Source organism: Vigna unguiculata, chromosome 7 (assembly GCF_037176805.1).
Source record: "Vigna unguiculata cultivar grain cowpea cultivar isolate G323 ecotype 2 chromosome 7, ASM3717680v1, whole genome shotgun sequence".
NCBI lineage: Eukaryota > Viridiplantae > Streptophyta > Magnoliopsida > Fabales > Fabaceae > Vigna > Vigna unguiculata.
Window position 1 is genome coordinate 45788104 of NC_140798.1, and position 143346 is coordinate 45931449.

The 143346-nt window shown below is 30.5% G+C and overlaps 12 protein-coding genes across 15 annotated transcripts; 5 read left to right on the plus strand and 7 right to left on the minus strand.

The window, feature by feature from the left end:
- Positions 1 to 3807: 3807 nt before the first annotated feature.
- Positions 3808 to 6826, plus strand: LOC114191484 (leucine-rich repeat transmembrane protein kinase family protein). Its single transcript, XM_028080671.2, has 2 exons — positions 3808 to 5350; positions 6053 to 6826. The coding sequence occupies exons 1-2, from the start codon at positions 4009 to 4011 to the stop codon at positions 6712 to 6714; spliced, it is 2004 nt and encodes a 667-aa protein (XP_027936472.1). The 5' UTR covers positions 3808 to 4008; the 3' UTR covers positions 6715 to 6826.
- A 468-nt stretch (positions 6827 to 7294) lies between these two features.
- Positions 7295 to 10201, minus strand: LOC114191486 (glycosyltransferase BC10-like). Its single transcript, XM_028080673.2, has 2 exons — positions 8752 to 10201; positions 7295 to 8047 (listed from the first exon to the last, which is right to left on the minus strand). The coding sequence occupies exons 1-2, from the start codon at positions 9367 to 9369 to the stop codon at positions 7409 to 7411; spliced, it is 1257 nt and encodes a 418-aa protein (XP_027936474.1). The 5' UTR covers positions 9370 to 10201; the 3' UTR covers positions 7295 to 7408.
- Positions 10202 to 16818: 6617 nt separating this feature from the next.
- On the minus strand, positions 16819 to 28679 carry LOC114190180 (Metallo-hydrolase/oxidoreductase superfamily protein). Of its 4 annotated transcripts, none has more exons than XM_085675859.1 (12): positions 28270 to 28679; positions 28039 to 28189; positions 26547 to 26701; positions 25744 to 25926; positions 25281 to 25356; positions 24915 to 24992; positions 23512 to 23597; positions 22995 to 23068; positions 22238 to 22283; positions 18697 to 18806; positions 18422 to 18620; positions 16819 to 17232 (listed from the first exon to the last, which is right to left on the minus strand). In XM_085675859.1, the coding sequence occupies exons 1-12, from the start codon at positions 28534 to 28536 to the stop codon at positions 17059 to 17061; spliced, it is 1599 nt and encodes a 532-aa protein (XP_085531985.1). In that variant the 5' UTR covers positions 28537 to 28679; the 3' UTR covers positions 16819 to 17058. The 4 variants fall into 4 exon arrangements, with proteins under 4 accessions (XP_085531985.1, XP_085531986.1, XP_027934776.1 ...); XM_085675860.1 differs by having other exon boundaries at positions 16819 to 17527; positions 28270 to 28678; XM_028078975.2 differs by having other exon boundaries at positions 18422 to 18596; positions 28270 to 28675.
- Positions 28680 to 32365: 3686 nt separating this feature from the next.
- On the plus strand, positions 32366 to 39113 carry ARG1 (Chaperone DnaJ-domain superfamily protein). Its single transcript, XM_028081819.2, has 11 exons — positions 32366 to 32904; positions 34159 to 34282; positions 35093 to 35175; positions 35258 to 35369; positions 35456 to 35560; positions 35666 to 35716; positions 36500 to 36589; positions 36673 to 36781; positions 36887 to 37035; positions 37116 to 37169; positions 38598 to 39113. Exons 1-11 carry the CDS (start codon positions 32774 to 32776, stop codon positions 38820 to 38822), a joined length of 1233 nt encoding a protein of 410 aa, XP_027937620.1. The 5' UTR covers positions 32366 to 32773; the 3' UTR covers positions 38823 to 39113.
- Positions 39114 to 48019: 8906 nt separating this feature from the next.
- On the plus strand, positions 48020 to 49129 carry LOC114190286 (C2H2 and C2HC zinc fingers superfamily protein). Its single transcript, XM_028079113.2, has one exon. The coding sequence runs from the start codon at positions 48229 to 48231 to the stop codon at positions 49021 to 49023; it is 795 nt and encodes a 264-aa protein (XP_027934914.1). The 5' UTR covers positions 48020 to 48228; the 3' UTR covers positions 49024 to 49129.
- A 13244-nt stretch (positions 49130 to 62373) lies between these two features.
- On the minus strand, positions 62374 to 69746 carry LOC114191982 (cysteine--tRNA ligase 2, cytoplasmic-like). The gene is made up of 10 exons (XM_028081471.2): positions 69603 to 69746; positions 68612 to 68931; positions 68131 to 68194; positions 65943 to 66104; positions 64802 to 64972; positions 64437 to 64718; positions 64175 to 64300; positions 63352 to 63573; positions 63127 to 63243; positions 62374 to 63010 (listed from the first exon to the last, which is right to left on the minus strand). Exons 2-10 carry the CDS (start codon positions 68785 to 68787, stop codon positions 62708 to 62710), a joined length of 1623 nt encoding a protein of 540 aa, XP_027937272.1. The 5' UTR covers positions 68788 to 68931; positions 69603 to 69746; the 3' UTR covers positions 62374 to 62707.
- A 4043-nt stretch (positions 69747 to 73789) lies between these two features.
- LOC114192541 (cotton fiber protein) lies at positions 73790 to 74933 on the minus strand. The gene has a single exon (XM_028082291.2). It carries the CDS (start codon positions 74793 to 74795, stop codon positions 74322 to 74324), a length of 474 nt encoding a protein of 157 aa, XP_027938092.1. The 5' UTR covers positions 74796 to 74933; the 3' UTR covers positions 73790 to 74321.
- An 11076-nt stretch (positions 74934 to 86009) lies between these two features.
- On the plus strand, positions 86010 to 87653 carry LOC114189834 (uncharacterized). Its single transcript, XM_028078544.2, has 3 exons — positions 86010 to 87024; positions 87128 to 87205; positions 87319 to 87653. Exons 1-3 carry the CDS (start codon positions 86320 to 86322, stop codon positions 87322 to 87324), a joined length of 789 nt encoding a protein of 262 aa, XP_027934345.1. The 5' UTR covers positions 86010 to 86319; the 3' UTR covers positions 87325 to 87653.
- Positions 87654 to 96167: 8514 nt separating this feature from the next.
- LOC114189494 (protein LIFEGUARD 4-like) lies at positions 96168 to 97511 on the minus strand. Its single transcript, XM_028078069.2, has 4 exons — positions 97090 to 97511; positions 96877 to 96990; positions 96615 to 96772; positions 96168 to 96524 (listed from the first exon to the last, which is right to left on the minus strand). Exons 1-4 carry the CDS (start codon positions 97334 to 97336, stop codon positions 96324 to 96326), a joined length of 720 nt encoding a protein of 239 aa, XP_027933870.1. The 5' UTR covers positions 97337 to 97511; the 3' UTR covers positions 96168 to 96323.
- Positions 97512 to 100083: 2572 nt separating this feature from the next.
- On the minus strand, positions 100084 to 101578 carry LOC114190702 (membrane-associated kinase regulator). The gene has a single exon (XM_028079682.2). It carries the CDS (start codon positions 101041 to 101043, stop codon positions 100255 to 100257), a length of 789 nt encoding a protein of 262 aa, XP_027935483.1. The 5' UTR covers positions 101044 to 101578; the 3' UTR covers positions 100084 to 100254.
- Positions 101579 to 106033: 4455 nt separating this feature from the next.
- OVA9 (glutamine-tRNA ligase, putative / glutaminyl-tRNA synthetase, putative / GlnRS) lies at positions 106034 to 115177 on the plus strand. The gene is made up of 24 exons (XM_028080809.2): positions 106034 to 106141; positions 106236 to 106403; positions 106534 to 106584; positions 106769 to 106840; positions 107053 to 107152; positions 107398 to 107493; positions 107773 to 107834; positions 107934 to 108035; positions 108125 to 108214; positions 108475 to 108627; positions 108725 to 108780; positions 109269 to 109359; positions 109442 to 109528; positions 110197 to 110394; positions 110486 to 110584; positions 111263 to 111394; positions 111492 to 111628; positions 113566 to 113665; positions 113743 to 113838; positions 114010 to 114110; positions 114187 to 114292; positions 114375 to 114464; positions 114607 to 114736; positions 114816 to 115177. Exons 2-24 carry the CDS (start codon positions 106266 to 106268, stop codon positions 114908 to 114910), a joined length of 2382 nt encoding a protein of 793 aa, XP_027936610.1. The 5' UTR covers positions 106034 to 106141; positions 106236 to 106265; the 3' UTR covers positions 114911 to 115177.
- Positions 115178 to 134427: 19250 nt separating this feature from the next.
- Positions 134428 to 136072, minus strand: LOC114190872 (uncharacterized). Its single transcript, XM_028079936.2, has 3 exons — positions 135738 to 136072; positions 135512 to 135641; positions 134428 to 135399 (listed from the first exon to the last, which is right to left on the minus strand). Exons 1-3 carry the CDS (start codon positions 135886 to 135888, stop codon positions 134763 to 134765), a joined length of 918 nt encoding a protein of 305 aa, XP_027935737.1. The 5' UTR covers positions 135889 to 136072; the 3' UTR covers positions 134428 to 134762.
- Between the last annotated feature and the right edge of the window lie 7274 nt (positions 136073 to 143346).

The window sequence follows — 143346 nt, forward strand, 5'->3', positions numbered from 1 at the left end:
AATTCAACTATTCAGAAGAATAATTTAACAACCAGAATGAAGTGAAGGTGAATGAGTTTAGGAAAGATCTATCTGGAAAGTGTAACAGTATTTTCAGGAGAAAGAGGTAGATGTGTTCTGGAATCTTTAATCGGGAAAGTAAAAAAAAGAAAAAGTAAATTTTTACCTGAGTGGTGGTAACGATCCGCAACACTCGTCTGCAGTAAAATCATTCATAACCCAAGTCTGAGGAAAACAAAAAAGAGAGAAAAGAACAAAGAAATAACTTTGTAATGAAATGACAGGAGAAGGGAAAGGGAGAATGTAACACTGCAATGTACTAATGGGAAAGGAAAAAAAGCGGGAAGAAAACACAAAAATAGTAGGGATATTTTAAAATCTACAAGGGTAATTAAATTATAACATTTCATACCTTTGGAGGGGATGAAGGTTGAAATTTGCAGAGGTGCAAGAAGCAATTACAAAATAATATAAGATACAGTGACCGAGCTGCCTTGGGCTAAAAAATCTAAAAAGCTTCGATCAAGTCTTGCTTCCTTCCAAGACTTCTTTCCAAAGTGGTTTTGTGTCTTTACTAATTTGTATTTTCTATTTTAGGGTGGTTTACATTTCAAAATATATAAATTTTAACAATTTAAAATATATTAAAACTTTTTAATATCTAAAATCAGTGTATTTTATAACGGTATATCGAGGATAACAAAAATATTTATCTTTATATCAGGTGTATTTTAACGATACAATACTCATAAAATACTATAAGTATTTATTACTTATAGATAATAAATATTTTAATACTTATTTATTAACAGATCGAGTGCAATCATCATATTATCATTCTTACATATTTTATTATGTAAATAATTTAAACATGTGATAGTTATACACAAAAATTAAAATAAAATCCATGAATATAACAGTCATACATAAAGAATTTTCTTTTCTTTTCTATTAAATACGTAATCACCTAAATTTTCCATTTTTTCCTGCTCTGTCTCATTTCAGATAAACAATATCACTTTTAACTATCTTATATCTCTTTCACTTTTATTTTTAAAGTTATTTCAAGTATTCTAAACACAAATTAAATGGTACGAAACGTGTGAGAACATCTCCGATGAAAATTGGGTATAATAATTATTTATAAACAAAAATGTTGTGTTAATATAAGTTATACATATAAAGGTTCCTTAAATTTAGAGAGAATTATTTAAATAATACTGTTTTAAATTTTAATCGATTGGTCATGTGAAATGTACATTAGAAACGTATTTTTTATTAATTTGGCATGATAGAGTAAGCCATGGGTGTCAGTAGCAGGTTCTAGTACGGATTACAGAGAGAGGTAGCTTCTCACAGATCACCTCAGTTCTGAACAATTCTTCTACCAATTAGCAATAAAAAATGAATAATTGAGTATTAGTTCAGAAGATTAAATAAATAAGTGTTTCGCAGCTGAATCCAAGATCTGTCTCTGTCATATTGACCTTTATTTATACCATTTGAACTCCGTTTTTGATCCTCCACTCTTCATTTCTCGATGCAAAGCTATGCAATATAAAAAAAAGTGAAGTTCCCCATGGAGGGGCAAAAAAAATATGAAGAAGATTTTGACGGAGAAAGGACTGAGAAGAAGAAAACGCTGAAGAATTGCAGAAAGAGAAGTATTTAATGCTTCATTGAGATGGGCCAACACGTGCAAGTAACTCCAAAACCAAAATGTGAAGCTCATTACCATCTATTATACTATAATTCAACTTACTCTTGGATCCCAGATTTATCTTCTGCCACTCCATTCATTTCTTCAAATTAAATCAACAAAATATTAACTTGTCACTTTTACACGAATTTTATTATTATAATTTGAATTAGTGACGTAAAAATGGATTACAATTCGCGAGTCAATCCGACTCACTATAGATTTGGATTGGGTTGCGTTGAAATTTTTTTACAAATTTCAATACGGGTTTATTTTTGACTTGGTTCATTTAGAACCCGGCTCATCCGGGTTGAACCCGTGGTGAGTCGGGTTGGCTCACCAACCCGTAGATAAAAGGATCATACAAGTGTTTTTTATTAAGTTGGGCTTTATATTTGGGTTATGTTAGTTTTTTTAGCCAACACATCAATAATTTGTATTTTTTTTATTTTGGTTTGTAGTTGGACTGTATTAAAGTTTATTTAGATTTTAATTATAACTATAATTTAGTTTTGAATGAAAAAAAGTAAAAAAAAATTGTATTTTTTTAAATTAAGTGAACCCGTGAGCCAACCCGTTTAATTCGCCAACCCGTAGTGAGTTAGATCGGGTTCGAATTTTTTTTGCTCGCTAAAAAGTGAACTAGGTTGGATTGACTCACTAAATCATCAACTCATGATGGATTGAGTCGGGTCGGACCGAATTATCTGTTTTAATAACTCTAATTTGAATAGTGTGGTTTTATTTCTTTGTTGTCTTAACATGTCACAATTAATAAAAATACAAACGTGACACTTTACCACAATGTCACACCAACACACGTATACTAATGTGATGCACTATTGCATGAGAGTATCAACATTTCACTAAATACTATACGTGTATAAGTACAAAAAAAGTACAAATAAAAATATAAGAATAAACTAAAACATAGAAAGACAATTTTCGATCGAAATGAAAAAAGAAAAAGACCCAAGATAATAAACCTAAAATGTTTTCCTAACTGTACCTAGTAATATGAACTCATTTTGTACCTAGTAATATGAACTCATTTTATAATCACAGCATGTTAATATGGTATAATCGAAGTATATTAATAACTATGCATAAATTAAAAAAAAAAAACTTTCAAACTATTCTTAGACGTGGTTAAGGATGATAATAGATCGGATTGAACACAGATAGTGTTTATCTGTAACTCGACCTACGACAAAAAAATTTATCCGCTATCCGTCTTGATATTCGTATGGATACCCGTTTAAAAAATATTCACAGATATTTTAAAACTCATGGATACATATAGATATTCACAAATATTTAAAAAAAACATATTTTATAAATATCTAAAATTAAGTTTAAATAAAATTATAAAAAATGCAAAATCAAATATAATTTTAATTCAATTTTTAATTTAATAAAATATAATTTTAATTTTAATTTTAACTTTTTATAATTAACGAATATCCATAAATACAAATAATATAATACTCACATCCAATACGTTTATATAAAGATATTAAAATAGTTACTTTCTGATAGTCATGATAATAAACTTGCGAATATCCGTAAATATCGACAAATATTTAAAAAAACATATTTTATAAATATTTAAAATTAAGTTTAAATAAAATCATTAAAAATGTAAAATTAAATATAATTTAAATTATATTTAATAAAACATAAATTAAAATTTAATATTAATTAAAATTTTAACTTAATGAAATATAAATTTAATTTTAAATTTTTTTATGATATATGAATAATATAATATTTCCACCCAATATTAAAATACCTATTACCCTGTATACACGCACAAAATAAATCCCCGCAATTAGCAACTGTATTCGTCACGAATTAGGGATGTGGTACCGTGAAGGGTGGATATAAACTTGAGTAATAAATGATGAAGTCTCCATCAAACGTATTAGAAAATAATAAAAGATTAGTACCACTACTAACCAATAACACAATCCATTATTGGTGATAAACATTTGAGGACAGGAAGGACAGAGTGGTCTTTCAGTTGAACGTAACAGCAAAAAGTTGCATATTAGTATAGTCTTTTGAGGCAGAACGATGTGTCAGTACTCCCAAACCACCAAAACCACGCATTGCATTAACACGATACGCTCATTGCAATTAATCCCTCTCTCTCCATAACAATAACTCCACCAAATTATTACCGTTAAGCCCTTTCATTTTCACATTAATTCCACATTTAACACCAACCATTTACATAGGCACAGACTCAAACACTCTTCGCTCGCTCCTCTCTCTCTCTCTCTCTCTCTCTCTCTGCGAGAGTAACAATGGCAGCGACACTCTCTCACCTTGCTCCTTTTCTGGTTTTTCATTTTCTTCTTCTCACGGTTCAAGGTTCCAATAACCCAGATTTCGACGCTCTCGTGGCCTTCAAAACCGCTTCAGACACTTCCCAGAAGCTCACAACATGGAACACCAGCAGCACCAGCCCCTGTTCCTGGAGCGGCGTGTCGTGCATTGGCGACCGTGTCTCGCGACTCGTTCTCGAAAACCTCGACCTCCAAGGCTCCATTCATCCCTTGACCTCACTAACTCAGCTCCGAGTTCTCAGTCTCAAAGGAAACCGTTTCTCCGGTCCCGTTCCCGACCTCTCCAACCTCACTGCACTCAAACTCCTGTTCCTGTCTCGCAACGCCTTCTCCGGCGAGTTTCCGGGGACCGTCACGTCGCTCTTTCGCCTCTACCGACTCGATCTGTCCAGCAACAACTTCTCCGGCGAGATTCCGGCGACGGTCTCTCACTTGACCCACCTCCTAACTCTCCGCCTCGACGGGAACAAGTTCTCCGGCCACATTCCTGACTTCAACCTCCCCGACCTCCAAGAATTCAACGTCTCCGGTAACCGCCTCTCCGGCGAGATACCCAAACCATTATCAAGTTTCCCCGAATCATCGTTCGGGCAAAACCCGTTTCTCTGCGGTGCCCCAGTAAAAAAATGCGCATCCGACCCAACCAAACCCGGATCAGAAGGCGCCATTGCTTCGCCGTTGTTACCACATAACGATAACAACCCAACAACCACCGTATCATCTTCACCAAGCTCAATGCCAAAAACGTCAACACCAACGTCAAGTAGTAAAAGCCACGAGAAGGGTGCTTCTAAAATAAGCCCGGTGGCGCTTATAGCTATTATAGTTGGTGATGTTTTGGTTCTTGCAATAGTGTCTTTGCTTTTGTATTGTTACTTCTGGAGAAACTACAAGTTAAAAGAGGGGAAGGGAACGAAGCTTTTTGAGAGTGAGAAGATTGTGTATTCGTCAAGTCCGTACCCTGCTCAGGGAGGGTTTGAGAGGGGTCGCATGGTGTTCTTCGAGGGTGAGAAAAGGTTTGAACTTGAGGACTTGCTGCGAGCATCTGCGGAAATGCTTGGAAAGGGAGGGTTTGGCACCGCGTACAAGGCAGTGCTCGATGATGGGAACGTGGTTGCGGTGAAGAGACTGAAGGACGCGCAGATTACAGGGAAGAGGGAATTCGAGCAACACATGGAGGTGTTGGGAAGGTTAAGGCATCCAAATGTCGTTAGTTTGAGAGCTTACTATTTTGCGCGCGAGGAGAAGTTGCTGGTCTATGATTACATGCCCAATGCCACCTTGTTCTGGCTCCTTCACGGTACCTCTAACCTACCTACGTCATTTCGTTTTTCCATTTCCACCTTCATGACTGTTTCTGTTTGTCTGTTTGTATGTCATAGGCCACATGAATGAAATAAAACAAAGTTTTACATTTTTTTTGTTCTTTAGCTGCTCCTCAGCTCAAGAGTGGGTTAACTGCTTTGAAATTAATTTTCGTTGCAGCCAGCACCATACCCATAGGTTACCCTCTATGTAGGTTAGATGTAGTTGGTTTCACTGGGGGGTCCACTTAGAGTCTCCTTCAAATTTTGATCATGAACCATGTGCATTGGGTGGGTTCTCTTTATGATGATTCCTTCCTTCTCCCTCCTCGCAACGCTGTAGTAATTTTTTAATACATTGTTTCCAGCAATTGTAGATAAAGGAACTGTTAACTGAACAGTTGCTGTACAAATCACAATCATAAACCCCTGGGAATCGGGACAATGTATTGTACCATGCAGACTGATTTTTCTTTGTCTTGGACTGCTTTTCAATAATAAAAAAATTAAAGAATAGGAGAAGTATAGTGCTTTATGTTCTTTTCCTGCAACATTTGGCCTTTAGCTTTATCTTTTGGCAGTTGAATGTCGAAAAAGTGCATAGTAGGTGTTTGCATCAGGAAATTGAAAGTTATATATGTAGTGGCAAATGTGTAATTAAATGGAACCTGATGGTCGAATTGGTGTGCTTCCGACAGGGAACCGAGGACCCGGACGAACCCCACTGGACTGGACCACGAGGCTGAAAATAGCAGCGGGAGCGGCGAGAGGCGTGGCTTTCATTCATAACTCGTGCAAGTCCCTTAGACTCACCCACGGTAACATCAAATCCACCAACGTCTTACTCGACAAGCAGGGCAACGCGCACGTGTCTGATTTTGGGCTCTCGGTTTTCGCGGGCCCAGGCCCATTGGGTGGGAGGCCCAACGGCTATCGCGCGCCGGAGGCATCGGATGGTCGAAAACAGACCCAGAAGTCTGACGTGTACTCTTTCGGTGTGCTCCTGCTCGAGATTCTGACAGGGAAATGCCCCTCCGTGGTGGAGAGTGCCGGCAGTGCTTACGGTGGCGTGGTGGACCTGCCGAGGTGGGTCCAGTCAGTGGTGAGAGAGGAATGGACGGCTGAAGTGTTTGATCTGGAGCTGATGAGGTATAAGGATATAGAGGAGGAGATGGTGGGGCTGCTTCAGATTGCGATGACGTGTACCGCGGCAGCCCCTGATCAACGGCCCAGGATGAGCCACGTCGTGAAGATGATTGAGGAGTTGCGTGGGGTCGAGGTGTCGCCGTGTCATGACTCGACGGATTCTGTTTCCGAGTCACCTTCCTTGTCTGAAGATGCGTGTGGAACAAGTCAGTGAAATAAGGGACTGAGTGCTAACTAGGTTGTGTGGATGGTGGTAGTATTGTAAATCAGATTATTGAGGGTTTTGTTTTCCTAATTATTTTTAATCTCGTATTGGTTTGGTGCTAGTCCTTGCCCAGTTTCCTAAATGCCAAGATTGATTTTGGTTTCGAGGTTTTCCGCTAATTAAAGCTGCGTGAAATTAATGACGCGTTTGTATGAATTATTAAACATAATAGAGCTCTAAAATGAGAGGTAAAGGGCAAATATATGTTTTGGGGTATGTGGGTGAAGAACCTCATTGTTGGGTCAGTGCAATAATGGTTGACGTGGACTGTGTAATGAGAAGGGTTTCAAAAGTAAAGCATGCCTGGTTTGATTAGCGAAATTTAACTGATTATTAACATTTGTTGTCTTTTTTGACCGTCAAGGAATAGGGAGGTATCCAAATTATTTTGTTTCGCTCTTTCTTTTGTGCTTTCACACTTACCTTATTTTTTATGTCTAATATAATAGGTGTATTATCTTTTAATGGTTTTGTATTTCTTCGACTTTGTCACCATTTTTGAAACATCCAATTATCATTGACAGATGTATGGAACCAATGGAAAACTCACTGTATTTGATTAAACAAGTCTACAAACTTACAAGATAAAAAGAATGAATGAATGGTCATAATGGTAACCTGTGTTTGTGTACCTATGGTAGTATTAGAAATGCATTACCATGGGTGCAATCTTCGTGAGCTTTGACACAGTACTAGGTGCAAATTTCCTAGCAAACAGAAAACAGACATTGATGCTATCTCCGTTATTATACTTGCATTTGTGATTCCTTAAACTCTCTAGGAACTTCACAGTAATCTCCGACCTCAGAAATTTAGCTGGGTGTGGACCACCCTTTGACCAATCAACCCAAGTCAAACTCCTGTTAGAATTCCCCTCCCAAAACTTGATGCTCACATACGTTGGCAAGTAATGTTCATCTGCGTAACATGAACCTTTGCAGTAGTCTTGAAAAACTGGGAAATATTTTCTGTCAGATACTACTTCTAGTGCAAGCTCTCTGTCCATTTCAAACCATTGGGACCCTTTTCTCCATTGGTTGAGGGAGATGTCGGGCAACATCTGGATATTATATCGGCCTCGCCCAACCGAACTTGGATCATCAAAAGCCATGACATAGTTTTCGGTAGAGTTCATCAAGTAAGTGTAGATGGTTGAGAAATTGAAGAGTGGTATGCATGATTCTGACAGCAGTACAAAGCGTTGGTTTGAGATATCAAGAAGTGCATTGGCCAGCAAGCGACGTTCAGCTTCAATCATGTTCACATTGCCCCATTCCACTTCCTGCATTATGATAATAGCAGATAATGAGATAATGAAAGAACCAATGTTTCTTTCTAAATTGAAGCAAATTGTCGGTATTGGAACTAGATAATGGAAATAAAATTAAAACCTGTAGTACCCTATCATGTGAGGACTAAGATTCGTTTTACTTTATTTTTATACACAAGAAATTATGGCTGTAATAAATGATCCACACAAAATATGAGTACTACTTTCTGATAAGACAAATGAATCAATTTGTAAAGACTTGACATGGTGTACAATTTACACTAAAAGGTAGTAGATATCATTGTCCTTTTATCAATTGGGGTTTGCTAATTTAGAAATGTTTCCCTAAACCAGTAGCAGCTAGCTGTAACCAGTTTTCTTCTGTTCTATTTTCTTCTCCACATTTCCCTCTATTGGTTTTTTTAATTGTTCTTACCATTAAACAATTGCATAGCTAGCTACAAGTATAAGAATATAACAAGACACCTGCAACAGAGAATACAAATACAGTCATAGGGTATGAACTTTTTTTTTTGGTAACAAAAATTTGCATATTGTATGATGCATTCCAATTAGGTAGCTATAGGTTCTCAGTAGATGATATATTTGTCGTTGACTACGTTAATGATCCCACCCACACAAAGAATAGTCATTTCCATAATTGACAATAAACCAATAGTAAATGTAACAGGGAACTGGATAAGAAACCAACTGACCTTACTGGGAATTCTCCGACCTTCAAATACAGGACTCTCCGGTTGTGATCCATTGTAGGATGGATTGGAGTGCACGTAAATTGAGTACAAACCTTCATGCCCTTCGAAGAATTTCTCCCACAAAGGTGCCAAAAACAGAGGACCCCTTGTCAAGAACATGAAGGCAACCTTCGGAACACGGTCAAATGGGTAATCAGGGATCTTTGCTGTCATTGAAGCTCTCCAAAGCAATTCCTCATCGTCCATATCATGCACGACTTGCGGAGGCTGAAGGAAATCCTTCAATCCTACATGAACACTCTCAGTTTGAATTTCAGCTCGAGTTTCTGTTTGGATTTCTGTTTGAGTTTGAATCAGTGTGTGAATTTGAGTTTGATTAGATATTTCTGGTTTTGTTGTTGGTGTTGGCAGGATTTGTGTTCGCGGAAAGGAAGAGAGTGACAACTGCGTGAATTGTAGACTAAAGTTGCAGTTTCTTAGATAGAAACTGAAGATAACCCCAATGGTTATACCAAAGCCCAGAATAACGATATAGGCGAGGAACCGAACAAAGTGAAATTGAGCATTGAAAAACTTGGAAACAGAGTTTAAGGGGTATTGATTATTTTGGCCCTTCATTCTCCAGGGGACAAAAACACCAAATTCCTTGATGACTCTGCTATATGGGTATATACGATGGGTGCCAAAGTTAAAATCTTGTAAAGAAGAAGCAATAAGAAATACGTTACTTGATGAAACACTCAACTCAACTGTATCAGCAACGAACTAATCTTCTGATTAAAATATCTCGATAAAAGATCAAATGAAAGTGTTTTCTATATATAAGGTTTACCTAGTTTGAGACTTAAAAATCGATGGAAGCTTAAAGAAAGAAAATGAAAAGGGGTGAAAGAGAAAGAAAGCCCTGGAAGTGGAGAGAGATCAAGAAAGGCAGAAGAAAAGCTATCCCTTTGCTCAATTTATGGCACAAACAGACCCTTCAAAACAGGAGTCGATGGCTTGGAATAGGTGACTTTTTCTGCTATGTTGTCCTCGATGGTCACTTATTATGATGAGTATATTCCTTTATTTTTTATGCTCTCCTAGAATAGTAACAGCTTTGAATAAAAGCTGAAGTTGAAAAATCCAGAAACAGTTATGGCGGGTTTAGGAAACCCGTCGAAGATTAATTATATACAAATTCGTTACAAGAAACCAATAAATATATTACATGTGGGTGATTGGAAGTAGGAAATCATTAAATAACGCGTTGAAGTTTACAAGGAAAATGCAGATTCTGTTGTCGTTAATTGGTGCCGCCTGTTGCTGGTACAGTGTGCAATGCTGAAACGACAAAGACGTTTTCTTTCTCTCAAAACGTATGTTACGACGAAGACCTGGTTAGGGTTATGTTATGTAGCCGCCAACTACATATTTTTCAACACCTCCTTTTCTTACGTGTTTGGTCACTGAAGTTTCGACCATTCCATTTCTGTGGAACTTTTCGTAAAACAAATAAAAAAGTGTTTTATATTCAGAAGAGAGGTCTCGTGGAAGATGGGAGCATCTTGAATAATTTCTTCCACAAAACTAAAATTCAATCCAATAATCAAAAACGATATGCTGAGAATAATGCAAGAAATGAGCATTAATAGAATTGTAGTTATATTAGACGCGTGTGAATTTGTGTTTTTGAAAAAAATTGTTGTCAAATAAAATTTGATGACTCTTGTATATTGGTACTTGTTCATAATAGTGTTGTTAGGGTAGAGTTGTTAAGCGGTGTGGGTTTTTCCAAAGGGTGTGAAAGTGTAGTTTCTGAAAAGGTTATAAGAAAAGTCAATGTGGGTGGCAATGCTAATAATAGAATGGGACAACGCATGTCGTGCATAGATAAGTTGAACCGTGTAAAATGGGTTGAGGAGAAGACCTTACTTTTTGAACCTATGAAAGAGAGGTGGGTGAGATTGTAACTCTGTTTTCAGTTGAAAAAAAAAAAGGAAAATAAAACAAAGTGTACAAAAATAAAAGATAAATACATTCAAAATTATAATTACTCATTTAGAGAAAAAAAATACGATAGAAAAAATGCAAAAAAATGTTATCTTAAAAAAATTAATTGTCAACTATAAAGTTTTCATTTACAAATTTTTAAGTTATATTTGTTTGTATTCCGAAACATCTAATAAGTCAATAAGTCTTACATCTCTTAGAAGTCAAAGTCCAGCGCAGTTTAAATATTTTAATCTCCTTCCATCTTTTAAGACGTCTTTTAAAGATAAATCCATGATAGAACTCCTTATATACAAATGATGACTAAATTCTATGTTCTAAAGCAGACATCTAAAGCGGATATCTCATATTATATATAAATATTTTTTATAAGGTGAGTTTATATAAGTTTAAGCTAATTAAATAATACTTTTATTGTGATAAGAAATTACGTTTCATCACTTTTAAGACTTTTTCTTTTTTCTGTAAATTTTGCTCAAATGACAAGATGTTATAAGAACCACACTTTTAGAATCTTTCATTAATCTTTTGAGTTTTAAAGGGCCTATGATATGAAAAATTTGTATAGTATAATTTGGTCATTCATTTAATTAATGTTAAAATTTCTAACATTCTCTCCCATGATAAGAATATGGGAACCTGAGAATAAAGAGTAATATAATAGCATATAGCACCATAGTTCACCATAGTTCAAACTCTATTCTCATCTTAGGAAACTAGACTTTAATTAAGCCTAATTTAACATCTAATACCAATTTGATAACATCAAATTTACGCCTATATCGTATATAGTAGTACTTTTAAATAATACGTAATCTTTAATAATCATCTAATAATTTTCTTGTGAGAGATAATTTTTCACGTGAAGATAAATATGAGAGAGTTTGTTAATGTCAAAACATCTTAAGAAGAGAAATTGTCAAGTGTGAATTGTATACTAGTTTCTTCCAAATAAAATAAAAGTTGACATTTATATATTTTTAAACATATTATTATCCATAAGAGTTTAATAACTAGTTGAAATAACCACAACCATATGTCAACTGATTTATGCGAAATTATTCAGTTCAACTAGGACAAGTTATGTTTAAAAATTATATGTATTAATATATACATATATATATATATATATATATATATATATATATATATATATATATATATATAGTAATCAACTTTTTGGAGGAGATCCATGAAATAATAGGATATTATTCTTTGGATAAAGTGTTAATATACATTCTTAAATAAATATGTAATTCATATATACGCCTTAGTAATTTAAAAAAACATAACGAAAATATGTTCTTACAAATATAAGTAAAAGTTGCAAAAGAAATCTATTACCAACAAAAATTCTTAGAATCTACTAAATTTTTTATATTATATAAGATTTTTCTTACAAATTTATTGAAAACTTTCCTCCTCAATTTTCTTTTTCTTCCCCCCATTATCCACTGCACTCCATCAACCTTATTCTCATTTCCTTTCTTTCCCCACCAAATACTTATACTCAAACTCATCTTTTTCTCTTTCCCTTTTATTCGATTCTTCTTTCTTTCTCTCAAAAATAGAAAACAAAACTTTGTTTTGAAACCTTATTTGAAATGTTGTTCCAACTTAACTTCTCTTGCATTGTATATATAAACCTTTTTGGATTTTATTTTTGTCAACACTAAAAAGGATAACAAAAAGATTGTTTTTTCTTTATTTATCCAAGAAACGAGTTTTTTTTTTTTTATGTTATTACTTTTGTTAAAAAAGAGGTTGGGTGTGGGTGCAAGTTGGAGGGAGGAAGAAGTTAAGTATGGTAGAGAATGGACAAAAATGCATTTGAGTAGAGAAAGGAGAGAAAGAAATAAAAAAGGTGAAAGATGAAGATTAAGTTGACCAAAGAAACAATTTGAATCACTTTAAAAATATAAATATTAAATTATTCTTTTTTAAAGTAAGACCAAACTATGTAGAAAATAGTGATCGATGCAAAATTTAATCTTTTTTTATTCTAGATTTGTTTTTTCACATACTTATATTTAGATTTATCCCTATCCATCAGAAAGTTTTCAGAAACCACTGGCAAGAAGGCGAAGAAAAGGGTGAGAAAGTAGAAACTAAACAGATAAATTAAGTGTAAGTTTGGAGAATCATTCAAACCAGTTTAACTGAGATTTTTGGCATTTCAATTAATGCATAAACAGAAAATGAACTTTAAGGATGTATTTTACATAACTTATTTCAAAAAACACATTTACAATTTTACTTAACAAAAAAGGGAAATGTAATTTTTTTTTTCTCAAATTCCAGAGAACGAAAGGGTGAGATTGAGATTAACATATTATTCTGATGCTTTCAACGTAACATTTTTTAGTCAGAAGTATTGAAGACACGACGAGAATCCGTTGCCACCGAAGTTATGTGTTAATCCCTTTCTTCCCACCAATTATTTCTCAACTAATTTAATATATTCCTTGTTTTTATCTCGTGGCCAAATGTTCATAGACGATGCTACAATAACTTAATTCACAGATTGTTTGTTTATAATTTGACAAATTGCGTTGAATAATAATATATGACTATACGTCATTGGCAGAATTTTTTTACATAATCAATTTAATATATACTTCTATCATAAAAAAGAACGAAGTTGAAAACTATTATTAAACCGTAAAGTATTTAACTTAACAGATTAAAGATCGTGACATTTGTGATAAATTTTTATGAATTAAAAGAAATAACTAATGCCAAACAGAACCGGTTGATCGTGATTATAAGGTGACAAAACCGAAAAACATTGCTACCCCGACAGTAGGTGCATAACAATTTTAGACTTTATGGTTCTTATCTTTTATTTTTTGTTGATTTGGTTTACCGTAGATCATTGATTTTTTTAGAAAAAAAAAATAATGATGCATTAATTAATTATCTATCATAAATCAAATTAAAAAAATAAAGAATGAGAGTCATAATATCATGATTTATACATAAATATTATTTAACAAGATGAAAATTATGAAGTAATAGTAATAATAATAATTATTATTATTATTATTGCAGCACAGTGAAATTAATTGAGTGATCAAATAAAACGTTCGAATGAATAAACATCAAATGTTCAAAGAATTAAAAATATAATAAAATATGTAAAAGCAAAATTAACCATTAAAAGACAAACCTTAGAAATATAAATTTACAATAATTTATTCATATAGATAGAAAAAAAAAAGATAAAATATAAAATGTTCTGTATAATTTTTTCAACGAGGGATGCCTTGATCATCTCACTCCAACTCAGTTTGATTTTGAATGGTACGATACATTTAGTTGGATATAAAATTTCACAATTTTAAGATTTTTTTATTGAATTAAAATTATTTATAAAATTGAACGAGGGTGATTTGAGATAGTGGGTGAATGTTCAAGAAATAGAAATCTCGCTAAAATAGGTTTTCTAATTATGACTTTGTTATTATATTAAAAATTGAACTTTAAATTTAACTTAATTCCACAAAATCGGCTTATAAGATGATATTTGCATCAATTTATATACTATGAAATTGCCTTATCTCTAATCGATGTTAGACTTCTAACTAGAGCTGTCAGAACAAACAATGGCAGACCATTGAAGGGACAGGGGAGCCGTGGCCCCCCCAATTTTTTTTGAAATTCTTTTTATTTATGTTATATGAAAATTGTTTTGTTTTTTATTTTTTAAATTATATATAAGAATTTTGATTTTTTGAAATTTTTTAAATAATAAAAGTATATATTGGAAATTGATAAAAATTAAAATAGGTATCTTTTTATTTATTTTATAAAATATAACATTTAATGTTAATAAATAATAAAGCATAAAATTAAATTTAATAAAAAATAAACAAATTTATTAAGATATTTTTTATTTTCTCTCTCACTATTTTTTGAATTTCTCATTGTACCTACTTTAGACTTTTATTTGTTTTGTTGTTTTTTTTTTTGTTTATAAAGAAAAAAAAAGTTGAACACAAATTAATTATTTTGTGCCATCTCTCATTTTTTGTATGCTTTCTTCTATTATTGAAGAAAAAAATTAATTCTTTTTTTCTCAACTAATAGTGAAATATTAGTTTAATAATTAATTTAATTTTTTTTATCTTATGAGTATTTGATATATTCATTTTTATAAATATAGAAGAAAAAATAATGTACTAAGTGCTTTTTAATAACTAGTTTCATTTGGTATTTCATTATTTTTCTTTTATTAACTATGTATCACAATTTTTATTTAGATTATGATAAATTATCTTTTAGTCTTTTTAAAAAAAAAGCCATAAGTATATTGATGAAGAAATAAAAGAGTAAATTAATTATTTAAAAGTGATAAAATGGAAGCTACCGTGAGAAAGAAAATAGAAAAAATCAATCTTTGACAAAAATAGGAAGTCAATTACATTTACTTGATTATTGATTCTTTAATATGTCTCGTCTTATTTTAACTCTTTTTGTTTCTACAACTATAATAGAAAGATAATTTTCTACAATGAAAATTATTAAAATAAGATTGCAAAATAAAATGGAGGATGAATTTGTTGCCGATGATATGATTATTTACATTGAAAACAAAAATATAACTGAAAATTTTAGTACTGATTCTATTATTATTGAGTTCAATAATCTTACGGATCCATAATTAAATATATAAATTTTAAGTGTATTTTGGCATCTTCACAAATATTGAGTAAGATCTGCCACTAATAATAGGTAACCTGGCCCGACTCAGCTCGACCCATCACGGGTTGATGATTTAGTGAGCCAATCCAACCCGACTCACCTTTTAGCGAGCCAAAAAATTTGAACATGGCCTGGCTTACCACGGGTTGGCTCACGAGTTCACTTAATTAAAAAAAATACAATTTTTTTATTTTCTTTTTCAGTCAAAATTAAATTATAATTCCAATTAAAATTTAAATAAACTTTAATACAATCCAAATACAAACCAAAATAAAAAAATACAAGTTATTTATGCGTTGGCTAAAAAAACCTAACATGACCCAAATGTAAAACCCAACTTAATAAAAAAAAATACTTATGTGACCCTTTTATTTGCGGATTGGTGAGCCAACCCGGCTCACCACGGGTTCAACCTGCGTGAATCGGGTAAAAAATCAACCCGTATTGAAATTTGTAAAAAAATTTCAACTCGCCCGGTCCAAACCCGTGGTGAGTCAAGTTGGCCCGCGGGTTCCAACCCATTTTGACAACTCTACTTTCAATCATTAATTTATATATTTATTGAACATTTTCAAATTTCGATTTTAGCTTCTGATTGAGCTCAAAATTGAAAAGAGATTTGTAGCATATTGTTTTTCATATTAAGCATTAGAATTGGAAGCACGTGGAACTTGATTGATTTATTTTTACTTTTTTTACTTGTGATCTTTTACTTCTCACATAATTTTTTTTTGGGTTAAAATTATTTGTATCATTTTCTGTAATTGTCACTATCAGTTTTTATTGTTGGGAGTTTAGAATAATTATTTCTATTCATCCTTTGGTATTTTTAATTGTTGTATCGTTGTTTCCTCTCTCTAACTTTGAATTTCTATAATTTAAATAACATAATTATTATTATAAATTTATTTTAACTTTTATTATCCAAATAACATATTTTGTTCTGAAAGTAAAATTTTAAATTATTTGATAAAAATAAATTACTGTATAAATTTGTCCATCCAAACACGCTACTAGTGTGTATTTGAACAAACCTTTTCATAACCAAGTGTAAGATAGAGAACAAAAATCTTTTTGTAAGTTAATTTGTCAAAATTAAATGGAAAAATTAACTTCGTAAATAAGACATAAGACATTCAATAATAAAAATGTTTGTTTTAATTTAGCAAGATAAACTATAAATAATTATTAAACTATGAACTTTGTAAATGTTCCCGTAAGTTTTCTATTCGTTAGGAGATGACAACTTTTCTACACTTGTTGACTTCGAATTTTTTATTTTTTTTTAAATTTATCAAAATGGATCATTTTTAAAAAAAAAAATTAAGAAACTGGGTAAGTGATGCTGCAAACAAGATTCAACCATTAGACTATTCAAGCAAATTGCACAAAAAATAATATTAAAACTGTTTTCCAGTAAATGGACGACAAACTCGCTGAGAACATCTCAAACGCCTCTAAAGTCTGGAAGTGGTCTTCCAATAATATAATAGCATGTTACATCAAAGCTCACAATTTACACTCTACTTCCTTCTCATACATGTTGTGCCATTAAGCAATCCCACTTCCCCATCATCACAGTGAAAATGACTCTCTCAGAGATACACCTGGTTATTTAGCGAACTTGTTTCGATAGTATAATGCAGCAGTGCATACAAGAACACCCCCAATAAGAAATGAAGACCTCCCTATTTGATGTAATAAACTGCCACTAGTGTAAGCCCATATCCATCGAGATAAAAAATGCAGCCCACAGGTATTTTTGAACTTCTGGGTTGAAAAATCCTAAAGGAGAGCATGTTCTGTCAGTTCCATGAAAGAATTACAGCCAATCTCACAAGTCATTATCCTCAGTTATTAAACAAGGGATAGTTTGCACAGAGTTCCCGTTATCTAGGGTTATCTAGGGCTATTTCAACGCAAACAACTTGGAGGATAGACTCATTTTTCTCAAAAAAATGCAATTGAAGTAACTAATCGACAGTCACCCAGCCAATCATGCAGGTCTTCACGATTATAGTTTACCCACATTGTCAACAAATGTAACCAAACTGGAATTGTATGTTTCCAGAGAGAAATCCTGCACATTCTCACAAAAATTGTCTAAGTTTCATTCAATGTGGAACACTTATCAAATTACGTTGAACAATTTTCTCAAGACAAATGGTAAAACTGCAATTCAATGAATTATGCACTATTCTGCCATTCAAACTAATCAATCATATAAGAACAAAGCAATAAATATTGATATGCAGGAGGAAAGTAATTAATGCCAAAGTTAGAAGCAGTTAAGTCTGATTTCCCTAACTAAAATCCAACATTCTAGAAAAACATTATCCTATTAGAAATAGTTGTCAAGGTTTTGTTATTTTTTTCTGTCCACGTTGATCAGAGCTATTTGACATTTCAGGTACCAGATTCTTTACATGGTTAGAAAGAAAGTCAGATGAGAAAGGGCTATTTTGCTCATAAGGGATGAAAACAAAACAACGAATAAAGAAGAGGAGCTGAAAAAGTGCATACAACATCGCATCAAGCTTTTTTCTTAATATAACTTTTTTATATTATAATTGTACTATCTCTAAAGTAGTGTAATTATCAGACTACAAGTGGCTCCATCCCCTGCTTCATGATTTTACTAACTACTATTGATCATGGAAAATAAACTCAGAAACTAACTTATTTTCTCTAGCAAAATAACACTTTTTACCTTGATTTATTCAAAATTAAAACCACTTTGACAGTATCTAAAGGCATAATCTCAAAAATCACAGTCTTATTTGAGTAGTGTAATGATACTCCCAGAGAATGTACCAAAATACTCAGGGAAGAGACTTCAAGGAGAGACGCAGAGCATGCAGTAAATATTAAAATGCCAACAACTAAGCAAATAAAGCTGACTAGGACTGCAATCTTAGACAAGGATCTTTCACCAACAGATACTAAAGATTCTCAAATAAATACGAGTCATTACCTTTGGTAACTTCTGTTGTTGAGCTAGATGATCCACATGGAGCCTCACATTTGCTGATGCAGCAACCCAGGCACCACGGTCAACGTCAGAATACACATATTGTACAATGTCAAACAAAGTTTTTGCTCCACCTTCAATTGCTTTCAGGATATTAGCTTCTCTATTTCTGCGGTTCCTGAAAATAATGATAAAAATCCACCTAGTTGTCGACTCTGACATAAGATATCAACATTAAGCTATCTAGTAAAGGGAAGAAAGTAATATATGATCACTACTTTAGATATCCACACAGCATCTGTTTTGGCCAGACATTAACCCTCCCGTGCATTGGTATTAAAGCATGTGGTGAAAGCTCCAGAAATTTGTATGTGGTTTGGAAGTACTCCTGCAAATGGCAGCTTTATGTTGAGCAAAAGGACATCCAAAAAACAAATATTATTAACTTCATTTTATTTGTTATGTCATTTCCTATGCAAGGGTCCTACTATGGTATCTTATTTAACTTTATGTGGGTCTCACTGTGTTACATCACTTTTAAGACCTTGCAATTTTTTCTTCAAAGCAAAGGTCTTACAAGACCCACATTTTAATAATTTTTTATTTACAGTTTAAGTTTTCAAAACTAAAATAAACTCTTTTTATTCTTATGATCCAAGCAGAGTCTTAAATTTCATGCGACATCAGCATTTTCTAGTAAGAATATCTTATAAGATCTAAAGCTTAAACTTATGAACTTAGTTATGACTCCTGCATCAGAGATGCCCTTAGTGTACTTTTTATGGGAACCCAGGCCTACTATTCTTGGGAAGCCTCTCAGTCTCTACACATAAGCCTAGATGCCAAAGTGCTTAGAACAACCTTAGGAGGGAATTTCTAGTGGGAGGTTAGAGTTGGTTAAAGAAAGAGAAAATTTTAAATACGTTAGATAAAGGAGGAGGGAATAAGATGGGATCATATGGAGAATACAGTTGATTTTTATGAGCCTAAAGAACTCTCTCTAGCTTCTGCACATAATTTCTAGCATTTCCATCTTAATTAATTCCTAGTAATACGAATTCTGATTAGAATGGTCAACTGGATGTCCAAGAGACATGTGTTGCCCACTAATAGTTCAAGTTTGAGAAACCAAGTATTATTACTCATGGGACAAGATCAACCGGTGCACTCACATAACATGACACAGAAAGAACATACAACCCAACCGATTGATGACTAGTGTGACTAAGATCAAGTCCTAATTTTACAAGCTGAAGTGCAGGATGGATTCCAGCTGCAGCACCAACAAACATCATTCTCTAGTTTGATATCACAGGGATCACCAAAAGCAGTACCATACTCCACTCCCACTTTGTCAAATAAGTTCCTCTGTTTTGCAAAGTGGAAAAACGTTGCCTTCTTTTGAAGGTGAAGATGCTATGGGGTGCATCACGAAGACAGACATATTTCCCAATGCATGGAACACTTCCAGAGATGTAACTGTACTTTGCACATATCTATAAGGGAGGGGAGGGACTTTAATGGAGTGAAGAAGGGAGGGGACAAATTTTAATTAGACATTATGTATTAAGTCTGGTTGAGAGAGGGGGAGGGATTTCAATGGAAGAGAGGGAAAGTAACCTTTTCTTGTTTGGTTCACAGGGAGAGAAGAGGGATCTTAAAATTATTTTACTTTAATACCATATAATTTTGGAGTTCACAATATAAATAGTGTTGTTTTGGTCAATACACTATAAATGTTATAATTTATAAATCATCTCCCCTCCTCTCTAAATTCCCTTGATATCATAATAGAGAAAATTTTGAATAAGGAGGAATTTTGCTCCTCTCCGTTTCCTCCTAACAAAGGATGAGAATGGATTAAGAAATAATCCACTCCCCTTCCCTTAGTTTCCCTCCAAGCACACTATATTAGGAAGACAACTTCAACTATAAAAAGAATAATTTAATGTATTTTGTGTTTACAATACAAGCTTTTATACCTTTTTATATGCTAAACTTACTAAAGAAAAAGGAAAACTAAACGTATTAATAAAAGTAGGGAAAGTAGGAAAGAAAAACAAATCAACCCAGTAACAAATACACAGTGGGATTTTATTGCATGTACAGCACTTTCTCTCGAGTTGATGAATGGATATAAATTAATCCTAATTTGTTAGTAAGTTCTCGGAATCTCACTATAGGGTGTCCCATGGTGACAACATCAACCAATGAAGCCCCATAAGGGGTGTAGGTTGTAGCTATTAGACCATTGTCCAGCTTCTCTTCGATGTAGTGTCCATCAATCTTTATTGCTTGATTTGTCCTTTTGTAAGTAGTTATGTGCAGTGCACATAGTTTAACTATTATAAAAAACAGCTTCATAGGGTCTCCATACTTTATTTTTAGGTAATCAAGTATGTTCACCAAACATACAACAGATATAGTGTGTGTCATAGGTCACAACTTCTTTTCTACACTAGATTGAGCAATTACATTGTATTTTTTTACTCCAACATATCATACGATTTCTTTAACACAATACCTTGAGCTGGATCTTCTGTCAACTACAAAGTTTGCAATGTTTACATATGTATACACTTCCATGAATATGATGTATCTTCTCTTGTGAATAAAAGTCCTCTATCTAAACTTGCTTTCAAAAATTGAAGAATTTCATCTATTGTTCGAGGAATCTCTGTTAAAGATTATGCACAAATTGACTTACCACACTTGTAATCAATGAGTTTTTCCACTACTCTTTGGTATTGAGCCTTCTCTATTGTTGAACTTTCCTTATCAATTCCAAAATTGTAATTTTGCTCAATGAGAATTTTGAATGTTTTGCACCCCAATTTACATGTTTCTTTGACAAGACTAAGTACATATTTCCTTTGGGAGATAAAGATACCTAGTGTGGAATAGGCTATCTCTATCCCAAGAAAGTACTTTAGATTTTTTCCGTGTCCTTCCTCTCAAGCCAATTGATCAAAGCAATTGATTGGTCATTAATAACACTTTAGAACAAACCCTCAATAGAATTTTACAAATTAAATGCACGGAACAAGTAAACTATCTACAAGACAAGAGAGGGTTTCTTTCTCCTTGATAATTCTTCCCATAGAATTGATCTACCTTTCCTGCCTCGTCCATGGCTTCCTCAGTGGTATCTTCTTCAAGAATGGAGTCTTGAGAATCTTGCACCATAAGAAAAGGTAATGACTCAACAATTGCTGACCTCTAGATTACTCTCCCCATGAAGCTAATGGCTGGGTATGAAAAGGTTTAGTGCCATGAAAAGTAACATCCATAGAGATAAACACAACAACTCTTAAAGGTTATTTTTCTACAGTGCTGACTTTGAGAGTTAACAGAAGCACCATGTCAAATGACACAAGTTTTGAGACTTGGCATGACAGAAAGGGAATGATGACAATTACAATCATTCATACTTCACTGCCTTCCAGGTTAACCCTTCTATAGGTATTCATATGAGACAGCTAACGAATTTTCATAAACCACAATTAAAATAAGCTAAGGGTGATTGCTTTAAGTCAGTTCAGACTTTCCAACAAGAGCAGCCAACTACTAAATTATTACTGTCACTAAAATAATATAGAAAAAGGGTGCAAAATGATGATAGCACTAGACTACCGGGAACTGGATCCTAAAAGACAGTCTCATTCAAAGGAACTGTCCCATTAGGTCTAGAGATACTTTTGTCAGAAATGCAGAATAATGGGTCTTACTCCAAGTCTTCAACATTCTTATCAGCGAATCTTAGTCTATAATTTAAACTGTATAATATGCATTTCCAACATGACGTCTTTTTGCACTTACAAACATATTTCCACCAGCTCTTGCATCCAACACAGCACTTCCCTGACTGAAACAAAATAAATTAATAATTTAACAGAGTAATTATCAAAAGAACTTCAATATAAGTAGGTATTTGAAATAATTGTAACTGCAGAGAGGAAATGAGATGGCTTCAACGTTGGATAAAATAACACAAATTCAGCATGCCAAACCATTTCTTTGTCTGCATTAGAACTAAGTAGACAATGTATTCCCTCATCAATTCTTGACAAGAGGATTTTGATGAAGGTAATTCTAGCAGATTGATTCTCCTTTATGTCTTTACTAAATTCACTAACTAGAAAGAAAAGAGTAAAGTTGAAAGTAGATAATTTACTCTTTATTGACTTCTAGACAGCAAATGAGCTAACTTCAATCATCTCATAAACTCAGAAAGTTCACCAACTTGTGTAACATGCAATATTTGTTTATTTTTTTATTAAATAAAAAATGTAAGTAATAATTAGAAAAAATACAGCACAGACATACACTTCAAAAAAGTCATCGGGACTCTAAAAGTAAAATAGTTTACTACAATTTCAAGTATCTACAAAACAGAAGTCCAAAGCCCAACTAAGAAATTATTTCAAATGATAAGCATTCAAATGTAATGAAAGTTTCACAACCATCCCAATATGAGTAAAAACATGAAACATATGAACTTTCAAAGTGTATCGATTCCATCCATGATATTTAAACTTTCTTTACTTACTATCTATTATCTAGCACGGAATCTTACCCCAGACAATGATCACCAACAATCAAGGAATGAGAATTTGCATGAAGCAGTGCCATATGGCCATCTGTATGTCCCTGAACCAAACATAATTTTCAAATTTTGCAGAAAACGAAAGCATCTTTATGGAGAACAAATATGTTCTCACCATACTTATGACTTCAAAAAAACTCCGTTAAGAATTAAAGTAATACTTAATTTAACTGGATAATGTGGTTGTTAAAAAAGTCATTAGAATCTTCACATTCATTCCATCAGATTTTATTTCCCTTCTGAAGATAATGTGGTTGTTAAAAATAGAAGAGTTGACAATGTGATAGCATGATTGTTATTAATAATATATTTCTTTATTTCCTTTCATTATTCAAGTTTATCTTCCTATATGCTTAACTGCTCAAATTTACCCTTGAATGGTTTGTAATGTGCATCTCATACAAATCTTTTAAAATAGTGGGTGTGCCTTAAATAAGATCAAGACAAGATATTTCAAGCCAACTAGGATTATGCAGGTGAAAAGTACCGGTGCATAAATTACTCTCAATCTATGACCACCAATGACAATGTCTTCATCCCCTGTAACTGAGGTATAGCCAAGTGACCAATCATCTGTCATCATGAAATATAAATTTAATAGAACTGTATATCAGTAGTCATATACACATATATGAATAACAAATTTAATTGTGAATTGACTCCAATATGCAACACAAGAATGCCTATAGCACTGTCATCAAAATATGCATGAAAATGACGGAAAAATTTTCGGTGAAGGATAACTCACTTCCAGTCAATCTGCAACCATAATTTGGAAGCATATTGATATATTTGTAAGGAAAGTATCAAACCAAAACGGATAAGATGTTGAAATCCTTTGAAAACAAGTGTTGTGTACATTTAGAAATTAGCTCAAATCAGGTGCAAATGGAATATTAGTGGATTTGATTCAAATTTAGTTTTAATGATTTGGATTGATTATTTAGCACTAATTAGATTTTTTGAGGGAGAAATTCTATTATTCTAATAAGCAATGGAAGTTGAGAATGAAATGAATTAAATTTATGTGTAACACGTTCCAAACATATTTTAAATGAGTTGCGAATATTTTTTTTAAATGACTTGGGAATTGGTTTCTTAATCAAATCAAAAATCCATTTTTAATGATTCCAAACAATCTGTTCGAATTTTGATCTTTGGGGTCTAATTGTAAGAAAATAAGATCCAAGACGCCAAAAACATGCAACCAGCTGTACTGCTTCTGCTCTCTTGTCCTGAAATTTCACTAACTTTATCAAGACCCTGATTGCATAATACTACACCAAGCATATCCTTTAGCATCTCTCACCTAACATATAAATAGCAACAAATACAATTATCATGAATCACAAGTATTAATCAAGTTGATACCAAAAGTTTGGGTTTTGAACCTTTAATGTGACCATTTTAAAGTTCATATGAAAGTCGATTCATAAGTTTTTACTCAAAACCCAGGTTTTTATGAAATATCAACACGAATACATAATATATCTTGCATCACCATGGATGTGCGTAATTTAGTTCCTAGTTGTGTAAATTTATTTTATCGGTTCTAGTTTTAAACTATTAAGTTAGGCATTTTTTGGAAAAATTCCCCCACATGTCCCTTTAGGAACAGAAAATAACAAGGCCTTGTGTTTTTTCTTCCACAAATCAAACTAAACTAAACTTATGGACAAGAGCTTTTGGAGAAGTTAAATGAAAGTGTTTCTGTAAAAGTTTAGGGCATAGTTGATTTGTTAACTTGTAGGAGAAGCTTAATCCACTTTACCTCCTTATTTTCTTCTCCTATAAGTGCTTAAGGAAAAAATTATCCAATGTAAAACTAGAAAAAAACAAGTTGCAAACTGTACACATGTAACATTATTGAAATGAAAATAACAACATAACCTCTGCTTATGCGATGCTTGGTCTTTTCATGGGCTAACAAAATAGCATCAGGATTGCACTTCTGGATAACTGAGAGACCTGTCACAAAGGGTGAAAAAATATATTTGAAACGTTTGTTTCTGAAATACAACAGTATGTCCATTACAGTCAATATCATACCAGAAGAGGGGAACAAGTAATGATTTTTACATGGGAAATTAACAATTATAAGATTATATCTTTGCTGCTTCTTGGTTCTAATTTAGCTTTAAGGTCTAACAATGTATAAATGACTATTTATCATTGCTACCTCACCATTCACCAACTATACTGGTAGCACAATCTACCTTAAAAAGCATAAGTCAATGAAGTTAAATAAAGACTCACCGTCTACATGATCATGATGATGATGAGTGACAAAGACCACTAACCGTCTTGGCAAAGCATTAACAACTTTCTCTAGCTGATCATTACAGAGTGACATGTTAAGATTTAATTGATGAGAAGACCAAATTTCAAAAGCCAAACAAGAAATCAACCAATAATAGAAGGTATATATCGGGGAGGGGAATGAAACATCAAACATATATCTCCATGTAAATTCCTCAAAAATCACATGACTTGCACTAGAGTAGAAAAAACTTACAGTCATTACACTCAAACAAATGACTTATTTCTGCTTTTGCATAAGTAACATCAAACTAAATGCAGAAACAGTTAACTCAGTATGATCAAGTATAAACTGAAATGCCCATAACATGAATATGGAATTGAAAACTGGATATAAGATGAATCAAAGGCCATATGCTATGGACTACATGCACAAGCTAGATGAAATCTGGAAGTATACCTCTACGTGGAATTCAGATAGGCATCCTGGATCAACTATGAGTGCATCTCCACTTACAACAAAATTATTTTCTTCAGAATTATTTGGAACATTTTCAGGTGCAAACACCACCAAATTTGTGGTGTGAAAAGGCCTTAATGTCCTACTTTTCATAGGTATAATGATAACACCAGGTGGATACTCCTGAAAATGAAAACAAACTTCATTTTGCAGCAGATTATAAAATAATGACTTTGAAGGATAAAAAGCCAGCTTCCCCTTTCTCCTTTCTATGTACAGAGATATCCAGATACAGCTATGTTCTTGGACTACAAAGTTTTGACTTGCTGAAGATTAACCGTATGTGTTACTCAATTGAAGAATGCTTTTGTCCTTTTAACCCGTAAGCACTTAACAAAGTGACTGAGCAGATTTGCCAGTGAAGATATAGAAGGGCAGTGAAAATCTAGTAAACTAAACATATGCTAAATTTCAGTGCTAGAGCCTTGCCTCAACATAGGAAAACAAATCCAAAAAGTAATGTTTTAGAGTGGGGTCTGGGGTGTATTATTGATGCAATACTGACAAGCCATGACAGCATTTGGAAAATTACTGCTCCCAGAGATTTGATTTGACAAAATCTTTCAAAATAGCCACTGAAAACAAGTGGCTTTACAGTTTATTTAAATTCTTGCCCTAATTTAGAAAACTACAGCTTCTCCAGTATCACAGCTTCCCTATTTATTTAAAAGTTGTAATTCCCAATATTCAATAATAATATATGCTCCCACCAAGGAAATGGAGGAAATTTAAAGAAAGAAAACCTGATGGTTTATGGCTGGTGGGACTTCCCACTTTGTAGAAAAAGATGATTCATTTATACGACCAAGAACAACCAATGGTCCAACCCGATCTCCACATGGTTTCAATTCCTGGATCCAGTTAAGACAGCTTTGGACAGACATCCATCTGTATGAATCTGAATAGATTTATAAATATCTAAAATTAATTAAAAAATGTTATTGACACAATTGAAATTTAAAAATGAACAAAACAAGATAGATTAATGGTGCTTGAAAGTATACATTTGCATTAGAGAATGGGTTGTGATTCATTCAAACTAGCTAGATTGCTCACAAAAAGTATACAACGGGAAAAACTCCCACGGAGAAAACACTTGCTCTATGATGGAGGAATACTATACACGTATCCAACATGACGATTTGTCTCATCTTAATAAAACATAAAATACGATATGTTCAAATATACTAAGTATGTATTTATGCACACACACATAGTATATACAAACAAGTGGTGAGAGTGAAACCATATTCAAATTGAAAATCATTATTAAATTAAACTTATGAAAACTCAGATGTATATACCAATTATAATTTTATACAAACAAGTGCTGAGAGTGAAAGTTGTTTCTATCAACATTTTTTTATCTCTGACACTTGTTTCTTGATTAAGTGGTACTCAAACATCACTTCCTAAAATGATTTCATGGAATAAATCACAAAGATTATATATTTTATGCATGTTTAATGATTGGAATAATATAAAAACAAAAAGGATGATAGTTATATATAATAATGTAATGTTATAGATGAGGCAATTTTATGAACAAGAGGTGAAGCTGAGTGTTCACGTTAGCATCATCTCTAACCTCATGCATATGTAAACATATAACCAGTAAATAAACTATGCTGCTTTGGAAGATTGTTTCATATGCTGAGAATCAAAACTTTTAGCAACGCATCCAAAATCCAAATGAAAGAGGAAGTTAACCTTTCACAAATAACGAACAAAGTAACAGAGTAACAGACACAAACACCCTTCAGCTTTCCAAGTTCTGTTCAAAAGAAGAAAAAAAATGCATATTTTCTTAGACAGAACAATTTCTCAACGATCTAATTTAACAAAGGTGGGGCTAAAATTTAGTCTATGTCGACAGTTGTTTGTTGGTCAAAGCTTTGAATCCAGAAACAGCTTCTTTGCATAGGCAAAGATAAGGCTGCCTACGATGACCATCTCTCACACCTTCACATAGCGAGGATCCTTCCGGTACGAATTCACGTTAGTTTTTAATCTAATTTAAACAAAACAGAGCAACAGAAACTAGCTGAACAGAGATAAACAAACAAGCATCACCATCTTGAGGCAGTCCAAGGTATGGGCACAGATAAAATTCAATATAATTGCACAATAAATTTATAGCACACAACCCAATTCATACATCACCCCAGAATAAACAATTTTAGTAATGATGATGATGATGAGAAGTGCAAAAGACAAACATGAGAACAAGCAAACCTATAGAGTTGTTGTCCTCAACCGCTACCAATTTCCCAGCAATGAAGACTGTGTTAACGGGCGAATCAGGTCCAAAGGCAGCTTCCTTTACATACTTAAGGAACTTCCAACCTCCTCCTTCAACTCCCCCAAACCCTAGTTGTCCAAACACCTAATCGGAATATCGTTTCACACAAATTCGTCATCACCAAAGCGCAAAGACTCGATACATTGAAAATTTAAGAACACTACCTCGTTGAGTGCCGAACGGATATCGAATTTCCTCAAATCGAAGTCCTCGAATTCGGCATGAGAGGGAGCAACTTCCACCAGAGGCGGTGGGTCTGACTCTGGTGGCAGCAGGTTTAACGGCGCCGAGGGCAAGTCCCAGAGATCAGAATCCACGAAAGAGTCGTATTCTTCGTCGTGGAATTTGGGAGGGCGTCGCTGCTTCAGGAGCAGAAATTCATCGTCCTTTGAAGGGCTTTCGATTACGAGAGCAAGTCTGTGAGCTGCCATTGCCAAAGCAACTGTGAATGAATTAAGGGAGTGAAGTGAAGTTCTTACTTCAAACTAACCACCTTATTATTTCCAAAATAAACAGATAGTTGAAACAAACTTCAGCAGAAAAGTGTATTACGAACATTTATGGGCAACCACTGGTGGGTGCAAAATTTAAATTATTGTGAGTTAGTTGAGTGCAGTAGGTGAAGTTCAAAACTTAACATGTGTTTTTTTTTTTTTTTATATGCAAAAAACATTACGTGATCATGATCACAAACCAAAAACTTTTGGACAATTCTTTTCTTCAACCTAATCCAACGTTTGAAGCAGTGTTGCATGTGGTTTTCCAAATGCAAATACAACATTATAGAAAAACAAATCACCCTTAATTAATAGAAATAATAGACATGGTTTGGTTATTTTTATCTGTCCAGATTGTAAGAAAGATAAAAAAAAGGTTGTTTGAATTGTATTGAGTAAAGTCTTAGCAGAAGGCTGAAAACATAACAAGGAATAAATTAGAAGAGAAGAGCTGAAAATATACATATCTTTTTTAATCCAGTTTAGTTAAATTCAAATTAATTTCTTGAGTAAAATTCAACACACTAATTCCCCCACGCAGGCAATTAAATCATAGGGCGAAAGCTGAGGAATTTGTACGTGGTTTGGAAAATGACAATAATGTTGTGCAAAAAGACATCTAAAACAATATTATTAACATTATTTTCTTTGTTAGTGTGCACCCATTAAGAAGCCTCTCAAAGTCTATACACGTAACCCCAACCTAAATGGCTTAGAGTATATTATTTAAAAAACATTATTTTTTGCTTTCTCTCTTCATTGTCTTACTCGAAGAGTTAAAAGTATAATATTGTTTAGACCCATTTGATTAAAAAGAAAGTGAAGGACATGTGTACTTCTTTTAAAGAGTAAAATACGTTCAACATCCCTTTCCCTAAATTTATAACCACAAAAAAAAATGTTAAAGTTATTGATTTGAATTGCTAATTTTACATGGTACAAAAAAACTTCATCAACTTATAATAAAATTGGCAATTCTTTAGCTGTATATTTTTTTATGATTTTTTTTGCCACGTTGATTATTAGATAAAACAAACTAAAATATAATAAGTAGAACAATCTACTTTATTTTAATAATTATATATATATATATATATATATATATATATATATATATATATATATATATATATATACTTTATTAAGTAGGATTTTCTCTCTACTATATTTTAGTTTGTTTTTTCTGGTATTGGACCCTAAATATAAATAATTTTACTAAATTGAACAAAGACAAACGAGACAAAAGAAATTTGATTCACTTTTAATCTATGAATTTGGTCCTATAAAATTTGGATACTTTATTTTTGGTCATCAAAATTAAATGGATTCCTTTAATAAGATCAATGTTTTTTATTAAGTGGTCCCGAAATATCTTTGCAAATATATATATATAAGGTATTGTATACTAATTAGATTTACTTGTTATCGAATTTTTTTTTTTAATTTGAATACTTATACAAACTCAAGCTGTTATCTTTTATTTGGATTGAGAAAAAAAAAGTAGTTCTCCTATTATTTTGATATTTAACTCATTTAAATAATTTATTCACCCACCTTTAAAAAATATTAAAAAAAAATAGATACCAATTTATTCTTGATCATAACCAAAATGCTTAACAAAAATAAATATATATCGATGTACTTGATTAATTTAATTGATAACAACACGAAATACTAAAATAATGAATACAGTTAATAGACGTGTCAAACATATTGTTATGTACAAAATTACTTACTAAATTTGACGCAACTATTAAAAATCAACCCAAATATTTGTATGGACTAAAAATAAAATATCAATCTAAAATATATTTTATCTTAAACCTTTTTAAACATTTGAGTTTATTTATCGCGAAAATCACTTATTTAATGAAGCTAGACTCGGTTCCCTCTTTTATTTATTTTTTTTCTTTAATACCTCATCTTTCTCCTAGTTTGAACGTATTTTATTATAGTGGAAGATAATCAATTTTAATCAAACAGGTTTTTAAGTAGAATATATATTTTTTATTTTTTTATGATTTTGTCATTGTTATAATCAAAATAAGAAAATTAATTCTCTCCACTTAAAAATATGTTATGATCATATATCTTGTATTAGGTTCCAAATTTTAGAATATTATTATTACTAAGGAAGACTAAATTAATTTTAATAACATTGGAGGATATAATAAATATTCGCTTAAGTTCGTACTCATTTAAGTTTGTATATTATTTAGATTTGTATTTGAAAAGAGAAAATTCTTGGATCAATAATTTTGTAACTTTACTTTCAGAAAGAATACATGAACTCATTTGACTTTGTATTATATATATATATATATATATATATATATATATATATATATATATATATATATATATATATATATATATATATATGAATAAAATAATATAATAAATTATTCCTCTTATAACACATCCAATCCGGCTCGACCCACTACGGTTTGATGATTTAGTGAGTCAACCCAACCCAGCTCACTTTTTAGCGAGCCAAAATAATTTGAACCCAGCCCGACCCACCATGGGTTGGCGGGGTAAACAGGTTGGCTCACGGGTTCACTTAATTAAATAATATATATATATATATATATTTATTTATTTTATTTTAAGTCAAAACTAAATTATAATCTAATTAAAATATAAATAAACTTTAATACAATCCAAATACAAACCAAAATAAAAAAAATACAAATTATTTATGTGTTGGTTAAAACAAAAACTAACATTACCCAAATGTAAAGGCCAACTTAATAAAAAACACTTGTGTAACCCTTTTATCTGGGGGTTGGTGAGCCAATCCGGCTCACCACGGGTTCAACCCGGATGAGTCGGGTCAAAAATCAACTCGTATTGAAATTTGTAAAAAAATTTCAACCCAACCCGAACCCGTGGTGAGCAGGGTTGGCTCGCAAGTTCCAACCCATTTTGACAGTTTTACTTAAGCCTGTTATATATTTTATATTTCTCATATATTTACAAATTCTAAAAATTTTAAATACTCATAATATTTCATACTGTAATTATACAACTCATAATATCTCATGTTATAATATGATTATCAAAATTTCATAAGTCCACGTCTCAATTAAGTTTGCATCTCAATTAAGTATTTTGAATAATTTAAATTTTAATTAACCGAGTTAATCTGGTTATCAATTTTGTCTTTTTGAATAATGTAAATTCATTGAACAAAATTAATTTTGTGAAAACATTCGATTTAAAAAAAAAAAGTTGTTAGATGAGACTCGGTTAATGTTTGAAGTTACTAGACGAACCATATTCTCACCTAGCAAAACAATTTTTTATAAAATCTGTCCGTGATAATTGTAACAATTCTTTGAACGAGCCAAAATTAACTTATTGTGCTCAAACCTTGGGTTGAGTTATCAGTACTTTATTGAAATAAAGTTTAATATGCGATTTATTCGCTGAACAAGTTAGATACTAATCTAATTTTTAGGATTTTATAGTTAAAAATTAAAATAAAACTTAATACTTTAATTTATCAAAGATAAATAAAATTTTATTTTGAACGGACTAAAAAATATTTACCAATATCTAAAAGTATAATTTGCCTGTAATGTTTTGATGTCATCGTAACAAGTCTAAATTACATGTCAAAAAAATAAAATCCAGCCACACGAGTTTAAAAAACCGGTGAATGAAAACTTGCGGAGTGTAATTGGGGTCAAACGTTAACCCTTGAGCATTCGTAATTCCCAATTAAACTAAAAAATGAAATAAAATAAATAAAAAGAAAGAACTTGTCTTGGAGCGGCACGTATCACACAGAAGCCATACCTACGAGACTCAATCGAGCTTCTTTCTCTTCCTGCAAATTCAAAATCCAATCCCAATATTTCTTTCGCTTCCTTCATTTCAAATTGACCTCTCTCACGGTTTCGCTTAGATCCCAAATTCCACATCGCAAATTTTCTGCTTTTTACCATTCCGAGGAAAGAAGCCAACTCACGACCGATCCAATGCTGCTTTGAATCGCGTGCCGTCCTCCTTCGCTGGGAACATCTTATTTGCTTTTGAATTCGAATCTTGGGGCAGCTGGGTCGATGAGTAACATGCCACACTGTTTCTGAAACACAAAGGTCGTTTTTTTATTACCTTTGGAGCTGCACGGTGTTTGAAGAGAAAGAGAGAGAAGGGGTAGTAAATGGGAATGGGTTCAAAAATGGAAGGACCGTCTACCCCAGCCAATCGACGTGACCCATACGAGGTATTGTCCGTGTCAAGGGATTCAACCGATCAAGAAATTAAAACGGCGTACAGAAAGCTTGCTCTTAAGTACGTTTCCTTCTTGTCTTTTGGTTTTTCATTTCCCCTCTTGATTTTGTGTGTGTTTAGTATTGTTTGAAACTTTCATGTGGGTACCTGCATATGTCGTTCTGTCTGTTTGGGAAGTTGCTGTCTTTGTTTGCTTTAAGTGCGTTAGGTTTTCTTGTTTTGTTTTTAAGTGGTTTCCTTTCCTATGCAAATGAAGTAGTGTCCATCTTGTTGGATTCTGGATAATTTTATTCAATGAGAAAGAGGGTTTCCCTGATTTTTTTTTTCTTATGTAAAACGCTAGCGTGTCTTCTTAAGTGAGATAGCTCATTGAAGAACTTTTGAGGGTGATAACATTCTTATATAATCTGTAGTAGTAATAACTTCTCATGTTACAAATGGCACTGAATCAAAGAAGGGGGCTAGGGAGCGGAGATCTGAGAGGAGGATTAAATCTGGTAAGGACAGAACTTATTTGGAGTTTCACCTTAGTTATCTACTTAATAAAGGTTTGCATTAGGGGTTTTAAATGGTGTTCTGTAGCAGCATAGCGGAAGATGGCTACTACAGGGGCCTCTGCTGAGTTGTTTAGTTTGGTTGCGGTAACAGATCAAATAATGGGCCGAATAGCGGCTGGGATGACTGTGGTATGAGTTGTTTCCAGAAACCTCTGAAAAGTGACTACAGGGCTTTTCTCGAGGGCCGTTTTTGGGGTTTCAATTCCAAAAAGGAAATTTACTTCGGTAATGATGGTGAAAATGATAAAGAAATATTGGATTTAGAAGATCATGATCGATGATTCCTGTGTAGGAAAGTTTTATTTGACTTTTTGTTGGTATTAAATTGTATGTTTAAGACATCAGTGACTATCTATTGTAAATTGTGAACATCATATATCGAGTAACTTCTATCATTTTTGAGAATGTGTATGTACGTAGTATATATTATATAAAGTATGTAAAAACTTTCTAAATAACAGCTATCCCGCTATATTGTTTTTGAGGTTGGCCGCTTGGGATTCAAAACAGAGTTTGCATTACAGATCAAAATTGATTGGAAACTCTATTTCTTATTCTAGAATAACACCAAAAGCATCTATAAGGAATTACATTTAAGTTTCGTCCATAATTCAGACCAGTATACTAGTACTGATGTCAGTTTTTGTTTTGGTTTTCTATAAAACAAGAGTTTGTTTGGTTGTTTTCTGGTTATGTATGCCAATTATGATGGAAAACATGCATGGGATCTCTTTACCCATTTCTATACAATCGACAGGTATCACCCTGACAAAAATGCCAGCAATCCTGAAGCTTCGGAGCTATTTAAAGAGGTTGCATATTCTTATAGTATCTTGTCTGACCCAGAAAAGAGAAGGCAGTATGACAGTGCTGGATTTGAGGTTCCTTTCTTTTCCAAACGAAATCAAACCCTGTTTTCTCATCTTTTTCTGTTTCTTTCCCAAACTCTTCCTACAGCATGAAAACAAAAATATGGCATGTGACATTGGACAAATCTTAAGTTATCTGGCAGGGCAAAGTAGCAAACAGATAAAAAATGTGTTTTCTCTTGTTAGCTGTATTTTTTTTTTCTGGGGAGCATGATCAGCATGTTTTAACATCTTCATTTTCCTGTGATCTATGATTGAACCTGCTAGATTGTATTATTACTCGACATTTACATCCCGGGAGGGAGGAGCTAAAACGTTTATATTACCTGTCTGCAACTTGAAATTCAAGTGGAATGCAATATATATATATATATATATATATATATATATATATATATATATATATATATATATATATATATATATATATATATATATATATATACATTTATGATATTTTGTTAACCAAAACTGTATTTCATACACGATAGTTGTGAATATTTGTCATTTATTTCAGTATTGACTTCGTGTACATAAGTGCTACTTTTTGGTTTACCTATCTATGTTTTATTTTGTTAGACTTTTTTCTTTGCCCTCAATCCATGCATTCATCTTCATTCTAATGGTTTGTTATTATCTGAAAATTCATTTTTCTTCAGTGCTCTGCTCCTTTAATGGGTGTATCGTAAATGTCTTGATTTATGTAGTATTATCTGTGTGTATTTCTTACAAACTTTTAAATATTTCAATTCATATTCTTCCCGATATAGTTCTCATATTGATATGCAACGTTCTTTAAGATATTCCACCAATACATATCAGGCACTTGATGCTGATAGCATGGACATGGAGATTGATTTGTCTAATCTTGGGACAGTGAACACAATGTTTGCAGCTTTATTCAGGTGTACATTTAGTGCAAGACTATTTGTTTTCAAAATTGTTCTTCCTTTGCTTTGAATTCTTTCTTATTTTATTTTGCTACAGTAAACTGGGTGTCCCTATCAAGACTACCATTTCAGCTAATGTTCTGGAAGAAGCTCTGAACGGAACTGTTACAGTCAGACCCCTTCCAATGGGAACATCAGTTAGCGGAAAGGTTCTTACTTTCTTCACTATGGATGAAGCAAGACAGTAGTCATCTTGGTCGTGTATGTGTTCCACTTATGTCACAATTTGTTGCAGGTAGAGAAGCAATGTGCTCATTTTTTTGGTGTGACAATAAACGATCAACAAGCCGAGTCAGGCATTGTAATTAGAGTTACTTCAACAGCACAAAGCAAATTCAAAGTATCACTTATTCTTTTATGTCTTTATTAACAATTCCCTTGTCCGTTTGTGCTTTTTGCTTCTGGGTTTGGTATTGGATTGAAATATTGAAGGGTGATTTTTCAGTTGCTCTACTTTGAACAAGATGTGAATGGAGGCTACGGTCTGGCATTGCAGGTAAATTTCATGTTCTAGTGCTTCTACTGCTCTACAATTACTCCCTTCTACCCTTTGGATTCGTGGGTTTAATATAAGATTGAAATAATTATACCATCAGTGAGTGAGTTGAGGTGGTAAGCCCCATCAACCATTTAGGCTTGAGAATGGGCGTATAAATCTTGTGAAAGTAAAACCTGTTGTTGTGGGAAAGGTACATAACCTTTGAGAGTTCAAATCTTGTGTTTTCTTCAACTGTGGAAGAGTCTCTAGACTATTAGGTTATTCAACTGTTATCCATTAACAAATAGCTGAACTACTCTCTCTAGTCTTTTCCTTGTAACATAATGTTGATAGTCATTGATAGTTAGAAAAAAATACGTTATTTTTTTAATTTAAATAAAGTGAAAAGTACGATGGCACAACTTCGAATACTGCCATGACTGCCGTTAAAAATTTAAAACTAATGGTAATTGTGTTTCTCATCTGGATAAAACCAAGTTGCCAAAAAGCCAATCTTTGCAAAACACTTCATGCAGATACATTATATAAAGTAAGTGGATGCTCCTCACAAGTCAGAGAATCATAACACCATTTTTCTGTGAAAGAGCTTTGAATGGCCCACAAGTTGTAACCAATTATTTCTATAAATAATATTGAGACAGATCATGTGGTTATTCGCTACTTGTAATTGATTTGCAGATTGCACAAACTGCAGCTAGTTATCTTTTGATGTAATGTATGTGAAAATCCCAATTAGGTGTATATTTTGTTGATATTGTATGCATCTGTCTTTCTATACAGGAAGATAGTGAGAAGACTGGCAAGGTGACATCTGCAGGAATGTATTTCTTACATTTTCAAGTGTATAGAATGGATTCAACAGTGAATGCGGTATGAAATTTATGTGCTTTAGGTTTCTTTTCCTTTGCTGCGGGCTGTTTGGAAAAGGTGGTTACTGTAAGTGCTGTGTGCAGTTAGCGATGGCCAAGGACCCTGAAGGGGCCTTCTTTAAAAGGTTGGAAGGTCTTCAGCCTTGTGAAGTCTCAGATCTAAAGGCTGGCACTCACATATTTGCTGTTTATGGTCTGAATAATTTATTTTGTCATATTGCTCTTTTGCCAACTTAGGCTATTTGTTAATAAATCGGTTTAAGTTACATGTACCCTGATTCAACTTAATATTGTTTAGGTGATAACTTCTTTAAGACTGCTAGCTATACTATTGAGGCAGTATGTGCAAAATCGTATGAAGATACCACCCAAAAACTGAAGGATGTTGAAGCTCAGATTTTAAGAAAGAGGAATGAGCTACGCCAATTTGAAGCAGAATATAGAAAGGTTATTATTTTCTTTAGTCATTCGTAGTTAGTGTTTTTCTTGAGACTTATAAGGACTGTTGTTTCTCTTAATACCTGCAGGCATTGGCGCGCTATCAGGAAGTGACAGACAGATATACAAAAGAAAAACAATCTGTACGTTCTTTCAACTTGTGCCACTGTACTACATAACTCTATATTTTTATAAATGCACACATTTTCATTCTTTTTATTCCCGGGGTTTAGTGTTGGCGGGCTAAAATACACAAAGGTAATAATTCAACTATTGTGCCATATGATGCTCATCTTAGGTTGTCTTTAATATATACATCATCACATGATTCATGTACTCTTTTTCAAAGAATTGACTTTTAAAATAAACTTATTAATGTATCCCTATACAGTGGTCACTAGGATTGGAAGTTCTATTGTTAAGCAACAGGATATGGTCATATTGGACAGAAATCATAATATTTATCAAATATAATTAGCAGGCCATGCAACAAATCATAGTGAGTCCTTGTTTAATAAAGGTTTTATCTTTCTCTAATATGACCATATTTTGTTACTCAACATTGGGATAAGATTCAAACTTTTAAAATAAACTTATTAATGTATCCCTATACAGTGGTCACTAGGATTGGAAGTTCTATTGTTAAGCAACAGGATATGGTCATATTGGACAGAAATCATAATATTTATCAAATATAATTAGCAGGCCATGCAACAAATCATAGTGAGTCCTTGTTTAATAAAGGTTTTATCTTTCTCTAATATGACCATATTTTGTTACTCAACATTGGGATAAGATTCAAATTCTAGTCACTTGGGTTGAAGCATCAAGCATGAATATCCCACTCGGACCTTTCTAGCAATTATAGTTTCCAGGCAACTAGCGGACCCTATCACTTTGTCGTTGATGCCAAGATTGTAAACTTGGGAGGTTGAGGAGGGGAGCTTTCGTAGACCCAAAGTCAACTCGTAAGACATGTATGCATAAAGGCACACTCTTAATACAACAATAGTTAAATATTTCCACTTCATATTAAAGAAAAGTAGAAAATCACATTAATAAAGTATGATAGTACATTAGTGCTAAATAAGATTAAACTACATAGTCACCTAAATCATATATAAATTCTTAATGTGAAAGAAATTGAAAAAGGTGTTGATTTCTTTGAACAATTTGATTCGTAATAGAACACTGTCATTGTGGAGGTAATCACACAAAAATTACATTTGATTTAAAACTTGTTAACCCGTTTCTGGACTTGAGAGTTCGATAACCTTCTCCTGTCTGGTGTTAAAGGGCCCTTACTCTGAAGTCCTAAATGCATAAGATGTTCTTTGGGTGTTTTCGCGTGAATTCAGGGTTTATGTCTAACATGACTTGAGTTGTGTGTTTTGGAATTGTAAAAGTGAAATTGCGGAAAACATGTTTTAGTTTATTTCACCATTTCCTTTACCAATTATAAAGGGATACTTATGCAGTTGTTGGTGAACAATATGTGAAGCGAATAAATTAAAAGTTTGTTTTATGTCTTTGTGACCCTATATTGAGGCCTTATCTGCTTTGGTATGCAGGTAGACGAGCTTCTGAAACAAAGGGATGGTATCCATTCTTCCTTCACCATTGTGAAGGCAACCAATATCAGTGGAAATGGTAGTAATTTTAGCAATGGAAGTTCTAGCAAAATGACTGGTGAAGAGAGCCCCGGTGAAGATGGAGGGTCAGATGGGAAGGACAAGTCGGGCAAAAAGAAATGGTTTAACTTGAATATTAGGGGTTCTGATAAGAGGTTGGGTTAATATTTTAGTTAGTAACCATGGTTTTGCTTCTCTGTCAGTCAGCTTGGGTTGCAGTTGCAGTTGCAGTTTATGTCTGGAATATTTTTCATTTGCTTGGTTCCGACAAGTTGGTTAATCAGTTCATTGGTATGTGATGCATTCGAAGGTATACAGTATATGTTTTACTGTTTCCTATATTTTTGCACTCCTTCAAACAAACAGGATCCACACCATCCAATTTCCTTGTAGAATCCTATCATCAACACTTATAATTTTGATATTGTTATTTGTAATGATAATTCATTCTTGTAACTCACTTTCTTCATCCTTGCTCTGCATATACAAACACTGTAGATATTTTTATGTTGTCTGTTTGAATCTTTACTTTTGAAAAGAGGATGATTTCTATAGAAATTAATTAGAATGCAGTACATGCTTTACCCTAATATCCATTCATATGTTGTCATATGTTAAAACTATTATCTTTTAATAATTGTAAATCATATTTATCGTTTTACATATTTAATAATTATCAATTTGATTCCATGCTAATTTTTTCCGCATAACATATAATAGTATGAGTTTGTGCTTATTTTTTTACATTTCTTGTATATTTATAAATACCATGCAATATGCATGATATTCATTAGTATTCTAACATAAACACCAGTTTTTTCTGCCCTATAATTTTATCTAACGTCTTGCTGCTTTGATATTGATGTGTTAAGCTGCCACGTAATTTGCTTTGATTTAATTTGGTATGAACTTATTCATTCATTATTATTATTGGATTTCTTTTAATAAAATTATAGATCTTACATTAGGGGGAAAAGAGATTGACAAGTCAACATATGAAGTACTATAGTCCTAAGTTGTGATTACCATTATAGATTGATTAGCCATGAAACAAAAAACTGTTTTTGTCCTTACCTTTTGCTCCCAACAAGGAGTTGAGGAAGAGTGGGTCTAACATGTTATTGCCATCTTTTCATTAAGTTGCAAACTATAAATTTCAAACATAATCGACCAACCTTTCTTTTACACCTAGTTTTACTTTATTCCTTTCCCACCTTTTATTCCTAACCAACACATCACCTCCATAATTTTCCTACTTTTCCAATGGATTCGTTACAAAATTAAGTACTGCCACATAACATACACAAATTTACACATCATCAAATCACTGAAAAAATAACGGTTGACTGAATTTTTAGAATGGGATTAAAAAATGAAAAATAATTATTTTCAAATTATTTTTAAATAAAACATTTCTAAAAATATGTGCTCAATGCTCAATATCTTTTTATAATCATTCAGTGACAAATTGGGTAATGAAATTCTCGTATTACTTAGTGACAAAAAAATATGTTTAGAAATTAATTTAGAGATAAATTTATTTGATAGTCTAAATCTTTTGTTAGTTATTGTTAATAATTAATTTAAAAATTAATTCTATTTTAGTTATCAATTTAAAAGATCAATTCAATTATAGTTAATCACAGTATTCTACAAAATCTATCAATTCTCATCAGAGCATCTTTAATTGAAGTCACTTTTAAGAGTTATTTGAAACAAACTTATTATTTTAATATAGATTATATACATAAATTGTTTAAAATTGGAGTTGTTTATCAAAACAATTCTTTTCATTTATAAACAACTCTCTCTAAATTTAAATACTCATGTATGCAAGATCTATATCAAAAATAAAATGATCTTATTTATGACAATAATTGTAATTTTATGTGGTGAAACTTTTGAAAATAATTGTTGGTGAAGAATTCTTCACTGTGTTGCAAAAGTAGAAGCGAGAGATTCAAGAGTAACATCTCAAACAAAATTATGAAATCAGTGGATATCTACTATTTCGTTATTTTTTTTATAATTACAATTTTTAATGACTATTAAAAGCAAGTTGCCCAAATATATTTTGGGTTATTGGATTTACTCAACTAGGTTCCTCCTTCGTTCAAGGAACCAGAATCTAATAATTATGTTTATACATGCGACGGTTTCGTGGACACTTTCCCTGCAATTTATTATCCAATTGTCGTACCTAGGTAGGTAGCAAAGTAAAGCATGTCCTTTTTTTTTTATCACTCTTCGTTGTTTAAGGACAGAACTTAAATTACTCAACGGTTCTATTGAATTCGGTTTGAAAGTTCTCTCACACTAAGATTACGTACTCATAATCAATTCTATTGCAATTCAGTTTATATTTTCTACTTCCTTAGCATGCATTTGAAAAATACATAAAATATCAAATCAGAATAGTGAATAAGGCGTGATTTGAAATTAGATAGCAAATTTATGCATCATATTGGTGAACAATAGTCGAGGTATGGCAAGATTCGAGACACCTTCATCTAATTTTAAATTTATGTTACTTAACTTTATTGTGATTGCATATTAGTTTTAATTATAGGAATCTGATTCAACACTTGTCTTTACAAGAAAGACAAGAGTTCCAGAAAAATGAAAGTTGTCTTATGTTTGGCAAAAGTGGGGGGGAATGAAGATGGAGAATCTAGGTTTGGGGACGAACACATAGAGATTAAAAAGCATTCCAATCATAGAAAATAATGAAAGTTAATTAAATAGGAACGAGGGTGGAACAGCAGAAAATGGCATTAATTTGGTGAATGCAGATAATCTGCAAAATTGATTTTTTTTTTATTATTATTATATATAAATGGGTGATGTATAATTAATGTTAGATAAAAAATGTCACGTGCAAATGTTCCCTAAGCATGGATGAGTTTGGGTTATATGTTATGTGAGTGGCATATTGCATTAGCATATAGTGGTATAAATGTTGGTCACTTTATTAGCAAACCACGCACTTGTTCTTGTCTCATTGATTGACTACAACAGTTCCCTCTCATCTCATCTATCAAAAACTTCATTCTCCAAAACTTTAAAATGCATATTTAAAACTCGTTAAAAGTGCAAGGGGTTTTCAAATTACGTTTTTTTCTTCTTTTCTTTTCTTTTCTGTGTGGACATTCTTGACTATCTAATCTACTTAGGCTTACCTTTCACGTTAATTAGATTATTAATTAATTGTTGGTTTGTTAATTATATGAGAGAGAGAGAGAAGTAGACATACTTAAAGGTAACTCCACCCCACAAAATATCGAAGAAATTGGTTTTTAAAATGAAGTAGGTAATGTCACTTGGAATACATGGAGGGGCTAATTGAGTCACACGCACATTGTTTGGGGGTGCTTAAAAAAGCACTTGGAACATATCTATAAAAAGGATTTCCAACTTGAAATCTAAGTCACATTGAGGTTATCTTTTAATCCTTTATGGATGCTTCCAAAGTAATGGTTGCAAAAAGAAAGAAAGATGATTAGAAAGTTAATGGGGTTCTAATATGATAGGATCATGTCTATCAATAATCTAATTAAATATTTGGGTTTGTAATTTGATTGGTTAAGTTTACTATAAGCACAAGTTGGTGGGCCATAATTAGGATCCGGGTGATCTTAATGATAATATCGGCGTCACTTCAATCAACAACAACAACAAAAGAAAGCATGATTAATGCCCTCCACGGAAGTGGTTTTTCTAAAATTGATGGTGGAAACCATTACAAGAACTTCAAATTTTTAAAATTAATTAGGAACTAACTCTTACTTAATTGTTTTGAGGACAGTTGTTAATCAATCAATAAGAATGGTTAAGTGTGATTGGGCAATCCTCTCACCACCATCCCCAACTTATATCAAGTCAAGACACATTTTAAGTGTTCATGTGAGCAAGTGCCTAGTGCTCCTGCATGGTCCCAAACCTCACTATTTTTTGGATAAAACAATGTTACAATAGGAAAAATATCATTAAGCTTTTGCCATTTCAATATTAAAGAGAAACAAAGTTTAACCTTTTTCATAAGCTATTTTATAATAAAGTGTTTTCAAATAAGCTATATCATAGATTATTTTTGCAATAGTTTGGTCCTGTATATATATTGCTCCTTTTTATCCTATTTTGGGTTTACATTTTAGCTTGGATATGAATCTCTTTTGAGATGACTTGATTTTTCAGTCCTATTTTTGGGGTCATTTTAAAGAGTCTGCACTTTTATATTCAGATCAGAGTATTCATCTTTCGTATTTCTTAATTTTATAGTCTAGACGACCTAACTTTATCGAAGGGTTATATTCAACCTTTTTATCTAGTACTCGAATGATTTTTATATTTTATTTCCTATTCTTTTAAATTACTAGTTTTTTAATGTAAACAAAGTTATTTGTTTTAGATTTTATTCCAAAGAAACCTTTATTAGTTATTATTAATTACTAAATAAACCTTTAACAATGTTGTGGCGTAACACTTAATTGTTTTTACTTACATTTTAGTTTCTATACATATGCTCTTTTTATATTTTGATCTTTATACTTACAAAATATTTATGTTTAAATAGTTATCCACTCGAATATATATATATATATATATATATATATATATATATATATATATATTATAAATATCTTTTCCCTATATTTTTTTTCTTTATCTTTCACTTTTCGTTAGTTTTTTTCCTTCTTTTAGTATATATCTTGGTATATATGAACCTCCACTTCAACATCAATATGGATCACTCTACATATCATCTTAAATGAAAAAACTTTTGAGGTTTTCTTTTTATAAAAGCTTAGATATCATAGAAAGAGAAAAGTACAACATGGGAGAGGATAAGTCAAATCCCATGTAGAAGTAAACAATATGCTAGATTAATCAAATTTAAATTCTGGCATATAAACCTGTTTTTAGAAAAATCAAATGAATAAGTTGAGGGTAGACCGGAAAGTCAAAAGAACTCGACTCGTGAGTCAAATTAATCATTTGTCTATACATTTATTTTCTTTCCTAAAAATATGAGTAATCATAAAGTGTATATTTCTAATTCTATCTAAACTGTTGGGAGTCCAAATGAGTGTAAGTCTCACATTAAATAAAAATAAGAAAGTTTAGTGCCATATAAAGATGAAAATCCATAAACTCATCGCCTTAAAGTTTTTGATTAAGAATGATATCAATCCCTTATATGTGGATTGGACTCATGTCTCATTAATATTGTATGTTCCCGTGATGTTCCAAGGATCAATGTTGTGATTCACAAAAGCTTTTGTGACAAAAAATAGAGTTAGTTTCAAGCCAAAGATTATCATAAAAAAGAGGAAAGTACAATATGGGAGGATCAAGCCAAAGCTCATGTAAAAACAAACAATGAGTTAGATTAATTAAATCTAAATTTTGGCATATCAAACCTGTTTCTAAAAAATTAAAAAAAAAAAACAAGTTAAGGGTAGATTGAAAAGTCAAAAGAACTTGACAAGTGAGTCAATACCCAAGTTAACTCGTTTGTCTAAATATTTGTTTCCTTCCCCAAAAATGTGAGTAATCATAAAGTGTATATTTCTAATTCTGTCTAAACATTTTCTCCATCTATTTTCGACGTTTCAAAGAATAATGTCGTGAAAGTCTTTGTGACTTAAATAGATTTAGTTTCAAGCCAAAGATCAAACCATTTGTCCCATATAGAAGGTTACTTTGAATTTACCTTACTTTTAAATTTTTTGTCGGTTAAATTTAATTGAATGTGAAATAGGTTATCTCTTTTAAAATCTAAAATGATTTTATGCAAATTTTACATGCTTAGTTTCATATTAAAGTATTGATTTTGATAGAAAGTTTGAAGTAATTTTAGATGAGTTATATGCATTAGATAAAAAAGAACACTCTGGATTTTACTATTAAGATGGTTTTTTAGAAGGAAAATTTCAAACACAGATGATATCAGTTTGAAATTAATTTGATTGAAAATCCATTTTATGAAGTAAATTATAGAAATAAAAAATTTGGACAGATGCATGAATGAGTTAGAAATAGAAGATAGTAGAAGGAAGAGTGGAATGGCACTGCAGCAGATTGTGAGGATATGATTTGGAATTACTTAACAGTGTGAAACATCGTAATCAAAGAAATTAAAGCGAAGTGGGTAGAAGAAGAAATTAAGAAAGCCATTTATGGAAGGCAACAACACACAAGATGAAGCCAAAAATTGGTACAAACATTTTGGTTGGTCACCCCTGGTCCCAACAACAACTACTGTCTCTACGTGAAACTCCTTTTAACCTTTTTCAATCACACTACACACATCAATACGAGATTGTCAATTTCGTTTCTCTGTGTTGTGTGTTCATTTCAGAGGGGGCCTGTAGCCACTCTTCACCCTCATGTTCCAATTTTAGTGGCCCAGCTACACCTACTTTGCCCAACCTATATTTTTTTATTCACTTTAAAATATATTATTAATTCATCTTTTGATTGTACATCTATATATAAATATAACTCCATAAAATTCTTCTGAAAACAGATTAAATATTTATTCTCCGTCTTCATCAAATAATTAAAACAGATTTTTAAGGTGAAGTTAATTAAGTGTGTCCGTTTAATGAATTGGATCCATCATCTTCTTAATTAATTGGAACCGACAGGGAGATTATGCTAATGATAATTTATTATTACGAATCTAGGCAGCAATTAAAAAGGAATATAAACATTCACTGTAAAGGTTATAAGTGTGAAGGGATATTGGAAATATTTTTGTTTGAAAATTTGACTAATTCGGAGGGAATGGTTTAAAAATATAAGGCATATTGGAAGGAGGGGACAGGGTGGGTCACATTAGGAGTTGTGACGAAAACTTTAGAATTGAAGAAGGCTTTACTTTATAATTAAAAATTTGGTATATGATAAATATTGGCATAAGTATTAGGATTATGTATGATTAATTATGCTTTATAAGTGGGAGACTACAAGCCTACAAAAAGCTCTCACTCTCACTCTCTCTCGGAGTTAGTAAGATTCGCAGAGATCTCTCTCAAAGCTAAAACCAATATATAAATTATATATAGATTTCAACGTCAATCACGCAAACATCATAAACAATAATTCATCATCATCAACACGTAACGGTGGGGACCCAAACCCTAAGTTTCGCAAACACACCTGAACCTTATAATATTCAATTCAATGCCCTCCATGTCATAACATTACAAAGCCCTTTCAGACAACCCCAACTCGGAACTAAACTTAGTATCATCCACAACCTTATTCTTCTAACTTTGACTTTATTCACTAAATTTCCATCATGCCTACTCATGCCATGTGTAACAAGAATCCAACTTGGAATAATTATGCAAATTCCTTCCTCTTTCTCACAGACACTCAAATTACACACAAGATATCACTGCAAAAAAAGAAACTGAATATATAAAATATGTGTAGATCTAGTAGATGATGTAGGTGTTGGTTGGAGCATTTCGGTGTCTGTACCAAAAAACACATCCCTTGTGTGAAAGAAGCGTATCTAGCCTGAGATGAATACGGAGTGAATACGATGTTGACACGTGGGACATGCAGCAGTGATTAGTGGGGCGGTGTTAATTAGATCTGAACGCCATATATGGTCTGGTTTAGGATCTTGGATGCTATACTATGAAAGTTCTTCTCTCTATCTCACTTGTAGGGCCCCTTCTGCTTTTTCTAGACACAGATATGTGCAATGGTGGTGGGTGAAGCTGTCGGTTTATAGATTCAGACAACAAAAACTAGTAAATATAAAAATTTTCAGATGAGTTTTCTATAAATTTTGTTGTTGAGTGGTGGGATTTTTCATTCACGTGATGCTGTGAGAGAAGCTAAAAATGGAAACAAATAAAATAAGGTAGTGAGGTATGGATGGATTTCATAATTCTTTGCATCAGCTGCAGAATTAGTTGGAGTCAGCAGAGGCCAGGGTGGGAGGATAGAGACATGGGCTTCACGGTGGTTCATTGGGTTTCGTTCCTTCGTCAATCTTCAATAATAATATATGTTTTAAAGGATGGAATATGTTATGTCAAAAGTGTCCAATAAAGAGAACTTTCGATTTCAAATGGAACATCTGTTTTCTGAATTGATGCCTGATTAATTAATTGTTTAGCAATCTTAAATAAAGTCATGGAGAAAAGGGTGGCATGAGCATTATGGAGTGATATATGTGTGTGTGTACGTGTCATCAAGGAATTGGCTCTCAATGCTGAAGTTCATGTTGAGTCAGACCTTTAACAAATGTTTATCAGTAGATTATGCAAGGTGGTAAGCTTCTGATTGGTCATCTTACGCAACGTTCAAATGCATGAACTTAGGTTGAAAATTGCCAAATATCACAAAACTTTTCTAACCTGTTGAAAACTTCTTGGGCGGGGTTTATCAGACACTACGCTAAAACTAAACATGTATAAATAGAATATTTATAGTAAGACAGCATGGCTTGAAAATTCTCCAAACCCTAATTTCATAAACAGAGACTCCAATGACTTTTTTTTTTCTTGTTTCTCTCTCTCTCTCTCTACTGATTTGAGTTAGACATACCAATTATTAAAGTGTGTGATGGGTTGGGATGATAAACGAAGGAATGGGTCCAACTGTCTATTTAATTTTGAATATGTTAGTCATCCAGTTTAATGGGTTTGATGCTGCTACATATAAATAATTCAGCAGATGCAAGTTGATTGAAAGAGACTAGGAGTTGCCCTTCAAAATAGCTACCCTTTATTTTTGTTGGTGAGTCACACCAACTAAACATATATAATTTTATGTACAGTGCCTCGTACATACACGAGGGAGTTTAAGTGTGTGAAGCAGAAAAGAGAATGATATGTGCCTCCCTTCCAAACCCAATCATTAAGACTTTCATCCCGTGCCATACTCCCATCACATGCATCACATTCTCAAACCTCACCCTCCCATCTTTTGCATATATCAATATTCTTTACTGTCTTTTTCTTTTACCCCAAACTCTTCACACGTCAAATAATTCATTCAGACGCTGCTGAATTCTGTGTTTCTAATAACATCTGCAGAATTGGAAAGAAAAAAAAAGTTTCTTGTAAAATATAAATAATTTCAATTCCTATTCAGTTTCAAGATTAAACCAAATACAGAACATTCATTTAAAATTGCGTTAAATGAAATTGTAAAGTGATTATGAATCCAAACACAGGTTTAAGAGGGACACCTTTGTAATTTGAAGAAGGGAGTAAAAAGGCAATGGAGATAAACACTGTATCAAGAGACAAATTCCAAGCCTTTGGGTCCCTTGGCTGTGGGTCTTCTAGGGTGGTGTTCCCATATTTTCACACACTTTCTTCTCCTTGGGACATCCGCAATGACCCCACTTTCTTCACCTTTTATTTCTAAATTTCTACACAAAATTTGCTTTTTGTCAAAACCCATTGAATCCTGGGTATAAATAGACCCAAACACATGCAACAAACTACTCCTTAATACAAGCACATTAAACTACCCCTACCTTTCTTGTTCCACACTTTCACTACCCCTTCTTCGACTCAACTCAACTCAAATCACGCCCATGGAAACCCAACTTGACTACAAAGCCAAAAGAGCAAACCCCACTTCCCCGACCAGCTTAAAGCTCTTTGGCTTCAGCGTCCATGAAGACATCACCATGGAAGAGGAAGACGAGGTGGTCATTCATGATGACGTGGAAGACTCAACCACCAAGGCCTCTTCCACTTCCCCATCTGCCTCGCCGGACTCCGCCGGTGTCGGTTCCGGACCTCCGTCCTCCGGCGACCGGAAATACGAGTGCCAATACTGCTGCCGAGAGTTCGCAAATTCACAAGCACTTGGTGGACACCAGAACGCGCACAAAAAAGAGCGTCAGCAATTGAAGCGTGCACAATTACAGGCCACGCGAAACGCCGCCGTTTCCTTTGCGCGTAACCCCATGATCTCCGCCTTCGCCCCGCCGCCGCACCTACTGGCTCCTCCGGGTTCCATGGTGGTCCCGGCAGCCCCGTGGGTGTACGTGCCGCCACGTGCCGCGCCTCCTCCCTTCCACGTGTCAGTATCGCACGGCTGTGCCTTCCCGTCGGCGAATGGCCACAACGGGTTGAGTAGTAATAACAGTAGCAACGTTACCATAACGGGTGTGAAAGCCGCGGGTGCAGGGATGTTTCCCTATGTTGGCGTTGTAGGTGATTCGCAATTAGCTTTGTCAACGGTGCAGGTGCAGGCCCGGGCCCACCACGCTACGGTTGATGGGCCCTCTTTGAGTAGGTTCTCCAAAGGGGATGGTGGGCCCAAATTTGATGATGCATGGGGCTTAGACTTGCACCTTAGCCTTGCGCCAGCTGCGCCGTGACTTCTCGGCTCGGCTCGGCTTAAAATTCAGTGAGTGTAACCGTCTCTTTGTTCAGGCTTGACGCGCCGTTTAAGGGCATATATATATTGGCTGTTTCAGCTTCGTATATTGTACATTTTCATATTTAATTGCTATTTTTTCACGTAAATTATTTCACTTAGTACACATTACAATTGCTCATATAAATTCACATCCACTAATTTTCCTTTTAATTTTCTTTGCCATACCATTCAAAATTTGTACATCACCAATCTACATTTGTAATTCCATTTTTTTTTGTTAATTTTCGTCTTATTATGCACCCAAAAGGACTTAAGAAGACTAGTAATTAAATAGTTGATAAACGTACCTAATTAATAAATCAAATTGTTACCTTAAACTCTAGAAAATGTATCTTAACCGATTATACTTTAGTGAGTTACTTTGTACATGTAGAGTACAACTTGTATAAGTTATTTTTTGGATCTCTTCAAAGTTTTAACTCACTTATATAAAATTATTGCCACAATGAATTTAGTATCATTAATAAAGATGCTCATATTTGTAATCTTTAGCATGGAATCGGTGCGGTATTTTTATTGAGCACATTGTGGTCCATTAATATAATGAAAGGATGCTAATATACCTTTCAATACCCAGAAAACATATGATTGGCTTTTTAATTAATTTTTATGCCAGAAAAGTCTTGCTAGTGGGCAAGCGACTACATTAATTAAAGAGAATTAAAACATCAATTTGTATATCAGATGTTTATGTCTGGATTGGGGAGAGTGACCTATCTGATATTTATTTCATCGTGTCGAAGATTTGAAGTCTGGATTTGGATTTTTTACCAGTATGTTAATATTATAACCACATATATTCATTCCTATGGCCAAAAATGAATAAAAGTGTTTACATAAGCAAGAACGGCCCTCACTAGTTTAGACAGGTTGTACACAGAAAGTACAATCAATGTGAAAAGATTATACCATTCATTCAAATAACTTCAAACCATTAAACATAGTAACAGTGAGTTTCAAAATTGTTTTAGCAGTAATTTTTTATTGAAAGGTATTTTTATTAAAAAAAAAATAGCAGTATCAATATAAAGCACATAATTAAGTAGTAAGCATTTTCACAAATCTTTAAGTCCAGCGGATTGTGAAATTTTCAAAACTTTTCTTCAAATGATCAGTGATCTTTGAAAGTATTGTACTTAGCTGAGGTGAAAAATGTGAAAAGGATAAAGCATCCCAACGTGTATGGTAACTGCCCAATACCTGTTATTACATGGTATCAGAATATAATATATATCTTACATCTGTATATATGCAAATCTAACTTACCAGAGTTTTAAATTAGATTCGTAGCCACATTTTCATAATTATAACCTTCAATTGAGATAAATATGGCAAAAATTATTGGTAGCCACGAAGGAAGATTTTATGATGAGTGTGTATTTGATTAGGTTAGATACATTTTCTGCACATATTATGCAGAACGTAGTACGCAATCTTTTTTACCTTCCTTTCATGGTTTTATTGCTTCTGTCCTTGGATCAATGGTTAAAAGAGGTGGTGATCGTGAGAATAACAATAGTGTCAGAATCACGTGGTCACAACACATGAAGCTCTATGTCTATTATTGAGCAATGACACGATTCAAGGAATGGTTTGAAAACGAAAAATCAACAATAATTATTAAATTTCACTCAAGTGTAAATGGGAAGTTTCTGGGTAAACATTTTATGATGGGTGAGGAGGGGAATGATAACTGATCTGTTTCTTTCTGTCACCATGTTATAATGCCACATTTGATGCCTTATCAAACACGAATACCTTATAGCTGATTGGAGACATCAATGAAAAACCAAATAATTGTGTCCCTTGTTACATAAATGACCAATTTAATATATATGCTTCAATAACAGTAACCATGCAAGAAAGAGATAGAATCTTGGATGAAGATTGATGTATTAATTAATTCCCTCGTTCCCTTAATTGATTTTCATGATCTTTATTATGTCTCTCAAAGAACGTGAAATATTATTGCAATATTTCTAGACACTAAGAGCTTCTATATAAATATATTAACCCTTCGATGGTTTGTTGGTACCTTATTTTCTTCTTGAACTTGAAAGAGTTGATAAAATGTGGGACCAATAGCAAGAAGACTAATATCTGAGAAAAAGGCAATTGGAAAATGCACAGTTTATTTTGATTAGCTGATTGAAGAAAAAGTGTTTCATTCTAATACGCCAATCTTTCGTTGTCTTCCATAATTCACTCAACAAGCTTCATATCTATGTTCAATAAGTTGCTGTCCAAACACAACGATGGTGACAGACAGAGTTTTCATTTGTTGAGAAAATAATTGACAACAATTGGTGCTTACTCTGAAGAGACTTGTGGGTAAGAGTAAGACAAGCCTTTCACTAATATTTAAAAGGGAAACTTTTAATTCAGAAAATAAACTATTTCTCACACCAGCATTAGAAAGTTTATTGTGTAAAAATATGAGAGCGAATTATTTTATTATATAATTGCATATGTAAAGAGACAATTTTCGATCTTGAGCTCAACCCACCATAGAGACACAACTATATCACTGTGTCAGGGTTTGTTCTGGTATTAAAAATATGCAAACATGTAATAAATTAGTTATATTTTATAGTAAAAACTTTCTATCCCATGATTTGTGGTAACTTGTTAACATCAGTATCTTTTTCAAAGTTTATTAAAGGAGATAGTGTAAATATATAGAACAGTGGCGAAGAAATGAATAGTTTGAGGACCAAAATTGATTATATATCTCAACAAGAAGACTTTGTTAAGGACAGAAAGGAATAAATTTTGGGGAAGAGAGTGATGAGGTAGCCAGAAACGGTCATGTTGACAAGTGGTATATTCCCAAAATTCTCGATCTTTCTATCTTTCTCAAGACTTAAAGTGAAGTTCAGAAATATTGAATGTATATTAAATGGAATTAGGATAATACAAGGTCGGTGCTTTTGGCACCCATTATGCAAATATTTATCGAAATCTTTTATTCAAACATGTCAAACCCAAAAGAAGATTTGGTCACTTTAAATAAAAGCTATAAGATGATTCTATCTGCCTAGCTTAGCAAAAATCTTGGTTTTAATTTATCTTTTAGTTGGAAACAGGTGGAGTTGGTTTTCGCAAGAGAGGTTAAGGGAAAAATAAGAATACTTTTAGATTTTATTAAGAGGTTGGATATGCTTTCGGTTTTACCTTTCTCTTATTTTGCTTGCTTGGATCAGTAATTTTGATTTTTCATTTGTGGAACAACAAAAAGGTTGGTTCATTTTGGAACCATGATGATGAGATATTTGAAAACTTGGGCAGTTAGAGAAAAAGATCGTTGCTTTCTTTAGAGCTTTTCAACACATGAGAGTTAATTATCCTTAGTGGTTGGTGAAGAAAGAAACTAAGAAACCTTTCTTACACAATAGAATTAAAACACCATTAGCTGTTTGAACTCCCAAGTTAATCTAACATGGCTTACACACGCAAGTCACCAACTAGTCAAGCTTTCTTGTAAATTTTAACCCCAAAACCATCTTCTGCTTTCTTATTACTCACTTTAATCCAATTACAGACATGATTAAGTTCGTATACGTGTTCATAATATTGTGAAAAAAAAAATGTTTTTTTTCCCATTTTTGTTTTTGTTTTCTGGCTACATGTGTTAAATTTTTCTCTCTTGTCTTTCACCCACTTACACATCCCAAAAATGGAATGTACTTTAACCAATTTTTTTTCCTAATAAAATAGCACTGAAAGCATGCATGTGGGTTGGGACCATGAAATTTGAATTGGTTTGCGTTGGTTCTAATTGGCTTGAGGTTGATGAAGAAGTTAAGAGAGAATAGGTGATGATACCCAATCTACACGAAAAGAAGGTTTGTTTGTTATAGCAGATAGTGACTTTTGCAAATTACTCTTCTCCGAAAGTCTGTGTTTACGTAGCATAGGTTTGCACTATTGGTCAATGAGGATTTCACAACTAAGATGTAAAGGGACATTGTAGGAGTTGGAAGATGACTAAGACAATATTTTTCTCCCTTTCTTTTTCATTCTCCATCCCCACAAACTTGGACATTCATTGGTCTCCCCATGTTATCTTTCGAAGCAGGTAGTTGGTTTTTAAAATAAATGAAAAGGAAAATTATGATTTTCAATCAATTTTAGTCAATATTTTACAATGAGGATTGGTACCATTTATCCTCTAAAAAAATAAATCCTCTTTTAGACCAATATTCCTAATTAAATTACTCTCACTCATTAAAGATATTACCACCTTTCTTAGTAGGGATTTGTCTCAATTAGCTACATCATTGAAAGTTAGTCTCTCTTTTTTTTTTTCTATACCCGACTTTTGTTGGTACAAAAATTCTATTTGTATATTCACACTTTCAACAATTTTAAAATATTAGTAACTATATCTTTAAAATTATTGAATATGTTATTTCACATTTTTCATTGATATGTTGAGATTTTAATGAAGGATACAAGTCCAATTAATTCTAACAAACAATTTATCTCAAGAAAACCATAAATGTTTAAATTGGTGAAAAAAAACTACTAAAATATTGTTACTTTTTTCTCAGCATTTAGAAATAAATTATTTAATTGAAGACAGCACTGGAATAAAATTTTTAATATTTCCTTCAAAGTAAAAATGTCAATCAATATGAAATGAAGAGAATAAAAGATAAGATGGTGAACAATAAGATATGAAGAATTATAAATTATAATTATATATACAGTGACATATGCTCTTGACATTATAGAATACACAAGTTGTTAAATTTAGCTGGAGTTCTCTAGAGTAATAATGCATGAAAGTGTGGCTTTTTGAATCCGATGCATTAGGTATAATCATTTTTGCTGGACCTTTTGCTTCCATTTGGCATATGCATGGTTGGGAAAAGGTGGAATAATCATGGCTGAGAAAATTATTTTCGACGGGGGAATTGAAAAAGAGAGTAATAAAAGGGATAAAATCTGAGACTTCTTAATCTTTGTTTTGCTGTATCGCACGAATCATGAGCACAAATAGTATCTGTGCTAGTGCTATCATGAACTCAAAACTGTGCAACACTTCTTTTTGGCAAATTCCATAAAACTAAATCTGTGGTATACTTACATTTCAAGTTTTCTGTAAAACTTTCAATTAGTCTTTATGATACTTCGAGAGTTATTGACTCAGGATACTTTTGTTCACTTGTGTTTTGCACTTTTTCATGACAGCTTTCTCTAGTATTTTCATGTTTTCTTATAATGCTATCATTTTGTTTGCTTGTTGTACTTCACTTGCAACGCTCTGCCACTCCTTCTTCTTCTTTCTCTTCTTTCTCATAGCAATAATATCCTTTGTCGTTATTTAAAAAAAAATCAATTAGAGAATTTTGTAAATTGTAATATTTAAGAATTTTAATATTGGAGAGAGTGTAGCCACAAATATCTTTTGAATTAGAATATTAAAGTATTTTTTGAAACAAAAATCTTTGGATTGATTGTTCTGGCATGATGTTACAAATACTTAAAAATAGATGTGTTTCAAGAATGTATTAATTTTATGAAGTAAGGATGATTGTTAGGTAATTGATAAGCACACAACAGTAGAATATGTGACTGGGTGGAAACATTTTATATTCTCTAAAAAATGCACTTCATATTCATATTAATGGCTGGTTTTGTGTCTTCTCTAAATGTTTGAATAAAAAAAATGTGTAAATGTTACAAATAAGAGAGTATGTGCTTTGTGTTGAGAATATTACTTAATATCTTTTTTATTTAAATTAGTTTTTAAAAAATATTTCAGTTTTAGAGATATATTTCAGTTTTAGAAAATTAATTATTTTATATTAAGAGTGAGATATTGTAATTATTTTATACTTAATATTTTGTTATATTTTGTTCTATATATAGAGTATATCAATAAAATACAAAAATATGTTCTTCCGTATAACATATCACATATATCTCTTATATCTCTCATATTATTAAAAGTCCTAAAAATTTCAACACTTTGAGATAAGTTTTCAAAAGTTATATATAATGCGAATGAAGTTGTAAATATTTCAGATACTAAAAAAAAAATGAATTATATATAATACTTGTGTAAAGACTTTTGAGTAAGAAAATGCATGTGTCAATTTGAGCAGTGATGTTCGCGCACCTTGAATATTTTTTTCTAATTATTTCACACGATTCTTAATGATACTGAAATTACTCCAATTTTTCTTCTTAGTAGATGATATAGAAATTTTGCTATAATTATTTCGGGAAGGAGCATAACTTGATTAAATGTGAAAATTTTTGTAAACAAAAGAAAAGTATATATGATGATCACATGACATGTGGGAGGTGAAAGACCTATCTTATAGGGCTTTCTTTATACTAGGTCTCAATCTGCATTTGGATGTCTTATCTTAGGCACTTCAGTGCCTTTTCATGGAGTTTGTGTCAATCGTCATCAACCTAAGGTACCTAAGAAAACTTTATTTGTTAATTGCCCATAAAGATGGGTTATAAAAGATGAAGAAAGCGTGTGTGACATATAAGCGTCCACTACACAAACTATTTAATTGTTTGAAGCCATGGAAATGATTTAACCTTTTACTCAAAAATTAAAGTGAGTGATGAGTCTTCATTTGTTGGTTGACATGCACCACGAGTGATTAAATTACGTGAGTGATTGAAAAACTAATAACAAAAGATGGTCCTCTTCTTGAGAATTTATGATAAATGGTGGCAATGAAAGATTTTCGTGTGCAACAATCCGAAGTTTAGTTTGAACTTTTTCTCACGCGATCGATGGTAACCATTCAGTCAACCAACCAGATCTCGGAAGTTGGAAAAAGAAAGGACGACAAAAGAACACTGATCCAAAGCCGCACGATCCGGCTTTGCGTGATGTTAATGCCGTGGGTGGGGTCTTTAACTATTCACGCAACTCTCTACCTCAAATTAATGTCCCATTTCATATTTTATCACAACACCAACAACCAAAAATGGAAAAAGTTCCAGCCAAAAACAAAAACAAACTATATTACCAAAACCATCTATGTACCTTAGCTTGTTACAAAGGATTAAGTTTTAGGTGAACCATGTCTAAAGGTTAAGAAATAAGCTCATTTTTCTAATGTGAAAATCAGTCTCAGATAGCAATGATCTTTCAAGTTATGGAATAATTTATTATAATCATGGATCTATATTTTTGACAGAAAAACTATAAAGTTAGTGCCCCCAAAACCTACCATGTAGATCAGGTACTGCCTTTACGAACAGTGAGTGATTCCAAGTGATATAATGCAGGAATTAGAACCTACAAAGATACCATGAATTTGTAGTTAGGGTTTTTAAGAGTGGAACAATAGATAACATTGGTGAAAGAGTACTTGAGCTAATTATAAGTGTATGATTTGCGAGATTGGAGTGATAATGAGTGATGAAAACAGTGATTGTGCGTACATTCTAACCTATTCCCGTGAAAGTGGGGGCCTTTAGGTGAGGGATTCATTAAATAGAATACTCAGACAACCCAACATAGGGTGCGTGTTCTTAGGGTTCCATGAGTCATTGGACTTGACCATGAGTCAGGCTCTGACTACAATCCAGTATATTGTTTTCTCCTGTACTTTTCTTTTCATATGTAGTAATATAATTACATCTTCTTTACTTTGTAACTGCAAGTACAGTACATAATTTTCACATCAGAAATAAATTACGTACGAAACTGGAAAAGAATGGTTCAAAAGTAATCACAAATTACAAATTTTTAAGTTCAACTGATGTCTCAATCATTTACCTTATTCTGTAAATAATTTGTTTTCATAAGAAGAACAACTCAAAAACTTTTCCAAGTGAAAAAACTTTACGAACATGCTAATAAACAATCCTTCTTTTGGCGCACTCAAACAACCACAGATCACACTGCTAGTTATAAACTATTCAGGAGTCTTATCAGTAACAAATAAAGTGGTAGCAACTGTAAGGACCAGTTTATGCGAAACTATAACACTTATTCCTTTTATTGGATTATATGAAGTGTTTTACAGTGACTACCAATCAAAATTTTAGGTGAAACATGTGTGATTGTCCCCGACTTGTCTCGTACTTTTGATAAAGTTAGATTGCCTTGTTTCCTAGCGTGCACCTGTAATAGATGCGAAATTTATTACTTCACCGCCGAAAAGGTTATTTTTCATCACTTAACCAAACCTTGTATCCCTTTCTCACGCGTAACTCTCAATTTTCCTTTTTTTCTACTACTTCTCATGCAAGTTTGGTTTGGCTCATGATTTGCATATACCTACCTTACAAGATTTAACGACCCTAATGTTACAAATTCTAAGATTGCAGGATAGGAAGCAGCAACGGAGATACAAGGTATAAAGAGGTTTTTCTTTGTACCACATTATACTGTATACTATAGATATATTTTTATGGATAGCAACTTAGAGACAAATATGGCTTAAAGTTTATTTAACTTTTTGAGGCATATTCTTATCTTAAGGCATGCATGTATTGTTGTTGACAAATAAGTTGTGACATTTTGTTGGAAGGAAATTTCCAATTACGGTCGTAAAGATGCCGAAAACCAGAGGGTACTGTGCAGTGAGATGAGATGCTTTCTTTGTTTGAACGGCTAACCTTGTTAACTCAATAACGTCATAGAGAGAATAGAGAATATGTGACCAAAATAGCTAATTGTTTTGTTTTACCAGAAAACTTGAAATACAATATGCCCTTTGGTACTTGTGAAGCTGAAAAGCAAGACAAGACCATTCGAATTTCTATCCGTTTTATCTTTTTATCCTTTTCCACTGTGAAAGAGGAGATCGATGGAGTAGATAACTGATAAAGGTGAAAGGGTGGAAGATATTTTAAGGTCTGACATGCATGCTAGAGAGGAAGTAGTAGCAGTAGTAGTATAGTAGTAGTGTAGTAGTAGTGTTGGAATGGAATGGTACAGTTGTTTCGTACGTCTTTCTAATTTCTATGGCTCCAAAAGCTCCTGTGGTCAAGTTGGAGACAAACGTTTGCGGTGCATATGAGAGTAGTTAGCAGAAAAAGTTGGTTGAGGTCTCTGCTCAAGGTTCTTCGTGTACTTCAACTCTAGGGGCTTTTATTTAACAAAGAGATAAAGATGGGACCCAAAATTGTTCTCTCAAGAAAAAGCTTGATTGACTACTACATGTGTCTACATTGACATGATTTATGAATGTAAGTTTAAGCTATTAGTTAAAACCTCAAAGGACGCGGAAAAAAACAAAATATATGCATCCCACACGACCACTAACATCGTACCTCACAATTACTTATTATTGAGCTGTTTTTTTTTTTCTTTTTTTCTTTATCTTATCTTAAGTTTTGAATCGGTGGTAAAGGGTAAGCAAAAATGGTGGTATCGGGTCCTTTTTGGCAGAACAATGTTTGTTGCTTTTGGAAGAAATGTGAGTGTCCCCACAACACAAGAGCATTTTGGTGTGTGGTAATAACAGGCTATTTGCTTTATGCGAAGGTCTTGGGTTGTAGGCACTTTGAACTTTAAGAAAGGGGACAGGTTGAACGGCATTTGTGAGTTGGGATAGTCCTAAAGTGTGAAATGCACGGTGGAAATTAGTGGTGACGAAATCCAAATCATCAATAGATGTAAGACATTAATGGTTAAGTTGAAGTATTATCATAATCTATTTGGGAGATTCGGTGTATCTCAAAAGTGGGATGAGGAGAACGGCATCGATCTCTTTTATAACTTCCTCATCTACTCATTCCCAGCTATCACTCTACCAAACCAATTGCCCAAAACCCACATGTACATATTTAATGCATCTTTTGCTTCGACTCATCAATTAAGCTTCTTAAGATCCTATTGTTCCAATCCATCTCACTATGTTTCAAGCATGCTTCATCTTAGGATTTGTTCCCTCTGATGTACTTTTATTTAAAAGTGTTTAATCATAATTTTTTTTTTCTTAACAGGTAATATTACTCATCATTTAGATGTTAATGGAGAAGTCGAACCCACGACTTCTTCACCTCTCCCTTCCAACTTTAATTGTTGAATCTTATAAATTAATTTGAATTTAACATATCGGCAAAGTATATATATTGGAGCACTTGATACGTTTCAACCCTTTTAGTTGTGATGTTATTTATTTTTTAGCTTAAAATAAACTCACTAATCATTCTATTTTATACTTCAAAGAAATTTTTTAGAAACAAAATTGTGGTAAAAGTGACTAAGTTAAAAAGTTAATAATATGTTACATACGTGTGATGATTGATTATAATAATTTTATCTTAATAAATTTAAATCTAGAATATTGATAATTTTTTTTCTTTTTGTTCTAACGGAAGAAATCGATCCTACAATTTCAAGTTCCCTAAAATATTATTGTTAGATTCAATTGTCATATTAATATCATTTTAGATTTTAAATTCAATTTTATAACAATTTTGTTATGTGAGGATTATATCTATAAATCATATTCTGTTAAAGACTTATAAAAGTCTAATCTAACTTATTTAACTCTTATTATATAAGTCTTAACCAATAAATGACAATTGGTTTAACTAGATCTCATGATGATACAAGGTTTTTAACTACATTTACTAAAAATTTCATAAATAAAATTTGGACAATATTGATTAAGTAGTTACCATTACTCATTACTCGGCAGTCACCCTTTCATTTGAAATATTATGAAAAAGATGTAATGATAAATTAAAAAATACTATATAAATGACTAATTCATTTGTCCTTACAAAGTCAAAATATTGTCTCAATCTCCCATTGATAAAAAAAAACATCTTAAACAATATTAAAAATATAAATTAACCATTACGGTTTTTCTTTGAATATGGATGACACGGGTTTATTGTTAAAAGAATCTTAGTTGTGTAATTGAAATAGTTGAAATTCAATAATTTATATATTTGTGCTAAAATATAAAATAGAAAATGCAGTGGAAAAAAAAGATTTCACAAATGATCAATCAATCTTTTAACGGTAATTAATCATCGGCATTACCCTCACTTTGTTTATGTGCATTTTATTTATATGTAAATTGAATAATAAATATTAATTAAAAAATTACAATAACAATTAAAAAATTATTTTTCAATCAAAATCAAACATAACATTAAATCATCCAAATACAAATTTAAATTATTTAAACATAACCAAATATTATAAATGTAATTAATCATAGTCAATGTTTTAATTCTTACACTTAATTAAACTTGCAACAAACTATAAAAGTTAATTCTTAAACTTCATTAAACCCCTTTAAGTAATTAAACTAATAATTAATCATAATAATATAATATAATTAATCATAAGAAATATGGGATGGGATGAGATAGATACTATGCATACATATAATTCTCACTGATATTTGTAAGTAAATATTTGGACACAAGCCATTCTCAACAAATAAATATTTACCTCATTGTTGATTTTGCATAACTATTAAGATAGATATTATAAAACCAATATACTTAGTATAACTGATATTTTATAATTAGAAAAAAATATAACAAAAGAAAAAGACTTTGCACTATTTGTATGTATTATTTTTTTTTAATAAGTAAGACCTTATATATTTTATTCTGAATATGTTATGATTTTAACATTATGAAGTGTGAAATCATACGGTTAATATAAACTGATCACTTCAAAACTCTTCTTTTAGCAAAGACGTGAGTACAAAATATTCTTATTGAATTGGATACTCAAAGTGTAATTAAGCTAAACCATAGTTTTTTTATTCTAATTGACTAGTACCTAAAAATTAAATTATTCCAATGAAATAAGAAGTCTTAATTTTCTTTATAAAAGTAAAAACATAAGATTGCCAAATCCTAAGTTCAATTCATCGGATCCTGCGCCATTAAAAGTGGTTTCACATCAGCATTTTCTTTAATTATTTGATTGATTTGTGTGATTTAAACACGCTTACAAATTTAAAAATAGTATGTTTGAAACAATCCATGTTTTGTCGAGGCGATATTTCATAACTAAATATTATAATTTTTATCGTTATCAATTTCTTTCTTCTCGGCATCACTGATAAGTAAATATCATAATATTTATTAATTTGTATTGTATTTCTTTTTCTTGAAAGATCAATATTTGTTACACAAAATTCAGTTTAATGCGAAAGAATTTATTTAATGGTGCTGACAAGCGATGATGAACAAATAACTTTCCAAGAATTTCTTTTCCTTATATTTATTTCTTGGACGACAAAAGTTAACCTTATAGACATATTGTATTTAATTTTACAAATAATTATTTATATAATCAAATTTACTGAATCCTAATTTTATCTTTCGAAATCCTAAATCCAATGGATTTCAATTCTCGTACGTGTCAACAATGCTTAAAGTTACAAAAGAAGAAAAACTGACAATAAAATAGGCAAATTGTAACTCATTAATCTCTCAGAAAGAAAATAGTGTAATTTAATCCTTATATTAATATTCTGTAAAGTATTGAACAGTGAACTAACGCATAAATTACCAAAAAATAACTCAAAATGGATACAATTTTAAAATTACACCTAATTTTATCTTTTCAAAATATAAATAAATATATACAGGCTCTGCGCATTACCCTTGTAACTCTGACTTTTATCTAACAAAAAATTAGTAAAATAAAAACTAATAAAACATTTAAAAAATGCATAAAATCTGAAACAGCTTTTCATCCATTTTTGTGACTTATTTAATCAATTTGCTTAAACGGGTTTGCTTTACCCGTCAAAACATTTAAAAGATCCAAGCACCCAATATCTCAAAATTTCTTCAATAAACCCCACAAATCTCATTTTAGCAATAAAGATGTCCTGGTCAATTAAAAATAAATAAAAGAATAACCAGATATAAATCAGTTTTATATTTCAAGAAAACAGAAAACTAACACGTAAACCCACGTAAAAGTTAAGAAACCCTTGCTTATTAGGAAACTGCTTAAATGGTGGTTCTTCTTAAACAACTGTCCTTACGAAAGAGTTAAGCAATGATTTAAACCAATCCAACTTTACCCAATGAGAGGCATATTTCATAATTTCAAGAAACTTTAAATACCCTCTTCATACGATACAGGAGAGATAGTTATCAAGGTTGCATTGATTTGTTTATCTAGCTTTACTATTTACAATAAAACTTCAAAGAAAAAATCATAAATTCAGACTGCTCAAATTATTTGTCTGGCACAAAATCAAATTAGTAACCACGCTAACAAGAGAAATAAAATAGCAAACCAATAAAGCAAACTAATAGAATAATTTAAGAAATCATGCTAATGTTTCATCAACAGCAAACAAGATAAAAGATAATCAGACTCCGGATTCTTGAAAAAATATTCCGCATTCTGTAGTACAAATGAAGAGCTAAAAACCGAATCTGAGACTCGAAAACAAAATCTCCGTATGGAGCACTGTTCATGCAATTGTCAAATCAGTTAAACTAATCCACGGACAGGACCGAAAAAGACCCAACCTGAGAAATGTATAAAAAATATTTTTGTCCTAGACTACTACTAGGTATGGTCATAAATAACCTTCAACTGATATACAATATTCAAGCCTTGTGTAGTATTTTATAAATTATAACATTTCTGTATTAATCAGAATAGCTATGGAGGGACTTTGACCCTACCTTTAGGTTGTACCTGGTATTTCTTCCCCTTTTTTATTCACTGAAGGTATGGACTGTTTTTCTTCAACAACAGGTGCCCTCTGGTCTCCAACAACTGGTTCACTCGGGATGCATGGTCTCCAAATTATTTCGTTGCCCACATCCATAAGTGCAATGCCCTTTGCAGTCAAATCAGTCCTAATCTTATCACTTTTGAGAAAATCCTTATTAACCCTAGCTTGAATTCTTTCTTCTATCAAATGTAGCAATTCACCTTCTGCCAGACCTGCTCTCTTCAATGCCTTCTCTTTCAACTGCTGCAGAATCTGATGAACAAATAACAACAACGATTCTTTTAACATTTGCAATGGTTTTCCGAAAGAATGTATCTTTAGATTACATAAAACGGGGCAATTAAGCTCGTGTAAATAAAATGAAACACCTCAGCATAGGATTTAGAGGACAATAATCCAAGTACGTCCAAAACTTTTGCAACTTCCTTCTCAACTTCCAGTAAGGATTGAATCAATTGCAACTGTGCTCTTTTCTGCATTTTCTTCTGTAAGATAGAGAAAACATATTCAAAAATTACTGATGCAATTCCCATACAAAAATAAATGCAGCAGCACCGCTCATGCAATGCAAGAAATTGGTTCCATTTCCGTACCTTCAACATCTTCAATGAACTGTTCACAAATTTCAACGCCTCTTGGATAGCACCAGTTAGTATCACTGGCGTCTGCAAGTCATCTGACATTTTTGTTTGAAACTCAACACTCAACTTCTTAATACATTCCTTGGCAGCCTCGTTAATTTGAGGCAACTTTTCATTCTTCTCGGATCCTTCTTGAAGAAATGGTGATAAAGCATCTTTACAATCTTGAAGAGTCTAACAAACAAAAAGGAAGCTGTTTCAACCAATTTCCCAAGCGTAATGGCATTAAGTCTAAAAAAAATAGCAGCGTCGCAGTTATCTGTAGCTTTAATAATTTATGTCGATGCAACTAAATCATAGTGAAAATTGTGGTAGAGTTAAGAGAAATTATTTTTGCAGCAAGAATACCACCCAACCTTTATAAATCAAACTGTCTGATACAAGTCATAACAAGAACATCGAGGAGACATAATTTACCTAATAATGAGACTCACAAGAATCAACCTTGAAACATTTGGACATTTAATAATATACACTAGGGATTTTCATCGCATTAGTACCTTCATCCTCAAAAAATCAAAGTGGCGGGAAAGAAGCACATGAAATTCTATCTCTAAGATACAAGTTGCGTAATTTACATAGCAGTATTTAGGTAGGATAATTTCTTATACATTCACAATAAAGGCGAAACTTCACAGGCTTAACCCAAATGAAAACAAATCAATAAAAGATTACATAAGGGAAAAACTATCAACCTTGAGAGATGAACTTGCGCACATCAACATCTAAGCAACAACACTCAATTTCTGATACAGATTATTTGGAGGATGCTTACCTGAAATATATAGTAAATAGCATCTGATGAATTCTCCAGCTGTGAGATAGAGTAATTTAGTGGAGATCTGTAATGGGCACTGATCAAAAAGTGTCTCAACGCAAGTGGATGATAACGCTCAGTGATCTGCAAGAAAAAATATCATGAAAAATATGCACCATACATCTTGTAAGAACTTGTATCATGAGAAACCTTCTACAAACATTTAAAAAGAAATAAAACCATCATTAACAAGGAGAATGGAAGTTGGCTAAGAACTGACCTGGCGAATGGTGAAAAAGTTGCCTAAGGATTTTGACATCTTTTCATTATTATTAGTGACATGGCCATTATGCATCCAATAACTGATATGGCTCTCATTGTCAGCAGCCCAGCTCTGTGCAATCTCGTTTTCATGATGAGGAAATATTAAATCAATTCCACCACCGTGAATATCAAATTTATGAGTTAAATAACAAGAACTCATTGCACTGCATTCGATGTGCCACCCAGGTCTTCCAGGACCCCAAGGGCTGTCCCAACTAGGCTCACCCGGTTTAGCAGCCTGCAATTATTATTATTAAGAAATATAAGAGATCAAATGTTAACAATAAAACATTTTAAAATAACTAGAAAGGGTTCTCACACCTTCCATAAAGCAAAATCAGCAGGGTGACGCTTTCTTGAGTCCACAGCCACTCGTTCCCCAGCTCTATTGTGTTCTAGCTTTTGTCCAGAAAGCATACCATAATTTGGACATTTATCAACAGCATAGAAAACATCGCCCTCAACTTCATATGCATATCCATTGTTGATAATCTGCAAAGTACATTAATGAATAAGAACTAACCATCTTCTGAATTCTAAATTAATTCCTTAGAATTCAGAAATAAAGACAATTAGTACAACCAAATCCAATGAAATTGTAATTTTTCATTATTGAACTCTTACGCCATATATTTAAATGAAAATGACATGCAACCTCAACTAGATATGTTTCATGTTTTACTTAATTAATAAAACTGCTACTTTGTCACAGGTTTTAATTTCCTATGCAGATATATGAAAACAAGAAATAAAGAAAAAATATAAGGTGAAACTTTGGAAGGGAGATAAAAACAGAGAGTTTTAAAAATAAAAATATCAAAGCAAAGAAGCTGTAAGTTTGTTATCATTCGAAGTCTCGTTAACATTTCAGTTGGAGATTGAATGCAGCTTCCAAGCTTCATATCTCTCAATATTAAAATATATAAAACAACTAGCCTTTTAACCCTTGTTTCGCTTACATAGTTCCTGCATGGTTTTAATCTATTTATTAACAAGATAACAAGTTAAATTATCATAATAGGATACACTACATTACATTGCTTGAAGAAAGAAAAAGGAAAATATTTTATATTTAATATTATATGTAAACATATAGACGGTTCAATAGTTTGGGGAAGCAGAGTGGTCAAAGCATGAGGACAGAAAATCTAAATTCATTCCCACTAGTCACTAGAACAATAAGAGTAAATATCCAAGATTCCTATAAATAGTACACAACATAGCACAATAGTGTATACAGGAAGTTTATTAACCCGTAAGGTTTAATTTAACCTGTTCAAAGAAACATATGAACTCCAAGTGCACTTGAAAAAAGGGAAGTATTGATTAATATAAAACAGCATGCAAAACCGTCAACTGGAATTTAATTAAAAAAGTGGAGCAAAGAACTTTTTTTTGCAAGGAGATTCCCTTCATAATTTAAACAAAAGCAGAGACAGCAATACGTTTAGCAAAATTAAACCTGGGTTATCATGTCCTTTATCTCTCCAAGGTGTTGAGAAACACGAGGTTCCTTAGATGGTGTCTCACACTGAAGATCAGCCATATCAATATTATATTCATCGCAAAACCGGTTACTCAACATGAATGGATCCTCCCCGGTCTCATTCGCTCGCTTAATTATCTGCAGCAATTCTGATATTAGCAGTCTGTAATAAACATTAAAGATTCAGATACGAAACCTATGTAAAGTCATATGCTTTCAACAACAAATGAAACTTCTAACCAAGGATTGGGAAGACCCAACCTAAAGCTCCAGCAAGTATTTATACATATAAAACAGCAGAGAAATGAAAATAATCTTAAAATTATAAAATTTAATTAAAAATTAAATTAAGTATGAATAAGATCAAATGCCAACTCAACAAGTCAAAACCCCATGAGGTAGAGAACCACTACAAAAACTATGTTGGTATGGAATAGTCTACATAGAGACTGAGTAGAGATTAGAACAGGAACAGATGGATTTGGGACACCGACAAAGGAAATTTGAGCTCCACACGGAAGACAGGAAAATGGGCAGGGGGAGTAGGTTGATTGATAGGGGAGGATTGAGGTCAAAATACGGGGAGGGTGGTGTGCTGCTTCACCAGAGACAACCAACAGAAATCACACCCGTTTCAGGTTCACGACTCCTACAATATCCTATGAGTTTGTCTGACAACCTAACTCCAGTCTCACCAGATTAAAAAGCTAGGCAGGGACAAAAGTTAAAGGTGAGAGCTTGCAGGATCATGCAATCCCGTAAGTAAAAATTGTTGCAATTTTGACAGTAATGCCTCAAACAATGATTGTTATCACTTAGCATGCAGGTAAACCAGCATTGCTAAAAATAGGCTCATCATTCAAATTCAAAAGGATGACAACTTATAGAAAAGAAGTAAGAAGAACAAAAGTCAACAACTATAAAGAAATAAAAATGGTCAAACGATTGAAAAAAGAAAGAAAGACACCACCAAATTTAAAGATTGACACTTGAGCTATTCTCAAAAAGAATGGTGCCTCCAGAAACCTAGACTCCAGAAGAACATAGAAATGTGTACTGTCTGAATGGCTTATTCTTAAAGTTATGTCCACATAAAAGTTACAGTTAAAAGCACAGATTAAACCTAACTCAATGCAATTCTCTGTCCAGTTGAAAACATTTTGGAAGATAATACTAAACAAAATATAAGACTTGATAGCAATTGAAAACCTACAAAATTAAATCCTCTACCATAAATTTGGATCACTTTGACAAATGAATCCTAAAGTCACAGAACAGAACATGGTAACTAACAGGGGTGACTGGATGTGTGGATCAAAGAATTTATATTTTGACTCGAAAAAAAAATATTATTTAAAATCATTATTCACTCCATGTCCCCATTTCCCAATAAACCCTTTCATCTCTAAAATGATTTCATATATTTATTGTTCTCACAGTGGGTTATGGCATATGTAACAGAAATTGAGATTCTTGCAAACTCCTAAGAAAACTACTCTTAATCCAATAGCAGAACGGCACATGGACAGAATAACCTTACAAGCCATTTGATTAAATTTAAAATTTTATTTAATAATAATAATAATAATTAAAGAACATTCAGTCACATTTTTACCTAAAACAGACCATAAAAGAAAATAATCATGGAAAAATTACAACATTTGTTAGAGAAGGAACTACCATATATTGACCCAGATCCACTTAATGTATAATACACACTACCTCCACCTGATCTACTTATAACATAACCCACTCTTACCTCCATACCAAACTGACCATAAAAGGAAAGATCATGGAAAAATTACAACATTTATTAGAGAGAGAACTGCCACATATTGACTAAGACTTCAGAGAAGGAACACAAACCTTATTTCAATCGTTATCACATTGACAGTGTACATTCATATAGTTTCATATTGCACTTGTGTATCATTCATAGATACAGTGGGGCATAAATGTAGGAGTGATAAACAACCAGAATTATGCAAAGGAAAGAAGGATGAAAATTACTCAAAAAAAAGAAAACGGAATGACAAATCGCAAAGATCACAGCTGAATGGTGAAAAGGTCTAAAAACCAGGGAGTTGCACCTCTGGTTGCAACAAGATACAATCTTATAATGCGACAATAAAACACTGGTGAGAAACATTGTATTCATCCTCACCTTGTCATCAACATCAGTGAAATTCCGCACATATGTTACTTCATAGCCCAAGTGCCTAAGGTACCTACAAGTTTTCATGTCAAACAGAGTACAAATCATGTGTCAACTCTCAATCTTCACATCTAAGAAAAGTGAAATTAAGACAAAAAGAGTGAACAGAACAAATGTTTCAAAAGAAGTATTCCAATTTAACCTTTCAAATGCCCTGAGATAGTCTAATATCTAAACCTACTTATATCTGGCTAACAATAACAGTCAGACAAACCAATTCAACTACACATTTACATGGTTATAAACAAAAGCAAAAAAGCCGAATACGAACTGAACCAAAATGCAGCAAAGACAGCATCTGAAACAACTTTACAATCCTATGCTAGATTCTCAATTTCATGGTACAGAAAGAACTAGAATGAATTGAGGCATGGCAACGAAGTGAAAAGAGGGGTGGTGGGAATTGGAGAAGGGATGGTGAAAAAAGTACCTGTAGAGGATATCGAAGGAAACCGCGGCACGAGCGTGGCCGAGATGGCTGAAGTCGTAGGCAGTTACTCCGCAAACGTACATGGAAACCTTACCAGGGGTCTTGGTTTTAAAGATCTCTTTCTGCTGTGTCATGGAATTATAAATCCTGAAACCACCAAGCTCCTCTTCAGCCATTGCTACCAGCACACCAACACGCAGATTCTCTCTCACACACACACCACTCTTCACTATCCCCGGTTCAGCCCTAACTCTGTTTCCTGTTCTTTAAGCCCGGTTCCTTATAGGACTGAGCTGCAGTGGAGTTGGGTCGGGTTCAACCTGCCAGCATAATCCATATGTAAGATTTTAAAATCCAATCCTAACATTTGTCGGGTTATTCGGATTTAATTTATACAAGAGTTAATCAAGCATTCACCTCAAAGTGCAATTTTTATTTCAATAATTGATCACAAACACCAAACACTGGAAATTTTATTCACAAACACTATGTGATTGTAATAAAAGATAAAAGATCTAACAGAACAAACAGTTCCAAAACACAAATTTCAAAATAATAGATATTCAAATTTCAAAAGTTTAACAAGTAAAAAAATTATTTGAACCCTTAGTATAATCATTTATAAAAGCAGCAGCAAATCAAATATCCAAAAAATCACAATTTAGCTTCAAACCCTATCTCTCTTTGCTTTTCCCCCAATTCAGAGCATACCAGAGATGCTAACAGCGTTGCCACCATAAACGTGGTGGATCCCTGTCTCCCCTATGACACCCATAACCTATAAAATGTCACATTTTTAACACCCACACCATCCACACCCGTGACTTCAAATCAACATAGAAAAAGAGATCTTTTTTGTTTTTTTTTTTTTCTTCCAAGGACCAACAAGATTAAGATGGGAGAGTAGGGGACAAAGGAGTCGGCGACCCAGTAGAGGGCGACAGTGCCCCTGTTAAGGGTTGGGAGGATATCAAAGAAAGGAAAGACTCACCGATTAAGACAAAGGCTGAGCAGTGAACTAGTTTGCCCAGGCAAAGCAACCTTCAATCAACCATGAAATTCACAGCAGCCAACCACCAGCGGGTTTGTGAAATGAAGAGAAGAAAGTGCTTACTGTCAAATGTGAGTGAAAAAGGGTAGAACCACTGGTACTAGATAAATTATTATTATTATTATTATTAAATATAATATACTGAAATTAAAATACTCTTTTAATACACTAATTTTTATAAAAAATTTAATTAAATCTTTAATTTTTATTTAATTCAATTTTGTTTTTAATTTTATAAAATAATCAATTTAATTTTTTTAGATTTATGTTAATTTTTTGTTAAAATTAATATCAAATTATTTATTTAAAAAATTTAAATATTTAAATTACTTTTATTTTATAAATAGAATGATTTAATTTATAAATTATAAATAAATCTTAACGTCAATTTAAAAAAATAATTGAATATTTTTTAAAATTAGTAAACTAAATTAAATTAAATAAAAATAAAACATTTAATTGAGTTTTTTTATAAAATCACACATTTTAATCTATATAATATATAATTATTGATTTCTTATCTATTTTCTTTCAAGTTTAAGTTTCTTTTTCAGTTACGGAGTTGACGGCATTGTTCTTTGATATATTATTATTATTATTATTAAATATAATATATTAAGATTAAATATTTGTAAGGAAATGTTACTGTTATATAATATATAATATTTACTTTTTTGTTGTTTATTTTCTTGTAAGTTTAGGTTTCCTTTCAGTTACGTAACTGACAGCATTGTTCCTTAACATATCTCTCTCATCTATTAATGGAGGTTATTTATTTATCATCTTAACTGATATAATAAGTGATTTCTTTCCTTTCTTTTCACTTAGTGTTTCCTTCCTTGGAATTACCTAATTGACTTTCTATACTTTTGCATGTCTTTTATTTCGCTCAAGTTGATTATCTAACTCTTGATGAAATAAAACTTGTAATCTTTGACTCTGTCTGGTATTTTAATTAAATAATTGAATTGCATTTCTTTTTCTCATAAGGTTATTTTCTTATAAGGCTAAATGATCCTATAAAACTACGGATATTTTAGATACATGCAGCCACACTGATTATAATTATTATTTACTTGTTGTGTTATATTATAAATGCTATTGTTTAAATTTTTAACTTTTTGCTCTTCAAAATATATTATATTGTACAATAAAAAGCAATTATCAGTTAAATAACTGATATATTTTTATTTTGTTTAACTATGAAAAACATATTGGGCTCAAACAAGACAATAGAATGAACACACCCAATTTAAGATGAGGCCCAACAAATGTAAAAAGAAAAAAATAAAAAACAAACCCTAATTATGATCCGATCCATGCTCTCCTGCTTACCGGCCGCAACTGGTGCTTAACCAGAACTGATTACGAATTTTATATTAGGTTTTCAATGTTAATTTTTTGTAACATCCGCAAAATTTATTCCTAGAACCAAATAGGCTAAATTTTTAAATAATATTGGAAAGTTTTCCTAAAGAAAATAGTAACATTTGAAACTAGTCATTTGGAATATATATTGACTTAAAAAAAAGAAAAAAACATTGCTATTTTTTTTCCTTTGACAAACAAGCTTGGAATTGAAAATCTATAATTGAGAACACGATATTTAAATATCGGGCTTCGATGTTGTTGTATAGAGGTGATGTTTCATTTTAACCAACACTTCAACTATTGACATTATAATAGATTAATACATTTATTCTCAATAGTCAAAATAATGTGTACAAAATAATATTTTGATGATTAGTATGAAACGTGTCAAAGTAAAATAAGATATTATTTCTAATTCAATGTTTCTTAATTCTTCACTTTCAAAACAAAAAAAATCTAATAATAATAATAATAATATAATGAGTTTATCGAAACAGAATTGATTTTATGGGCCGAGTTGATAGCAATGTTTGAAGTGATTACTGTATAAAATGAACAGAAAACTTCTTCGTTGAAAACTAGAATATTCTATTTACCAAAAAAAGGACCACTCTTTGGAACATGCATGGTGTTTTTGCATCCATCATAAAAATTTATGTTATTAAATAAACTAAGAAATAAAACTTATTATTCTTCCTTCAATACATGTACTTTGCAATAATTACTCCTTCACCTCAATGTTCCTGTGTTTCTTCCTTCAATAATGACTTTCCTGACACCATTTCGTTAACGGCAATTACGACCCCAATGTGACCATGTTTAAACCGGGAAACACTTTTTCTGAAACATAAAAGGGTTATTAATTTTGGTACGGTGGGTTTATGCCCATTTGAATTTTAACTAGATCATATGATTTTTATTTGTTGGTATAAGATATTTTTTAATTTTTGTTTTTAATGAAAAATATTTACTCAAATTTAACTGATTTTGCGATGTGATATAGAAATTTCTAACAATTTTTAACAGTTAAAAATTGTTTAAATTTTAATAAAATAATTTGTAAAATGATTTCTTAAAAAATGAAACTATCAGAAATTAATTCTAACTAAATATTAAAAAATATTTTGACATTTAAATCTCATCGCCACTTAATTATGACAGGTGAAATAATATATTAATATTATCATAAAAAAAATAAAAACATGGTTTATCTTATTAGTACTGTTTAATATAAAAGTAATAACTATATATAATAAAAAAACATATTAATAAATAATTTAAAAATATATAATTAATTGTATATATTTAATTATATTTTATTTTAATAATTACTCAAAAATAATATATCATAGATAAAAATTATAAACAATTTCATTAAAAATGAAAATTGTCAAAATTATGCTGTATGAAAAACAAAATTATGTTAAATAAATTAATATCTTGCCATTTAAATTATGCTCATCAAGTATAATCTACCTACATAGTTAACCACTCCCTTAATCAAATAACTAAAATTCAAACGAAAATAGATATATTATTAGAAGACTAATCAATTGTTTTTTTTTTCTATTGTATTAAAATAAAAATAAAAAAATATATATGAAGAATATGTATTTTATTTTATAATATATGGATCTATTATAGTAGTTTATGTTCATTCATTTTAATCAGTTTTTAAATCAAATAATTTACTCACTAAAAAAAGTTAATAATTAGTGGATTTTTTATTTAAATAGGTAGTTTTTATCCTTTGTAAATTAATATACGAACTTTTTAAAATCTCTGTAGTTAAATTCGTCACAAGTTATTGACTAAAATTTTTGACGATTCTTAGTATTTAAGTTATATTGTGAAAATTCTATTTTAACATCTTTTATTATTTGATTACTATTTTGTGAAGGTTTGAAACCTTATTTATTTCAAACTATTTTATCACAAATAAAACCTCTATTTTTGTTATTTCTAATTTTATTCATGTTATCATCCCTAACAATATTACTTATGCCATAACTACATTATCCATATTCATACACTTATTTGAGCGTAGAAATATATTTACAGATATCATCTTTAGGCATATCCCACTTATTCACATATGACCCTAAGATCGAGACCAAAACTCGCTAAGACCAAGAAATATCCATCAACTGAAAATTTACATATACAGTGATTAGTAAGCCCAGAATACATGATTTTATAAAGTTCATGTGAGTCTTTTGAAAACAATTTATATTTTTGAAATCTTAGGAGGATTATGAGGCTCTTGAATTTAATTTCGACAATTTCTATACTTGAACTCAGAGAAACTTATAAAGTTGTATATGAAAGAGCCTTTAACTGGTTAAACTAACAACATTTGACGATGAGTGAAGATAAAGGTTTTCTTCCTTTTGCCCCTCCAAAGAAACTAGGCAATTCCTCATACTTTAATTTATTATAATAATAATGGGATTGTAACAATGATATCTCCCTTTCTTAGTAAAGTGGTCCAGAAAAGTGGAATATGGTTATGAATTTCACAATCCAGTTTCTTTTTCCTTTCCAGAGTTAAGGTATATCATTTTAATGTGATTTTTTAAACAATTTTAAACACGAATTCTGGATCATTTCAGAGAAAAAATCATGACCAGTTGAACCAATTCTCAGTTTTCTTTCTTTTTTCACAAGGGAAAAAGGGTTTGGTGATATCACTTTTCCTAATAGGAAATCAACTCCACATAAATATAACATGGTTACAAAACTATTTGAAAACAAAATTGTGAACTGGTCAGTTTTCTTCCATTTATTTTATATTATTCAGAATCAGAAGGGAATACACAACAAACGTGACAGAGATGTTTAAACAGACAATCCCGAACCCTAAAAAACCACTAATGTTGTTAATCATTTATCATATATGCTCATCCTCTCTGTCCTTTGGAGGAAATTTTAGAGAATAGATCTTAAATCTTGCTGCATAATAATGTATGATATATAATATATCACAAGATCTCAGACGAAATAATGGTCTGTGATACAATCTTCATCTAAACCAGAAAAAATTAGTAAAATCTTCATTACACCAAGCATCACAACTCATTTATAATGAAAAAAATAAAAAATGCCTATCATTAAGCCAAGAGATATTTAACAATGTAAAGCATTTATTGTAAACCATCAAGCAAGAAAGCAATCCATTACTCTCCTGGTTGAAAATTAAATTAAGGAAAACCAAGGCGAAATGCAAAGATTGAATAAAACAATTGAGAAAGGAAATGAATTGAAAAAATATAAAATGAATCTGAAGAGCTAGAGCGATTCCTGCCTCTGCATTCTCATCTGGTGGTAGAAATTCTGGATGAACTTCTCAGCCTTCTGATCAACGGATTCACCTTCGTCATCCCCTGAACCACACTCGAACAAATCCTGGGCTAGGCTTGTTTCATCTCCAATTTCGAATGGTTCCAGTGCCAGCTGGCGCTCCCCACTTCGTTCTACGTTGAAGTTCCCCAGGCACCAAAACAGATACAAGAAAGAACACAGACCTGGTTGGACACTGTTCTTGAATTGGTTTCGACGGTACCGAGGAATGAGGGGAGTGGTCGAGGCGGAGAACTGGTAGTCTCCATAGTCAGAGTGTTTGAGGAGCTTCAACTCCTGACACTTCTTGAACCTCTTGAGGAGCTTTGGGAATATGGGTTTTCTTAATCTGTGGAGGAGAAGAGAGAGTCTGAGGAGACGAAGGGAGAGTTTGTGGAAAAAGGGTGATGCTTTTCTGGGCATTTTTTGGAAGAAGATGGAAGGAGAAAGAGAAATTGGTGGGGTATAATGCAGTAGCAGTAAGAACAGTGAGACATGGTGAAGAGAGTGAAGAGGAAGAGTGATTTAAGGTTAGAAAAAGGTGGAGAGATCGAAGCCAAGCTGTAAAAGGTGTGGTCGGTTGTGTTTTGTAGTTAACATGTTGAGGGAACGTGCAGAACTAGCCGTTGAACCTCTCATGGGTAGGGTTTCCCTCCAAATTCACTTTTTTCCATTCACTTCAACTATCTATGTTTTTTTCCCTTTCAACATTGTTCACATCTTTCTTAATCTACACTTCTTTCCAATAACCAATATTAATACGTAATAACCAGTATTATTATAATGTGAGACAAGATAGTTTTTTTTATCTCTAAGGTGGTTAATAAAATTAAATTTGTCACCATTTTTTATACAATTAAATTTTATAATAAATAAATATTTTGAATTTAGAAAATTATGACATTTAAAATGGATTGGTTAATTGTTTAATACGGAGATTTTGGAAATAAAAAATAATAATATAATGTTTTTTTTCTGTAAACTTTATCACATCATAATATATTATATTACAGTCAAAATTGTTTAATTCAAAAATTAGACTTTCACCGAATTTGAATAAAAATATAATTAAAAGCATTCTGAAATAATATTCAGATTTACAGTAAAATAAATTGTTTTCTTATTATACAAGGTGTCTTTAAGAATATATTAGAAAATGGTTTTAAAAGGATTTTTATTTCTTTTTTCTTTTTTCTTTAGTTAAATATGTATGTAATTCATTCTTATTTAAAATTTTAATACATTTTAGTCTTGAATATTTAAAAATAAATATTTTAACCAAACAACATTAAAAAAAATTATGTGTTGAACTATATCTTAAATTGATATTCATTTAAGTTAGATAGTGTCAAGCATGGTGGAAATAGATCAAATAGCAATCTCAAATATTGTTTGACACATAAAAAAAAGTAATGTAGTTGTGTTAAAAAGATTATATTTATTTTTAAAGTTTATAAATCAAACTATATCAAAATTTGAAACAAAGATAGATTTCAATTTCGTATCAAAGTTTAAGGATTAAAAATGTATTTATTCTTTTAAATTTGAATTTTTATATAATTTTTTAAGTTACATCGGCAATCATTTATTTATTTTTCTTTTTGAATGTATAGGTCAGAATATGATTGACAATAAATAAAAATTTATTGAATACATTTTTAATTAGATTAAAACTTATATCTTTTCTTTAGCTTTGAAGCTTTCTCATTTTGTTTTAGTCTCCACGTAATTCTTTAAATTGTTTTATATATAACAAGACGATACAAAAAATATATTTTACATTCGGACACAGATATTTTGATATCATAATTTCTTTTATACCATTTGATATTATCCTTAACTATTTCCACTTTCTTTAACTTTTATAAATACAAGAGCTCACTTTTGTTAAAATTATTTTATCCTTATAAAAATTGTTAAGTAGTAGTCAAATGGTATTAAATAATCATCTTCCTTTATATTAACAAGCTTTGTTTTTGTGTTTATTTCAGAGTGATATAGAGTATTTATAAGGATTCTCAACACAAGGTAGAATCATATTTTTTTATATAACGCAAGGGTAGGTGAAATTAAAAGGAATTGAAAATTTTGATGTTTAGGTGATTGATTTTTATTCATCTTGTTGAAATTTGATTTTAATATTAAAATTGTAATTGAATATTATAATTAGATTAACTGTATTAGTTTATCTTATAATAGTGAATTACAGTTACGTTGGATTTGTAGTTAAGATTTTATTCCATATTTGAGTTGAATTATTACGGGTAATGACAGAGTCTTGCCAATTGGAAGTTTATTGGGTTTTTGAATTTTGAGTAAAAAGTTAGGTTTGAAATTTAATTTCTAATGCATTAGATAAGGATATAATCACCTACACTAAATTTGGAGTTGTTCTGAAATTGAATTGATATGATTTTTTTTTCTTTTAATTTTAGTTTATGATTATTCTAGAAACATTTTTACATGTATTATTTTCTTATATTATTCAAATGACGTCCATAAGTTATTTAAGCAATATATTTTATTTAAATTAAGTTATATTTTGATACTAATTCAAAAATAATGAAGGTTGATTAATCAAATGATAAGTAGTTATCAAAATGGAAATCACATCGTTTTTTATTGATAAATGATTATTTAGATGTTAAATTATACTTAAGACTGTAAGTACTTATTTAATTATATTTATAAATGACCTAGTCTTTATCTCATTTTTCTATTTAAAATTGGGTTTAAATAGTCATTTGGTTCTACTTTTGGTTAATTTTTTTTAATTTAGTCTTACCTTATGACTTTTTTTTTAATTTGGTCCCAACTTTCGAAAACATCATTCAATTAAGTCATTTTACTTAACACCGTTAAAATAGTTAACAAAACAGTATATACATGTTACTGTTCCACTGACGTGGTGCATTGTATAATGACGTGACCGTTTATTTATTGTGACATAATGACATGATGTTTGATTAAAAGTGAATTAGGTTTAGGAATTGGAGGAAATTCAGATTGGGTTTGGTGCTAAGAGAAACTTTTGGGAGAGTTTGCTGCTAATAGATAATAGAAATCACTCGTGCAACAAAGAGAAAAAATTCATCGAAAGAATAAGTCTTAGTGAAACTCAACAATTTAGATTTCATCTTTCTTTTATGATTTTTGTGAACCATCCCTAGTAAATGGAAATATGAAATATGGCTTGACGGAAGATCAAAACCATCCATACAATACAAGTTCGTGCACATACGAGGAAGGATCCAATTATTTATGATAAAAAATTATTTATTAATAACTATCAAGTCTTGAAATTGATGAGAACATTAAAGTCCAATTCTCCCAGATGGACCAATACTCCGATTTCACAACCCTCAACTAATTACTTAGGACCATCATATTCCAAGTTCAAAAATATGCATCATATTTACAAGTGTTTTTCCATAACATTCTCTTTTCAAGTCTATTCACATAACAATGAGTTTTCATTTACTTGGTAATAGAAAGGCAACATTCGCAGGAAGCTAAGTATCTTCAAAATTTGTGAACACTCTGAAGGGCTACGTAACCGTTTATGCCGAAGAGAAAATTAAGAGGTTTGTGATCCTCACATCATACTTGAAGCAAACGTCATTTCAAGAATTGTTGATTCTTGCCGAGGAAGAATTTGGATATAAACATCTAACAGGTGGTCTTACAATTCATTTGCAGAGAAGAAGAGATTTTAGATATCACTTCTCGTTTGAACTAATAGCTTATAATATTGTGAAAACTGTCCCTAACATCAATTGACAAAATTTATGTGATTCAAGTTTTGATCTTGAAAATATTATGATTTTTTATCAATCCAATTTCCTCAAATTTCTAAACCTAACTCACTTTCAATTAAACATCATGTTATTATGTCACAATAATTAGGCGGTCACGCCATTGTATAGTGCATCGTGTACCACGTTAACTGTGACACGTATATATTGTTCTGTTAACTATTTTAACCGTATTAAATAAAAGTACTTCATTGAATGATATTTTTGAAATTTATGACCAAATTGAACAAAAATCATAAAATATGACCAAATTGAGAAAAAATTAATCAAAAGTAGGACTAAATAACTATTTAAGTCTTAAAATTATCTTTAAATTATATATTAATTGTAATTATTTATTTATATATTACAATATATAAACATGATTATTTATTTTGTGTCCACATTTCAAAATATTAATTTTATCTTTTAAAATATAATTATTTATTAAATTTTTGAAAATTGATCGTTATTTTTACAATTTTTTTTATAAAATCGTCTATCTGTATTTTTTCTTTTTCTTTATTTATCAACAATTATTCTCTTATTTTTTCTATTGTATTTTACTTTATTTTTAATAAATATAATTTTATTTTATATATTAATTTAATAACATTATATTATCTTTATTTACTAATATAATATTATATATATTTAAAAAATATATATACATATAGATCGTGACAAGTGTATGTAATATAAATTTATTCTGTATACCGGTATGATGAGTTGGTTTTAGTATGGTGTAAAATTCTATATAAATGTATATTTTGTAGTTGGGGTAATAAATGAGCATTGAACTTTTATTTATTTATATATATATATATAATAATGAAAGAAAGAGAATTGAATGCATCATTCATTGTAAAGACGTTAAAAAGCTGTAATTATTTATCACAGTCTACAAGTGTTGTTTTTTGATAGTTATAAAATGTGGTGGAGTGAGCGATTGTGACGTGGTTGGTTACTTGTGGGAGACACAATCGGTGAGTCTGAAGTATGAATCCATTGGAGGGTTGGTCTGTGTGGTGTGTGAAAATGACATGTGTGACGTGGTATCATGAATCGTAATGCACGTGTTTTTCATCGCTTATTTCAATGGGGCAATGGTTAAATGCTTGAGGAGAGAAATCGAAAATTGTTTATATTAATTTAGAAAGAATTAGAATGTAACAAAGGAAGAAGAGGTAGTATCGTAGCACATGGGATTGGGATTTGGCAAACGGTTGTTTTCTTTCCTTTCCCTTCACACAATCCCTTTCTTATTCACTCCATCGGTTTACTTTTTTTTATTTTTTTATTATAACATAATTCACACCTTTTTCAAAGAATCCCTCTCCCAACCTCATCAAACTTTATTAGTTCATTCAATTTTTTTTTCAAGTATATTATATAAATTATATAATACTTTATTTAACTTTTTTTTTATGTAATTGTTATTATCATCTTTTATTAAAGTTATATGTATTTTTGTTCTTTCTTATTTTACTGGTTTTAAATGTAGTTTTAATGAAAGTTTCTTTGGATGATAGTATTGTAATGATTTTGAAATGGTTTAAAAAGAAGTGTAAAACCATACTTATGACTCTTTTAGTGAGAAAATGTCAAATTATTAATTTTAGTAAACATGTTCTTAATTTTTTGACTTTTAATCTAAGTATATGTTTTTTTAACCAATATCTTTATACATATCATAATTTATTCTTAAAAGTTTGTTATGAATTATATTTAAATACGATTGATGAGTAGAACTTTGATATAAATAGTTATCTTTATGTTTTGTTGCAAAATAATTTATATTTATGAATTGTTTTTTTAATTTTGTTGTGATATAATAAATAATGAACACATATTATATATCATGTAAACATTGTGTTGAATATTAATGATTTATTTTATTTAGATCATTACGATATTAATACATTTAATTTATTGTAAGTGAAATTATGAGTATATATATTTGTATATTTCACTTTGATACTTGATTGAAACTAGATTATTTCTGAAAATTAATTAATGTTATGAATAATTATAATAATGATTTAAACTATAAGCATGTATGAAGCCTATAAATTTTGGGGTCATTAAGTTTGAAATGATTTATGAATAATGGTGGAATGTATATACTAATGAAAAAACTATGCTGTAATCAAAATTTCTAATGCTACTAATAATTTAAGTTATGATATTAGATATTATTCGGTTGAGAAATTTATCTTATCATCATGCACATCTAAAACAAGTTAATAAAAATACAAGAATATGAAGATACTTTAAACTTGTCTTGTCATTTAGATCAAAATGTTAAAGTTATTAATGAATATAAATAAATATATATATATATATATATATATATATATATATATAATATGTAAACAAATTTTTTCTTATATAAAATATTAGTGAAATAGAATGGTTATGAATTTATTAATGTGGTTATTAATTATATTAGGTGTGTATGTGTGCATGTATGTATTGTGTGCTAAAAAGTTGTAGCAAGTTTTCTTTATTTTTTTTTTCTGAACTCTTTTTTATTGTTATACTTAATATTAAACAATATATTTTTTATAATGTTATTGTAAAATAACTCAATATAATCTTATAGTATTTTAGAGATATGCAAAACTATTTTTTGTTTGTACCTCCCTTATATCTAACCATGAAAAATAAGACATCAACAAATCTATGATTTCAATCTATTTATAAAAATAATATAACCCTTTTAAAAAAAGAAAAAAATTTAAAGCTCAACTGAGCATCTGTATGAACTTCTTTAATCTTCACGGTGCTTACCTTCTTCTAACCTTATCACTGTTCTTCCAAATCAAATTCTTTATGACCCAATCTGACAAACAAATAGCTAATTATAGTAGTTTAACAATTATAATAAAAAATAAATCAATTATTTATTAACTCATAAAATTACGAGTTTGATAAATTGCGAATAGAAATAATCTGAAAAATATTTTATTTTATATACATTTTCTTCATTTATTTTGAAATAATAATTATTTTAATTTACTTGTTTTTTCATACCAAATATAAAATATATTTTTTATTTAAGTTTTTATGTTCAATTTTTTATTAAATAAGATTAAAGGTTATGTTTTTTTTTTAAAATCATGATATACTACATGTATATAAAATAAACACAATAAAATATTAAGTATTTTGTATTTTATGTTTTATGTTTTATTTGTGAGATAAGAAAATATTATATATTTAGTATTTTATGTTTTATCTGTGAGATAATAAAATAAATGAAGAAATAATGAAATGTAAATAATTATACATTAGTTGTTGTCGTAATTAATATATATATATATATATATATATATATATATATATATATATATATATATATATATATATATATATATATATATATATATTTGAATATAAGTTAAAAACTGATTATTTGAAGAGTACATGAGTTTGATCTTCGAATATAAATAATTAATTATTCAAGGGTTAATATTCTTAAAATATATGATATTAACGGTATTTTAATAAAATCAATGAATTAGTTATGATATTAACTGTATTCAAGCATCAATATTCTTAATAAATCAACATTGAATTTTACTACTACAACTTTTAAAAATTATATTATATTTTTATTTATCTGGTACCAATGTAAAGATTTTAGCATTGGCAGTATACAAAATAAAGTCTTTTTTTTTTCAAAAAATGTAATATTATTGAAAAAGAAAATTCAATTATGTTTTTAATTATAAGAATTTGAAATAATTTAGTCAAATATATTTTAGTCCTTTGAATTGTGTGTTATATGAATCATATGCTGTATTTTATAAGAATGATATATCCATAAAGTTTTTATATTATTATTTTTTATGTTTTATAATGTATAGAAGTAACTATCCATACATAACTAACATGTGTTGGTTTATATTAATAGTGTGTATGATATGTTAAGTTTAGTATATCATGAAACATGCTTATTACAATTTTTTTTATCAGTAAAAGAGTAATACTAAAATATTTGAGATATTTTAATATTTTTACAAGACTATTTAAAAGAAAAATGAAAGACAATAATATATTATATTAAAATATTTGAGTTATTCTAATATTTTTACAAAACAATTTAAGTTTATATATACCATATCAAATAATTTATTGTTTTCCTTACATTCCTTGGTGTTTTATTAGTGCAGTTTCATAGTGGTTGTCCCATTACAAAATGCAGATACCATATGATTTCTTTATTTCCTTACATCTTGTTGTGTTTTGTTGGTGCAATCATTCCTTTATTTCCTTACATCTTGTTGTATTTTGTTGGTGTAATTTCATATTGATTGTCTCATTGTAACATGATATCTTCATTCAAACCCTGATCAACATTAATTCACTTATCTATTGTGGTGTCCATGTTAAGAATAAAAGTTGAAGAATGTTGAATGTGTCAGAGACACTGGTATTGATATCTTCATTCAAACCCTGATCAGCATTAATTCACTTATCTATTGTGGTGTCCATATTAGGAATAAAAGTGAAAGAATGTTGAATGTGTCAGAGACACTATCCCATGTTATTGATATCTTTGTTCAAACCTTGATCAACATTAATTCACTTTTATGTATAATGGTATCCATCTTAAAAAGAAAAGTTGAGTAATGCTGAATTTGTCACAGACAATAGAATAACACTTATCTGCTATCTATATGATACATATATACTATGAACTAACTCCAAAAAAACATACTTATCACAGTGACTTTAAGCATTAAATTAGGTATTGATACCACTCACATCTTAATACAAATATTTAAAAAACCATATGATAAAATGTATTATATCATGTAGATAGCATAATATATGTATCATGCTATCTACATGATACATATATATACTATGAACTAACTCTAAAAAAAACAACGTACTTATCTCACAATGACTTTAAGCATTAAATTAGGTATTGATACCACTCACAACTTAATACAAATATTTCAAAAATCATTATGATAAATTATATTATTTCATAGGGATATAGTTGAAGATTTTCACATTTTACATGATAATTTATACTATAATTATATATATATATATATATATATATATATATATTATTCATCACACATACCAATTCAATTGTTCAAGGTTCTATCTATTTATCTTTTAGAGTTAATTTTACTTTTAATCCTTTTTTTATCTTTTACTATTTATTTTTATTTTATTTGTTTTATACATCTTTACTTTTTTAGTGTTTATTTTTATTATCTTCATATTTTATAATTTTTTTTTAATCACAACTAAACCATTTTTTTCCTAATCTTGCAAGAATAGTCAAAAGCCTTTTTTTTTTTTTTATAAAAGTATAGCTAACTTTTTCTTATTTGATATTTAGACTTAAAAATTTGTTGTTATTTAGTTGTAAACTAGCAAACACTCATTAACCAGTTAAGCTACCTTCTGTCTTTTCCACAAAAAGATTTTATCACAATAATCTATAAATATTTTGTAAGAAGTATCCTCAAGAAGCCGAAACCACTAATGAGTGAATATAAACTAAATAAAATTCGAGGAGAGAAAAAAAAATACTACATAGCGAATTTTTATATTGATTTAACCACACAAATCTATCAAATCCTTCAATTATATAAGTTAGTTATTCGATTGATTAACATTAAATTGAGATAAAAACCAATTTATTATTTAGTTTGATTTAGTTAAAATTTTACATATGGATATACAGCTAGCTTGAGTACACAATCTTAATATTTTATCTGTAATTAAAAATTCTCTCGCTGTAAACATTAACTGTTAAAATATTCCTCATAGTTTTATCTTATTCGTATTTTTATTCCTTTGTCATTTACTGTTTTTCATTTTCCTAATTTTATCTTTATTTCCTTATTTTTTACTATTTTATTTATTTATATTCCGGGTATCATTTATTTTATTTTATTTTTTCTCTTTTAATGTTTATTTTATTTGTTTATCTTTTTCTATTTATTTTATTTTAATCTCACTATATTTTCCGTATATTTTCTCAAGTCCCACGAGATTTCCAACAATGACACCTTAATTATGTTAAATTTGATGGATCATGGAATCACATGGAAATGTTTAAATTGGTCACTTTTGAATGCTTTGACCTAAATGCACAACTCTTTTTTTTTCCTGATTTCCTTTACTATCAGAAGAATGACAAAAGTGAGGAAACAACTTTCCCACAATTTTTCTTGAGAAGCTTAAACAAATATCAGTGTTTTTTAAATCTGGTTGTCAAAAAGATGGCTTTACAATTGATCAAATGTTACTAATCTAATATATTTTTTTTGTAAAGTTACTTCTGAAGAATAATTACTCCATTTTGCAATAGTAATTTTAAAATAATTTTCTTCAATGCTAAAATATTAATTTAGCCGAAAAAAAGATTGTGTTTTTATTTAGGACCAAATATAATCATTTAAGGAGAAAGGACACTGTGAAAATATTCTTGTGCATTCACAAATCAATATGGAATTACATTCGCCAAAGATAATTTTTTCACAATAATCTCAGCATATTACAAATGATATTTTTTCTAACAACCCATAGCCAAAATAAGCTCATAAATAAAACTAGTGAAATAATAACATAAATTAAAAAGGGAATGTGAGAAAGAATTATTGCACAAAAGGACTCCAAATTGATATTTAAAATTATACATAGATAAGAAAATCTTCTATCATATCACACATGTAAATTATATATTTAAAAATATTATTTGAGACTGAACTGCTGCTTTAATGCATAACTTCTTCACATATATTAAAAAAAAAAAAACCTTATATTTTAATTTTCTTGTAAATTTAGATTTTAAAGCATCACATGCTCATTTAGGTACCTTTTTAAAACAATTTATCTAATAAAATTCTAAAAGAACGCACCAATTTGATGATTAAACCATCGTATTGTCGTTTTCATCCTCTGAAGCTGTGTGTACAAAATTTTATTTTTTGAATACAAAAAATGAATTTTTGAATTATTAACCTATTTAAAGGTACGTTATAATTAGAAAGATTTGATTTTGAGAAACATGGAAATAATTATAATAATCATGATAAGATTTCCTTAAAAAAAATAGTCATGATAAGATGCTTACTATTTCAAATTCGTTTATTGAAAATTTGTGTCTAAAATAACAGGCTCTCTTCAACTTTATTAGAACATGTATAAAAAAAATAATTAAATTGAAAATTTAATCATTCTTAAATGCACGAAGACTTGCATAATCTTCATCGATGCTCCTTTACAAACACAAAAAAAAAAAAACACTATTTATTTACAATTTACTTTGATTTAAAATTGAATTCCAAACAATAAAATTAATGTTTAAATTTCAAGCTACGAATAATTGATATTTAAAATTCAATTAAAATACAGTAACAACCTATCAATCTATTGAAATCATATTATTGAAATAACATTTTATCTTTTACTAAAAGGAGCATTTTATCTTATTTGATTCAAATTATAAACAAAGTGGATCCATCTCACACGAACCAAATTGCATTCTATCTATTTCACTCAAAATGATTAAAATGTAAAATTGTTAACTAACAAAAAAAAAAAGATAATGTTCGTGATGGTATATTAATCCTCATCCTTTCAAATCCTTGACCACCAAGAACCCAAAATCAATGGTCCGGTTGACCTAGCACCACACGGAAATCAAATTTTAATCCAAAATACAGAAACAAAAATGAACGGCCTCGATCGAATCACCCCTTTTCGAAATCACGAAAATGAACGGCGCAGGGGCAGTTAAAATAAACGAGGTATTTAACCCGGGAAAAAAGGAAAAAAAAGAAAGAAAAAAAAGAGGAGGTAAGTATAAGCAGGCAACCCCTCGAGGCGCAGGTTAGCGTTGAGCCTAGAAGGCGAACCCGAACGTTAAAACCGCCTCGCTTCGTTCTTTCTTTCTTTCTGAGTTATAAATAAAGAGTTTGCGTTTCCCGGCGAGTATGCAACGAAGCGAAAGTCGCAAAAGTGCGAAACCCAAGCCAAAAGCTTGCGTCTTTCTCGTGGGTTAAATTTCTCAGCTTCAGAAGTTCTCGCTTGGGCTCTGCTGAAGAAGAAGAAGAAGAAAAGCAATACACTTGTCGCTGTTTTTTTCTTTTCTTTTGGGGCTGTGTTTGGATTAAATGGTGTTTACGTGTTCTGGGGAAGAAGAGAGCATGGCCATGGGACCCGAGAGATCGAAGCCTCTTCACAATTTCATGTTGCCCTGTTTGAAGTGGGGGAGTCAGCGCCACCTCCGCTGCACCAAACTCGCCTCCGACTCCTCCACTGACGCCGGAGATCGCCGATCTCCGGCGCCGCGGGAATTCGACCCCCCACCGCCGGTAAATGCCGACTCGCGACTGCGTCTCAAGCGGCCGCGATTCCTCGGCGACGAGGGGATCGACGCCGTCAGGGAGAAGCTCATGCTCGATCTCAAAACCGAGGCCGATAGGATGAAGGACGCGATTCTCGGCAAGGAGGTCGCCGAGGACAATGATGTTATCATCGAGGACGCGCCGCCCGTGACGGTGGCGGTTGAAGAGGAGGCACAGCCGTCGGCCACCGGAGTGAGGACGTGGAATCTGCGGACGCGGCGGGCCCCCGTGGCGGTCAGGATTGACGAGAGGAAGGCCGGGGTCGGGACGTCGTTTTCGCCGTTGAGGAGTCTCTCCGGCGCCGGAAAGTTGCCGAAATTAAGAGGGTCGCCGGAGAAAGAGGAGCGACCAGTGAAGTTTTCTCTGACGCTGACGAAGAAGGAGATTGAGGAGGATTTCATGAATTTGGTGGGCCACCGGCCTCCCCGCCGGCCCAAGAAGCGACCCAGAAACGCTCAGAAACAATTGGATGTAAGCTGATCAATTCGTTATGTGTTATTTCATATCATTCCTTATGTTTTGAGTGTCTTAAATAAAAGAAAAAACAGCTCTTGAGTTTGGTTTTCTTGTGCAGACCCTTTTCCCTGGTCAGTGGTTGTCGGAGGTTAGTGCTGATTGCTACAAGGTTCCTGATGAAGCTGAAACTGGCAAGGTATGCATAATTTCTTTACAAAGTTTTTCTATTTTCTGTTTGCTTTAAAAACTTGGCTCGTTCGATTGATTGGATTGTGATTTGTATTTTGTGTGTGGGGTTTGATTTGGCAGAGGTAGCATTGAGGTTGGCGAAAGGCATTTTGTTGCTGGCTGCGGAGGATGCATATGAGGCTGATGGGGGATTTCATGGAGGGATGGAGTTGGTGGTGTTTCCCAGGAGCAGTTGACGCTTGCCTTTGTTGATTTCAATGTTGCTTTTCTACTTCAGAAATATAGTTTCATTCTTTTGTTTATAGAATAAATACTCTGAACAGTGTTGATTGTTCCAAATCACGTATGGTTTACCACTTTACTTTTGAGGCTGTATGTAGCTTCAAGGATGAAGTTATATTGTTGGAACTTTAAACTTTAATTTGAAATTCTAGATTATGGAGCTTATTTTCTGAGATGGTAGTTTACTGAATCTCTTTCTGATTATTTATCTTCACACTGTTTGAATTTGGCCGTACTTGTGAGGTTGGGATGCTGTTTCTCCTTTCCGATGTGCATGTTTGGGACAAACCATGGAATGGAGTCATGGTTTATTTAGTAATGTATGCAGTTTCCTCTGTAACAAGAGCTATGCATAATACTGTAACTACGATTGCAGCTGTATCCGGTGCTATCCTAGCCAAAGATACCCAGGTGCTGCTACTGTTTATCCATTGCAGAGGCTAGAATCCAGGTCGACTCAACATCCAAATCGCGCGAAGAAAACCTCCCAACATATTTAACATTTGATGAGATGAATAACGGCTAATCATTCAACACCATGCAACAGATCTCTAATATATCTCTCTTCAAACCTTTCATAAATCGCCACTCACATTCATAATTGCATTCACTGCGAAATGATAAGTCAACTATAGCTATGCAGGCCTCGGATTCAACCTTGTAAAGCGCATATTTTGGCTAAAAGGCTTCACTTGTGCAGCTCAACCTCTCTGCTCTTCCAGTCTCACCATTAGAGCTTAAAACTGTAAAGCAGAGATAACTTTCCTAGGGTTCGAGAACAACATTTCCATTGCTATAGTTCTCCATTTTCTTTGGTAATTATAAAGATCCATTTGTTTAGAAGTAATGTAGAGTTAGTTCTGATTAACTGAATGTAATTTATAAATCAGATGGAAGTAGTTTATTTCAGTGATATACAGTGTTTTGCCTCACAGACAGTAAATGAGTTGGGTGAAGTTGTGATTTATTACTGTTGCATTAGTATATACCCTAATTTATTTATGAGTTGAAAATAAATTTGTAGTCAACCCCCAATGAGTCTTGCATGATCCTACATTGGTGTTGGGAATGGGAATCTTGTCCATAAAGGTGTTATTTCGAAAAAGACGCGTTATGAAGTACTGTTACTTATAGCGTACATGGCCATAAAGCTTACATGGTGGCCCGGTGATCATGGTTTTGTTCAACATCCCCAGAGTCGTAGTTTTTCATGTTTGCCCTCAACCTCAATCGTAGATTTTTCAAATACGCTGCACACGTCATATACTGTCACTTGTCTTTTTTTAAGTTCGATCAAAGAGGGTTAGGTGAAGAGTTAACACTCTTTATGTGTATGCATGTAAAAACCATAAGTGATCCTTAATATTGTAGGACAATTCATGGTTGCGTTAAGGTTGATTCCGTCCACTCAGTAGATGATTTTCATAATCAAAAAAATGTTTCTACATAGGGACAGAGAATTTGTGGTAGATTTATTGATGTCATAAAAAAATTAATATGAAAAAAAAAAATATATATATATATATATATATATATATTTTTTTTTTTTGTTGGAAACGAAAGTTTGATTTTTTTTTTTTCATTTTGATGCAGACAGTTGATAAACTTATTTTAGGAATTTTGAACTTATTTTTATCAATTAAAAGAATGTAGTCTATTAATAATGGATAAGTATAACAGTTGCCTAAACTCGTTTAAAATACACTTTTATATAATTCATAATGATTAATGATTGGTCTATTGTATATCAAACAATGATATCTTATACTGTTCCAGAAAGTTGAAAAGAGTAATGTGTGGATGGATCTTGACAACAATGTTTTGAATTTGATCTAATTTTTCATAAGCAAGCTTTGGCAAGTGTAAGGTGAATTTGTCTCTTTTCCAAGCCCGTTTGTTTTATACTCATGATTCTGGCTTCTTGGTCACAAATAAAATAATGATTGTTTTTTCAAATCATATCATTCTCTCTTCCAACTATTCTCATTCCACACTTTAAGGACTCGCTAACTATGGTGATTTTAAGGGTTAAATATATTTTTATCTTTAAAGTTTCAGTAAATTTTATAATAAGTTTATTTTCAAAATTTTATATTAATTTAGTCATTTATTTTTGTAAATGTGTAAATTTAGTCCTTCTTATCAAATTTTGTTAAGTTTATTTGACATTTTAAATACATTGAGTTAACATTGAAGCGAAAATGTGTCAAATGGGATAAACAATTCAAATACTATCATGAAATGAGCTTGAAACACGTCAGATAAACTTAATAAAATTTGGTTAAAATGACTAAATTCATGCATTTTTAAGGACGAATGACTAAATTGGTCAAAATTTTTGAATATATATTAATTCTAAATTTCACCACTGAAACTTGAAGAACCAAAAAGATATTTAACCCGTGATTTTAATGAGTTCAAGTAAAGTCTATCTTTCCCTACTCACTCTATCTCCATATTTTGTTTTCCGCACCTTACACTACAGTTGTTCTCTGTTATCATTTCTACCAAAAACATGTTTAACCTGTGATTTTAATGAGGTCAAGTAAAGTCTGTCTTTCCTTACTCACTCTGTCTTCATATTTTGTTTTCCGCACTTTAGACTACTTTCTCTATCATCATTTTTACTTTCTCTATTTTGTTTTCAATAATTCTTCCCTATTGCATATTCTCTCTCAATTTACCTAAACTAATTTCCTCCCTTTCCTTCCCTTTATCCACGAGAAATTATTTTTTAATACATTTAATCGTGTTTTCTATCGCTTGTGGTAGCTTACGAATAAAGATACACAGTATTAGGGAGATCTAACAACAACAATTTTAGGAAACATAATTTTCTTCCAATCCACAAATATTTATGTTCTGAAAGAGATAGTTTACTAATCAATCTTTTGCAACATATATGTCCATGTTTATCTCTCTTCTTAAATTTGTCCCAATCATTTAAATGAAATATTCATAACCCTATAATTGAATATAATTTCTACCTGTATTATTTTTGGATAGGTTGGCTTCAAACTCAAATCACTAGTTCAAAACATTTAAAACTATCACTTATTAGTTTATTTTCCAATTCAATGCTTAATTTTTCATGTATTTATTTATATATTTTTACACTTTTAGTAATTAAAGTTAAATACATATGTTAATTTTAATAATTTATCGAATCAAAATAATGTATATAAAACTTTAAATTATATTACAATTTTAAGTTTTTTAGAATAAAAGGAGAAAATGTTTTTATTTTAAATAGGAGAGAATTAAATTGAGTTGAGAAAAATAATGAATCTAAAATTGTATTTAAGTAAAATAGGAAATGTTCTGTAGACACTTTGTTACTGTTTGACACATAGAATGAGAAAGAGAGAATAAAGAAAAAAAAGTTGGGAATGATAGATAATATTAAATATACAAATGTCTTTGTATGTTACCAGTTGACTCTTTTAACAAATGCAAATCACAATGTGCAAAATGTCCACTTGCATTAAGAAAAATTGTGGCCAAAACGGTTTGCTAATGCAGATTAAAATGAAAAGGGGTTGTAATTTTAAAAAAAAATGTGATAAAGTACACAATTATGTATATCAAATTATGAAGTTAATAGAGTTTGTTTTATAATTTTTAAAAATGTATCCTTCTTAGAAATCAAAAATACTAAAAGAATGCAACTATGGCTATGAGAATTACTTGATTCATTATTGCCTCAAAATGTGACTAATTTTTTTACATTAGTTTTGCTTAAACTTTTCTGCGCACATTAGGTTCCCTAAATAGTTACATTTTCTTTAAAGAAAATAAAGAAAAAATTTCAAGAAACAAAAATTTTATAAGGTGCATCTGCAACTGGATGTATCCAAAACAAACAAGTTTGTAAAATACTATCATTAATCACCAATATTATTGTATACAGATAAATGACATGATTTATTAAAAAAAAAATATAGATCCGCAAAAACTTTCAATGACATCTAAAAAATTGTAACCTTGTCAATTCAACCATTCGATTAAAGGCTTTTTTTATTTAAATTTTAATTGTTATGGATAAAAAATTGTATTATTTTACTCCCACTTATTGCAAGTTTATAAATTAAAATGGTAATATTATTATAATTTTGTTAACTTAATTAAATTTGAAGTCCTTTATATATTTTTAGATATTTTTAATTGAGTTTTTGTTTTTGTTTTTTTTATATATTAAGTATGTTGATTATTTTGGTTTAGTCTTTATATTTATTTCTTTCGTAAATATATAACATTATTGTTCTTTTTTATCTTGTCATCGTATCTAATTGTTTTCGTGTGCTAAAAATATAAGATTTTATTATTAATATAAAATAATATTACAATTAATATAAAATTATAATAAATTTATTATTTTTATTAAATATGTTGGAAGATAAAGATGAATTGATTGATCATCCAAAAATATGACTATATTAACCATTTCAATAAAAATAATAAAATCACTTATTTTTACATTAATCACAATTCTATTGTTATATTAACCAATATCCTCTCAAATATAGGGAAACATGATGACAAGAGATAACAACCAAGTTATCAAGTAAGTAACAGAAAAAATTAAACTATAAAAACTCGAAAAATATAATTTTTTTAGAAACTAATAGTAAAAAAAAATTAATAGAAACTCAATTTAAAAATGCCCAAAACTTAAAATTAAATTAAACTTAAATTATTTTTATGCAACAACTCTATGTATATGTAGTTCATTTTGGGGAAAATTTAAAATAAACGAAAGTAATTTTTTTAAAAAATATTCATATTTTATTGTATTATAATAATAAAAGTTTATACTATTATGACTCTTTGTAATTTATCTATTGTGAAAGAAACACTGAATATTGAATATTATAAGGGTGAGATCTCATATACCATTTCTGTAAAATTTGTAGTGAGAACCAGTATCTATATTTGTAATAGTCCACTCAAATGACATATAAGTTACAAAAATACTTCCACCATTTTAAATAACTCAAGTAGAAGAAAAAATAAAAAATACAATTTAAAAAACTTGCAATTATATGATTAAGTAATCTATGTGTTAAAATCACATGTTCAACGGACAAAAAATCAGAGATCCCGTATAGTATTTAAATGTATGTAATTTAAAAAAAAATGTTATTGGACAGACGATCATTTAACAATTTATACAAAAATAAAATAATATTAATAAAAGTTAACTTTTATAATTTTAGAAAAAAAAGTAAACTGTAATAATGGATAGTGTCAATTAATAATAAAAAAAAGTAATATCAAAACACCACTGTCTTTAAAGATTAAAAATTTGTATATTGTTCAAAAGTTAAAAATTTGTACATTGTTCAATAAAGTATTTTCAAAATCAAATTTGAAATTCTGCATCAAAAAGTGAAAGCTTGAGACATGTATTTTAAGTTCTCTGTAATTTTTTGAACTCATCCTCTCTAAACAATTAGTAAGCTGAAATTTATAATATTAATCCAATCTATATATCATCAACAAGTACATAATCACAATATAATAAAACAAATGGTACTATAAAATCATAATGTTTCCTTACCGTGTATGTAAATCATTCATCGTCCATATATTTTATTTTATAACTGAATCATCCATAATCATTTCCAAATACAGATAACACCATATGCAGAGCCTTGCACTTAATCAACCTGTACATGAAAAAAATAAGCTGAACATTAATATAATTATATTTTATGTTTTTGAAATTTCAACCCGTTCAAATTGATATATTTTTTTAGAGACTCCTACTTTGTTATAATAATATATAAGTATTAATATAATGCATTTTACAGTTCTTCACAGGATAACTTATTTAAATATCTCATATACTTAGAAGAGTCAACCAAAGAATAGTTGGTTAATAAATGCATTTTATTATTTTGAATAAAAGTGTTTGACCAGGACCCAAGCATAATAGGACAGAATACTCTGTGAAATATATCCATATTCTGACTATGTTTACAAAGAAAGAAAGGAGATTTGACCATGTTTGTGTTAAAAGAATTTTACTATATTTTATTATAATTCAATAGAATTAAATTATCAAAGATGAAACTTGAAGACCTTGGTTGACTATATTTATATATAAATAAACTTCATTTTCCATAAAATTTTACTTAATTTACATATATGTCTAATAGAATGGAATATATATATATATATATATATATATATATATATATATATATATATATATATATATATATATATATATATATATATATATATATTTCTGATATTAATATATAATATTACGAGTTTAATAATTTTGTTTTACTCAAATGTCAATTAAAAACTATAAATATAAAGAGGTGAATTGACTAGGCAAGGAATTAATTTATAAAAAATAAAAAACAATGTTTAATTTTTTATTTGTAAAATTAATTTAAATGAATAAATTGATCATGTAGCACTATCATAAGTTCATGTTAGTTTAGTGTAATATTAGTCCTCAACGTATCAATAAAAAATTATGAAAAGAATAATATTCAACACAATATGATAAACCACTTATTTATTAATCAAATAAGTTTTATAGAAAGTGTTTTGTTGTATTTTAAGATTTATTCACAACTACCGATTCACTATAAACTATATAGTATTATTATAAAATAATTATAGGTTATTTAGTTACTTAGAAGAATATAAAAAAGGTTGAATTTTAATTAATTGATCCATTTTGATGTATGATATTATTTAACTATTCATCTCCGTCTTTCACCTACTTTTGTTTTTATATTTATTTTTCTTTTCAAAATTTATTGATAAAATGTCAGTCAATAAATAACAAAATTTCTTCAGTAATTATTAATGATAAAAAACATATCAGTAATAATATATAGGTAACTAATAAAAGTATAAATTTATGGATAAATATTTTTTGGAAATTATCAATAAATTCGTTAATAAAATTAGTAAAAATTGTGATTGGATTTTTTCTGGTTTCTTTCGTTGCTGTTACTGCTACTGGTGTCAACCTCACTATCATCATTGTTCATCCAATACCTTTGGTTCCTTTTTTTCCTCATTTTCTTTCATTTTTTTTTCTCGTTCTCTTGTTTTTCTCACCCATCTTTATTTTATTTATAACCAATATTGCATTAGATTTAGGGAAAAAACTCGTACCTATTTTACTAACAAAATTACTAACAATTTTAAAAAATGCAATGATTGATGAATTTGTCGACGAATTTTAAAAAATAAAAGTACAAACAATTTTTTAAAAACACTAAATTACCAATGGATTAAGAAAATATATTAGTAAAAGATTGATGACAGAATTTTATATGTGACATGCTAAAGTCAAAACTTTAACATTTATTTTACAGACAAAATTTACTCTCTGTAATACAAAATTTGAATTACAAATATATTTTACTGGAGCTGAAGGATTCAATACTGACGTATATTTTAATACATTTGAAAAATAAGTATAGATAGTTAATTAAAGAAAAAAGTTATATTGTTTGCATAATATTTCCATATTTAAATTATGGTGAAATTATAAATAATTAATTTATCAATTATTAATTGCTTAAGAAGAGTTTACCGCAACAGGCGTAAACTTCGAAAATATAAGTCATCTTTGGATTCTATGTTTATGTAATCAAATTACATACTTAAAAAAAATCGGTGTAAGATTTTTTAAAATTATATCTTTAATATTTTATAAGATATATTAATTGGATGCCCAATTAAAATCAAATAAAGTTTTGAAAAATAAAACTAGTCTGTAAACATACAAATGGGAATTTAAGATTAGGAAAACATATATTTGAAAGATTTAATTGAAAGAAATTTGTTTATTGTGAATTTAATATTTTAAATATTCATATTTTGGTTACACAAATATGAGTCGTTTCTCTTTTTTTCTATCTATTATTTATTTTCTTACATATTAGTTTTTTTTTTTTTTTTCCTTTTAGCAGTTCTTCTGTAGTCTATTTACAAGCCTCTTTATACTATTTGTCAGTTTTTTACGACTCACTTTCTTTTTGTCCATTATGTTTTAATCCTTTTTTTTTTTACATCAACACTCTTGACAATTTTTTATCATAATTTAAAAATATTATTAAGAATAAATTTGAGAAGTTCTCAGTATATACGTGGTTCAATATCACAGAGTTTTATGGGATTTTTGTAAGTTTCCCATCAGTAAAAATCGATTATGGTTGAATAACCCAAAAGATTTTTTCTTTATCCCTCAGACAAATTTGTTTTCTTCTTGATTATATTTTAAAGACTTCGGACCGATTAAAACTATTTCTGTAAAGATTAATTTCTAAAAAAAAATCTTAAAAGAGATATAAAAGAAGACAGTCAGAATTTTTATAACTAAAATCTTTTATAATTTGAAGTCATATTTTTTAAGTAGTTTTAAAATATAAAAATAAAAATTCACTTACAAAATATTATTTCAAAATATACAAAAATTGTTAAAATTTAGTTATTAAAAAATATTAAAAAAAAACCGCACTCACATGTAGAAGTGATTTCAATAGTTAAAATTAAAGATTTCCATAATGTGGTGTTCTCGGCAATTAACCACGCAACTTGAATAATGAACCAAAAAAAAAAAAAACTCACTTTCAAAATACCATTCCCAAATCTTTTAAAAGTATTTCAAGCATATATAAATATATATAAATTCAAATTTTCATTAGGTAGTATTTTCTCAACTTGAGTAATCGAGGCTTGTTTGATTACAAAAGTTCAGCGCTGATAAAATAAATAATGTTTTTTAACGTATGTTTCACATCTCGTAATTGGGGGTAAGGACGTGGAGTAGTATAGTAACCCTAGTTGAGATACTAGCTAAAACCTTAAAGCTCGTTCAAAATTGTAAGCAGATATATGAAGAGGTTGAGGATGTCGCCATAGATGGCAATAGCAGCCCAGATGTAATCGTCGTAGGTATATCTTTTGATGAGATCATCAGTGTCGTATACGATGAAACCACACATTATCAGTGCTCCAATCCCAGCAATGAACATACGCCCAGTTGGTCCTAAGGGGAAAAACACCTGTAACCAACAAAACAAGATCACTGTGTGTAAGAGGAAACACAAAAACAAAACAAATAACAGTAGTTGTTGGTGATGAAAAATGTTTACCTGAATGATTGAGAACAATAACATGACCATAAGGGAAGCAAAGAGGAACGGGCCGAGGAAACTGAAATCACTGCCTCTTTTAACAGCCCAAAACGTGTACAGCGTCAGGCTCCCAGTTACCACACCTGTTAGTAATGCAGCCTCCATAACGATCATTGCTGTTTCACAAACGTAGAACAACGTTAAGACAGGTTCAGCTATTTCAAAGTTTTTGTGTCTTTATGATGATACATGATAGGAGGAAGGAGTTCAGAAAGGATACCGTCGACAAAAGCACAAGCGTATCCAACTGCGACAGACATGCCGAGGGTATAGAGACCGAGAAGAATGAGGTTGACGGGGTGTTTGTTGTAATATTTGCTCAAAACAAACAAAACTGCATGCACATACAAAAAACATGTTTTAAAACGTACATGTATGGTTTCTGATGGAAAACTAAAAGTGATTTATACGAGGAGAGAGGACAAGTACGTACATATGATGGAGAAGATGGCGGCTCCAAAGAAAAGAAAAGGAGCATAGTTATTATAGCGAGCGAAATTTCTTGCGGGTGTGAAGAAGATGAAGATGGAGGAAAAGGCCGCTGTGAAAAGCAGCTGAACGGAAATAATGATGTAGACTTTTCGAATGAATCCCCATCGGAGCTCTGGTGATTCTATCATGTATGGGTAGAGGCCGTCGCTTCCATGGGAGAAACCCGATTCAATGTCACCTTTACCCATGTCTGAGATCGGAACAACCTTTTCCTTTTCTTATCTCTTTGTCTTTTCAAGAAATTCTTAATGGGTTTATTCTGCAGACTCAATGGCTTCCTTCGTTTTTGGTTTCTGCTCCTTTGTGGTTTAAACCCAAGCCACCATTGCAACGCATGCACATATATAGAATTGGCGTGGCTTAATTTTGGTGTGCTTTACTCCTGCATTTATAGCTCTTCCTCGTTGTCTTCGAACCATTTATGCATGCATATACTATTAATTAACGACCTTTGCCATCGAAAATAATGTGTAAACTAAAATGTACATCACAAATTTACGCACATGGCAAATTTGGACACTGCCCCTAAAATATACACGACAAATTTACATAAACTATTAAATTCACAATTTAGTATTTCATGTAAGTTTTACTGCTGTTATTTTTATTTTTCTTTCTGTCTCTTTCTCCATGTATTTTAGAATATTTTATTATAACATATGTTTATCTGTTATTTCATCTCAAACTCACGAAATTTGATTTGCAATACATTTGTATATATAATTTAATAAAATATTAATGACTTTCTAAATTCACCAAAGGTAGAGCTGAATCAAATATTTCAAAAATCTTAATGATTGAATTATAATTAAATATAATCCACATTTTCTATAAAAAAAAACAGTTTGAACTTTTATAGATATCTAAATACTTAAATTATATTTTAAACTTAAATCCATATCTTTAAAAGAAGATATTTTAGAGGCTTATAAATGATGAGGTAGATCTTATAAATTATTTAAATTGTTTTTTTCAAAACCAGTTTTGTAAGGACCTGGTTAATAGTTTAATAATAGAAGTTATGTAATTGATATAAAGCATAAATATTTTATTGTTTAGTTATAAAGCTTACAAATAGATAAAAAAATAATTACTTAAAATTTATTTAAAAAAATCATCATTTGTCTAGAATATTTTTTTTCTCTGCTTTCTCACTAGATTTCTGAAAATCCATCTGCATATCAAAACCCACCTTCCCGGTGGAGAAAAGAACAAATATGTCTTGTTAACTAGAATTTGTTCTAGAGTAAGTTTCTTTTTATTCATTGTTAAAACTTTTTTTAAGAAATAAATTAATTAAATTATATAAGTGATTTTTTAAGTAAACAAAACCAGGTTCATACAACGGTAGGATTTGAATCCAATTTTTGAGACACATCCACACTCAACTGAATCAAATTGTTGTCATCTTAGTAAATGTTAGATCTCCTATTCATATAAAATATTCAGAACTCGTAACAAGGTTTTCAAAGAATTGTAAAAACAAATATAATTTTTTTCAAACTTCTTTACATTTTTTGTAAATTTCTGAGAGGGGACCGCGATTTTATTGATGGAACAACCAAACATAATATCCTCAACCAGAACAGAAACCATTTTTAATACACAACAATTTGAACTTTCAAATATAAGAAGGCCCAATTTTAGAAAGACGTGTAATAACCCACATGGTCAATGGAAAGACACCAACTTAAAATAACGTTGAATAGTTGTAAGAGGACTCGGGCTTCAAATTTTAAAACAGAGAACAATTTGGGTCAATGGGAGGGTCCTAGAAATACAAGTGTGGATTTAAGTCTCACATCGGTTAAAAATGAGAAAGTAGAACATTATATAAGAATAAAGATCTATAAATTTATTATCTTAAAATTTTATGTTGAAATTAGTATCAATATCTTATGTGATTGAACTCAGGTTTCATTGGTGTTGTTTCTTTCTGGTGAAACCTGTCCCTCTATAACCTCTCTTCTTGCAAATGATGAAAACAACCGAGTTTTGTAGTTTTTCTGGTCCTTTATAACCCATGGCATTTTTTCTATGTCTGCATTGATGTTATTATTTGGTTCTTATCTATGTCTTGTGCTCCTGACTCGTATTCTGTTACTGTGTGTGGAGGTTTTAGAAATGAAATAAAATTGTGAATAAGAAGTTAAATCATGGAGCCCACTCGGAAGCAAAGAAAAAGGACATAAGACATTTAAATAGTGTAGACTTGTATAAAGTAATTCATTGATGGCTTGTGTATTCAAAGAATGGGCCATCTCGGAAACAAAAACATAGAACTTTACGATATTCTGTGAAGTCACATTAATTGGTTAAATTAAGGCCGCGAATTCAAGAACGGGTGATGTTATCAGAGTGGTTAAGTGGACAAGACTTGTGTAGATAAATAAGAAAAGAGAAGGGTTATTTTAATCAACCATTTCTTTTTTCTAACCTCTTCTTTTTGACTGAACTGCTTTGTGATGCTGGCACAATAAAACAAAAAGAACAAAATTAGAGGGTCCCATAGAACAGTTGGTTGGGAATATTTTTGAGCATACAAAAAGAAAAATGGAGCCCTTACAACAAGTCTTCAATCAGTGTTGAAGTGAAGAAAGGCCAGTCACATGTAGTTATGACCAGAAAATTTTAAAAAGTATACAAGGGAGAAAGAGCATGGGAGAGAGGTCACCAAAGAGGGATTCCTTGTTTATTTGTCTCCTTCGCCCTAAACATACTGATATGCATCAATTATTTTTCTCCATTTTCATCTCTCAACTGTACCTTTCACCCTCTCCAAACTTACAAATCATTTTCTAAACTGCACTTCTTAATAATTTTCTTCCATTAATATACAGTTAGGCTCACATGATAGATAATACTACATCAACCCTCTCACGGATTTCATCATGGATGCCAAACTCAACAATCAGTTTATTTTTCTGTACATACATTAACCAATAAAGATTTATAATCAATGTAGCACTTTAAGTAGTAATTCTACAATTTAGTGAACTTAATGATAATTCTTAATTGAGTAAGAGTGTGAGAACATTTCTTTACTCTCGATACATATACTATTTACTCGTTTAAAATGAACAAAAAGATAAAACCTGTGAATGCCCTATTTCTTCTTTCTTTTAATCTTTCCATTACAGAACAGGGAACCGAATCCAAAAAATCTGGCAGTGGCTTTCGGAATATATGCTTGTGGTAGATTCAAGACAGGACTTATTCTAACACCATTACCCGAATATCCACCGTTTTTCTTTAACGAAGCTTTTTGAGAGGAACTATAAAAATAATATGTACTTGAACCGGAAGAGGAAGACGATGACCTTCTGCTTGAAACAGAGGATTGTTTCTGCAGCCTCTGCTTGTGTGTCTCCCTTGGAACCTCTGTTTGCTTCGGATTCAGGGCCGAACCGGTCGAGTGGCTTCGTGACAGGAACTGAAGCGACCGAATCAAACCATTCCCACGGGTGGTATCGAAATTCAAACTGCTACTGCGCTTGAATTGCCAGAAATACTTGGATGATGGTTTTTCTTCTTCGTTCTCTGCTTCGTCAGAGGAGGCAGACAAGAACTCCTTGAGCCTCTTCCTTTGAGTCTTTTCCGTGGTGGCAGGTTGAGATCGAGGAGGATGCGAGGGTTTGTTGGGTACGCTTTTGATCTCTGCCGGGACAATCTTGCCATTAGCGAAGAGTTCATCGGCGGAAGAGAGATGTTGAGCTAAGCCATTGGTGATGCAGAAGACGAAGTCAGAGCTTGAGTCCAAGAGGCAGAGGTCTGATCCACGGTGGCGATCTTCGACACGAACGGATGCATCTTCCGTGTTCTTCAGATCGTGGGAGAAGGAGATTCGAGGGCTGATTCCCGTGGTGGATATCTCGGAGCAGACTTCTATTGCCATGGGGATTGGTTCGGAACAGGGGAGCTCTGTTTCTGGGGAACAGAGAGAGGAAATGATGTTGTCTCGAAATGTTGGGGAAGCCGCGAAAAAGTTTCGAAATTTATGCAGTGGGGTGAGGGGATTGGTTGAAACGGTGATGGGTTTGGAGTCAAAGCGAGGGAAAGAGACACTGGGAGAGAGAAATAGATACAAGTGTGGGGATTTTGGGGTTGAGAAGTCAGAAATTGCAGCTTTAGCTTTTGGTCGTGCGTTGTTGTATGGTGTAGGGTGTGTGTGTGTGTGTGAGCTAGGTGCGTCCTCCGAAACTGAAGGAACAATTATGCAGGGTGAGAGAGATTAAATTTAGCATTGTGGTGCTGAGATCCTTTTCTTTAAGATATATGTTTAGGGAAGGGTAAAGGGAAAGCAGAGCAAAGAGAGGGAAAGAAGTGAAACTAATCACCGAAAGGCTATAAAAGGATAACTCTTTATGGGGGTTTCCAAAGAAGCTTTAGAAATCAGCATCGTGTCATGAGAGAGAGAGAGGATTTGACATGCACCACGAGATTTATTATGTGAATAATGGAAGAGAAGAGTATTTTGAGGTGCTAAGATAATATGTTCTACCATGATTAATGCTTATGGTAGTGTTTAACTGTTGAGAATAACTTTGTCACCAAGATCATTACTTGCAAAGTGGAATCTTTGCTTAGAAAAGAATAAAACAATCACTTGAAAAGTTAAGAACAAAAAAAATGATGTAGCTTATCAGTACAAACCGCAATATATTAAAAATGTGATATTTTAATTTCAGAGATGCTATTAACAGGAGGAAGACAAATATGAGATCTAATCAATAGTACAATAAGGGAAGATAGAAAGGAGAAAATAATGCTTTTATTGTCAAATTTTTAAAAGTTTTTTCTGTGAATTATTCTTCTGCTGTTATTCATTATGATGCATAAATAAAAACAACAATAGTTTTTTTTATTAAGATTCATAAAATTCATTGAATTTATTAGTTTCCAAAAAGAATGTTAAAGAACGCTAAAAAAGTATTTTATAAAATGATGGAATAAATAGCACATTTTGTTTTACTTCTACCTGACTCTCGAAATGACTGCAAGCAGTGGCTAGTAAATTATAATATTAACCGTTAACTTTTTTATTAAACAATTATTTGTAGAATTTCTTGGCAATATTTTCGTTGACAATAAGAAAAAAGGAATAGAAATGGTCCACTTGCAACTAAAAATTTGTGTGCGTGGTTGTCTCATTTTTTTTAAACAAATTCTCATATTTTTTTAACGACTAACACCTTTTTCTTAGGTTCACGGTAATTATATAACTTACTATGCGTATTTTTAAACAGTTATCGCTAAAGAAGCTCCAAACCAGACTTGACGTCAACAAGAATAAGGTTTTCATTTTTGTAATCAGTTTTGTGATAAAAGGTTTGTTAAGTTATTACGTATTTATAATTTAAAAAAACATAGTTGCATTTTCATTAATCTGTTCTCTACCAATGTTCTTAAAATATCATCATCTGAATTATTATTTTGTTCTCATTTTCTAGCATTATTTTTCCAGTATGAATGATTTTTATCTTTAACGAAACAATAATTCTTCCTTAAAGCATTTCTACAGCACAAGAAGCGTTTTCTTTTTGTTTAGCCTGTTCTCCTAATAAACAATAAAGTGATGAAAAAATCTATTGACTTTTATTGTCTTCACAAGTACGTATCAATGATCACGCCAATATTAATTTAATGTTAATCTTAATCATCTTTGCACAAGTTTCTTATGCTAATGGCGGATCGGATGAACACTAAACTCGCTTTTGGATTTGGCAATCATCATTATTTCCAGTGTTTCTGCAAACTTGGTTTTAATTATTCGTAGATCCTTATGTTTTACAATACAATTTTTCCAGTTTCTAATGCACTTCACACACCATCGTGAGAACAATTTCAAACTCACTGAAGGGGTATTTAAAAACAGCCCTAGTTGTTAGAAGAATGCATGGGTTAGAAGCATTAATGTTGTCCTGAGGGGTGGAAACATTAGGTGCTGAGTTAGCATTATGTGGCACGCGATGTAGGGTCCATTTTAGGACAACATGCATAGGAAAAAAATGATCCTGGTTCATAGGAAATTATTGTTGCAATGACTAGGCACTATCACAGGAATACTGGTACCACGCCTTTAGTACTTGTTCAAGCAATGTAAACATCATGAAAATTATTACGGTGATAACAGAATTCTTCTTCTTCTCCTGAAGAAGAAGAAGAAGATGAACCTTTTTCAAATATTATGGGTGTGAACAAGCATAAGAAAAAGGACATCGAGGATTATCGTGTGAACATTCCAAGCACACAAAACCCCGGAATTTTAGGTTACTTTTTCAGCTTTTAACCTTTGTGGAGGAGGTCAACTGAAATTTGGCAGCATAGAAATGGACATTCTCAATCTACTTATGCAAATCATGTCATCTTCTTCGGTACTTAACCATTGTTGAGATGTTTTGGCCAAGGAGGGATATGGACAAATTGTACATTAATTATTCATTTTGTGCATCAGTAGTAGTAGTAGTAGTAGCATATGGTGATAAATATATGAGATGTTGATGGGTTTATAACTGGGGAGAACAGAAGAGTAGATGAAGTTAAGCAATGTGAGATTGTTATTATGTGTTAATTATTGAAGTGAAAGAGGGTGATAGGAGATATGTGAATAAAAATAATTGGGAAGAGAAAATGAAAGTGGAAAGGGAATCTGTAGGGTGGGTGGTGAGATTTGGGGGCATCCCCATATGTGTGTCAGAGTAGTACTTTGACAGCGTTGGATCATTCTTGCTGTGTTGGCACGTGGGTAATGGTCATCCCGATCAGATCATCGTTCTTGGTGGCTATTCGATTGGATTCATTTGGCATCTCCATGTCATCACTTTCTATGCTTCATTCTCAACAATCACACACTCTGAATTGTGAATATGGGTAAGAAAATGTGAGTGACATAACATAGACTCAATTCTCAATTCTGAATTCAACGCGTAGATCGCTGTTTGTAGCTCACTGGTCAACAAAAGTACTGCAGCCGTAGCTTTCTCTTGCTAAACGCAAAAATGTGTGAAATTCACAATTATTCGATTGCATGCCCAATGCTCAATTTAATCCAAAGTCACATGTGTTACTGTTTTGTAACCCGGAAAGAAGTTAATTTGGTAAGTTACATGATCACGCGGGAGCTATATGAAAAGTCTTCCTCATGTAAATATATTGATCAACGTGCCATCTTAACTTGGATTTCTTTTAGATTGTGTTATTTTGAAAGGAATGATTAGAGGAAGAAATTGAAAGGATCAGAATGTGAAGGTGAAGTTGGTGTTGTTTCTTTTAAGTGATTCAGAAATAATTTTAGAATGTATTAGAAAGTGAAATATGTAAAAATTTGTGACTGAATTGACTAATGTGATATATTAAAAAAATACCTTTTAATAAAAAAAAATTAGATTACCAAACTGTCCTTATTGTTATAGGTAATATAAAATTATATATAAATAATTTAAAATTATTTTATAAATTTTATTGAATGATTAAAAATATAAAAAAAATTATAAAAAATGAATAATACAATATATTTTATATAAAAATAAATATAATATATAAAGTGGAAAATAATTAGTTTACATGGAATTGTTTTTTTCTTTTTAATAGTAATTTTAGAAGTAATGATTTTTTATTATAACCATAGTAAATTATTATTACCGTTAACATAGAATTAAGGTAATGAACTAAAACCACCATGTGTATTGATTTTAACCGTTAAATCATATGTAACAAAAATCAAATAATGAAGGGTATTTTGGTAAATCAAGTTGTGATACCATCTAATATCACCGTAGATGGTGAGATTGAATTTTTAGTTTATCCCTCTAATTATCTTCTTCCATCACCTTGTATCACTTAAAGAAAAAGCACACTACTTACTTCATAATCATCTCTTTCCATTCCTTGTAAATAGTACATCCACCTAAAAAAATACAACCTTAGTTACCAAAGAGTTAATATGGCATTTTTACTAATACTCGGTAAACAAAAGTTTTACCTATGGATTATTTATAATATTTTTTTTATTAATTCGATATTACATATCAAGAAATTGATAATGATAAACTTATTTTATTATATTCTTTTTTTCTAGTAATTTAATAAAGACCAAATTATTAAAGTAAAAGTGATTAAATGAGATATAATATGGATGTTTTATCATTTGAATTAAAATCCCTACAAATAGAAAATGTGAATTATTTAATTCATTTTTCAAAAATTATCATCTTTTTAAAACCCTATTTTTTTCTCTCTAAATTTATAAGATAGTTGCTGATCTTTTCATAAATATAAGACTACCTTATATTGTGGTAAAAAAGTGGAACATATTTCTGTTTGACTTTTAAATAAGTTTCTCTTCATACTCTTTATTGAGTTAGTTTTATGGAAAGGATTACATAACTACATAGGATCAGGATTCTCCATGGATAAATATGAATCTCTCTTATTTATGTAGTTTGTTTTAATTGATAATTTTACTAATCTTAAGTACATGTTAGGTTTTTAACTTCTAATTAATTTTTCATCTTTTATATAATTTTATAACTAATTTTGTCCAATATAACCATATATATTAATATACTTTATTTACCGAGTTTCTTTATAATAAATTATTTTGTATTCGGGTGCAGCCAAGACTTGTATTTGGTTTTTCTTTTTTCGCTTCTCTGATAGATAGTCTTATTTAGGCTTTTATTTAGTCTTAAATTAAAAGTTTCACGAAGAGATATATTTGGTAACATGTAATAATAAAATATTTTCCAACATGTAATAATAAATAGTATATTTGGTCAAAATGGGCATTTAAAATATTAAATTAATTTTTATTTCGGGTCGAGTGCGTGAAGCCCAAGCTAATACGGTCAGAAACTAGACTTGAAGCCCAAGTTGAAGCGGTAAACGTCAACTTAAATCACTCTCTACCTGGATGTGGAAAATGATCGTAAAGCCCACAGTATCTTAAACCAAGAATCTTTACATCCGCAGTCTTGAAGTTAACAATAGAGCTTGTATTCTGGATTAGATAATTTCTTACACACTCTGTTATATCTTCACCACTTTGTCGTCACCACCAAAACCCTAAGGTTTCTTACACTTTCACAGGAATAAGATTTTGGCTTTTTCGGTGACAAGATGCCGGCGAAGGATGACAGTTCCGACAAGGAGAAGTGTCTCGATCTCTTTCTGAAGATCGGTTTAGACGAGCGCACAGCTCGAAACACCGTCGCCAACAACAAAGTCACGGCCAATCTCACTTCCGTCATAAACGAGGTATACATAACTATCCTTATCATAATGATTCTCAATTCAACAATTCCTTTTGCAATCAGTCTTTCTAATTTCGGGAGGCTTTCGTTTCCCTCATTCGTTATATTAGTTGCATTTGTTCTGTGTTTTTTAGGCTGGTGTTACTGATGGATGCAGTCGAACGGTTGGAAATCTTCTTTATACGGTAATATATGTTATTGCATGTTCTTGAATTTGTGTTACACTCGTAATTATAGAAGGTTTTATGTTCTTTATGCTGCTATGCTCTCTGAAATATGTGAATTTATAATAAAGAGAGATTGTACATTTTATTGTGATTTTCTTTGGAGGGCTGTTGACATGGTTGTTTCCGTTGATTTATGTGGCAGGTTGCGACGAAGTACCCTGCAAATGCCTTGCCGCATCGTCCAACATTACTACAATACATTGTTTCTTCAAAGGTGTAAATAGTAGATTTTTGGTTGCCATCTTATGTTCATCGATTGTCAATAAGAGTGAATCTAACTGTGTATTTCGTGTTGTTATCGTATTCCACCTTATTATTTCTTCTTTTAATTGGTTGGCAACTTTGTAATTAAGTTTTCTGCTCGTCATGGGTTTAGATGAAATTTTACATCTGAGATATTTCCTCTCACTAAGATTATGCTTGCAGGTCAAAACAACTGCACAGTTAGATGCAGCCTTATCATTTCTTGCTACCACGGGCTTGGAGAATCTTGATTTGAAGACATTTGAAGAAGCTTGTGGTGTTGGTACGGTAGAAAGAACTTTAGCTGTATAGTCTCGTATAAAGTTGGCCCTAGATTCTATTTGGACGAGTTTCTTAAAAAGACTTTTAAGAGAGAAAATAAGAAGAAAACAAGGAAACTGGCTTCCTCATTAGTTAAATTTAGCTTATGGACAACTTTAAAACAAAATTTTGGAGAAGTAGTATGCAAAATTCTAGAAATTAACTCATGACAAGTGTATCTCTTAAATATTTTGCATACTTGAGCAGGCATTGAGGTTTCAACAGAAGATATCAAACAAGCTGTCAGTGAAGTTGTTGAGGAGAACAAGGCTACAATTTTGGAGCTCCGCTATCGAACAAATGGTAGGTGTTCAGTCTTTGCCCATGATGGATTTAGTAATTCAATTCTCACAGATTTCATTACTTTAAAATTATAAATTTAAATGAATTGATATGATTTGACTTTCCAGTATATATACTGTAAAATCACGTTACAAATTTTAAATTGGAATTCAACTTTTAATTCTTATAGATTCATTATGTGGATGATTGGTTGATTCATTCTTATGCAACTAGTTTCCCTCTTATATTGAACTGCCGTTTTATTTAGAGCTGAGAACACTTATACTTTATCTTTTCTAGTGGGTGAGTTGCTTGGGTATGTGCGCAAGAGGCTGCCATGGGGTGACGCAAAAGTTGCCAAGGTGACAGCTATGTAACAAACCTTAATCAATGGGTAGTTGGTTTACTTATTTCAGGTTTTTTTTAACTTCTTAATTGCTTTTCTGTTCTTTATATTGCAGCAACTTGTTGATGCAAAACTATATGAACTACTGGGTGAACGAACAGCAGCAGATGATGAAAAGCCATCTAAAAAGAAGAAGGAGAAGCCTGCTAAAGTAGAGGTGCCCGTGTTTCCAGTTGTCTATTTTGGTTTTACTTTTCTTTATGGCAATACTTGTTTGTTCACAATTCAACTTACATGCTTACATAGGATAAAGCACCTGTTGCCACTCCTGAAAAGTCACCTGAAGAAGATCTTAATCCCTATTTAATATTTCCTAACCCAGAAGAAAATTTCAAGGTATTTATTTTCTTATGTAATATTAAATTGCATTTTGTTACTGTTTTGTTCATGCTGTGAACCAAATGATCGACTATTTTAGTTTGAATGGAGTCATTTCCAATGCTCTGCTTATGAGAGTTTCTCATCAAATCTTTCTCGTGGGTATATTTTTCTTGCTAGGAACACACTATGAAGTTCCCTTGGTACCCTAAGTTTGAATTTTAACTTTTTCCCTTAACTTGCATCTGCAACATGTGTTGATGATAAGTTGATTTCAGGTGCATACTGAGGTGCCTTTTAGTGATGGTAGTATTTTGAGATGTTGTAATACAAAGGCGCTTCTTGACAAACACTTGAAAGCAACGGGTGGAAAAGTTTTGACCCGCTTTCCACCTGAACCAAATGGATATTTGCATATTGGCCATGCAAAAGTATGTAATATTTTTCACATTGTAATCATTGCGCCAATTGTTTCTTTTTCCCTGTGATATATAAATATGTTTATAATAAAACTTAATTTTTGTTCAGGCTATGTTTATTGATTTTGGATTGGCAAAAGACAGGAATGGAGGTTGTTATCTGAGGTGTGTACTGTTTTCAAATTTTCCTTTATTTATTGTCTGTTCAGCTGAGTGACTCTTCTTTCATCTGAAAGAGATGGACATTGCTCTTGGGACATATATCATTTAGGGATTATCTATGGGTGTATTTTAGATCTATGGGAAAATTATATAGACTATGTTTATACATCATCAATTATATTTGAAACATAATTTCTTATGTGAATTATGTATTACAACAATATAATTGACTATATACAATTTTCTTAGCAAATCTCATCACTTATAAGTTCTTTTTTGTTTTTGATGTCTTTAATTATATGCCTCTTTTTTCACTATTTCTCTTCCTTTCCTTGCTCACATACTTTCTATAGCTGGAAACAATCTGAGTGTGTGACAATGTCAAAGATTTGTGCCTAAAAGTTTTTCATGTTTACTGCATTCCTGTTAAAAGCTCTATAGGCCTTACTTATATCTTTGTATTATGGGTTTATGGGTTTTTGCACTTCCAGATATGATGATACAAATCCTGAAGCAGAAAAGAAGGAGTATATTGATCACATTGAAGAAATTGTCCAGTGGATGGGTTGGAAACCATTCAAGGTATGTTGGTTTGTTTAGTGACGTGTATTGGCTCATGCGATCTTGGTTATATAGATGTTTAACAACTTTGTAATATTTGCAGATTACTTACACAAGTGATTACTTTCAAGAATTGTATGAATTAGCCGTGGAGCTCATAAAAAGGGGTCATGCGTATGTTGACCATCAGGTTGTTATTCAAACATCTGAGCAGCTTATTGCTTCAAATATTTAACGTTTTTGTTAAGTGTTTCATTGATTCTTCCCTTGGATTTAAAACATCTAGCATGTAACTAACTTGATTTATTTGAAGCACTAATTCTGATTCTTTTGGCAGTTTACTCTGAAAATCTCAATTGCATGGAATTATATCATCAACCCTTATGTTATAAATTTGTGTTCTCGTGCCTAAGCATGAGGAAATCTCTTTTTGATTGTTATGTGTGCTTAAACACTATTTAGCACTTATTTTATATTTTTAGAACTTTTAAAATTATTGATTGTTTATGTTTTTTCTTTTAACGTTGGAATTTCTTCTTTCATGTAATTCTTAGCTTTAATTACTTTCAATTTTTAATATCAAAATTTTCTTTTTCTAAATTGGTTAGATTTAGTGAGAGAAAAAATCCGAAGATTAAACAAATTAATTTCTTAGTATTACTCATCACTTATTTACACTTTTACTTTTATTTTATATTTTTTAAAAAAATATTTTAATTGTTGCAAATGATACTTGCTAGTTCAGGAGAAAATGTTAATGCGGAATAACTATGGTGGATGTGATAATTGCCTCATGTTGAATTTTGTATTAAGCACGACAACAAAAATTGACATTATTTAACGATGATCTGGTTGTAGACACCTGATGAGATAAAGGAATATAGGGAGAAGAAAATGAACAGTCCTTGGAGAGACAGACCAATTTCAGAGTCACTGAAGCTCTTCGAGGATATGAAAAGTGGCCTTGTAGAAGAAGGAAAAGCCACGCTTAGAATGAAACAAGACATGCAGAGTGATAATTACAATATGTATGACCTTATTGCTTACAGAATTAAGGTAAGTACTTGGCTAGATGATTTTAATTACTCAAATTTATAGGGAGATAATGATCTGATTTCTTGTGATGTGAATATTTTTGGCCTTTTAGTTTACTCCACATCCTCATGCCGGAGACAAATGGTGTATTTATCCAAGTTATGACTATGCTCACTGCATTGTTGATTCTCTAGAGAATATCACACATTCGGTAAATTGTCTTCCACTCAAATTTTCTTGCTGATTTTACAGTTCTCTTGCTAGTAACCCAGCTTCTTTTTTGCTACCCATTTCAACCTTCAAGGCTACATCCTAGATGCTTATATTCTCCTAATTTAATCTCTCTATATCTGTAGTTCCTTATGAATAGCATTCCTTTTTCATAAATATGATATTTGAATATCATAATATAATAATACTTAGGCAGCTAGATTCATAGCTTCTTCAAATCCGTTTTATGCTCTAAATTTTTGTAATATTTATGGACAGTTAGATTGTGGAGGATCATTGAGTTGGGTTATTATGTTTTAAAATGTGTGGTTCTCTGTAAAAAAGTTGTAGGTTAATCTTTCATTGATATTCTTATTTGGAAAATTTAAATTATCTGTACTACAAATAATAATGTGCTGTACAGCATGTTCTATTCACTATATCAGTTGGAGCTTTGTGGCTATAACTGTGCTAGGAACTTTTGTAACTAATGGTCAGTGCTTTAGGCTTCTGACAAATGATATTCAGATTTCGTTGTGCTGTTAATGATAATTCTGTTGTTATTATCTATCTATCTATCTATCTATCTATCTATCTATATATATATATATACATATATATATATATATATATATATATATATATATATATATTTCTAATTAACAAATATCTCATGCAGTTGTGTACACTTGAATTTGAGACACGTAGAGCATCATATTATTGGTTGTTGCACGCGTTAGGCATTTACCAGCCTTATGTATGGGAATATTCAAGGTTGAATGTCTCTAACACAGTTATGTCAAAGCGTAAGGTGAAGCAATAATTTTGCACGTTGCAATAATTTGTCGAATTTAGTTATTATGTTTATAATTTGCTATCCTCTAATTACATATTGTTCTTTGGTGAAGCTGAATCGTCTAGTTACAGAGAAGTGGGTTGATGGGTGGGATGATCCTCGTTTGATGACACTAGCTGGTCTGCGGCGTAGAGGCATGACGCCCACTGCAATCAATGCTTTTGTGCGAGGAATTGGAATAACTAGAAGGTATGTTATCAATTTCCAACTACAGTTGGTTGCATACGAATGGTATTTCTAAGTTATTGCTGTGTATGAGTACTTGAAACACTTCACTTCAGCTCATGTTTTATACTGAATATTGTCCTGAATTTCATTTTAGCTTTTACCATTTCCTATATATCTTGATGTCGGAAGTTGCTTGGGTAATGCTTTATTATATTGATCATATTAATTGGTATTTATGTCTCTTTCCATCTCTTATTTTTCGATGCAACTGATGAATTGACAATGGTAACAAAACATTTTTGTGAGGCTGTGTAGTTATATATAAAGGAATACATTCATTAGATTTGTTAATTAATGAGTGTGTATTAATTTTGGACGTCATGTTACAGTTTATCATCCCAAAAATGTCTATTTGTCATCTTCATCTCTTTCTGTGTGAGAGAGAAAAGGCATAACAAATGACTTGATCCATCTGGTGTTGTTAATGAAAACAACTACAAATCTTTAGTATATTGTTACCACTAATGGCATTTTAATATGGATTTGGCGGGTATTGGTTTGACTATATCCTTTCCAGTCCCCAAAGTAAAAATTTACACATCTCCTCGTCTCCATCCCCCATTGGATATAAAATTTATGTCACATTCCTGTCGACGTCGAGTAGAGAGTATAGTATATACACATTCGTACTGTTGCAAATATTAGTTAAATAACTTTCTTACAAAAATAAAAGTAAAAACAAATGAAACAAGATATCAGGGATTGAATGTTAAGAGACCACACATTTTCTTTTCTTCAATTTTGAAAGATCAAGGAAGAAATTATAATTGCATAAATCTTAAATAGAGTACAAATAAAAATTGCATAAATGTCAAGTAATTATTAAAAACAGTAAACAATTATACATAATTGAAATTCCATGACAACTCTAATTGAAATTCCATGACAACTGCAACATGAATTATTTTTTGGAAATGTTGAGAGGAAAAGTGCTTCGGGATTTGAGTGAATTTGGTGAATGTTGAATGATTTATAATCCCCAGTTAGTTATTCTGTTATTCTCAGATTTTAACTAACATATAATCCTTAAAGCTTATATTTTTCTCAACCGATTTTAACTTTAAAATATATCGGTTGAGGAAAAATTGTTTGAGCAAACTATAAACTTCAAAATATTTCCATGATTTTTGTCTAAGAGTATTGATAGTTTTATTGGATCCCTTTGGTAGGCTATATAACCGGCATGTTAGATAAGTTACATTCCCTTTTAATAGAAGATCGGATTAACTATTAACTACCGATACACAATTTGGTTATGGGATGACTTCACTGCTCTAGTGAAGCTTCCGGGTTTAAAAAGCAAGTTGTGAGGTGAGCACTAAATCTTCATTGAACCGTCCCATGTGAGGCTAGGCTATGGTTTATGATCAGACTCTATCTGATTTGTCTAATTATAATGGTACAGCAACAATGAAATATTTGAAGATTAAAGAAAGTAGCTCATTCACTCAAACTCTAATCTTGTGTCACTTATATTGTAAAACCTAGCTATATTATAGGCTTTACTGTGTGTATCTGACTGCAGGTTTTTTGGGTCAGGTCAGCATGTGTCAGGCTGAATCCAAAATTAAAATTTCAGCTAGCAGCCACTTTATTTATACGACAAAAAAAATACTGATCTCCTTACCTTAGCAAACAGAAACATAAGTCTTCGAAGAACTAGTTGTCTCGACGATGCCTTATCCAAAAAGTTGATTCACTATTTTGTTCTTTGCATGGGTTGTTCTATTATTTATTCGGATTTTTAATGTGTGCTTTAGGAAATGCACATTTGAAGCTTTAATTAATTGACTATAGCTTTCAAGAACAAGAACCTGCACACTGTTTTTTCATTTAGAAAAACTGGTATATGAGGGTGGAAGTGGATCGTTACAATTATTTTCTTTTTATTGCTGTAGTGATGGCACTTTGATTTCCGTTGAACGCCTTGAATACCATGTTAGGGAAGAATTAAACAGAACAGCTCCTCGTGCAATGGTTGTCCTTCATCCCCTCAAGGTATAATTGTGTTCTTTCTACGCCAGTATACTCTTCTGATCTAATTAGCTCAAGACTAATTGATTTAATCTTGTAAGGTTGTTATTACTAATCTTGAAGCCAACTCAGCTATTGAGGTTGATGCAAAGAAATGGCCAGATGCAAAAGCTGATGATGCTTCTGCTTTCTACAAGGTAAAAACTTAGCCTGTGAAAACGGATATCTGTGAGCAATGCTCTGGTTTTAGGATGATTCAATATGTTAACTTTTTTGTTAAGCTTTATCATAATATTACCAGTTCATATGGTGTTGTTAGGTTTATGGTTAAGTTTCTGATTTTTTTTTTTTCATGCCGATGTTCTTAGATTCCATTTTCCAATGTTGTATATATTGAACGTTCGGACTTCCGGATGAAAGATTCGAAAGATTATTATGGTCTAGCTCCTGGGAAATCTGCGATACTCAGGTTAGTTGAGGGTATAAATTGTCATTGTGATGAGAATTTTAAGTCCAATGTTCAAAATTTTCATTGTTGGGTGTAGATATGCATTTCCTATAAAGTGCACTGAAGTGATTCTAGCTGACGACAATGAGACTATTCTTGAAATTCGAGCCGAGTATGACCCTTCAAAGAAGACCAAGCCTAAGGTTTACAAACTTTGCTAATTCCGTTGATTATAAATAATTGGCAAGATCTGATTGGTGATCTGTGCAATCTTTTTGTTTCTAGGGGGTTCTCCATTGGGTTTCTCAACCTTCTCCTGGAGTTGATCCACTAAAGGTGGAAATCAGGTTGTTTGAGAGGCTATTCCTATCAGAGGTTTGTTATCCTTTACGTCTACGTGGTATTATATATATATATGTGTGTGTGTGTGTGTGTGTGTGTGTATGTATATGTATGTATGTATTCTTGTTTGCTAATAATATTTCCCTCTCTGTTTTTGTTTGAATCACTGGAATAGAATCCCGCTGAACTTGACAATTGGCTTGGCGATTTAAATCCTAATTCCAAAGTGATAATTCCGGGTGCTTACGGAGTGTCCTCCCTGCGGAATGCGAAAGTTGGGGACAATTTCCAATTTGAACGATTAGGTACTTTACGTTGACTGTTACTTGTTTCTTCGTTCATCTTTGTTTACTTAATATCTAATCGTTATATCTGCTCTTCCAGGCTACTTCGTAGTTGACCAGGACTCAACCCCAGAAAAACTTGTTTTTAATAGGACTGTCACTTTAAAGGACAGCTATAGCAAAGGTGGAAAATAGGGTTCCTCAATATTGATTAGAAGTAGCAAAGTGGCACATTCAGGTCAGCGGTTCATACATGTTTAAAATAGATACTTGTAACGCATAGAATTTTTTTTTTGGGTTGGGGGTTTAACATTTACTGGCCACTTAGCCATGTACATTTTCTTAAGGGATCATTCGTTAGTTCCTCTGTTTACTTTTTGGTTGGTTGGTTTTGTAGTTTGGATATTTTATTTGCTTACTCTCGGTGAATTAGTGCCAACGTTGCTGTTGTTTTCCTATTAATTTTGAGTGTAAAATTAGTATTAAGAAATCATTTCCCTTTCATAAAAATAATTACATCTAAGTCAGATTAAGTCTAGTTTTTGCACAGTATGCATGTGACATGTGTCGGGGCTATGTTTCTGATTGACAGTAAAGAGTATTCAAGTTGAATTAAATAGTTTAAGTTAACTCTAACAGTTCTTTTATACATAGCCTTTTTTAGATTGAAGTCATCTATTAAGCATTCTTCCAATCTTGATGTCGGTCATGAAAATAGTTTTAATTTTGATAGACTATTTAAAACGCCTTGAATTTGGCAGAAAGATACATGCAAAAATGATTTTTACTCATTACTTCATGAGAAGTACCTAAAAAGTTCGAAGGGAGATTGATACTCCACCTAAGTGAATCTACGGGTTACCATGCATACTCCCCATCTATGATAATAGATAAATGGTTAACTAAATATTTAATGCAGATGAATTTTATTTTCTTAATTTCCTTCAAATAATGTATAAACTAAATATGCGCATCATGTTAACCTAAATATAACGTTTTAATTATGTTAATTTCTGATATTATGAATTTCATTCAAGATGCAAACCTTTATTCTCATCTTCCATATAAAAGCAATCTGGCTCTTTCTGTTAATATGCTTAATTATTTGTGTTAATGTAAATTTATTGATTCCATTAATTTAAAAGTACTAATTTGGTTTCGAACTTTTAGTGCTTTAATAAACTTTTGGACGTAGCTTTCAATGTTTCCATTTTAAAAGCTCAAGAATTCTTCCTCCACCACTGCAAGTAATGTTTAAACTTAGAAAATGGAAGTTTTGGGAAAAATTGTTTGATAATTCTTCCGATAGTTAACAGGTACACAATTGGATTATCAGGAGTCAATTTTATACAAAAAAATATTTTATAGGTTTGGTTTTAAAAGTTGTTCAGTTTTTATAATCAGTTAGAAAACTAGTTTGATTTATAACTTGTTCTTAAAAACTAATTTGATTTTAGAACAATTCTTTGAAATAATTTATACCTTTAGACTAAGAATAGAATTATTTAAAACAGTTGTAGTAAAAAAAATAATAATAATAATAACGAATTTTTCGCATCCCTATAAATAGCTCTAATATTATTTCACTTAGTGGAAGGATCATTGTAAACATCAAATTTTATTAAAATGGTGTTTCCCCTGGTTGCATGCATACACACGGGGTGTTCATGAGAGCAATTGATTTGAAAATAAACTAATTAAAAGATAATAAAATCAAATTTCTGTCATATCATTGTGTAGTTTCGTCTTAGAAGAGTCCTCATTACATGTGTATGTTTCTTTTTACAGCAACAGAAAAAAATTATGAGTATGTATTTCTAACATGAAGATACTGATGCATACTGTAACACAATTTTCTATCATAACTTTTTAATGGTCACTAGCAATACAAAGCAAGGAATCCTAACAAGATGGGACAAAACATGCCCTTTATCGTTATTTAATAATGCTATCCCTCAAATTAGAAAGAAATAGATAGTAAAAGATGGGACAATTTTCACTTTGTCTTTTAACACTTATTAACTTTCTTTTAAAGACATAATAGCACATTGTTTTTATTAATTTTCAATTATCTATTGTTTGGTCCCACGCATCACACACATACACGAGTTATGGACCCATTTTTTTTTTAAATAAAACTATTATTGTCATGACTTAAAATTTGAATCTACATTAGAGGTAAGTCCCTCTGTAATTAAACAATATGCGAAATGTGGTGCTGACTACTTAGATGCTTTGCGTATGATCAGACATTGCAAGAAAGGCGACTACCCAAAGTGTTGCAGCACACAAAAATTACATGCACACCAACCATATATAAATAAATTGTTTCATAGATTTCTGGTTATTGTGATGGCTACGCATTTGATACAGACTACGTAAGAGATTTCATTAAAACGCCTAATAAGAGTTATGAAACATTGGTAAGTTGACTCTAGTGACTCAACTTAAATCATACACCACATTATCAATGGTAAATGTTGATACAAGGATAAAATGTTACGGAAGACAACATTTTCATTGGAATAAATATTTTGTTTTAAAAAATGAAAAATTTATTTTTTATTGTTTTATTATAGACTTGTATGTTTGAAGAATTTATTTTACAACTATAGTTGCAAGCAATTAACATTCTTCACTCTATCGCAATAGTCTTAAAATAATATAAAGATTTTACTCAAAACTATCTTAAAATATTCTTTTTTTAAAACGAATATTTCGATAAACATTCTTAATTGGTAGTCCTTGAAATAAAGTAAAATGAAAATTGATTTTATTTTGTTGGATTTTGCTAGATTTTTTGTGTTATTTCTTTATATTCTTAAAATATATTGATTTTGACATTTTAAAACATATTAATTATTTTGTAATATATCAAAAGCATTATATTTTGAAAAGACAATAGAAAGATAATGCCAAATATCCAATAGAAAATCTAGATTGATGAAAATACAAGATTTGCAAAAGTACCGAATAATATAGCTAGTGTATAAGAAATTTCTAAATTATAAATTATTTTATTAACTAAAATTGGGATCGTAACCTTCTTTATTTTAATTGTTTAAAATAAACATAATGAAACTCATCAATGCAATTAAATGAAGAAGCTTGTTAAATTATAAATCTATAGTGAGTTAATGGGATTTGTTTTTGTAAAACGAAACTTGCAATTATACATCCTGATATTATCATTAAAGATATTTTTTTTATGTCTTCACTGTTTTTTATATATGTTTTTTGCTGAAACTTTATATTAGCTTAAGAATTTATTTTAGTTGTTAAGATATATTGGAAGAATATTTGCCATAGAAGGGAAATGATAATACTGTTACGTTGTATTCCATTATTCCAAAATCTCATTGCCACCAAAATCAATCAGGCAACCGAAAGTTATTCTCCTACTACACTATCAGTAGGGGCATCTTTAATAGTATATATACCATCACCTTTAGAATCTAATGTATTGCATTATGTTTCTACTCACAAAATTCAATTTTGATGATATGCATATCAGTACTTCCCTCGACCATGATTTCCCATCACGAATTAAAAACCTTACACTTTAAATCTGCTTAATGCATATTCTTTATACACTACTACTAATTCATAGAACAATGTTATGCTAATTGTTATCTACTATCTTCACATTTCAACTGTCTCTCAAATAGGTGCAACGTTACAAGCTCAGCATCTATCTCTTTTGAAATTCAATACACTAATACTCGTACTTGTTATGTATGAAACTACAAAATCCAAGCCACTTGCTTACACTTCACATATATTCCAGAGATTGATTTCAATATTTAGGGTTTAGGATCAGAATCCTTATCTTCTTTATCACCTCCAGAGAGTCTCGAGCATAAAGGTTCAGCTACACCAGCTTCCATACTAAAAACGGATGCAGGAATGTTATTAGCATTGCAATTTTCTTCATTCACGGATGAAAAGTTATATTCTTTTCATCTCAGTGTCATTCCCTTCTGTGGGACTCATCCACATACCCCAAATGCTGGAAATGTTCATTACTCTACAATTCTCAATCTTTTACTTTCAGTAAGCACAATTATTGTTTGTTTTGCTAGGAATGCAGCTCAGAATGAAACTGTGAGGAACAGAACAGTAACAGAGTGTTGGAAAATAAAGAGCATTATGAATTACATATGTGGGGTTGGTTAGTGAGTTTTGTACTTATTGGCTGCGATAAGCAATGAAAACAAAGAAAATCACTCTTGTCTTTGTGAGGGAAAGTAAAAGGGTTTGAGTCTCATTCTCCCAATTATGGAGTTTGGTCTAGTCACGCTTACATTTGATGGTGAGAGGTTGATTTGACTGAAAGTAAGGGAGAATGAGTATTATTTATCTATATCCATCTACCAATCTAATCTCTGCCTTTCAAAGGTTCCAATTCTCATGAATAATTAGCACCAACATCACAGCACATGCCTTGGTGCCACCTTTTCTTTCCTCTGCAAAACACTTCATTTCTTAAATTCTTATCTCACTCATCCATCTTCCTACGCCACCTTATCCACCTCACTCACACATACTATCGCATATGCTGCAACCATTCACTCCCATCACACTATTTATCAATCCAAAACAAAACTATCATACTCTCTATACTATATAACATTTAATGGTACTAATATGTTGCGACTTACGATAAAAATCGTCATTCTTAGTACATGTTAAGAAGCAAATTTTAAGTCTAACTCAATCCTACAATATCAGTTTATAAGGCGAGGTTTACGCTTACTCATATATTATGAAATCAACTTATCTTTAGTCGATGTAAAATCTCTAACAGACCCTTTTACGTTGAAATATATACATCTAAAACATAGACTAGACATTAATAAGTAATTGATTTGATAACGTATATAATTTAACAAACAACAAATATCAAACATGAACATGCTAAGAAGTGGATTAAAAGTCCAACTCAATTTTACAAAACTAGTTTGTAAAATGAGATGAGATTTATATCTATTTATATATTATAAAATCATCTTATCTCTCGTCAATACAGAATCTACAACGGTATAAAACAAAATTAACACGGTTAGAAAGAACCGTGCACAAGCAAGGGGGACACTTGGCAACTTTATTACAAGAGACTACAAGTTGAAATTTTGAATGGGAGTGCAATTTTGGTTTGAAGAAAAAATTGTGTATTAAATATTGAGATTGGATGGAATTAGTTAAAAGGTGGGTTGATTGTTGCATGAATAAAATGTGAGAGGGTTGTTTGTTTTGGCACTTGTTTTTGACCGTGGCGTTTGTTTTGAGAAGAAGACTTTGAAAAGTGCACAGTGAAGATGAACAATGATTTGAGGGATGTTTCTTTTCCTGATTCGAAGAACAGAGAGAAAGAGAATTGAAGGTAGCAGACAGGAACTTTAAAAGCAGTCTTTTTCTGTGGTTGAACGTAGAAACCGTGTAGTCACGCCCTCTCTCTCTGGCTCCATTATAATCTTGTTTAATTGCCAAAGTGTAGTTTCTTCATGTCCGTTGCTTTCAGTTTCAAATCATACGAAAGAAACACCCTTGTTATTATTATTAATGTGTCACAATCACACATCATGCGCATGAACTAAGTTTTTTTTTTTTTTTCTAAGACCTAAAAGGAGATTCATGGGTGTAATGCAATAGATTTCTTGTGTTTAGTTGTGAATCGGTGGCACCCCAGCCGCTAATTTAGCAAAGGATAAGGTTTTGGTTGAAATTACTGTTTGAAGGTCGTAGGTAGAATTGAATCAGACTAAGCTTTGGTCAGTCAAACTCAATAACATTTCTAAATCTTTGTTTAATAATATTACTAACAAATAACAAATTATTGCACGTGCCTTTCAATACAGTGATAGAAAAACACAACACAACCCTCTCAATCTCAATCATTACTGCGCGCTTCCTGTTCTACTGTTACCAACTAATTCTTTGACCATATTACTCCTTCACTTTCTTTTTTTCTTGTATTCTCATTTACCAACAATTTTTTAAATGGTTCAGGCCTTATTTAAAACATCATTAATATTAAAAAAATTTGTTGTTAAGACTCTTTATAGTTGAATATCTATTAATTATTGATATTTTTTATTTTTTTATAGGATAAATACTTTATTTGGTACGACAAACATTCACATGTTTTTGTTTTTAATAAAATTAAAAAAAAAAGAATTGTTTCAATACAAAACTTTTTAATTTTATTAAATTTGGTTTGAACTAGGTTAACGTGATTAAGATAATTGAGTATATATTTGACTTTTATTAATTATTACATGTATTTATTAAGAGAAAATTAACATCAATTTATACTATAATATGAAAGAAACTATTAAAGATTTTAAATTTAGAAAACAAAAATTAAGGGTGAGAGACTCGCTTAAGAATCGTGATAATTTTTCTTCTAAAAAATCAAATATGTACTCGATTACTCTAATCACTAAGGGAACTTAAAACTAATGAAATTAGAATCTCAATACTAATATATTTTTTTCTGTTGGGAATAATCCAAATGTGTATATTTATTATGTTATAATGTCTATTTTTTTTATATGTACTTAGAAAGTCTTTTTGAATTTATCTATACTAGTAGAAATATATAATTTATACTTATATATTAAAAGAATTTTATTTTTAGTGTTCATGTTTGTTTTTCAATTTTATTCTTTAAATATTTTTTAAAATAAAATAATTATTTTATTAATTTTTATGCTTTAAGTAATTATTATTTTTTTAAGATTTAATATTTTTTTGATTTGATTTTTTTTTAAATTTAATTTTTTAATAATTAAACTACCTACAAAATAAATAAAAATTTATTTATAATAAAATTATAAAAATTCTTTATATTTAATTTTATAATTATAATGATAATATATTTTTTTATTTTTTATTATTATAAAAAAATAAACATATATACGCATAGTACATGAATTTTCATTAATATTATATAAGAGCACATGTATTTTCACCAATATTATATAAGATGTATTCACACAAATATCAATATGTAATATATATTATAGATCATTGGAGTATTAAGTTTTGAAAAGATTATACACACAATATCAAAACATTAAGAATTTTTTTAGTTCTACTTGGATATATCACTAGTATCTATATTATCATCTTCTCTCATGTCCAATAATATCATGATAGATCACACATATACAACTTATACACAGTCAATGATGAAATAATTTAAGAGAATAGTCATAGAACAAAATATACATAACAGATAAATGTATCATTCTCATAGCATTTTCAACACAACTAACATAACAACAATTACAGTTGAATCACTTTCAACTAAGTAAATCATCAATTGCATCTTAATAAAATAGTGTAATTTGTTACTTTTAATGCCTTCTAAAATACTCATATTCAAAATGTCTAAACAAAACTCAATGTATCAATTGAAAATGTTATTCGTTAAAATCAATACTATCGCATGCATATATCGGAAATCCCACATCTTTTTTTCTCAAATCTTGAAGATCGACTCATTTATCTACTGCATAACTTTACTTATTTTCAATTGGTTCTAAACTAAACATATAATAATATCTATAATAAATGACGACTCTCATTAAAAAAAACATATGATACATATATTATATATTTTTACATTTTGACAAACTATCTCTTTAAGTAAAATAAAATACTACTTTATTACTTTATTTTGGTTAAAAAAAATAAATATATTTAATTCTATTTATGAAAACTTTGTTAAATTTATTAAAAAAAAAATTGTCAAAAAATAATTTTCGTTGAACAAATGCTACTTGCTGGGAGCATAATACTTATTACCCTCAAATCTTAAAGAAAGTTTAAGAAAATAATTTTTTTTAATAAAATAAAGAATAAACTCATATAATATTATTATCGAAACTACTATACTACATTTTCTCTCCCATGAAAAATCATACACACATGAAGAACCAATAAAATTTTGCCTAATTTTTTAATTAAAAACTCATGAATTAAAGAAATAAAGTACAATTTTTATGATTTCATTTTATTTTTTATTTTTTGTAATATTTGAAACAGATATGAAGACAGAGATAAAAAGAAAGAGAACACAGTGAGGGATATAAAGTTAAAGAACCAAAAAATAGTACATAATATATACATTACTACTATGAATATTTCTATGTTGTAGTTTTGTTTGAAATTATGTTACACAATCAATTTTTTGGGTTTTTATAATAATAATTTTAATATCCATATTTATTATAATTTTTTGTTAGTAATGTAGAAAAACTGAACAAAAATATAAAATCAGTCTTTTGTAAAATTTGTTGACTTAACATTTTCTATAGAAACCCTTGTTTTGTTTTTTCATATACGAAAATTAAGATGATTATTTTAATAAAAAAATGTTATATCAGCGATTTTTTTTAAGTAAAAAATAAAATAACGAAAAAAATCAAATCAATAACCAATCTCTAAAATTTCAATTATTGTTCGAGTACTTGAACCCTTTTTTTTCTTTGTACGAGTACGAAACTGAAAAGTCATGTGTCCTTATGTAGAACTTCTAAAATATAAGTTTCAAAAATTACAAAGATTTAAAAAGTACTTTTAATATTATTATCTTATTATAAGTAGCATAGTTTTTTAAGCAAATCATAATCGGAGTAACTCATTGGCTCTTTTAAAATTAACTTGTACTTTTCATTTAAAAAATAATAATAATATTTTGATCTTTAGTTTATTCAGTTTTAACTTATCATTATAATTATTTTTTAATTATTTATTTTAATTTTTTTAAATTGTATGATGTGATAATTTAAGAGTTATTGAAATAATGAATTAAAAGTAGATAAAATAAATAGATCAAAATATTATTATCTTTTTAATAAAATAAAACTTTTTTATTTTTTCTTGAGACGGAGAGAAGCAAAAGTGCCTTGAAACTTTGGGTGGCAATCCACACCTTGTGATTCAAATATTTATTTTATATAAAGAGAGAAATTAATTATGGGTTACATCAAATAGAAAGCTAAATAGATTGATTCTTAAGAAATACTAACAACCAATTTAAACTTATATTAGTTCAAGAAAAAAAAAATATCTTACATAATTACATCTTTGTATTATAACATATATACATTTTTTTTAATGAGTTTTTAATGTTAAAATGACTGTACTTTCTTATATAAATAAATGAATTGAGCGTTAAAAGAGATAATTGATATAATTTCTTTCTTGTTTAAATAACTAGTATTTTGTCTCGTGCTAAGAGATTATTTTTATGACAGACGAATTTTATTTTTTTCTAGTAATTAAAACTAAATTAAAATATTAAAAATAAATAATACATTTTAAATAATGATGACAAATACGTTTCTGTTATGAAATAAAGCGAATAACAGAGAGAATAATAGATAATAAAGAAGAGAAGAAACAATAGAGAATAGAGAACGAGGGAGTAACTCATATGTGTATTATTATTGATAGGAAAAGTACAATATGTAATTCATAAAGGAAAACAAATATTTACCATAAAGAGTAATTAATCATATGAGTAAATCAATGGACAATCATTAATTCATAACACTCCCCCTTGAGTGTCCATTGATAAAGAATGTGTCTCGTTAAAACCTTACTAGGAAAAATCCTTTGGGATAAAAAAAACCTAGTGAAGGAAAAAGAGTACAACATTCTGTATTCTTTAATATAATATTGTTCATCACATATTCTATTTCTCCCCCTTATGTAAACTTACATCATTAAGGAGACGGAATCCGAATTTGTGAGTCATTTGCTCAAAAGTTCTTCTTGGCAAAAACTTTCCAAATAGACTTGTCATATTTTCAGATGAATGAATTTTTGAATGTCTATATCATCCTTTGAATTGAACAATACACTATTATGTTCATATATGGTTGTTGATTCCATCTTTGTTGGGATAATCACAAGTTTCTTGCACATGTTGCATTATAGGCCTTAACCAAACATATTCGCAACTTTTCTCATAATTTTGTATGATTAGACGATATTGCTACTATGGTTTGTTTCATATACCATCATGAAACCATTGTGCTACCACATGTGAACAAACTATCTTGTTTGTGATCAACCATTGTGACATTGTAAGAATATGTAAAATAACATGCATATCCATAACCCATTGGTCTGAATCTGAATCATTTAGATGGAATAAGCTCATATTCGTAGTACCCTTAAAGTAACGAAGTATATGTTTTACTCCAAACCATTTTCTTCTTGTAGTTGAAGAACTATATCTTGCTTAACAAATTTACAACAAATGCAATATTAGATCGAGTATAATTAGCAAGATACATTAGTGTTTCTATGACACTAAGATATGGTGCTTCTAGACCAAGAAGATCTTCATCATTTTCTTGAGGTCTAAGAAGAGTCTTTATCAACATCTAACGACCTCACAACTATTGGAGTGCATAATGGACATGACTTGTCCATTTAGAACATTTTAAGCACTTTAATTATATAAGCTTCTTGATGTATAAAAACACCTTTATTTAAATACTCAATTTCTAATTTCAAATAAGACTTTGCCCTTCAAAGATCATTCATCTCAAATTATTTCTTTGAGTAATCAATTGCCTTTGTGAACTCATTATGAACTCATTAGGAATTCCAACGACGTTTATGTCATCTACATAAACAATAATTATGGCAAATTCATTATTTGGATCTTTTCATATAAATACAAGACCAAATACGATCATTTTTATATCCTTCTTTTAATAAGTACTCAATAAGACGGTTATGCCACACACGTCTTGATTTCTTTAATCAATAAAAGAGCATGTTCAATTTTATTGAATAATCCTCTTTAGAATTTGTCTGGTTGGGCAAATAAAATCCTTCGGGATTTTCATATAAATATGATTCTCAAAAGAACCGTACGAATAGGTTGTAACATCATTCATTAGATGTAAATGCAAACATTGTTGTGCAACTAGAATAATCGAATATTGCAATGTTGTTGCATCCAATACTAGTGAACATGTTTTTTTCACTAATCAATACAAGGTTTTGTGAACAACCTTGAGCAACCAATTATGCTTTGTATCTAACAATTTCATCATTTTTAATTTGATTTTTGCGCAAAAATCCATATATACCCAATGGGTTTCACAACTTTAGGAGTGCGAACTATACGTCCAAAAACCTTTCGTTTAGCAAACAAATATAATTATGCTTCTTTGCATATTTTCATACCTTTCGTTTAGCAAACAAATATAATTATGCTTCTTTGCATATTTTCATTTTGGCCAATTTTTTTTTTTGCCGACAATCTTCAATGATCATTGCTTATTGATCCTCATTGTCATTCATAGCATTCATCGCTATGTTATAAGTAAAAGTTTCGTCAATGTTAACTTCATTTTGGTTCCATATTATATGATTCATGACATAATTTATTGAGATCTCATCATTTTTCAACCATTTCAGGTACTTGAGGTTCTTCTAGAACCGAACCATTAATTATGTCAAATGAATCTTTTGGGATTTCAACCTTTTCGATTAGGTCATTTTGCATATTAACGCACTTTCTCATTCAAGAGTTTTTATCTTTGGAACCAATAGGTCTACCACGCTTCAAACGTGTCCACATGAGTTTTTCAAACTTTTTTTTTTCGCATCATAATAACTGATCATGTCAAATAAGTCAATCATTTTGATTTGTAAATTTCTGATTTACCATGACATGCATTTCAATTGTACTAATAAACTTGTAGTACAAACCATAAGAGAATGTTGATAATTTCTCCAATACACTTTCTTTTTCAACTCAATCATAGAGATATAAAGATATTTTATATCTTTTTCATTGTTTGTCTCAATATAATATCCATTTAGACAAATATCATTGAAACTTAATAAGTTTCTATTCAACTTCTTGGTAGAAGTATAGTAGCTCTTCTAGAGTCTTCAAATATATTTGTAGTACTATAAATAATACTAACATCGATGTCTCACATCATCAAACAAGAGAAAAATTTATTACTCTTGAGAATTGTATAAGTTGTTGCACAATCAATAAGACACATATCTTTTGGTACTAGTGCAAAACATTCGTTTTTCATATAAACGTAAATATCAATATGAGATTTTTTTTTTCAACACTCTCATAATCAATTAGGTGATCAATGCTTTCATTTGCTTTAGCAAAGAAAATAACAATATCAACATGATTAGCATCCATATGGCCATAATCAGAATCACCATCTTCATAAGCAAAATGTGTTTCTATGTTCTTCTCATTATTTGTAAGATGCTTTGGTGTACAATAAGTACAACTCAAATGGCCTTTACCACAGTAATGATAATATATACTTTCATCTTTTTGTCAATATTTTCACATTTTCCTTTTCCTTTTTTTCACATTATTGTGCCACTTCTGGTGACAAAATGTGTCTTTGAAATTTTCTTTATAACCATGTCCAAAATCATGATCATGATCACGATTATAAAAATATAAATCAAATGTTGCTGCATTCACTTCTGGGAATGGAGCAGAACCAATTTGGACATGTTTCATGATTTTCTTGAGGTCAAAAGTTCATTGCTTTGTTCAGCCATATAAAGGCATGAAATAAATTCATAATATTTATTGCTGCATTCACTTCTGGGAATGGAGCAGATTAGGCGGATCTCATGATTTTTCATCAAAAGCTTTATTGCTTTGTCCAGCCAGCCATATATAGGCATGAAATAAATTCATAATATTTGTGAAATCTCTTTTCACAATATTTTTGTCGCATGAGCAAATTAATATCTTAGATGCTTTATTTCTTTATTCAATGGTATCCCAATATCAATTGCATATAAATGTATTCCAACATTTAAAATTCCAATATAAGGAATTCTTCCTTGTAATATCAAGAGTCACAAATCCAAATTTTGCAACTTTTCGCGTGTTTATAACTAGCATATAACATAATAATATTAATAATAATAATAATCACCGTCATAATAAAAATAAAAATAATAAGACGAAGATGAAAATTGATAAAGTTAAATAATTCTTATCACAAGAGGAAGAATATAAGGTAAAATTATAATTTGAGAAAGGATTAGAAAGAGCCTGGATTGAGAGACGCATAACACTGTCGTTATAGAGAAAAAGCTTCCACTAGTCCTCAATTGATTGGAGCATCGTGCTGATAACGTGTTATGAAATAAAGCGAATAACAGAGAGAATAATAGATAATAATAAAGAAGAGAAGAAACAATAGAGAATAGAGAACGAGAGAATAGGGAGTAACTCATATGTGTATTATTATTGATAGGAAGAGTCCTATTTATAGATACAATATGTAATTCATAAAGGAAACAAATCAACTTAGTTAATACAAATATTTACCATCAAGAGTAATTAATCATATGAGTAAATCAATGGACAATCATTAATTCATAACAGTTTCAAAATAATAGATATTAACTTTACTAATATTCATGATCAATACATCAATCTTGAACATTAACAATTGTGATAACACTAAAGATAATAATTATTGTTTTGTCTAATATGTAACTTTTATGCATGTACCTCTAATAAACATCCATATACAACTACATTTTGAATTTTGAGTTTATATTTTCATTTGAGAGGATTATTAGGAAGAGATAACAACATAAAAATTGACACCACTTTCTACAAAAAATTTTAAGACAATGAGTTTATGAGTCTTTCTTCTCATATGGTGTTTAATTTTGTTATTTTTATCCAATGTGAAACTTTGACTCACTTTGATACTTCTCCTCAAAGGTGAGTTCCTTTCATATGATATTTGTCCCTTAAGTTAATGGTTTGACTTTTATTTATACCATGTTGTTATGGTTATTGGTTGGGTTGTTGTTATATAGGTCAAAGTTATGACTATTTTGTTTTGGTTATGATGTTGTTGTTGTTGTTGTTGTTATAGTGGTCTGAGGGGTTATTGTGACAAACCAACGACTCATATACCATATACCACTAATGGGTTTATATTTTTATTTGATATGTGACAATCGGTCCAACCCATACATAAAAAATTGACGTCACTTTTAATCAAAAATTTTGAGACAATGAGTTTATTTGTTTATCTTCTTATACTGTGTTTAACTTTGTTATTTCTACTCAATGTGAAACTTTAACTCACACTTAATTATTCTCAACAATTATCATTTGATGATTAATTAGTATGTATTATATAGTCTCACATATTTAAATGATGTCACCTTAATGTTTAAGTTATCTTTTATCACTTAGTTCACTCCATAAAAAAAATGATAATATCATCACCTTCTTTTTCTTTTTCAAGTCTCAAGTCATAACTTGAACAATATGTTATATCACTTAAACAACATTTAGCAATATATATAGCAATAACACACCATTTGAATATTGCTAGAGTCATGATCCACCCCTTGAACTATATCATCCTAAAAACACATTTTATCAATGACAAAACAATATAACAATTTATAACACCTATATTTTCAAGTCATGTCTTTGTACATCCAAAATAAGAATCTCTACATTTTGCCTTCAAATTTAAATTTTTAACGTACTATTATAAAAATGATTCTATGTTTATATTTCTATATACACATAAATGCAAAGCTTTTGCTATACACTTGCTCTAGGTCTTTCAACAAGCGGTTTGATGTTAAAATTGTTTGCAATTAAAAGTAACTACAACCAATTTTATAGAGAGTATTTCTTTTACAAGGTTTAATAATTTCTCAACTATAAGTATAAGTTTTGTTTTAATAATAAAGTCTTATAAAAGTTCTATCTTTTATCTTAAGTATATTTTTATAATTTATTATTAAATTTAAAATATATATTTTACGTAAAATTATATATTTGGTCTCTATTTTCGCTCAATTTTGTTATTTTAGTTTTAATATTGTTTTTTTGTCAATCACGTTCTAATTTTCGTTAATTTTGTTAAATTAATCATTTGTTTGCTAACGTCATTTAAATAATTAGCAGTAATGAACAATGGCACGTGATTTTTTTTTTAGTTTTTTATTTTATTTTTTATAACTTTTTTTTGAAAAAATGTTCACATGTCAACTCAACAACGTGCCACATGTCAGAGTCAATGTTTTATATTCAATTTTGTCGCTAAGTTCGTCATTTTGTTCAATTTAATCTTTTTTTTTTTAAATTGAGCTATTTTCTCCCTCTGAAATTGAGTCTAAATTTAATGTTTACATAAATTTTATAATGATGTTTTTTAAAAAAATCACATTTTTATTAAATATTTTGGTTTAGGGTTAAAATTAGTTTAATATTGGAACAAAAATTTTAGGGACCATGTCTAATTTTAAAATTTCATATCAATGATGTTAGTTGTTATCTTCAAATTTTTATTTTAATTTTAAACTAATTGTAACCTTAAACCATAAATATTTAATAAAAATATTATTATAACTTATATAAAAATTGAATTTAGTTTCAATTTTAAAAAAAATAAAAATTGGACAAAATTGAAAAAAAAAATAATGAATATAAAAATCAAATTGAATATAAAACATTGACTCTGACACATAGTACCCTCCTAGGTTGACACATTGACATCTTTTAAAGAAATGATTGAAAAAAACTAAAAAAATCAACGAAGTGACATGTAACCATCAGTGTTCATTACCGTTAATTATTTAAACGGTATTAACAAAAAATATCAAATTGAACAAAATTGATAAAAGATTTAACTTCTATTTTATTGTTGAAATCTAACTCTTAATTTTAATATAGTGTTCCATTATTTTTATTTCAACTATAGTTTTTTTTATAAGACCTTGTGCTTAAATTTTAGAATATTCTTATAAAAGTGCTTTTAGTAAAATTAACTTTATGCTTTTTAAGGTAGTGTTTAAAATTGTTATGGATAAAAAAAACGTAGTTGAAAGGAGAGACTAGCTAATAAAGGTAATAAAATTGGAATACTTCATACTAATGTTATGATATAAAATAGAAGTATTACCACAATAGTTTTTTCATATAAATTTGTTAGATTATTTTATTGTGAAATATCAATCTATCGATAGTGTTTTATTCAATTAAATTTGTATTTTTTTTAAATATTTAATCGTGAATAATACAAGAACCACAATAAATAGATTTTTTTTTTCCAGTAGAATTGTAGAATTGTCTTTGCAAGTGTAATCAATGTAAGATAGAGACGAGGGGACATGACATGACCAAGTCATGGTCTCCACATTTGTGTTTTTCATTACTTATGAACGTGTTATGGTCTCCAACTTTGTGATTTCTTTATATATGGGAGTTTTAACTCTTTTAAGTGTTATTATAGTTTTAATTTTTTTTTAATCTTTAAGAGTGTTATAAGTGGTAGAAAAAGTTACTGTAACACCCACAGTTACTATTTAACTATTAATTATAATTTTTAATATAATAATTAACAGAATGCATTTTTAAAAAAAGTTATATCTATCACCGCTTAATAATAATATGACATGAATACTTAAATAATAGTGTGATATTACTAAAGAATAATATTCAAATATATATAATGATATTAATAAAAATAAGACTCTTTTTAAAATAAATGATAATCTAGGAGGATTTCCTCAATATTTTACTTTAAAAACAAAAACCTAATAAAAGTAAAAAATATTTATGTTTATTATATTGATTAGCTCTGGATTTTTAAAATGTTTTCTTTCGATTTTGAAAAATTATAGGCAAATTATAAAAAATTTCTATTAGTTATGAAGATCTATAAAATTAAAAAAAAGAAAAAGAAGAAGTGTCTTGATCTTATACTCATATATCTTTTTCCCACTAAATTTCTTCCACCTCAAGTTTTAATTATTATTAAAATATGATTTCGTTGCGATTTTTTATAATAGTTATTTTAATAATTATGTTAATAACAATTTTTTTTTATTGATTATTATCGAAAATTATTTTAAGTTGATGATGTATAGTCTCTAAACTAAAAGTTTTAACGCATGTTAATTTGTTGTGGCATTCACTTTATATACTATTATTTAATATTCAAGAAAAGGTTTTAATTAGTCATTTTGAACTCTAATTTATTTTGGATTTTAAAATTATAAGTACGTCCTTTTAAACATAAACTCTAATCATAATAGGTCACATCAAGAAATCATTAAAACTATCAGTTTATATAAACACAAATACGTAATTAACCCTATTGCAATTTGCAATTAACATCGTCTCTAAATGAAAAAAAAAAAAATTTGAGGCAACCCTTACCAGTTCTAATAATCAGTTTAATTGAAAAAAAATAAGAAAGTTTGAAATGAAGTTTTATACATAAAAAAGGTGGAGAGATTTTTATTTTTCTTGAATATGACCATTTACTTGGACTTAAGTTATTTAACCATTTAAAGTAATTTAAAAATATTAAAAGTCTGAGATAAAAATATTGATTAAAATCAGAAGGGAAGAAACAATAACTATACTATATGGGTAGGATAATAGGTGTCCCACTGTCCCAATAAGTAAATGGGTGAAGTAAAGACATGCAATAATTGCATTATAAATAGTTGGTTAAAAGTTTAGGGTTGAAATTCTATTTTGATGTAACATATGAAATAGATGTTTCTCGAAACCAAAAGTTGTAGTTTTAACATAAACTACCTTTAACATTAAAAACAAGGAAATGACCTTTTCTGTTTTTGATTTATTTTAACTATAGTTTTCATTTAATATATTTTTTAATAATTTTTTTTAAAAATTAGATCACAATTATAATACCTGTTATGCAAAAATTCTTGAAATAAAAATTAAATTATTCTAACAACTCATTAACATATTTTTATAACTAGTAATTACTTGACCTCCGTTTGTTAAATGATCCATGTTTAAATTTCGATGATATCATTATAGAAGTGGAATAGTTTATATTGAGACTCCAATTACTTTAAAAAAAAATCTACATGGATGTATTTTTTTTCAATACTCATGTACCTCTTTATAATATTTATTCAAAATAAAAATAAACAAAAGTAAATACAAACAAAACTCTCCCATCTAATCCAAAGTGCGAAAATATTTTCAACCCGTGATGATATCAAGCATGCGAAGAAGCTCGTTTTAAAAGAGAAATGATTGTTAAAAAGGAAAATATCTCGAATGATACTTACCAATAAATAAAAAAAGAAAAAAGAAAAAGAGTTAACAAGAGTGACTCAATTAAAGATAGAAGGTCGCTGGCATCAATGTCGTGTACTTTGAAAATTTCAAAGTTATTATTTATGCGATCTTCTTACTTACTGATTAAAGATGTTATTTTTTATTTAAAAATGTAAAACGTGCTTGTTCTTATTTGTAATAAATAAAATAATAGAAAGATAAAACTACTTATTATATTTAAATTTTAATTATAGTGTACATTCAGTAGTAATTTACTTTTTAAACATCCAACCAACCAAGATTGTTATGATATCCATAGACTCTTTTAAGGGAGAAAAAATAACCTCATTATAAATTATAGTTAATTTATGTAGTTAAAAATTGAAATTTTGGAGCAATCAATTTCACAAATATAAACTAGTTTTAGTTCATATATTTTGTTCTTTTTTGAAAGTGTATGTAAGAAATTTCTCCAAACAAAATATATATGAAATGTGTTAAGTTTTATAATAAGGGAAATGCATTCCACGAGATACTTGGATTTCCAGTGTTTATAGATTTAATACATGCACACATAGAACACCAACGTACATCCTAAACTTGAGGTGCATAGGTTAAAGAAAAAGAAAAAAGAAGAAGAAGAGAGAATAAATAAAAAAGCTGATAGATGCAACGAATAATATCCCAAAAAAGAGAAAAATAGATGAAAGTGAATTATATGTGATCTTTATTTAGCATTGCAGGTGTTTGGATAATTTTTTCTATAAATTTCTTTCATTACAAAAAGCAGAGAAATTAAATTATTTTTCATAAACTAAAATAGATAAATATTCTGACATATATTTTTTATATTAATATATATAAACTGATTTTAACTAATAAATAAGTCGGTTTTTGTTATTTAAAAAAAAAAATGAAAACGCCTTGAAAACATAGGCTAATGACTACTGAATTAGCAAAGAGTGATTTATTTAGCAAAGTAGTAGAGAGAGATGCATTTCTTCTTTTGCGTGCAAAGTAATTGGGTGAGTGAAGGTATTTTTGAATCTATAGAAAAGCACTTTGGATGGAAAGGTTAAAATTCTTGGAGACATTTAGGCCATGTGATGCCATATAGCAAAGAATATTTCATAGTCAATTTCTTCATTGACAAGCTTCGAGAAAAGTGCCATCACTGCAAAATAGTTGCAAGCTTGAGAGATGAACTGCAATATTTGGTGAAATATCCTCTTCCCTGCTTATGATTCCAGAAACAAGACAAGGGAGTTGCTAGAATGGTAGACTAGTCCAGTTTGGAGTTGTTACCCAAGGCACTTGTTTCTTATGCACCACTATCTTCAATTTTTTCTTCTTTTTTCAAGATGCAAAATCATGACCTTTGTACAAATGACACATACATTGGGTACTTCAAGGGAACCCCACCACTTATTACAAGTGGCTGCTCTTGGAGATATGCAAACAACTAGCATTTTTCGCTGTCTTTAGAGATGTGACTTCACTATTCTTTACCTCTTTTCATTTGGGATTCAAACACAAAAATAAATCATCATTTACATCAGAATACATATCCAGAAACAAAAAGAGGGAAATATAGAAACGCACTATGTCCAAAATACACTCATAACAACATCCAAGATACATTGCCTTAGTCAAATTACAACTTTTTTTGCAGCTTCTAAATAAATCTGAAAGAAACAGGGGAACATTAATATCATCTCCTGCATTTTTCTATTCAAATATATGCTATTTTAAAAGGTTCATATTAAAATCACGTTCGTTACACTTGCTACTAATCTCTAACAATGAGACTATTATGTATACTCCCTATGAATCAGTATAGCATAAGAATCTTCAATTTTTTGTTTTCAATGATATACCATCCCACAATTAAAGAACTTGAGATGCATGCCTTCTCTTGACACACTGTCACATAGCATCCATGTTCCATAAAGTAGTATCCTCCACGCTGTCTAGCATCCATCCATTCCCTGCGCTCTGAAAATCAAACTGTGGAAAGTCGTAAGTTCCCATGGCTGAAAGGGGATCCATGTTTAGGCCTTCCATGCCATAGTTATTGGTATCAGCATAGCAATTGTCCTGGATTGGATAGCTGTAAACATTGTTCTCAAGCACATTGGGAGGACTTTTGGGGTGTTCAGAAATTTCAAGCAGCTGTGAAAATGGGAACGAATCCGGGGATGGATTGATGGGGTTGGACACAGTACTAAGATGATTTGCACCGTCCATAATGAATTCCCTTTGTGGAGGAGATGATGAAAACATAGAGGGGATATTGAAGCTGCTTGATGTTGAACTCATAGAAGCTTCTCCAGAATTACCTATATTCACCATGCTTGTCATGGAACAGTGAGGACTTGGAGAATTGTTCTGTTCCATCTTTTGGAGCAACCTCGGCATCCAAAAACACTTCACAGCATCGATGAATCTCTTGCTTCCAGACTCAATGTTAAGTTGGCGTGCCTGCTTCTGTACCCTTGTTCTCCAATAATTCTTGATCTCATTGTCTGTTCTTCCTGGCAGATGCTGAGCAATTTTTGACCACCTGTCCCCAATGAACAACACCAAAAACCATGTCAAACTCATTGTGATTTGTTCAACAAGTGCATAAATACTCATTTTTCGGACAGATCATTGAACAGTGGTTAGTTAGTTACCTGTTACCCCACTTGGAATGGAGTTCAAGGATCAAGAGTTGCTCCTGCGGAGTGAGGTTCCCTCTCTTAATGTCTGGTTTCAAATAATTCAGCCATCTGAGTCTGCAGCTTTTTCCAGTCCTCTTCAACCCTGAGATGTTGGATTGGAATAATGTTAGAAAGGTATAGAACAGTTAGAAGTGAATGAAGTTATTCCTCTAACTTTAAGCGTACGTGGAATCTGTACCTGCACTCTTGGCTAACATATTCCACCGACCTTCACCATGACGAGCAATATAGTGAATGAGCAGGCTATCTTCTTCAAGAGTCCAAGGTCCTCTTCTCAGCTCACTCTCTTCCTCATTAGAACTCAAATCTCTCTTTGCAATTGTGGACATGGTTAGCTTGTGTTTTTTGTGGTTTTCAAGGCAGCAAAAGAATTGGTACACAAGTTATAGTTGGTGTTTGCAAGAGCAAAGAAAGTTATGGACGGTTTGAGTATGATACTGCAGAGAAGAAAGTTTAAGCTAACACCAGTAGAGGCAAGAAAATTAGAAATGAGTTTCGGTGAGTGTTTCTACATCATCATCATGGGCCTATATATATATACTCCCCACGGAATTTTGTTAAATGGGTTTGGTAGACTAGGGAACAAGAGGCTATACGTTAGCTCTTGGAATAACCGAAGTTGTGAGCGATTATATTATTATGCCCTTTTTCAAAATAGGTCCCACCCATACTATTCCTTAGTTATGCAAAACACCCTGAACAAAGACACTAAATTGCGAGTGTTAACAAAGCACCCTCACCTGTCCATTGCACCATTATCTCCCACTAAACAAACATCAAAGAATCTAAAAATCCGCTAATAAAAGAGGGAATATATTAAAGTTACGCTGTTAACTATTGATTAACTAACTCGGAGCTGTGCAAATCAACGACTTTCCTCTACCTCAGGACAAGATTTTGGAGAATTGACCTTGTAAATATTGATCGTGCAAAAATTAGCTGCGGAATATTTTGATTATAAAACACGGTGTTTTTTTTTTCTAAGTGCACCTTTTTGCTGTAAGAATCGATTCAGGCTTGCAGAATCCAAGAGAAACACGCCAAAGATTCTTTCTTAAGTATACATGTATCCCATGTTAATGACTAAAGAAAATCTCCATATACTAATTAGAGTTCGTTATATTCCTTTTTAACTTTTAGAGAATCCAGTATCCCTCTGTCGTAATATCTGAACGAGAAACCAACGTTCTAGATAAAAATTACGTTTTCAAGAAAGGAAAATTTAACCCACATCTCTAACGGCATGCCTTTATTCCGGTCTAGGGTAATACTTTATACAGCAGTAGAAGAACCAGAAATTCTTGTCACATAAATTTTTCTTTGCCATTAGATTCTCCTCTCAATCTATACACTGCTACGTTACTACTCTACATAATGATTGTATTTTTCTGATTCTGCGAGAGTTCTCTCTCAAAAGTTGTCCTTTGCATCATTGTGCAAGTAAGTGGTCTTCACTTTTTTTGTAATCACAGTTGTGTAACCATGCTTGTTTTTTTCCTTCGCGGAAAAAGACTCTTTAGAAAAGTAACTACACTTCCTTTCCCTTAGCATTATGTACTTACCTATCACGTATTTCACTATTCCCCGAACTATATTGCCCTCAGCAGTTAAACCGTTAAGAATTCGTACAATTCCTTTTCTCAGTTACGTTACATTAAAACACATTCAGAATGCATCAACAGTAGATATAACTTTTAAAAGAATTACCACTCATATAAAAGTTTACAAAATAATTAAAAATATTTGTTGATATTGTTTTTCAGTAATTACTGTAAGTTAGCAAGGGTTGAATAAAATATATATATAATAATTCTTTATATTATCTGTGCATGTAATATTTATTTTAATAAGATAAATAATGCATCTAGTAGGCAAATGGTTAAATGAGATTTTAGGTGTTTCTCTTAACATTTTAAGGTTAGCCTCTGAGGTGTCCCAAACTTCAATAATGGAGGTTTCGTAGTTAGTACAGGGAAAAAAAGTCACTTTCAATTGAACTGTGTTGTTTAAGTCAGTAAGAATTTAACATGAGATGATTAGGATTTTTGGCTTACGTAGGTTGTAGAGCACTATATGCTTTTAATGTGGGTTGAAATAGGATAATTATCTTCTTGTTGAAGATAAGGTCATTATCTTTAGGTGGCTAAGTAGGTGTTTTGAATTGGTACCTAGCTGATAAAGAGGTTATTGATGTTGTTCGAGGTTATTTTGGATCTTTCCTGGCCTATTATTTGGTGACCTCGATCATGTATTAGGTCTAGAATAAGATATTTTAAAAACTGTTAAGTTGTTTTAGCAAGTTTTCTTAGTATTTGTCGTTAACTAAGACTTTGTTGACCAAATGGTAATTGTGGAAAATCTCTGGTTTGAACTTTAAATTTAAAAAATAAATTGTAAGTTGAATTAGAAAGCAGTGGCGAAAGTTTATGAACAGATTCAGATGTAACAGAATGTTTGAGGGTGTTATAAAATGACAGCTCATGATCTCTGAATTTACATTTAATATTTAACAGTGTTTGATGATGAGAACAATATGTGTGTGTGTGTGTGTGTTAATATGAAAAAGAAAAGAGAAAAGGAGTTTAAGAAGTTGAAATGAATGGATGGAGAATGTGGTGTGTTTTGCAAGTATTTCTAAATAAGTAACGTGTTTGACTGAGGAAAAGAAAAGGGAAGTGAAAAGAAGATGACAGTGTAGAGATACATACAATGTAAGAGCATGGGGAGCGGCGGGGAAGAAGCACGTCAGCAACTAAATGTTGGTTTGGTCAGAAAGTGGGGACATCACGTTTGTCTCAGCTAGCCAGCTGTTTCCATTTTTTTTCTCCTTCTCTGTTTTTTCTTCCCATCAATTCTCGCGTGCTCCTGTTAACTACATATAAACACATGCAACAATTTCATTCAAATCCACGTTTATAAAATAAAGTATTTTTACTCTAACCACACCATATCTCCTCATGAATTTCGTTTCTCTGTAGTCCAGTTTTAAGTTCAATTCATTTTTATTTTAGGAAATAAAGAAGATAAATTGAAATTTTAATGGATCACACGTAAGGACAAAATGGTTACTTAAAGACTGATAGGCATACACCACAAAAGTTACACAGATCAATTTGACAACATTAACTTAGACTTTAATTTTTTCTTTTATTTTAATTCAAAATTTTAAGACATTATATTTATGACTTTTTTTTATATGGTGTTTAAGTTTATCATTTTTATTTAATGTGAAATTTAATTCAATTTTCAAAAGATTAACACCATTTTTAATAAAAAATAATTGTGTTTTCTCTTTCATACAATATATTTTTCTTTAAGATGAGTTTGTTCTTATTAGAAAATTCATTAAGAAAAGATTATATTATATATATATATATATATATATATATATATAATCTTAGTTCAACCTACATAAGATATTATCATTACTTTTTAACTAAAAATTGATAGCTATACATATCTAAGTCCTCTCAAGGCATTTGATTTAGGATTCTTTTTTTCTTATACGATGTTTAACTTCGTCATTTTTATCCAGTATGAAACTTAGACTCATACTTTAATTATTCTCAATAATATACGTTTCTTTCATATAATATATTTTTTCTTGATATGAGTTTTTTCTTATAGGGAAGTTCATTAGGAAAAGATTGAGTGTTTTTTTTAATGATATTTAACTTTGTTATTTCTACCAAATGCAGGACTTAGATTCACAATTTGTTAATTTAATATAAACATTGTACCAATTTATTCAAGTATTTGGTCTTTTTAGAGAGGATCACCAGAGAGATACAATATTAATAAGACATGAGTTCAACCCTCATATAAAGAATTGACATCACCTTCAACAGAAAACCTTAAAGCAATAGATTTTATGAATCTTTTTGGTGCTCAATTTTCTCGTTCATATGCTTTCATCATATTTATTCACTATTTTAGAGTTGTATAAATCTAGTATTTCTTAGATATTAGTCTCATGTAATTGATTGTGTCTTAACAAAAAAAATAAATAAATTATTTAACCATATATTTTAACTTATTTTGCTAATCAGATTTCGTCCATAAATATATTATTGATAATTGATTCTTCATCTAAATATTGTAGTTTTTAGATGTGTTACCATTAATATATTAGTTTAAATATAAATTTAACTCACAATTATAACAATCTAATACAAATATTATCTTAATTTAATCATATATATATATATATATTATGGTCTACAAAATAAAATAAATAATAGGATGAAGGTGTGTGGTACACCATGTACCTTTATCCTTTATTTTATTTTTTACATTATTAACTAATAAAAGTGTCAAATAATTGATATTTTTTTTAAGATAACTATTAATGAATAGTTTCATATATATGGTCCAGTATAATTAGATAACAATACACAGATACTTTACATCAGTGACGGAGCTTATTTGTCTGCTAGGCAACCTCCAATTTTTGTATACAAACAAAAATTAACATATAAATAAAAGTTTTTTTTTTAATTTTAGTAAATTTTATATGTTTAACCTTCTCAAATTTATATATATTATAGAAAAAAGTTTGACAGCAAAATATATTTTTGAAGATCGGCCGCTGCTTTCCATTATTAAGTGCACAAACTATTTTCTCGTATGAATGGAATTAGAGAAAGAAAGATAACAAGGTATCCTTTGACTTCACTGTGTGGGTGAAACACGTGTCATTTATCTGTAGGATGTTTTGAATAAAACAAATACCAGAAAGTGAAAGATTATTATCTTTTTAAAATAATTATAGGGTTATTTTTTATTTTTGTCTTCTTTTCTACGTCTAAGTCATATTTTTGTTTGGAATAAGGTGAATTTCTATGAAAGAAAAGCGGCTTTGCAGGGCTAAATCAAATTTGTAAATAAATAAATGTGGATATTTTTTAACATACGAAATATATAAAATCAGGATAACCGTATGTAGAAACTGCATACAAGTACGCCCACGAAATATCACGTACATCAAACACAATACATTACAGTCAAGTATAGAATCCTACGTAATATACATTAAATACAGAGGATTAAATCCAAATTAAAAAGATATTAAAACCCGAAACTAAGAGGCCAATTCTAAAATAAAGCCTAATTTTTTTAATGCAAATATTTATTAAGATAATGTAACTTAAAGCATTGAGTAAAAAATATACACATAGAATTATCTTCAAATTTCACAAGTATACATTTGAACTAAATTATATTCCATCACTCAAAATTAGATTAGATGTATAATTAACATTATATTGATATCATATTTATATAAGTTTTCTCTTTATCATTATTACTAACAAACACTAAAAAAATTGTTTAAATTTTTCAAAACGGAAAACAATACAATTTTTTTAAATAACATATCTAATGTTTAGGAATTTTATGCAACATATAAAACATTTTAATTTTTCTACTATATCAAAATATCGATTTCATTGATAAACGATAATAAGATAATTTTAATTTCTATAATTTAGTGATTGTATATAAAAAACATTTGTCCACTTACATTTGTAAGACGTAATTGGTTAACAATAATAATGTGTATATTTAAAATAACTATGAATATGGTTACTACAATACTTAAACATGATATGTTTTATTTGAATTCGAGAAAACACTTATTAAAAAAAGAAAATGGATGTATCGAAAGTCTTCCTGACAAGGGTTCTAGATAAGCATATCACATTAAGAAGAACGACAGTATAGAGAATAACAGAAAAGGAATACTCGTGGTTGGGAATGCTTTCGCTGGATGGGAAGTGTACCAATGTGGCCGAAGGGACTCACCCTTGAGGAGAAGATTGTTAAGAATCCAAATGTGAATCTAAGTCCCATATTGGTGAAAAATTAGAAAGTAGAGCACTATATAAGGATAAAGACCCATAAACCTATTACTTTGAGGTTTTGGGATGAGAGTGATGTCAATGCCTTATGTGGTGAGACTCAGGTCTCATTGGTGTTGTATCTCCCCAATAAAATCTCCTTTGTAAACCTAACGTTATATTCTATGTGTATAACATGGTTCCGTAAATTTTCTTATTAAATGAAAATTTTCAAGAGTATTATATATGAAATATCATAAACTTTACTATTAAACAATGATAAATTTAATTATTTAAAGAAAAATGAAGTTCGATTAAATATTTTTCATATTATCGATTATATTCCATCAAATAAAATAAAAAAAGACATACAAAAATAAAATTGTAATTTAGACTATTTAAATCAAGAAATATTATCTATCTATTTATTAATTAAATTTATATTCTGTACCAAGGTTTAAAATTTAAAATAAAAATATATAATATCGACTAAATTTAGGCAATAGTCTTAAAACCAAACCCTAAAAACATAAAAATACAAAACCCAATCTTTTAAATACAACCCTCTCTTTTCTATAATATTCAGCTTTGCATCTATCTTCCAACTTCACCAATAGAGCAAGTCTTGTGTCATATTTTTTGTTGGGTTGTTATGATATATTTACCACTTAACTAAAAATCTACCTTTACAATAAGTTTGTACTCACTTATTATTTTAAATTTATTTTATTTTTAGTTTATATAAGACTTCTATAATATATATATATATATATATATATATATATATATATATGTATATATATATATGGTAAAACTAAATATTAATAAATATTTTGATAACAATTCGATATCAGATAAAATATTTAAAAAAAAAAGTTTGTTACAGTAAATTTTAAATTATTATATTATGTTAATAAATGAATTTTAATTTTAATTTAATTTTATAAAATCGATTTATAACATAAAATTTATATTTAATTATATATTATAAATTAATTTTGATTTTAGTTGATGTGAAAGTTTAACCTGTAAAAGTTATATGAAAAATTAATTTAAAAATGAAAATTGAGTTTTAGAATATAAAAAATAATAATCAAATGTATTGAAGTATCCAAAACCTGTATGATTAGAGTGGATAGATATATGGAAGAGAGCATAAATTTTTGTGGTTTGTTTGTGATAGAATGAAAAGTGAGAGTAAGATGAGTGCATAATAATAATATGAAGAGTCAATGATTGAAGGAGAGGTGATATGGTACAGGACTGAAGTGGACATGAAAATGTCACTTCACATAAAGAATGGAGGAGATGCCATAAAGGTTTCAAAGTAGTGTGAAGGTGGAGGAGGAGATAGATAGCATAGATTAGATTATAGATTAGATACATGCTTTTTATCACTTCCCTTTTTCATCCCAAAAGCCTACTAGGGTATGCATAATTAGTGTCACACGTGATGGATTAAACACATTAACAATTTTTTCATCTTCTGTTTTCTTTCTCATTAATTATTTTTAAAACATGCCTGTAACCACAGTTTCCTCTTTTATATATATTAATTTAATTTAGTTGAAAGATAAACATAACTATTTTTATCAGATAATTATAAACATTTTGATCGTATATTCAACGTATAAAATATACATTTATTATTAGGTTACAGGGAAAGCATGCGTGGTGGTCACATATCTATGACTTAAGAATAGGGTACATCCCTGTAATTAAGCTTGATTAAATAAGTTGGCACGTACCCTAAGCAAGGCTTTCTCTCTCTTTTTCACATTTTTTTTCTATTCCTACCTTCTTTTCTTTTCTCTATACAAGACCTAATTATAGGATTGAGACATTCTGCAGTTACATTTTCAACTGCACAAATCTTAAACATTTAAAACCTTTATTAAATATTTTTATCAAATTGAAGCATGATTTTTTTAATTAGTTACTATGGATTAA

What these genes read in the sequence shown, in the direction of transcription:
- LOC114191484 (XM_028080671.2), top strand. Translation starts at nt 4,009, where the DNA reads ATGGCAGCGACACTCTCTCACCTTGCTCCTTTTCTGGTTTTTCATTTT. An exon ending in CTTGTTCTGGCTCCTTCACG is followed by an intron (nt 5,351 to 6,052) that starts GTACCTCTAACC and finishes TGCTTCCGACAG; the next exon opens with GGAACCGAGGACCCGGACGA.
- LOC114191486 (XM_028080673.2), bottom strand. Translation starts at nt 9,369, where the DNA reads ATGAAGGGCCAAAATAATCAATACCCCTTAAACTCTGTTTCCAAGTTT. An exon ending in GTCGGAGAATTCCCAGTAAG is followed by an intron (nt 8,048 to 8,751) that starts GTCAGTTGGTTT and finishes ATCATAATGCAG; the next exon opens with GAAGTGGAATGGGGCAATGT.
- LOC114190180 (XM_085675859.1), bottom strand. Translation starts at nt 28,536, where the DNA reads ATGGCAGCTCACAGACTTGCTCTCGTAATCGAAAGCCCTTCAAAGGAC. An exon ending in CACCAGCCATAAACCATCAG is followed by an intron (nt 25,927 to 26,546) that starts GTTTTCTTTCTT and finishes TTTCATTTTCAG; the next exon opens with GAGTATCCACCTGGTGTTAT. An exon ending in GAGCTGGTGGAAATATGTTT is followed by an intron (nt 18,807 to 22,237) that starts GTAAGTGCAAAA and finishes TGCCATTTGCAG; the next exon opens with GAGTACTTCCAAACCACATA.
- ARG1 (XM_028081819.2), top strand. Translation starts at nt 32,774, where the DNA reads ATGGGAATGGGTTCAAAAATGGAAGGACCGTCTACCCCAGCCAATCGA. An exon ending in GAACATCAGTTAGCGGAAAG is followed by an intron (nt 35,370 to 35,455) that starts GTTCTTACTTTC and finishes AATTTGTTGCAG; the next exon opens with GTAGAGAAGCAATGTGCTCA. An exon ending in TCACATATTTGCTGTTTATG is followed by an intron (nt 36,782 to 36,886) that starts GTCTGAATAATT and finishes AATATTGTTTAG; the next exon opens with GTGATAACTTCTTTAAGACT.
- LOC114190286 (XM_028079113.2), top strand. Translation starts at nt 48,229, where the DNA reads ATGGAAACCCAACTTGACTACAAAGCCAAAAGAGCAAACCCCACTTCC.
- LOC114191982 (XM_028081471.2), bottom strand. Translation starts at nt 68,787, where the DNA reads ATGGCTGAAGAGGAGCTTGGTGGTTTCAGGATTTATAATTCCATGACA. An exon ending in TAAAGGACATGATAACCCAG is followed by an intron (nt 64,973 to 65,942) that starts GTTTAATTTTGC and finishes TGTACTTTGCAG; the next exon opens with ATTATCAACAATGGATATGC. An exon ending in CTGATTTTGCTTTATGGAAG is followed by an intron (nt 64,719 to 64,801) that starts GTGTGAGAACCC and finishes TAATAATTGCAG; the next exon opens with GCTGCTAAACCGGGTGAGCC.
- LOC114192541 (XM_028082291.2), bottom strand. Translation starts at nt 74,795, where the DNA reads ATGCCCAGAAAAGCATCACCCTTTTTCCACAAACTCTCCCTTCGTCTC.
- LOC114189834 (XM_028078544.2), top strand. Translation starts at nt 86,320, where the DNA reads ATGGTGTTTACGTGTTCTGGGGAAGAAGAGAGCATGGCCATGGGACCC. An exon ending in ACGCTCAGAAACAATTGGAT is followed by an intron (nt 87,025 to 87,127) that starts GTAAGCTGATCA and finishes TTTCTTGTGCAG; the next exon opens with ACCCTTTTCCCTGGTCAGTG.
- LOC114189494 (XM_028078069.2), bottom strand. Translation starts at nt 97,336, where the DNA reads ATGGGTAAAGGTGACATTGAATCGGGTTTCTCCCATGGAAGCGACGGC. An exon ending in CGCCATCTTCTCCATCATAT is followed by an intron (nt 96,991 to 97,089) that starts GTACGTACTTGT and finishes ATGTGCATGCAG; the next exon opens with TTTTGTTTGTTTTGAGCAAA. An exon ending in TATTGTTCTCAATCATTCAG is followed by an intron (nt 96,525 to 96,614) that starts GTAAACATTTTT and finishes TGTTGGTTACAG; the next exon opens with GTGTTTTTCCCCTTAGGACC.
- LOC114190702 (XM_028079682.2), bottom strand. Translation starts at nt 101,043, where the DNA reads ATGGCAATAGAAGTCTGCTCCGAGATATCCACCACGGGAATCAGCCCT.
- OVA9 (XM_028080809.2), top strand. Translation starts at nt 106,266, where the DNA reads ATGCCGGCGAAGGATGACAGTTCCGACAAGGAGAAGTGTCTCGATCTC. An exon ending in ATGCGTATGTTGACCATCAG is followed by an intron (nt 109,529 to 110,196) that starts GTTGTTATTCAA and finishes ATCTGGTTGTAG; the next exon opens with ACACCTGATGAGATAAAGGA. An exon ending in TTTCCAATTTGAACGATTAG is followed by an intron (nt 114,737 to 114,815) that starts GTACTTTACGTT and finishes CTGCTCTTCCAG; the next exon opens with GCTACTTCGTAGTTGACCAG.
- LOC114190872 (XM_028079936.2), bottom strand. Translation starts at nt 135,888, where the DNA reads ATGTCCACAATTGCAAAGAGAGATTTGAGTTCTAATGAGGAAGAGAGT. An exon ending in TATGTTAGCCAAGAGTGCAG is followed by an intron (nt 135,642 to 135,737) that starts GTACAGATTCCA and finishes CCAACATCTCAG; the next exon opens with GGTTGAAGAGGACTGGAAAA. An exon ending in CATTCCAAGTGGGGTAACAG is followed by an intron (nt 135,400 to 135,511) that starts GTAACTAACTAA and finishes CATTGGGGACAG; the next exon opens with GTGGTCAAAAATTGCTCAGC.